Source organism: Nelusetta ayraudi, unplaced genomic scaffold (assembly GCF_046127955.1).
Source record: "Nelusetta ayraudi isolate G7.1 ecotype Tasmania unplaced genomic scaffold, CSIRO-AGI_Nayr_v1 ptg000034l, whole genome shotgun sequence".
In the NCBI taxonomy this organism is placed as follows: domain Eukaryota; kingdom Metazoa; phylum Chordata; class Actinopteri; order Tetraodontiformes; family Monacanthidae; genus Nelusetta; species Nelusetta ayraudi.
In genome coordinates, this window is record NW_027466084.1 from 3,395,148 (window position 1) to 3,539,326 (window position 144,179).

At 44.3% G+C, this 144,179-nt stretch overlaps 4 protein-coding genes and 1 non-coding gene across 6 annotated transcripts in view; 4 read left to right on the forward strand and 1 right to left on the reverse strand.

The window, feature by feature from the left end:
* The first annotated feature begins 25,107 nt into the window (after positions 1-25,107).
* LOC142892375 (ubiquitin carboxyl-terminal hydrolase 43-like) lies at positions 25,108-90,871 on the forward strand. Its single transcript, XM_076032512.1, has 15 exons — positions 25,108-26,213; positions 32,538-32,684; positions 52,752-52,855; positions 60,835-60,927; positions 64,328-64,463; positions 65,262-65,406; positions 74,112-74,274; positions 77,287-77,398; positions 81,972-82,075; positions 85,296-85,373; positions 85,533-85,662; positions 86,637-86,955; positions 87,741-87,899; positions 88,513-88,686; positions 89,750-90,871. Exons 1-15 carry the CDS (start codon positions 25,494-25,496, stop codon positions 90,742-90,744), a joined length of 3,579 nt encoding a protein of 1,192 aa, XP_075888627.1. The 5' UTR covers positions 25,108-25,493; the 3' UTR covers positions 90,745-90,871.
* Positions 90,872-96,425: 5,554 nt separating this feature from the next.
* Positions 96,426-104,482, forward strand: LOC142892376 (V-set domain-containing T-cell activation inhibitor 1-like). Of its 2 annotated transcripts, none has more exons than XM_076032513.1 (5): positions 96,426-96,605; positions 98,659-98,994; positions 99,279-99,557; positions 101,157-101,279; positions 101,644-104,482. In XM_076032513.1, exons 1-5 carry the CDS (start codon positions 96,527-96,529, stop codon positions 101,778-101,780), a joined length of 954 nt encoding a protein of 317 aa, XP_075888628.1. In that variant the 5' UTR covers positions 96,426-96,526; the 3' UTR covers positions 101,781-104,482. The 2 variants fall into 2 exon arrangements, with proteins under 2 accessions (XP_075888628.1, XP_075888629.1); XM_076032514.1 differs by having other exon boundaries at positions 98,665-98,994.
* Positions 104,483-110,488: 6,006 nt separating this feature from the next.
* grb2b (growth factor receptor-bound protein 2b) lies at positions 110,489-140,426 on the forward strand. The gene is made up of 6 exons (XM_076032516.1): positions 110,489-110,729; positions 114,098-114,359; positions 132,617-132,714; positions 135,203-135,325; positions 136,421-136,589; positions 138,372-140,426. The coding sequence occupies exons 2-6, from the start codon at positions 114,282-114,284 to the stop codon at positions 138,564-138,566; spliced, it is 663 nt and encodes a 220-aa protein (XP_075888631.1). The 5' UTR covers positions 110,489-110,729; positions 114,098-114,281; the 3' UTR covers positions 138,567-140,426.
* A 2,733-nt stretch (positions 140,427-143,159) lies between these two features.
* trnas-aga (transfer RNA serine (anticodon AGA)) lies at positions 143,160-143,241 on the reverse strand. Its single transcript has one exon. It is a non-coding gene; the product is annotated as a tRNA-Ser (tRNA).
* Positions 143,242-143,994: 753 nt separating this feature from the next.
* Positions 143,995-144,179, forward strand: part of LOC142892377 (nucleosome-remodeling factor subunit BPTF-like) — a 35,458-nt gene continuing 35,273 nt past the window's right edge. The window contains exon 1 of the mRNA XM_076032515.1: positions 143,995-144,179. This exon is cut by the window's right edge and continues 626 nt beyond it. The gene's annotated coding sequence lies outside the window, so the exon portion shown is untranslated.

Genomic DNA, 144,179 nt, shown 5'->3' on the forward strand with positions numbered 1-144,179 from the left:
TTGGCAGAGACATAACTTGTAATTAGAGCTGCCCAATTAATCATAGAAAAATCACAATCCCGATTCACACTAAGTGCTCGTAAATTCTTATTTTCTCTCTCAGCAAATAACAGCAGTGTTCCACGTGATGCAGAACAGCGAATCCAGTGGCAGGTGAGAAAAACATCTACCGCTTGAGAAGCACCACCATAGCGACAACGTGAACTCGTGAAATGCTAACAAAATAAAGCTCAGTGTCCGCATACCGACAAATGGATCCCATTCCACGGTTGGGAAGTTTTTTTGGTTTCAGAGAAAACGACGAAAGTCAAAATAACGTAACGTGCAAAGAGTGCTTTGGCTTCATCAGCGCCGCAAGAAAACACGACAAATTCACACGAACCTCGAAGCGTTGACGAAGTTATAAAGACCCACTGAAGTCCGAAAGTGTTGACCAACCAGTGTTCTTAGCGAAGAATCTTTGACAAAAAAAAGGTCCGTGTTTTATTCCACTTCTGTGTACATTTAGGAACCACGTCTACCTCTCTGGTCATCTTGTTAAGAGAGGCTGATGTTGGTTGGTTTTTGTTTTATGTGTTTTACTGTCAGGTGTTGCAGTTACATCGGATATTCCTTTCGATGACCAGAGTTGATGTGCCGATCTTGCATTTGTTTGGAAAAAAAAAATGTGATTCTCGTTTTTTTCCCGGAATCATGCAGCTCTACTTGTAACTGCTAGCCGTAATATTTAGTCGGGTATTGCAAATGCACAATACACTTATTTTAAACACAATAAGAGAAGCTAACAAGCTTAAACAGTTAAGTAAGAGCCAAAAGGTTAAGAAAAAAAAAAAAAAAAGCACTCAACAGATCTGGGGATAGACAGCACTATACAGCCACATGGTATATTTTTGTGTCATGTAAAACACTGTACTAACAGCATGGGTAGTGCCTGCCTGTAAATGTTGTGTTTGCGCCCATAAGTGCAAACTACAGTGAAATGAACAGCTGCTATCAGCCAGCAACGCTAAGAAGAACAATAGCTGCACTGATCTTGCTTTTCCATCTTAGCGGAACATTGGCTGCAACGTGATGTCATACACAGCCATGGATTCTGACCCCTCGCCCTCGAAGTAAAGTGGAAACCAAAGCAGAGCCTCAGAAGCAGCAGTGCACCATGAAAGTCTGACACTGAAGAAAAACTACGGAGTTAGAATAGTCTGTGTTGTGATGAGCAACAGGCATACACACTGTGTTTGTCATGTTGTTCTCATTCTGCGATGCATTATTTGTTATCAGTCTAGCAGTGTTGTTCCTCTCACTCACAATGGCCTCGCTGACTATGCAAGTTGGCCCCCAGATACTCACTCTCGGAGGTTGTCCGAGGATGTGTGATGCATCTCCTCTTTGATCCCACCCAGAGTTACAGGATGCTGTAGGAAGGGGTTGGCAACATTACCTTGACTCTGAATATTTTCCACCGCATCAACATGACAATGGAGCAATATTCAAACGGAAAACCTGGAGTCAAGATTGAGTAGTAGTAGAAGTTTTACTGCACTAATTTAATGTTTTTTTTTTTTAAGAGTCCTGCATGTTAGTTTCTGTAAGTACAGCCAAAAACCCTTTTGTTTAAGACAAAACACTCAAATCACTTAGAATGGAGATTTCTAGGATGGCAAAGATTATCGGCCAACTGCGTTGGTTCACGTATGACGGAGTGCAATATTGAACGCTTTGATTGATCTCTCCGAGTAAGCTAGCTAAGGCTGGTTTCGCATTTCATTTGGTAGCTAAAGCATTAGCGAACGCATTAACTTTATCTCCAGCAATATAAATCAGCATTGAACAGACTAATAACCAAGGGTAGCATGGATTCTGTAGTAAGTGGGAATGCTTTCGTAAATCCACGAGGAAAAACACCTATTGAAACTTGAATCTGCGTTAGCATCGGGTATGGTCGTGCTACCATTCGTCTAGAGCAGGCATGGCCAAACTACGGCCCGCGGCGTGTCTCTGCCCGGCCCGCGTGAAGGCAGTCATAAATCCCCCCGCACCCCCACCGAAACTTTTGCGACACGTAACTTTGCCGACACGTTAGCGTAGCGCGACAGCGATAGCGTGCTTCCGCCCCCCGGTCAACTAAAAATGCTGGGACGATAGCGCAATTTCCAAGACACCCGACTGGTGGCCTCTGGCATTTCCTTGGCATACATTAGATTGCCTACAAGGACTTTGGTCTAACGTATATTTTCAGTAATCCAAAGTGTTAACACATGCTTCATATAAAAATGTTATTTAGATTTATTGTTCAAACTGTTTTTCTTACTTGAAAATATCTACCGTTACATGTCAATGCTGAAGTAAAGATGAGATCATAAAAACGTTCAGATGTTGACATCTGAACGTGAGGTGCTCTTCCGATGAGAAAGAGCCAAGTGGTTCAACAGCTGAAACACATTGAGAGATGGCGATCATTAAACACCTTGAACGAGAGGTCATGTTGGGGAGGTCAAGACTGTTTTGTATGTGGAACAGCAGGCAGTGAAAGACTAAAAGTGACTTTTACTAAAGTTGGCAGATCGTGCGTTAATGCTACAGCATTAACGCCCATACATTCCCGTGGCACGCTTGGAATTTTGCGTGCTCTTCCACATGACTGAGAATGAAACATTCCATGTGTAGACCCAACCGAGTCTCTGATTAATACATCCCGCACCGAACAACACTCAATAAAGGCGGAATGTGCATCTGTAAACACCAATTTCGGTGTGGAGCCTGCGTGTGAAGCTCCCTGCTCTTCTCCAGGGGGCGTCTTGTGAAAAACTTGATAGACCTCTGTTTTCTCCCCAGCATCTGGCTCTCTAAAGTGTCTGCGAACACATGGGCCCATTAGTTCCACTTCCAGGTGGACTCCCGCCCAATCCGCACTTGATGTGATCTCACAGGGGCCCAGGCCAGTCTTCCCCAGGGGACCTGTAACCACCCAGGCACCAGAACAAATAGCTCAGTGCTTACGCAGGCTTCTTTATGGAAGGTGATTCCTTGCCCTCCTTCCAAGAGCATGCAGAGACTTCAAAGTCTCACATTAGGACTGCGGTTTTGAAGCGAGCCTCCCTTATCTGAAAACCTGCCACGTAGCCTCACTCCTGGTGGTGGGATGAAGTAAATCGTGAAATTTTATCTGTCTTGTGCGTAATTTACATATTACACAAGTGTGATGCATGTTAAACTGAGCCTGATTTGGTTACTTACGTAACATTTGGAATGACAAAAAAAAAATTTGTTCCATTACCTTTGATTTTTAGTAACTTTAGCAGTGTTTGGAGAAGTTATCGTATTCTTGATGAAGTTTTCTGAAAGTTGAATCCTGTCCCATTCTTTATTGATCACTTGGTCTGAGGTCTCTGTTTCGTATTTTACACTTCGTGACACACGTGTTTGTATGTCACATTCTTTTCCTGAGTAAGTGTTCAGGATTCCCAGCCACAGTGTTGTAAAATCAATGTGTCTTTATTTCCCTCCCAGGACCTGGGCTCTGATGGAAGCCAGTGCCTTGACAGCGAATTACTTTTAGCGCTGAACTTGTGTCAGTCTGGATTTAAAGAGTATTTTTTAACTCTTTACCCCGATCACCTCATCATCCAAAAAGCAGTTTGAACCTTCTGTGGATTTCCACAGATTGTCCGAGGAGCCTTTCGATGACACTCTAGGCTGCAGATGTGGAAATCTTACATGCGCTGTCATTATTCCTAAAACATTGCGGATGCGTCACCCACACTTTGAAGGACTTGGCCTTCAGAGGCCGCTACACTCTGAACAACATTTTTTTTTTTTTTTTTACCGTCACAAACGAAAGACGACCATCTGTGCCGAAATCTTTGGATGTCGCACCGTGAGACGGGTCCAAGGACGGCCGTCGTCGCCGTCTTGCAACTACAATGACTTGGGTCAATCATCTCACAATGTCAACGCTTTAAGATCGATGACGACTTAAACTCAACCGATAGATAGATAGATATATAGATAGATAGATAGATAGATAGATAGATAGATAGAAATTGCAATAGTCATCTCAAGTGACCGTTGCTGCCCATAAATATCAGTAGCAGTTACGCTAATGTTGAATACATACCTCTCACTCTCCCTGCTGAATAGGTATGCTAAGTTTGTGTCTTTTGCCAAATCAGAACCAAGTCCAAATTCTCCTTCTTCTGTTTTGTTTTTTTTGCACACAGAAGTGCAGTTCTCATATCGGTTTTTCGCCAGCGTCAAATTGGTGCCTCATCGAAGTCGATGAGGATCCATGTCACGCGGTGCAGTCATCGCATACGACTGCAAAAATGGTGCACTCTTTGAAAACCATTTTTCTCATCCATAACATCCACGCGTCCATTTTCTATCACCACTCCTCCTGCACTCAGGTTCGTGGGAGGTACTGAAGCCGACTCCAGCTGCAACCCTGCGGTGTTCCCGGAGCAAATAAGGCTTTTCTGTAGGGACATTTTTCAACCAAAAAAAAAAAAATGTCCCATGCCATCTGCTGACTGGTCAGATGTCACAATGATACTGCAGGTTCTTTGATGTAGTGTGACGTATCTTCACTGATTGGCTGCATGAAGTCAAATGATTCTTCATTTTTGGGAATATTTTTGTTTTTAGCCTCTGCAAAATCATTTCAGTAAGACAAATACCATGAAAGGGACTATTTGAATAGCTTTCTTTACAGGCTTCTTGTTTTATGGTACAAGCATCCAATTTGCTCCTGAATTCGCCTTGAGTTACTTGCATTTTGGTTGCTTAAAACTGATTAATGAAGTGATTTTTTTTTTTTTCCCCCCCTTAATTTTCTGGCCATCGTGTTCAATCCAACTTGATTCCACTGCAAAGACTCAGCCCCGGTAAGCCACGTTAATTTCGCCAAGCGCTGTGTCAAAACACGGGCCAATGGGTGTCACAGAGGAGGAAACGTATGGCAGGCGGAGAGATGCGTGAGGAATGGAGGTTATCCACCAGCTGAGGAAACACAGCGGCTGGCATGCCCAGGCACTTTGTGGCAAAGTCGGCTCGGCGGCCAATGAAAATGTTTGTGTAGAAATGTTTAAAACATCCACACAGGAAGTAAGAAGACTGCTCCTCACGGGCAGGAAACATACATCCTCTTGCACACACATCGGGCGACACGGGCGCAGCGGAGGAGAAATTCTTCCTGACACCGCGTGTAAGGCAAACTTGTAAATGCGCTGCACCCCGACCGGGGGAATTGAACGGCAGAGCTTGCTGCTGAAGTCATTAGACGCTGCCATGTTCTGAATGAAGAACCAGATACAGCCATCGTGTTCTCAACCACTGATCTACAATATATACTTTTTTAGATGTTTTGTAGGTGGGAATTTTTTTTTTGTTGTTGTTGGTAGAACTATTGGTAAAATAAGAAAACAAATCCCTATCAAAGTTTTTAAAATTTTTTTTTTTTTTAATCCCACGGTGTGCTATTAACGACATGCTGGTTCTGAGAGGTAAAATCTGCATGTGATGAACTGACATCTATTGCAACTAAAGAAGGACATGGAAGCTACCCGAAAGTATACACAGTCATCTTCATTATGCCCCAGCTGTGGGCTGCAGTGCAGCTCAAGAAGCTCCCGATCAGTTGCAAGCAAGTGAACAGAGCATTTCCAAAGTTTGAAATGCGTAACAGGAGGATGTATACAAAATTTTACCGCAGATTTTATTTTATTTTTTGCAGTTGTGCAGTCTATGTACACCACAACAAACCAGTGCAGGCATGCCTGCCCGCGTCTTCCGTCGCAGCGGGCAAATAACATCCGCCGAGCAAAAAGGGGGGGGCATAAAGCAACATCACTGTTTTGTCGACAGCGTCAAATGACAAAGTCAATACACAACATTGCAAGTGAAAGAATGTCCCTCTTGGTATTTCTCCTGCTTGGCTTTGTTCTGCTCAGGTGTTACGTTTCAGGCTACTATCTTAGCAGGCTATAATTATCGCATCATTGAGCAATGTCCCTTAGTTGGTATCATTGTTGTTTATCTACACAGTTTCCGGCAGGGAGGGTGGGGGGAATAGGAGATTCACATGAATAATGGCACACACACATAGGTCACATGACCTAATTTTCTATTTTGTCCTCGTCAAAGCTTCTATAGATAGCAAAATGTATATATACAACATATAAATATATATATATATATATATATATATATACATATATATAAAATACATATTGTATGTTGGTCTCTATCTCGACTGACGCCCACAGATCCCTGTAGCCCTTGCAATTATAAATCTCTTTAATCGAAGCTCTGTGATTTGTTTCAGTCCAAACCTTACCCAAATAGTAGGGTAAGGTTACTTTACAACATTAATTTAATTAAAAAAAAAACAACAAAAAAAAAAAACAAAACTCTGTGAATACTTTTTCTGTGAATAGGATTTGTCAAGAGTCTTGACGCAGCTGTTGGTTTCTCCAGCTGTTTGCTGTGTGGGATTGCTTCTGTCATTAGAAAGATCTTACTGTCAGCGGTAGATGTGTGCACCTACTGTATGTACGTAAGTTAACTTGTTGGCTGCATTTAAATTTGATAAACTGTCATCTGGGCAACGGAGATGCCTCCAGACCTGCTTGAAGATATGTGAATGCACGCTCGACCTACTGACTTGGGTTGGTAAGACTCCTCGGCAACATAGAGTTGCAAGAAACGGAAAAAAAACAAACACCCCCCCCCCCCCCCCCCCCGAACATCAGTGAAGAACCTCCAGGTGGTTGTGGGTCAAAAATCGAGTTCTGATCATTCTAGTTCGCCCATTTGAAACTGTGTGTCCCTGATTGTGTGTAGAAGAGGTACACTGACCCTTCTACCAGGCCTACGTCCCTATGTGGGACTGGGGTAATCCTGTCTGCTGCTACCGCTGTGACGCAGGTCTGATGTTTGCTCTGCGAGGACTGTTGATTTCTTCTGCTTTGTCAATTTTTGCTTTAGCTCGGATTAGAAGGTTAGGATTAACCCTAAGCCTAACCCTCTAAACCTAACACTAACCCTTTACCATAACCCTAACCTAAAAAAAAAAAAAAAAAATGAAAACAGTGATACTGCACCAGGATGTGCTCAGTCTTTATCCAGCAGTATAGCCGAACTCCCAAGTTCAAACTGAACACCTGCTGAAACCTGCAGAGCACTTTCAAACTTTACCCCGTTTGGAATCCTCGTAACTTTGTATTCAACTTTAACTTTTGCATTCACCCGCTGGCTGCCCTCTTTTGCCCGCACTGGGAGAGCCTCGTACTTCTGTCGGCGGAGATTGCACCTCCGCAGTTTCCTGAGGCACGACTGGCAACAGAGGGGAGGCTTTAGCGGCGACGGATTTACAGAAACACAACACAGGCATGAGGAAGCGGCACGCAGGGTTTTTTTTTTTTATTTTGCCTTTTGTTGCAATCGGCTATAAAAGCCCTCGCAAAGTTTGACTTGGACGCCAAACAAGGGAAAATGTGTCACAGCGTGGAGACCGCAAAAAAGATTCAGGTCCACTGGACCCTCGCATCGAATGGAGGCGAAACAAACAGAAACTGTGGACCTGGGAATGACATCATCGGTTTGTGCTCCTTTGCCAGACGCTCAATGTAGGGAATATCTTTTTTCCACCTCTTGGCAAGGGAAGCATGCGCACGCACGCACACACACAGTCACACACACAGTCACACACTGACTGCCTTTTATTACTATTTACCTCTTTGCCAAGCTTTGTCGAGAGCACATAGTTTCACGAGATGAACGTGAAAACAGGAAAGAAAAAAAAAAAAAAAGACCTTAAACAACAGCTTTTACCGCAACTCTGCATTTTTATATGTTTTTTTTTGGTCGCTCCCAAGTGGCCCCTTTTGCAATTGATTTTTCCCACCAATAAAATATTCCGGCAGCGAAACGCGCAATGCTTTCGCAGGTTTCTATCTCATTATGCAGAATGAGAGGCGCAGCTGCATCATAATATGCTCAGGTGGTCTGACCCGCCGCGGAACGGCTCTCAGCCACCCCGCACTTTTTCTAAATATGTACACAAGTGCACAGGAGAGCACTAAGTAAGCCCAGAGGAGGCTGCAGCAGCACTAGCTGCGAAACCCGCCAGCTATAAATCCACCATCGGAAAGGGCAGCCCGAGCTGAAACGTTTAGACGGTGTGGGCCAGCGTGATTTATGGATCGGTGTAACCTCTGGAGTTTAAAAATAACAGGAGCGGATCTCGCCTGGGATGGAATACCTCTGCACAGATAATGTAAAACCACTTTAAAGACATTTCACCCACTCCACGGTAACACAGCAGTTGGAGAAGTTGCGTGATTTATGTGATAGAAGGGGCTTATATATTATATGGAAAAAAAAAAGAAAAATCCTGGTCTTTGTATTTTGAGACGGAACCGGAATGGAGCTGGTGGTAACGCAAGGTGCCCCGAGTCCCTTTGAGCGGCTAAAAACATAGCGAGTTTAATGAGAAGCCGTTAATGGGAACATTATTGGAGCTGTTAACGGCTCCTTTCCTCAGCCGCTCGGGCCAAAACCATTTCCTCCTCACTTCTTTCTACCTACGTTTGGAGCGAGCATCATTCACTCCCTCCGAGAAAACTCCGCCAGCCACCCGCCACCCCCCCTCCCGCCACACAAACCAGCACCTGCAGGAGAGAGGAAAGGCGCCAGTAACTCACGCTGCGGTGGCACGTCCGACCGTTTTCTGGCACATTGAGGATTTATTCTGATGACAGAACCCGCCACTTCCTCGGCTTTAATGGAGTGAGAAGCTCCCCTTTAATATTTCTACAGGTGTCAGGGATGAGGATGCCGCAGCAGGAGGGTCTTCTGAGCAGAAAGACCCCGTAAGACTTTCCGTCAGAGCTCATTTTACCACAAGAAGACAAAACTGTATGGGTTTTCATTGCATAACCCTGAAAGAAACTGGGAACGGAGAGGAAAAACCCTGCAAAGTGATTGGGTTGATTGTCAGTCTGTCTCTTCCAAGTGGACCAATCTGATTTACGAGTTCAAGACTTTCCAAAACGCGACAGCTCAAGGGCACATCTTATTCTGAGTGGGCGAACAGTAATAACATTAATAAACTTCCATTATTATTTTACACTTTTATAAATGCAAAGGGACCAGTGAGTAAAATGTGGCCCAATTTATCATTTTATACTGGTAAAAGCATAATATACTGCCTGTAAATACATTGATGAAAGTGTGTACTCACAGTACAATGAAAGTAATTTGTTTTTCCTACCCGGTTCTGTAAATATAAATATATAAATAACGATGTACAAAGATCAAGGGTCTTGCTCCCAGTTAGCCGTTGCCATCTTGCACCACCATATTTCTAAGGAAGCCTGGTGTGGACAATCCAGCTGCCTGACAGCGTAATCGTAATTGGGGTGAAAGCATGGTGTCCTCAGATAAACTAACTCAGAAGAGGGTGGATGAGGTACCCAGGTTTGTGTGCGCCGGCCACCGTAGTTTACTGGCAAGCGCGGGGGAGGGAGGGCAAGCAACTGGTTGCTTGTACCTTGTTGCACTGTACCTTTAAGGCACTTCATGATTACACATGGATTACAGATGGATACATTTGTTTCTTACTCGTCCTCGGCAGAGGAAGAGGCGACAAAACACCTTGCAGCCCCTTGTTTCCTTCAGAGAGCGAATGGATGTATTTACAATTCACTTACTTCAGGGATTTTTAGCTCAGCTATTACTCAGCAGTTTGTTGACTGTCTGCGAAGAGATCAACAGCAGAGATGAAATCCAGACTCCTCGCTCTTCTCTCCTCCATCTCTGGAATAACTTTCCCTTTGCTGCTGGTGCTGACTGATGACGTCAGGATCCCCTGAATGTGTTGAGCCAAGAGTTCTCGTGAATCCATAATCATTTCAGTCACGTGACCAGATGAGAGTCATTTGAAAGGGACTGATGGAATCTAGGCGAGACGGTGGCGCAGTGGTTAGCGCTGCATGCTGCCTCACGGCAAGAAGGTTGTGGGTTCAATTCCGGCCCTGGGACCTTTCTGTGTGGAGTTTGCATGGCTTCCTTCCACAGTCCAAAAACTTGCATGTGAATTGGAAACTCTAAATTGTCCACAGGTGTGAATGGTTGTCTGTCCTTATTTGTTTTTTTCTATGAGGCCCTGTGATGAACTGGCGACTTGTCCAGGGTGTCACCCTGCCTTTGCCCTTTGACGGCTGGGAGAGGCTCAGGAAGAAGCGGGTGTGGAAGGATCATCTAATGTACTTTACTTTGCACACCAATATTGCTGTTTAAGATCACTATAAGCTAATGCTGCCAATATTATGCTACTGTACATATTTTAATTAGTTTGTGTTGCTGAAAACCTTAACAGTCAAGTTATTTAAACCTAAATTTTTGAGCTCAACTGTGGCCAAATTGAGACCAAACATGAACTCTTCATTGGAAAGTTGGAAAGTTGTCTCTTTCTTAAATCTCTGCATGTGACAGTTTCTCAGTCTTGGGACAACGAGGTCTCCATTCAACCATCCATCCATTTTCAATACCCGCTTCTTCCATGACCCTGAGTTCAGGATGAAGCGGGTATTGAAAATGGATGGATGGAGAATAAAGTCTATATTAACTAAATTGAGTCATGCAGGCTGATAAGGGACTCTTCATACTTAATTAGAAAGTCAAATCAGATTTTAAGGGACAAAAGGAAAGGTAAGGAAAGGAAAGGAATACCTTGGTACCTTCTTCAAACAGCCACTACTTTGTCTCGGTATATTATTTTTCTTACATTCTATCATGTCTATGGTTATACTGTGTTGTGATGTGTTGAAAACTCTTGGGGTTGAGTGGTTGGCACTTTAATTTCCCACAGCGTTAATGAGTCGACCATCATACCATTGAGAAAGATTTATGTTTTCTTCAGGAAAGAAAGCTTTTAGGGCAAACTCTTATTTTCTGGGGTTCTCAATTGTCACTTTCGGTTGAGGATAAACTAATGATAATGATTATTCCTATTATTACAAGTATGCATTGTATTTTTATTTACAGTTCTTACAATGGATACGAACAAACATGACTAAACAGCCTTGTTTTGTTGATGAGCCATGACGATTTGTGACTCTCCTTGTGGTTTTGGAGGTCCCTTGCTTCTCTTACCATTACACCAGTCAGACAAGAACACCGTGGAAGTACTGTCTGTGGTTTTGCCGGACACATCTTGTCGAGTCAAGCGGCATTCCTTCTTGGTTTCGCAGCTTTTCAAGCGCTGTCTCCGGCGGCATTGTGCTGAGCTCTCTCCGTCAATATATTCAGCTGTTTAAAGTCTCTGAGTGTCTTGTCGCTGTGAAAGGTAAGAACAAAAAAACAACAACAACACATTTGTCCTGATTTTAAATGTGTGGTTCAGACACCCACAACTAAACACTTCACAGGAAAATCCAATTTGTTTACATTTGCCCGTAGAACACGATGCAAACCTCAGTTGTCGCCGGCTTCGACTCCAAACCGCAAAACCGGCTTTAATAATAATTGAGGGCATGCAGACAGGTCTCTGGGCTTCCTCTGCTAACACTCAGATGTGCAGTCTGCATCGCTGTGGTAGGTGTTGTTATGTTGGGAGGCACAGAGGGAGAGACCCGCGTTGTTTCCCCAACCGCACGGGCTGTCATCATTCCCATTCACAAGGTCTGGACAAGCAGGAAAACACTAATCATGTCATCGCCGCTCTGGGGAAGAGCGAGAGGCCAATTTAGCGAGATAGCAGCTCGTAATTACGCCGTCCTCTGGGGTTGCGGCATTGCGGTAGGCGCAGGGAATGCCAAGGAAAGCGGCGGAGGAGCTCATTAACTTGGACTTCCATCCCACATTCCTACCCGGCGCTTTTTGCTGCATTTTGCCGGTTGCTGGCGTGCCACAGTCTCTGACGGGGCTCATTAACGATGAGTTTACGTTCCTGAAATACATGGGATAGGCTGTGCACACACACACACACACACACACACACACACACACACACAGAAAAGATGGTGACTGCTATACATTTCTATGTCGGACTCAATCACGCCAACACTGTTTGATTTCTGCTTTTAACTTTTAGATGCTTCCTAAAACACTTAATTGCTGTAGAAAATTGTATGACATGGTATGGTAAGATTAGAATATCTTAAAAATGATTAAGACCTCATTCATTGTGTTTATTATTTTGTGCTTAAAACACAAAGGGATGTTTTAAGTCAAAAACGGCTTAAAACATCCCTTTTGGGGATGTTCAGCTTTTTTTTTTTATGCTTTTTTCCATCAAAAAAGCTGATGGAAAAGCTTTTTTTTTAATTATTTAAAATACAGTAAAGTTTGAAATGCTAGTCTTTGAAACTAGAGGAAGTATGTGTCAACATGTAGGCAGATTTTATACCTGAATCAAAGGAGTGTTCATCAACATACACGTGTTCAGGGGGAGGTTTGTTTAGTTTTATTTTAACGCTGGGGTTTTTTTTGCCAATCTTTTTTATTTGCATCTTTACATTTTTTTTTTTTTTTCCTTTGGTATGACTGACCCTCGCTTGTAAATACATGAACCCAATATTTTTTTGGGAGAAACAGAACCAGCACGACAACGTTCTCATTCACCATTTGCATTGCCCGACACATTCCCATGAACAACATCATTTCAGACTTTTATTTTTAAAAACATTTTTCAGGCCAAGGATTGTGATAATTCCCATTTGAACCTAAAAAAAAAAAAAAAAAGGAATTCTGTTTAGGATCGAGAACACCAGATTTATTTGGTTACCAGTCATAGCTGGGTGCCGGAACCCCTGAAGACATAGTAGTTGCCCAACACCATAACACTGCCAAAGTAACATTTGGAAGTGCACATACCAGACAATAATCCAGCTATCACCGGGCCACCTAGTCTCATTGTTTTTGGAAGACTCTTTATTGCCTGCTTCAGTCTCCTCGGTTGGGGCTCACTCTGCCGCTGCTGTGACTTGCTTTAAAGCCGCTTCAGGCGGTGAAATATCCTTGGACAGTCTTTAGCAGTGTTGGCGAGTAATCCATTACTAAGTAATCCACTACTGTCATTAAACTACTTTTTTTTTTTAGTAACAGAGTAATGTAACCGGATTGCTCTGGCAAAACTGGTAATTGTATCATAATTACTTCATCAAGTAACGAATCCATTACTTTTGTGTAATGTAATGTAAAACTGTCTCATTATCCGCAAAATGTCTGAGATTTAGAAAAACAACAGAAAACAACGATGTCGCAGTTTGATGATGCAGCCGCGCATGCAACGTCATTGATATGCGAGGACGACGCTCCAAAACAAGCGTGGCGGCGGCAAAAGAAAAAAAACAAAAAAACGCGATTGCGTTTGATAGTTGGAAATACAAACATTATTTTGAGTTCATGTCGTCTAAATGAAAGAATGTTGTGGTTGATTGTACGTTATGTGCTGGAAACAAGCAATAAGTAAAAGTAATTAGTAATTAGTCATTGATTACATATGAAAAAAAAGTAGTTAAAGAAGTAGTTGGATTACTTTTTTCAGGAGTAATCAGTAGTTGGATTACTTTTATGGAGTAATCCCAACAACACTGGTCTCCGGGGGCGCACATGTTCACAAGGACACCTCCACCAAACTGGTGACGTGACAGAGGAGATGCCAGCCAGACTGAGGGGGATTACATTTCACGGATATCCCTGCGTGTCATTCCTGGCTGGCACGCACGCTGTCTCTCACGCGTATTCTCAAATGTATATCATGTCTGTAAATACCACAAAGCAGGCTGAAAAGAATATTTGGAAAGGTAGGAGTGTGAAGGATGCGGCGGACTGTCGACACAAAGTTATGGATTTTTTTCCTACAAGTATTTTCCTGGATAAACATCCCTGTGTTTTGTCAGTGACGGCTGCTGAAAGTTCATCTTCGAGACCGCCGAGCAAAAAGAGGAAAATCTTGTTTTGTGGCCTTGCAAAAACACGGCTCCATGCCACCACTAAATCATGTGCAATTCCTTGTAAACAGAGGTGATACGAGCACATACCGGGGTGTCCAACACACACAGTATCTGTTTTATGTCCCGCAAAAATATGAACACCAATGGAGGGAGAAATCCCAGCTGCTGACGTCATGTTATTCTGCATTAAAAAAAAAAAATACTTTAATTGTCACGCTGAATATATAAATAAAAAAAAAAAAAATAAAAAAAAGTGAACTGTGAAACTGTGAAATCCATCACATTAGGATTGGGCAGTGTTGCCATGGAGTAAAGATAAGGAGATTATCCAATTAGCCTTGTGCTAACACCCCCTGAATAAAACAAGCACATCACGTCGCGCTGAAGCGCTGCTGTGTGGCCGCGGATCACCAGGGCCACGGAGAGAAGCGAGAGGTTCCAAACACTCAAACGGTGAGGCATCGGTCTTTGTCACGTACTAATATTCAAGTGAAGCCTCCTTTGACAAATTGGTTTTGAAATAAGCAATCAAAGAGAGGGCGGCTTTAGAGTTTTCAATCGTGGGTGAAGTTCTAACTCCAACGAGGAGACCCCACACTGAGGTTTTCTCATTGATTTAAGCTCAGCTTCAAAAAAAAAAAAAAAAAGAAAAAAGAAAAAAAAGAAAGGGGAAAACAAAGTGAAAGGAACAGGGTGGATAGGAGTGGCATGCGAGGACTTTGAATGCTGTCATCAAACTCCCGCGTTTCCTGCCCAAATGTTGGTCATGAAGTGACTGAACACACTCTGAGAGGATTTTTAGATAACCAATCGAATGTTGTTCTTGTATAATGTCACAGTTCGGGAGTAAGTGTAAGGTAGGAGCGAGACAAATTAGTTTTTCGTAACAGGGGAATGAGTATTGCCATGTCCACCATATGGTAAGTGTGGCAGCGCTGCCAAGAGAGTTTTCCACGACAACTTTATTTTTCAATATTTTCATAGTTAATGCAATTTAAGTAGGTTTTCTCAATCACTTTTAAATACACACATGTATGACTTTAGTATTAAGTATCATTAATGTTTAAAAAAAAAAAAAAAATCTTAAGAAATGGCAACTATAGTTTGCATAATTACACAAACTAACTGGCAGACTTTTAATTGTCGTGAGTGGTCACATGGTATGAAAATTAATACCTCTGTTAAAGTAGAGCACATTCTCCAGTGGCTGATTCTCTTTCAAATACTGCCCTCTAAGGGGCAGAAAAAGTCCTGCGCGAATCTGCCCGCGAACAATAAGTTCCTATTTGAACTGAATTGCACAAAGAGGGACAGTCTTTTAGGTCGTTCGTGTCACGGCCACAGCGGCTTTTTTTTTTTTTTTTTTTTTTTTTTAAGGCATTTCGATTGCAGATGTGACTTTCATGTTGAGCATAATTCACCCGGCTGAGATGAACCCCCCCCCCCCTGGAGGTCAGCTGCAGAGAACCACTGAGAACTCTTTCAGGGGAAGGTGCAGGTCATCTGCGTCCGACGGAGAATTATGGCCACTTTTTTTTTTTTTTTTTTTTTTCCCCCCCACACATCGGTCATCATGGCAAAAGGTTGGGCTATTGAGTCATGGATGGGTTTCCACCACCCATACAGCTGGGTGGTCTTCCATCGTGAATGTGACCCCCCACGAGAGACGGAGATCTTTCTGTGAACAGCGGCCGCTTCAGCGTTAACCTCGCCATTGTTGGACGCGTCAAGGGACACTGATTTACGGCACATTATGCAAAACACAAAGGAATCAATAGGCCGCCTGTCCGTCGCTGACATGGATCACGACTGACAAAATCCTTTTACATGAAATGTTACTTTTATATGTGTTTTAATCAGGAAGCAAGGGCAGAATAATTTGGCTTTGTGTCACTATTTATTTATTTATTTATTTATTTATTTTGGGGGGGGAGTCTTTGTACCAAGTAAACAAATGAAAACAAACTATCAAAATTGGAGTTAGCATAAAAATGAAGACAAATGGGGCATTGCTTTGCTCTCGAGAGGACTCCATTGCTTGGCTTGCTCAGTCCCAAATTAAAAGATGTAAAAAAAAAAAAAAGTAATTTTCCCCAAGCTGTTCATATAGTGTCGCCAAGTTGATGGAGAAAATTTAAATGTGGCTACGGGGATAAGTTTCCACACCAGGGAAAATTGCACAATGCCATAGTATGTCGATGTGTAAGTAATCTTTACATTGTCAATCATTTAAACACAAGGTGTCATTTTACGTTAAGCACATTTTGCTGCGTTCAATGTGTGACATAAATGTTTCAAAGCAACAAATTCACTTTTGGTATTGAATGATTTCTGTTACAATATTTAGAAAGGCGTTGATAATCAAATAATAGTTGCACAGATCTGGTAGTTCAGCATTGAATCCAGCTGCATGCTCACTGAAAAATCTGACACTACGACCATCTGGAGTGAGGAGTGTGAATCCCCCACTTCTGTGTATTCACATTTCAACACACCTACAAACAAACACAAACCTCTCTGTCAGCGTGGAGTTTACTTTGAAAGCAAAAATGAACAGTGTGTAAACACTGGATGTTGATGTGTTTATGTGGTTTGAGAACTTGTGGCGTTTCATTTTCCCACAGCTAACTATGCATTTTACAACCACCATCAACAAAGTCCGTGGCTAAATGATCCGAAGAGTTTTTTTTTTTTTTTTTAAAGTGACAATCCATAGAAAGAACAGTGATTTTTAATTTTCATTTGGATAGAAGAAAGGGAAAGTGTGCGACCTTTCTCCTTCCACCACACATGCCTGTATGGCTTGTGTGTTGACAGTATCACAGTGTTTGTATTGGTGGCAAATGCTAAGGGAATTCAACAAAATACTTCACAAATAGTTGATGTAGATTTTGGAAGGGGGTAATATGAAAACGTTAACGCTGGAAAAAAAGCAAAGGTATGAGATGTGGTTTCAGAGAGACCACAAACAAATCTGAATTGGAGAATTTCCTTGCAAAGAGTAGGCATTTAAAGTTGTCTGATTTCTGACCCTAGAGAGAACACTGTCAACAAGGTTGTGGGTATTTCTTTTTTTTTTAACAGCTATTCTAACCGTTTGTTTCATTATTAAACACTTCAATTATTGTCTACCAATCTGCTCCGGTGCCTCAGAACAGGAACTCAATGAAAACCAACTAACTCAAAACAGAGCCGCTCACCTCGCTGCTCTATAAGTGAATGTCTTGGTTGAGCTTGGTACTGGCATAAAGCACCATATGAGAAATATGTGTATATCTTAACACATGGAGTAATAACATTATAATGACACCTGGTGTGCTTTGACGACACATTTTGCTTGTTCCATTACCTAAAAGGAGTCAAATGTGTCAAAGAGAATGGTTATTTTTCATGTGCATGACATTCATTTCTAAGGCTTGAACCACCATTGTGAATTTTTGTGACATAAAATTCACAAGATCCAGCCTCTGCGCATGAGACAGGAAGCTGATGCTGCAGCGCCACCTGCTGATCACAACTCGGCAGGACGCAGGCTGCAAATCTCATTACCAACACCAGATGGCTGCACCTGCATTCGAGATATTATAACAGTGTAATATCGTTGTGGAAAAGAGGAGGCTCCGTGGGTAACAAGGTCTTCTCTCTGTCTCTCTCTCTTTTTATCCGTCTGCACTTAACAATCAAGAATGCATCAACCAAAGGTGGTGACATTGGAATTCTGTAGTTTTGCCAACACAATTTTGTGTCCATCCATAAAATTGCCCAGTTACAATGCGTCGAATAGCAATTTATCACGTAATATGTGGAAAGATGAAAATAGTTTGACTTAATAACAGCTAACCTATCAATCTATCACATACTCAGGTTAAATTTTATTCATTAGGTTAGCCACAATATTACCATGTTTAAAGCAAAGACATGTGGGTTTTGAACATTTGGTTAAGATTTTTAAATAATTCTTTCTGATTTGCTGACTTGGAAATGTTTTAATTGGCGCGTTAACCCTGCTGGAGGGGGGGAAAAGCTAGCTGCTAGCATGACAGGCGAGGAGCAAAACCACCATATGTTATGTTTTCACAGCATGCCACCAGCATGTGATGTTAGTGGTTTCTCATTGTGAAACTCAAACGTGCTGGGTTTTCGGGTCTTGAAAATATGGTCACCCTGGTAAAGTTTCCATCCAGTCGGGTGGACTGACAGGTGTGGTATTTTCATCGTTTATTTTCAAAGCATATGGGGGGAAGGTATATTTTTTAAGATGGAAAACTACATATTTTGCTTAACGTGATGTGAACAACAAAAGGGGTTATCAAGCGTGTTGTCACATGTTGCAGGAGTGGATTATTAATTATTCACTCATTCATTCATCTTCTATACCCACTTAGTCCCGAGCTCAGGGTCACGGGGGTCTGCTGGAGCCTCTCCCAGCTGTCTTAGGGCGAAGGCAGGGTGACACCCTGGACAAGTCGCCAGTTCATCTCAGGGCCACATAGAACCAGACAACCATTCACACTCACATGCACACCTACGGACAATTTAGAATGTTCAATTGACCTCACATGCATGGAGAATATGCAAACTCCACACAGAAAGGTCCCAGGTCCGAGCCCCGGAATCGAACCCACAACCTTTTTGCTGTGAGGCGGCAGCGCTAACCACTGCGCCACTTTGTCGCCCGTTCGCAAATTAATTTATGAAATATACATTTAGGTTTTTTTTTTTTACCTTTTTCCCGTTTCCTCATCTCTCTCATCCTTTTGAGTCCATTAAAACGCTGTTTGGCTACAACACAGTTGTTTAGCATGTTTCAGCGGTGTGTTTTAAAGGCAACGTCAACTTGTAATGACCATCTTTGAATTTGTACTGAACTTTCTGCAGTTTCAGTGAACCTTCTGTCCTCAAGTAGTTTGAAATATCTTGAAGTGAAAGATTTGAAGAAGAAAAAAAAGCAGAGCGCGCGATCAGAATCTACCAGCAGGGGGAGCTACAATACAATTGATTTGTTTTATTTATTTTTTATGAGGCGGTGCTGTATCACAGTAGATTTTATTCGTTATTATCAATTTATGACCCCTTTAGCAGGTAAACCGAAAAAAAAAGTGCCCTTATTCACATGACATGGACATTTCTTTTGCCTTTTGGCCATTTTTGCTACATGAAACTGACTCACAAACAAAAGCCTCATAGCTCACAATTTTTTTTCCGCTGCAACTGTGAATGTTTATCTCTTATGCGCGCCTCCTCCTCCTCCTGCCATTAAGAATGATGATGGAAAATTCATGCACTTCATGCTGGGGCCAGAGGAACAAACCGCGCAGCTTGGGATGCCACCACCTGAGACGGCAGATGAATATTCACCAAAGAGAGGGATTTATAAACCCACCGAGGGTGATATTCATTGTTTTTTTTCATATTGCTAAAAAAAAATAAAAATAAAAATGATTTCTTCCACAGCACTGGCTGCGAGCTGGTTCACTTGACATCCAGAAATAGTAGGACTGGTTTTGGATGAAATAGGGCACGAATAGAAATAACTCTTTGGCCTGGGCTTCCAATAGTCTCTGGAGGGAGTGCTGTGTCAGCAGCCCCTTGTGTGCTGCTAAGCCGATGGCTCTCTTTTCTCCATCCAGGTGTGTGTGTGTGTGTGTGTGTGTGTGTGTGTGTGTGTGTGTGTGCCTGCGCACGTGTTGTTTGCTGCGTGCGGGAGAGCCTTCCCGGGGACTCACAAAGCGCAAGGCCTCTGCCAAATGCATTAAGATTAAAGGCACTGACAAGGAATGTGTTGTTGCCAGCTCAGATGGGGCCCTGCATAATCTGGGACCACGGCGGAAGCCAGAACTCGCCCACTCAAGGCCTTCTGTTTCGTTCCCGCTGAAACCCAAAAATTCACATCAGAGGGACGGTTCAGTCGGTTCGCTTCTGACGAAAGCTGTCGCCGTGTCGGACCACGCAGAGCATTTGTCGAGCGCTGTGTTTAGTCATTGCTGGGGAGAAGACGAGGAAAATTGGAGGAATTGATTTCATGGAGCGTCACACTGTTTCAACTGTTTCATGTGTATGCAGAATGGAGAAATGCTTCCTTCTTTTTGCTTTTCCTCTCAGCTGTTCCCTTGAAGGGCTTGGCCACAGCCAATTACCTGCCTCCATTGAACCATCTCCTCCGCATCCTCTTCATTTACAAAAACAGAATCTCCTCCTTGGTCTTCCTCCAGGACTCCTGCATCCTTCTCCCTCTGTACTCACTGTCCCCCCTCCGGGCATTTCCAAATGATCTCAGTCTGGCCTCCCTAACATATCTCTCTCATGTTCAGCTCAACATTTTCATCTCTGCTACCTCCTCCAGTGGAGGCCCCCACCGTCTCTAAACCAGACAACATCACTGCTCTCCCCAGCGATCATTCCATTAATTCTCGTCGATACTCTTTTATCGCTCATCGCGGCTGACGGCGTTCCAAACCCACTTGCGCACACTTCCTGGCCTCTTTTCCGCACTCTCCATCAGCGTATCAGTGGGGACACTTGGAATTGATACCTTGCACCAACAGGGGAGACTGGAAGTCATGGATCAGAAGCAGAGATATTTTTTGTCTTTATGTATTTTGGCAGGACACAGCACTGCTGATTTAATGGTGTGTGTTGTTGGTGTTATCAGACCACATTACTATCCACATTAATATTCACAAGGTAAAGCTTTTTTTTTGTTAGATGTTCAAAGAAATAAAAAATAGGTCACACACAGAGCAAAAAAATAAATATGTGTCTTTTTGATGCTGCGTCTCCTTCTTCATACCAAGAGAACAAAATATTAAATTGGGTGTTAGTGTTTGCAATGTTGGAGGAATTTACATGTTTCTAACTCTGAGGAGAATAAGCCCTGCCGTAAAAATAAGTGAGGACGGGAGGGGCGGGTGCAAATCAAAAAGAAGACTGATGCCAAACTAAGAACTGACTGCTGTTTTTGCCTCTCCAATATTTGCTAGTGTATATATATGATGCAGGTTGGCAGCTCTTCAGCTTATGCTTAATACTTCTACTGGTTAAAAGTGAGAATTCTCCAAATGCAGCTTTGTTCACTTCTCCCTTGCGCTGTCAATGTGGAAATAAAGTCTTCAGATGTAGCACTGCACCGTGCCAATGGAGTTATATTTTCCTGTCTGTTCCCTCGTGGCAGGTGAATCTTTTCTGACCAAAAATATTAGGAGCGATAAACAAGATAAAATTGTGACATTCCCCTTGGGAAAAAAAGGAATGGTTCTTTGTCTTATAAGTTAAGAAAAAAAAAATCCAAGGAAAATTTCCCTTGTGACAATAAAGTTATTATTATCTTATCTTAAAAAAAGAAAGTTTCTCTTTTTTTAAATGCCATTTGGTCTTTTGTGTTTTCATGCTTGGGAATTGCTCTGCTTTTATTACAGAGCCCAAAAGCAGCAATTAAGGGCTTAGCTGGGCCGCTGCTTCTCAACACCATTATTCAGTAGCAGTGTATAGTTGTGTTGCATACGGTTCAGAAGTGCGTGTTTAATTTAGGTGTCCACTGTTATCAGTTATTATTTGAGTTATTCACAACTCTTTTAAGATCGCGATTGCTTTCTGTAGCAGCTACGCTGTGTGTAATAATTGCGCTTCCAAGTTTTTTTTTGGTGTGGTTTTTTTTTTTTTTTTCAAGAGAATGTCACACCACTGATTGAACAAAATGTTCCATCAACGAATAATTTTCATGGACATGAGTGAAACAAAGGTTGTTTTTTTTTTTTTTTTTTGTGTGTGTGTGTGTGTGTGTGTGTGTGTGTGTGTGTGTGTGTGTGTGTGTGTGTGTGTGTTTCCATGGTTCATATGTGCATTTGGCATGTTCTGTTGCTGGTGGAAACTTGTTATCCTCTTCATCTCAGTAACAGATGATGCAAGGGGTGTGTGTGCGAGGTGGGAGGGGAGGGGAGGGAGGCCTTTTGGCGAGGCTTTGCATGTTTGCACACAAGACTTCAAATTCAACTGTGTGTTATTCCGAGAACGGACCCTTCTGCTCGTGCACACTCATGCACGGCTGTCTCTGGCTCTCAGGCCTCAAGTGTTTTTGCCTTTTATCTCAGGTTAAAATGATACCCAGTAGTGCCATCACCGCCTCCAAATAAGAAGAAGAACAACAACAACAACAGGTACTCCACAGCACCATCAGCACTACTCCAGCATAGCAGTGTGGGAGGTCTCAAAACTTGGCTCAGATGTGCCATTTAGTTTGCAGGCAGAAGAGTCGCTTCAGATGCTGTCGCTCACTGCTGCAATAAATCCCCAGGTTTTAAGTCGGTGAGGCAGTCCAGTGATTTAACATATCTATGCAGGGAACTGTGGAGATAAGCAGTGAAGTTCCTCCCATACTTCATGGTTAAGGAATGATATTAATAATCCGGATCACTGTAACCTGTGATAAACGCGAGGCTGAGCTAATGAATTTTCTCTGTAGGCACACTCTCGTTCTCTCTCTCTCTGTAAACTGGCAAGGATGAGTGTATTAATATCAGTGTTCCCTCCTGGAGGTTGCAATGCCCAGATTATAAAAAGCGCCGACTGAACACAGGAGGAAAATGTTTCATTTTATTCCCTTTTCTGTCCTCGTGAGAGCAGCGAATTGATTTAGAGGGAAGTAAGTACATTACATTCAATAGTCAAAGTACATTTTTTTTTTCGATCTACAGAAACTGCAGAGAGGAAAGATAGTACACAGTACACAAGAAAGTGTGTAAAGTACAGAAACAATGTTGTTTCAGGTTATGTTCTTCATTCACCAATACGGCAATGGATACCAAGCCTAACTGACAGGCTAAATAGAACGTCTCCAATGGATTTTGGAAAGGTGTTGTGTCTCACCGACCTACAAATAAAGGAGCCCAAAGGAAACGGGGAAGGACGTTCCGAAAACTTGGAATGTGACTGGACAAACTGTCACATTGTAAAGCAGCTTACGCGCAGTTTAGCCAGGTAAAAAGAGCTGCGGGTGGGTCTTCTTGTTTGTTGCATGCAGAAAGCTGCGGTGTGCCACATTGTCTGACAGAAATGTGTTTTTTTTAAGACCAGCTTGCAGCAGTCATCTGATTGATCTGTGTGGGTATTCCAGTCCACGGTGGGTCTCGGGGAGACTAAATTCCTGGTTTTAACTTAGTAGAAAGAAAGGTCATTTACAGGCATTGCGGTGAGTATATGGCTTTGAGAGAGATGGCTGGATATGATAGAACAGCTTTGTGAAGACAGCTCGAAGAGTTAAAATGTCTATAAAGTTTTTATTTCTAAGTGTCACTGATGAGCAAAGCCAATTGCAGCGTGGTAAAGGGACGCTGTGCAGTGTGATTAAGGTAAGCACATTTCCTTGAGAAGGCTCAATGGCACACCTCTCTACTCTACGTGGCTGCATTGTTGAGAAGAGTTTCCAATAAATGTATCCATATCAGACATGGCCTTGTTTACTTGTTGACTTTTTAGATTAGAGACATTTTATGCAACAATCAGTTCTGAAGGTTTAGCTCAGAAGAGACATTCCACGAGTGCCCTTACACAGTACGGCATCTCACTTCAAACTCTCTGGGTTCGAATCTCTCCCACCTCACGGAATCCCTTAAACAGTGAGCATAAACCGTTAGGGTTGTGCAACAGAGGTTCAGTCTTGACATAGCAGGACACACTGTGTATCAGTGGGTTGCATAGTTCACCTTCTTCTCCAATACTTCTGACAGAAGTATTGAATATCTTCCAAAATATTCCAAAGTTATTGCACATAGTACCATTCCAACTATATGATACTGTGCAATTTCAAGGTAACTTTTTAAATCTAATGTCTGCCAGTCGATGCAGTTGTGCAACTACAGTATATGCGTTAGTGAATACAAAAGTGTGTATATCTTGTGGCGAATGAAGGTTTGTAGAACTGCTAATAAGCAGGTCTGTGTGGGTCCTCAGTCGTCTCTGTCTTTTAGTGCTGAGTTCACCTGAATACATCACATTGTAATGACTTTTGGCACTTGGCCTGTGTTCTACTGCGTCACTACTGCCGTGATATTGATGAGCATGATAATGCATTTTACATTCATTTAGTTACACATCTCTCTCTCTCTCTTAAAAAGATGCGTGTTAAAATTTGTTCTCGTGTTGCAAGGGGTTTTAATTTGTGAGGTTTGGCTGTTTTTAATTGATTTTAAGCTTGTTATTAATGCTTTAAAGGTTTTGAAGTCAATAGCTGAGAAGGATGATCTGCCTCCAACAGTAACATAAGAATCATTTATACACACTTTCACTGCATGAATGGTAAACATTTGCGCTTTATCAGACCAAAATTCATCAATTGGGGCAAAAGTATTCCCACTCTACTTAAGTAAAAGTATGGATACATGTGTGAAAAAATAAAGTCTGGGAAAAGTAAAATTATTGATTCAACTCCGTACAAGTACACAAATATACTTAAGTTAAAAGTAAACATTATTTTTTTGTGCCATTCCGGAAACGGTGCAATATTAGAGGTTAATGCTCTTAATGTTATTTTCTACATCTTTGTTTTTCTATGAACTGAAATCATACTGAACAATGACCCCAAAGCCAAGGCATTGTAAAATATCATCCACTTTCATGTTGAACTACACAACAGTATGATTCAAATAGCTCAAGCAACAGCAAAAACTAAAATAAATAATAAGTGAATTACTTTGAACCGAATTTGTATCTTTTGGTCAAACTTTTCAACCACAAAAGTAGCAAGCATGTTTTTCCAACGCAAGGAGAAGGAAGACATTAGTGCACAAATATAGGGAGTAAAAGTTAAAAAGTCGTCAGAAAAAGAAATACCCAAGTAAAGTACAGATACCTGGAAGAAAAACGTACTTAACACAGTAACAAGTATTTGTACTTTGTCACTTACCTCCTTTGAATTTTGTATGTGTGTGTGGGGGGGCACTTGCGTATATCTCAAATAACAGATCTGATGCAAACAGCCAAAACAAAAAGATGCTCCTCACTACTGTCTCATCTCCTCCATGTGGAGGGAGGGGGGGGTCGAAGGGTTGAAGGGAGGGATTGGTGGGGGGTGGGGGTGTAGCTTGTCACACAATCGCGAGCTTTTTTTTTCTTCTTCTTCTTCTTCTTCTTCTTCTTCTTCTTCTTCTACTTCTTCTTCTTTATTTTTTTTTTTAACCGGGCGAGGCCGTCCTTTCGCGATGGGAGGAGAAGCGTCAGTGCTGCGGCTGGACGCCTGCAGTTCGCTGCTGCGACCGTGGTGGTGGTGCCGCTCCGGGGCGGTCCGGGTCCGGGGCAACCAGAGCGAACGAACAAGCGCGGAACGTCTTCAGTAAGTGCGGGGAAAGCGATGAGGAAGGTCGACTGTCATCGTCAGTAACAGCGAGCCGAGTGCCGTCCGTGTCTTCCCGTCGCCGCTGTCATGCCGTCCCCTCCGCCCCCTCCTCCCTCCGCTAGCCGGCCACGGGACGCCGACGGAGCGGCGTCACAGCGGTGTCCGAGTCCGCTCGTCGGCGGCGACTGGAGAAAGTGAAGGAGGACATCGTCATGGAGAGGCAGAGGCGACCCAGGGGGGACGCGGTGCCCCCCGCCTCGACCAAGGAGGAGAAGCGCAAGGAGAAAGAGAAGAAGAAGCAGCAGCAGCAGCAGCCCAGAGGCGGCAAGCTCTTCCGCAAGAAGCCGCTCAAGTCCGTGGGCAGCTTCGTCAACAAAATCATCCGAACTTTGGGCACTTTCACCCCGTCCGGGGACGCCGCGGCGGCTCGAAGCGCGGCGGCGGCGGCGGAGGAGGACGAGGACGACGGGGGGTTCCGGAACGGTGCGTCGCCGTGCACCCTGAGCGCGGGCTCGGCGGCGCTCGCGCGGGAGGACGCGCAGGTGGCGCAGGTGGCCACGACGATGACCTGGGAGCGCGCGGTCAGAAACGGCTCCGGCGCGTTCTTCCCGCCGCCGCCGCCGCTGCGCGCGGGCAGGGACAAGCTGCTGTGCCAGTACGGCGACAAGGTGCCCGGCGTGCTGGGACTCAAGAACCACGGCAACACCTGCTTCATGAACGCCGTGGTGCAGTGCATGAGCAACACCGACCTGCTGGCCGAGTACCTGGGCTTGGAGCGCTACAAGCTGGACCTGAGCCACACCGGAGCGGACGATGCGAGGACCGACGAGGTGCGGCTCGCCAAGGGAGGAGAAGTGACGGAGCAGCTGGCGCTGCTGGTCAAGGCGCTGTGGACCCTGGAGTACACGCCGCAGCTGTCGGTGGACTTCAAGGTACAAGCCCGGACCGAGAGGGCGCGCGCAGGTGGAGGTGGAGTGTTGGTTGAGGATGCTCAGAGATGTACACGATAGAATCTAAACTTGACCATCTGCTTTTGTTTGTTTCCAAGTTCTTTTGCTTTGATAGTTCTTGGCGCACCACAAATACGAGGGCATTTTGTCTACTTTTCAAGAAGACAGTTTTATTTCATTTCAAGTTCCTTATTTCATTAATTTTCAATTCCCGCTTCTTCCTGCACTCAGGGTTGCGGGGGTCTGCTGGAGTCTATCCCAGCTGTCATAGGGACAAGATGAAAAAAAACAATAATATATATATATATATATATATATATATATATATATATATATATATATATATATATATATATATATATATATATAAAAGGAAACAGCAATGTTCCTGGGATCTAGAATGAAAGGGGGGCACAAAGAATAATATTCTTATTCAATCTGCGCCTTTAGCCCAAGAAATCATTTTACCGAAGAAAGGTAAAAGAAAAATGCCAAAATAGTCAAACAATTAAATACAACAGCTGCCAGCCACGGCAGTTACATTCCTTTTTAGTTCCTACGTTGCACAGAAACACAACATTCCATCAATTAAGTCGTGAATTTTGGTTTTCTGAAGGTCCTTTTAAATGACTTGCTTTCTCTTTTTTTTCCAATCTTTCCTGAAGGCTGATTGGTTAAGCGTGTTAAGTGTGTGCTCGAAAACCTCATTTGCAGAATACTAAAATCTACTGATTCTAAAATGTCACCACTTTCAACTGAGCGAATCGTGGAATGATAATGGATGAGTTGGATCGTCTTCCCCCGATTATTCTTTTGGTTAATGTTGCCTGAAGAAGCCTGGAGCATCTATTTTTCGCAGAGCTTTCCCCGCAGAAATTTCAAGACCTCAACTGCGACCTTTTTCCGACACGACCAAGCAATTTCTGAGCTCAAATCTCGACGAGTGACTTGAGCAGAACGCCTGAAACGATTCTTGGCTGTTGTGCATTCCAGAAAAGTCGACGCAGAAACTCGATTCGACCTTCCGAGCTGCCGAGCTGTAGGGGTGGAACGAGGACGATGACGGCGGACGCGAATTAAGACTATTTGTGGGCGAAGTCTACAATTAGGTGCCTACTGACCTCGCCATTTGGTCCAGGGTAATCACAAGTTGTGCCCACTCTACTGTAAACACTCCCAGCCGGGATCAGCCTCCTAATTTCTTCCACGCAGAGCGAGGTGTCACACCTCTGACATCACCCGCCCGCCGGCAGCCAGACGGTCGGGGTTGCCAGTCGTGTGTTTGCAGAGTGTTTCCCTGCCAGGTGATAATAAGGCTGGCACTCTGAGTCACAAGACTCAGATGGGGCCTGCAAGGGGCGCGGAGAAGACGTCTCAAAAAAAATAGAAAAGTTCAGAAACTTCGCATGCCGGGGTTAAAATTCACCTCTCCCGCTTCTCGCTGAGCTTTATCTACGCGCAGCCCTTGGCGTTGGATTGGCCCCCCCGAGCCTCAAGTTCAAATAGATGATAAAGTGCAGCGAACAAAGACGACCCACGACGGAGCTATTCTTGGAAATGCTAATCTCTCCGCGTAAAAAGGGAAAAGCTTATATTACACTATTCCAGTGCCGTGGCGTGAACACTGCAGGTGTACGAGATTGTTGGATCGTTGGATTGAACAGACACATCTATCGCAGGTGAGGCAGTCATAGATGTCCAACACAGAAGCGTGGCACAGCCTCAAGAGTGTCTTTGCCAGTATTGATAGAAATCAAATCAAGAGCAAAAAACAACAAAACAAAACGACAAAAAAAAAAAAAAAAAACATTGCTTTGGAGTGAGCTGTTTCCTGCGTTTCCTGAGCTTTCGCTGCAGCCGCTTTGCTCTCGGCTTTGGCTCGTGTGCCAGTAGGAGGTCCGGCGTTCCTGCTGTTTAGGCCTTCTGAAATAGCTTGTTGAGTAATACCACCGCCGCCTGAGGGGAGGCATTATAAAATAATCAGATCGCTCCGAGGCTTTTTTGCTCAGCGCTAAATTCACTCCTAGTTTACAGGAGCTCACGTCCGCATAAAGCATTTAGAAGAAAAAAAAAAAATGACATAAAAAGGGATGCAGGCTGTTGAAATCCTCAGTGGATGTTTTTTTTTTTAATTGATTGTATGTATGCTGAAAGCCAGCAGACAATAAAAGACTCAGCTGAAGCAGCAAATTTAACACACCACTGAGATCAGTATCGATCAATATCATAATCAATGATCACATCGCGTGGACTTTGACTCTTGCGTGGATTTTTTTTTTATTTTTTTTTAAGTATAATCACCTTCAGGGATGCTGCACATGTCGGTGTAAGCGGATGGTTGGGGCTCCATCGTGTAAAGGCTGTCCGGTTTGACCGTAGCTGTTAAGAAATGAGCAGTGAAACTCAGCAGGTCAGTCGCCTGCAGGGCAGGTCTGGAGAGGAGGAGTGGAAAAAAAAACAAAAACAATACCTGGCAGGTCACCACATTCCAGCACCACCTGGCTTACGGGACCAGCTGAGGAGGTGGAAGGAGGGAGGCAGGCTCCCTTTATTGCTGTTGATGGATAGATAGATAGATAGATAGATAGATAGATAGATACTTTATTGATCTCCAGGAGAAATTTAGCAAATTCTCGACAAGGGAACGTGTAATAATGAAAATAAAAGACTTCAAAATATAAAATCTGACTCTTTCTGAATATGAAATTTATATAACACACGTTACTGTTGTGCATAATTGTCAGTGAAATGTTGAATCGCTCCCACCTTTTACAAAGTTAAAGATCCTACTCCGTCCTACTCTGGACGCCTCTCATGGTGGCAACCTGCCCCCGAGCGTCCGCTTTGCAGACGGATACACTGCGAACGTTTTTAAGGTGATTAGTGTCTGGAACTCGGAGCAGATGTGGGCCTTTTGATCCGGTCGGCTCGTGTGTGTTTCCTGACCTCCCGCCCCAGGACGGCATGTTTGCGGAGAGGCCGGTGCGGGGACCGAGGGCCGAAACTCCAAACACTTCCTAAACAGCAACGTTTGGCTCTCCATAACATGAGAGGCCTCCAGGGAGTGGACGGGAGTGAGAGTGAGAGTGAGAGTGAGAGTGAGTCGGACAGGAATGTCATCCGTCCAACTCGCTATGTTGATGGTTTCATTTTGGAGGTGAAATGGATGCTTACTCGCAGGTATGTGCCAATGTTTGCTGTCCCGTTGCTAATCTTCAATGATTGTGCAAGTCGCTGGGCACAGTTGGAGTCGGTGTTCCGCAATCCCACAATGCACAGCAGGTGCTTCGCAGCTCGGGACGCTTGGGTCACTGTATGTTTGAAGCGTGCGTGACTCGGCTGTGTGTGTGGGGGAACCAGGAGTGCATTTCAATTGATATGGGCTTTCCCCCTACTGATGCAGTGGAACGGATTTGACTGTGGAGCAATGGATAGAACGCTGGGCTAGTTTGGGGGGCAAAACGACTTTGAGGCAAGGGGAATGTGACCCCCTCCACCCCCCCCCCCCCCTCCCGATCCCAATCATCAGTGTTGTTGGGATTACTCCATAAAAGTAATCCAACCACTGATTACGGATTACTTCTTGAAAAGTAATCCGTCATTACTTCTTTAACTACTTTGTTGCATAAGTGATCAATTACTAATTGCTAATTACTTTAGTTAAAAAAGATAAAGTAACAGTTGAGAACGTCTTGTTTCCTGCACATGATGTACAGCGAACCACAATATTCTTAGAGATGAACTCAAAATAGTGTATTTCCAGCTACAAACACAATCGCTGTATTTTCCTTTGCTGCCGCCATGCTTGTTTAAGTGCGTCGTTGCATATCAATGATGTCGGTTTCTGGTTGTTTTTCTAAATGTCAAACATTTTGTCAATAGTAAGACATTTTTAGCTTGCAAAATATTTTGGAAAAGTAATGGAATATTTACTTGATTAAGTAAGAATGATATAATTACCAGTTTTACCAGAGTAATCCTGTTACTCCATTACTAAAAAAAAAAGAAAAAAGAAAAGTAGTTTAATTACAGTAGTGGATTACTTAGTAATAGATTACTTGCCAACACTGCCAATCATAGTGATTATTGGATTATTAGACATATTACCGATACATGAGATTGAAAACCTTACAAAGTTGCGTTAAAATAATGTTGTTAAATCGATAGGCTTGTGTTAAGGTGCATAAACCCAATTGATGAGGGCTAGAAAAAAAATCTCTGTTTTCAGCAAGTTATAATAGTTCACCAGCGAATAAGTGACATGTTAAATGTTAACTGTAAAATTGAAAACATTTGGTTCAATAAAATAAAAAAAAAAATTAGACTGTTGCAACATCACTGACTTGAATTTGAGAGACTGAAAGAAAGTGGTGAATGCAAACAAAGTGCATTCCAAGAACAATAGTTGCAGCTAATGAGCCTTAAAATTTATGACCAATGTTAACAAAATCAAAAAAGTTTTCAAACTTAACCTGAAGTCAGTGTGTTGTGTGGATAACACAACACACTGTTCCTTTCTCATGCTAACAAGCTAATGTTTTAAATGTTTAAAGTTTAAAGACAGCTTACCTAATAGTTTTTTTTTTGACGTTATGGAGGTCCTGAAATAGTCAACTGTAATATGTAAATGGCTTAAATATTACTGCTGCCAAAGTGATGTGCAGTGACTCGATGGGAGTGTTTTCCATTTATCACAGAGTTGCATGATTATACACATTACAGACTGCCCATTGGCAATTATGCCACAGAGAGCAATAAAAACACATGGCATTTTCCACAACCTCAATTATCACTGAGACAATTGCCACCTTCAAATGGCTGATGGTAATTACTGTTATTACTTTGCTGTGTAACAGCTTCTCTGCGTATCCATGATTCTCACAGTAAATGTCAGAGCGCTTTTTGTGTTGCAGTAGCTACACTTGGTGTTTGGAAGTGGGCTTATTTTAAACAGGGCTCTTCTGTGCCCCACCGAAATCCTCCACAACAGCCTGATCCAGTAGCATTTTTTTTGGTCATGCCATGTTGCACTCTTGGATTAGTGCTTTGAATCACAGCCGCTTTGGATGGAGCTGAAGTCCTCCATATGCTCTTGATCTAATAAAACCATTACTTAATCATGAGACACGTGCAGATGTTTCCAGTTGCATTGGCCACTGTACTGGCAAACTGCCCGGCACCTTGCAGCTCTTTAGTCACATGCCTTTAACTTCACCCAACGTTACGCCAAAGTAGCTATAAGAGGCACGTGACAAGTTAGTGGATCGTAGCTCTCCTGTAGTCTCTCATCACTGCCGTCGCTTCCACAGTACGCCGCCTGTGCTTCTTGCGGTTGAAGGTCCAGTGTGTAGTATTTTTGAGATTTGGAAGAACAAACAGCGATATCAAGTTACATTTTAGATTTTTTTTCCCAAAATTTTCTTCAGAGTTTTTCACTCTCCCTCCCTCTACTTATTTTGCCAGTGAACTACGGTGGCCTACACTCAAATTTGGATACCTCATCTACCTTCTTCTTCGTTGGTTTACTTGATTGAGGACGCGAGTGTTCACCCTAAATAAGAAACCTGCTGCCAGGCAGTTGGATTATCCACACCAGACTTTCCTTAGAAATATGGTAGCGCAAGCTGGCAGCTAACTGGCAGCAAGACACTTGATCTGTGTATATTCTTATATATATATACATATAAGACCCATTGTAAGGGTAGGGAAGCTAAATTTATTTTATAAATATATTATTAGTAGTAATACATTAAGCTTTTGTCTAAATTAAAATCATAAATCAAGCCAAATATTACACACCGGACCTTTTATTGTCTTTGCTGCTAACTTAAACACTCATTTTCTTCACCATGCCTTTAGCTTTGTCTTTAAATGTTTTATTTTACATTCTTAAGTAGAGAAAATGCCATGGTTTGTGTGCTGCCACAGGTAGAGGTACAATTTCTGCCTCATTGAAAGGAAGGCGAAGGTAGAAAAGAAGAAAAGAAGTTCAACTTAACTGCACAACAGTCGACGCAGAGTCCAGACATAATGACATTTTTATGAGAACCCCTTTTTCCTCTTAGAAATACCCATAGTAGAGTACATGTGCAGTGATAATAGGTTCATGGTGCGGTAATTTCTCAGTGAAGCTGCAGTGTCAACACAGCTGGCTTGTAGCAGCTCCGAACAAAGTGTTTTGCCCATAAACCCAATTATCTAAACTCAATAAAACAGCGCAGCAGCATAAATAATAATTTCACATCACATTTCCTCCTCCTCCTCCTCCTCCTCCTCCTCCACCCCACCTTCCCCCTCCCTCTCCAGACCATAGTTTCCAAATATGGCAGCCAGTTTCGGGGTAATTCGCAACATGACGCTCTGGAGTTCCTGCTTTGGCTGCTGGACCGTGTCCACGAAGACGTCAACCTGGCGTCCAACAACAACAACAACAAGTTCCAACTTCCACCACAGGTGAGACTCCCTGGGGTCAAGAGAGAGGTAACGACGTGTTTCTCTTCCAGGAAAGTTCCCGTTTTGATTCGACTGTGTGTCTATGCATGCGTGTGGGTGTTGAAGTACCTTGTACAAAGTCACCAACATGTTCCATAAACCACAGAACTGAGCCATGATTACATTTGTGTCGCAAAATCACCTTCCTCATGTGACGCAATGGCTTGTGTCGTCATTGTGACCATGGTCAAATTGATGGTGACGCAAGACGTTTAGAATATGTACACATATTGTATGATTATGTAACATATTAAATCTAAAAATGGATGGAAATAGTGGGATTAGCTTTGTCTGATGTTGCACTCAGTTAGCTGCATTTTTCACGAGTATTAGTTATTATAAATGATTCACGTTTTGAAAATGAAAAAAGGTCAATGTTTTCAAATCTGTTAGATATAATGCCTGAAACTCCACTTCAAAGAAAAGGGGAGTTATGAAGAAACGTGTTGATTTACCCAACAGAATTTCTAAGAGTTAGAAAACACACTTTTACAAAATAAAAGCACGTATTGCGGCTAACTGGCGATCAATAAATAAATAAGCCGCGGTGTCGATGTAACGCAAACGCCGACATATCGCCCATCCCTACTCACGGCTCCTACAGCACGTGAGCAACATGCGTTAATGCGCGATAAAATAATTGTCGGCGTTTATAAATAAACGAGTTAACCAGATAATAACGCGTTAACTTGGCCAGCCCTACAATTTATTAAAGGTCTAGTTCGCTCAAAGAGGAGATATGGGGGTAAAGAATTCAACCCAGTGCACGTATATAGCAACTGAAGTTTGCACACTATCAGACCTTGTGAGATTTACAATAGCTGGAAGCTGAAGCAGTTTTTCTGGTCATTGCTGTTTATATGTTTTAGAAAGAATGGCTAAATGGATTTTAAAAAAAAATTAAAAAAAATCATCCATCAACATCAGAGTGAGCACTTAATTGGTGAGATATCAATTTTGAGTCAACCCTTTAACATGTACAAAACTATATATGGTCATATATAATATATGCTTTTGTTTGCTCCGTCCATGGAGTGTCTGTGTGCATGTCATGTATCTGGCTGCATTTTTTTTTTAAATAAAAAAAGAAAAGGAAAGGGGGAAACAAAAAAAAATGAGAAAGTTCTTGGGTTGACCTCCATTTCTGGATGAGAGTGAATTATGTGCAATGTGGGCTGAGGTTTGTTTGTGTGTGTGTGTGTGTGTGTGTGTGTGTGTGTGTGTGTGTGTGTGTGTGTGTGTGTGTGTGTTTGTGTGTGTGGGAGGGAGGGTTCTGCTCTGTGTCTGGCTCCGTGGCAGACATGGCAGGAGTTCAGCACTGGGCTGACACTGATAAGGTCTCTCTTGAAGAATCAGCAGCACCCTGCAGAAAACGTCGCCACACCTTGTTAACACCTAAGAAGCCGGTGAGCTGTTGGGGGATATAACCCGCACTTAGCGTCGGATACCGTGTGTTTATCTTTAAAATGCCGTTTTAGCTGCCTTTGAGTCGGTGATCTTTTACTGCCAGGCTGCTTCCTATTCCTTCACCGTGCCAAGAGAAAAACGCTGCAAACTGGCCTTGAGTGAAAAAGTCATTTGTTCCGACTTGGGCTGGGTTACCGAACTTTGATACATTTGTCGCAATGACCCGAAATGCTCCGATCGAATCAAATATGAAAAAAAAAGAAAAAAAGTCATTTTCAGTGCCAAATTCCTATATCAAAAAGAGTAAATTTTTGTTTTTGAAAGCCAATAATCTTTTGACATCCTGTGTCAAGATCACAAGTCGCTGCCGATTGATTGGCTTTCACGATATAGAGGAGTGAAGTAAAGAGACTGGCAAAGTTTCGTCTAGGTTGGAGTGAAAATTAGCGTCACGCCAACGAAGAAGTCTATCAAATTGTCATCAAGGTGGATCAAAGTAAAGCAAAAGGCAAAATTTGTGTCAAGAATGTAACAGCAAAGGACAGGTTTCTAACAAAATTGATTTCAATGAAAACTTGGAATCACCAGTGAAATGGAGAATGAATTCGATTTGATTTGTGCTGTAATTGCAAAATGGAATGATACCAATTCCTGGTCCTAGCTCTAGTTCTGACAACAGTGTTCAGAAGGGTGCCAGCTACATGCTAAAGGTGGGTAGCTCCAGTTCTAACATAAAGGCAGTTACAACTTGGAGGGAGGAGAGACTACTGGAGTCTCTCGCTCACTTGAGTGAGCGCCTGTTCGATGGTAACGGTTTTATGGCGATGCTGCTTCAAAAACATCTGATATCCTCTTAAAGTGGCCCCATTGGACCCTGAGGAGCAGAACTGGACACAGATGGCAGAATCCATTTCAAATGGTTTGGGCCCATCGGATGAGATTCTGTGCTGTGAACACGGTCGATTTCACTTTATCAAAGCAGAGAGTCTGAATTGTCCAGCAAAGAGCAGAGATTCGTCTGAACAGACAGTTTTTATCTGAAAGGTTGCTTGCATGTGACTGAAAGGCCTAAACACAGAGGAAGAAATAGCGCACTGATCAGTGGGAAGAGCAGATTACTTAGCAAATGTAATTGATTACTATTACAAATGTAATAGTAGTGTAACTATTCCTATCACTTTATCAAAGTAATGTAACCTGTTACATTTGATTACATTTTCACGACTTTTCTAGATTTTGAATAAATGTCCTTAATTTCTTTAGACCCGAGCGTGTTACTGCTTTCAGCGGTACTCAAAACAGGGAGACGATTCAACAGGCAGCCGAGTGGCGCTGCAATTGAGATACTTGACAGGAGAACCAATCGGAGGCATCAGAATAGCATCACACTTTCGTCTGTGGAGAGGAACGGACAAGGACGGCGCCCGTGCCAAGCCAGTGCGCGTGAAAACCACTCAAAGCGACAGAACTAAAACTAGCGAACATAGAGTCGAGTCCTTCAACAAAGAAAGATCAGATGTAATTAAAAATGTAATCATGAATTTTTCCACAAGTACCTATCATTCCCTAAGACAGCTGGGATAGGCTCCAGCAGACCCCCGTGACCCTGAATAGGAATAAGCGGGTATAGAAGATGAATGAATGAATGAACTATAATTCAGTTACAAATCAGTTCCACTAATGTCACTGATTACAATTATCTTTATTTTGCAATTAAATGATGTAACGGCATTAGATGTGACGCATTACTTCCCAACACTGTCTCAGAACCTGCTCAGAACCTGCTCAACCCAGAGGGCTGCAAAGGTCTCTGCACTTACCTGTGATCAGGCCCCTCCCTCTTTCAAATTGCCATTTGATGGCACCGGGGAGACCTCGAGCAGGTTAAATTGGGGATCAGCGGAAGGCCTTCGTGTAATGGAATATTAAATACCTCTCACGGGGAGTGAAGTGGGGAGCGGGGCACTTTGGGCCCACGTCCAGAGCGGAACATCTCTCGTGAAGGTCGTCTCTCGCGTTTTTGTCCAGGCTCCGCGCCATCAGCCAGTGTGCGGACTAGGAAGTCACGCGACCTTTCCCTTTTTTCTTGAGCGCCGTACCCCGCAAGAGAATCCCACCGTTCAGAAACCCTTTCGGGTCACTCTCAGAAGTCCTTCCCTTTCATTTCCTCTCTTTTCTTTTTTCGCCCGCCCACCTGTCGATCCACTCCGGCTCCCTCTGCTGCCACCCAGCCGGAGCTGCGGGCGGCTCCCCGGTGGGAATCGGCGGAGTCATTCGGGGTCGCGGCGAGGCTGACGGGAGGCGTCGGCTCCCGCTTGCCAGTCCGCGCACGTTCGCCCCCCTCCGACTGGCAGCCGAGGAGGCTGCCGCTCCGTCTTCTCCTCCTCCTGCTAATTCTAGAGCCTGTGGCTTGGAAGATAATTGTTTTCAACCATGTGTTGTTGGTTAGCGCTTCCCCCCTCTCTTCCATCCCCATGTAGAAAGCTGTGTAATCGCAACCGCTAAGTGCTGTCAGAGTGCTCGGGGGTTGGGGAGTGGTGAGTTGGGGAGGAGGGGGATATTTAGTTCGTGCAATGCGGGGATCCTGTGCACATTTCACCATGGAGCCCAGCGGTGACCTCCCCGGGCCTTTTGATACGTCACTTAGCATACGTCGACGTGGAGGTTTCTTGGGTCATTTATCGTCAGGAAGCAACACAGAGCAAAGTGTGAGGCCCGCTCGTAACTCTCCGCCTCCCTCTTTTCAATGCGCCTCTTTGTGAGTCGCAGTCAACGAGAGACACTTGTTGCTGCGCTGCTCGAGTGCCGAGACGCGGAGGTGAGGCCCGGCGTCGCTGCGATAACGCGGCGAAGAGCGAGCGAACGCTGAGCGGTGGCGACAGCGAGAGAGGAATTACTTCTCTCGATTCTGCGAGACAAAAAAAACAAAAAACAAAATGCCTGAGCAGCGCCAGTAGACTGCCGGAGGGGGTGTTACGTGTGTCGCGACTTTGTCTGGGGGGGGGGGGGGGGGGCGCAAAAGAGGTTGTTTTTCTGACGGCGAGCTCTCCGCGGACAGGATATGAGAAGAAGGCTTGAATTCCACCGTTTTAGTCGCGCAACGGCGAAGTTGGGATAGAGGGAGAACAAATTCTTTGAAAACTGGGGTTTCCCCGAGTGGCTGCCATGCTATCAAAGGTCAGGGGGTTTGGGAAAACCACGTTGGGCAATAAAGACCATTTCTGCAGGTGCATACAGGCACTTTAACGGGGAAACCGACGAGCCCTACAATTTTGATCCCAAGTGTCAAAATTTGGCAAGCCATTTCCATTAGGACAGAGCTGAAGTTGACTCGGACTGAAAGCACGGCAGCATAGTTTCCGCGTTTATTTGGTCTCCCCCAAATTGCATACTTCTGTATAAAATATTTCACTTCATTTTTTTGTTGCATCTATTGGACGTTTGTGAAGTCGTAGAATATGTCGAGGCAGTTACAAAACATTATCACTTAGAATAAGTGCTTAACATCAGGGAACCATTTCATTTCATTATCATAGCCAAGGTTAGTGCACCAGTGTTGACATTCAAATGTGGCATTTAAATTAAAAGTGCGTCAAAGCTTTGATGTATTTCCTAAATGTTTTTGTTGTTGCCTGTAAACTTTCAGTTATTACAAATTTATAAAGTTCATGCAGCGAGGATGATGGAAAACCACTAAAAACAGCGACTCTCTGTTTTGCCACCATTCAAATTTTAAGTATTAGTCTCTCGCTGTCGAACATTCAGGCTTTATTGGAGGCAATGCGTTAAAACGAGACTGAGACTGTCTGCCGCAGCGGCTCAGTTATCACCACCTCCTTGCAGTCTGAGTTCTGAGGGCATCACAAGCTGACTTTGGAAATGATATCCCCAATAATCTTTTCATCAATACCTGGACCTTCCAGAGCGGTCGCCATGTTAAACTCCACTGTTTTCTCAATATCTGAACTGACGTTGCAAAGTCTTTTTTTTTTTCTTTTTTTTTTGAAGGGTTCTCGGAATCCCGGCGATTCCGATTTTGAATGGAACTCACGTTGCAAAACTGTTGGGGACAACTCAAGCGTTTTTACAGACAGCTTAGCCAGTAGCAACCGTTTGAGGTTCTTCATTTGGCTTCAAGGGCCTTTCGCCGGAGGCACTCATAAGCTAAGCCTCTGGAGAGCAATGCTGGAATTCATAAATAAACTGTAGTATTACACAGCAAGGAGCCATTTGCAATATTTTTCTTCTAGGACCTCAGGATAAACAAATTTCACTCTGCTCTGATCCAGCAGCATTGTGACGTCTAGACGAGGAAGTGAAGTCCAGCAATGCTAACGACGGCATAGCCTAAGACGTTAGCTCAAATTGTATTTCACAGGAAAATGAGACAATATAGAAGACACACCAAGAGGGATGCAATGTGACAGCTCTGGTACTTGTTCTTCCTTTACCTCTCCCACCTTCAATTCTGATTTTTGTGAACTGGAAATTGACATCCGGACGTGACCCAAGCATAGCAAAAAGGTTTTGGTTGCTGTTTGTACTAATTGTACAAGTGCCTTTGCCAGTGAACGCTCTTCTGAGCCTTGCAGAAGGGGAGGACAATAGTCTGCGTGTGTGGTCAGAGCTGCTCCTTCTCTTTCATCTGGCCTGGATGCGAGTGCTTGGTTGTTTTCTGCCTTGTGTGTGTGTGTGTGTGTGTGTGTGTGTGTGTGTGTGTGTGTGTGTGTTTCTTTCCTCAAGGCTCTGCTTTTAATTTCCTCGTCCGTGCCAATCCCAAAACTGCTTCCTGTGGCTCGGAGCCAGCCAGCTGAAAAAGCAGAGCGAAGGGCTCGCTCTCGATATGACCACTTGGTGTTGAAGCACCTCGGTTAACTCTGACCCGGAGCGGCGTTGACTGACTAGTAGGCCCAGATGCAGAGTTAGCGTCGACGCTGACGGGGGAGAAGAACGAGTCTGAGAGAAACGATGAGCTCAGCCGCGGAGATTTGCCGACTGATGCTGAGTCACAATTAAACAGCCACTGTCTAGAGGGTTTGAAAGGAAATACAGAGTCACCGGTGGTTTTAATAAACAGTGAGAGGACTATTCTGGAATCGGCATTCATGCTCTCCAGGGAGCCCGCCCAGAAAACATGTTAGTCGTTAAGTTGTACAGAGGAAAGAACAAGGAAGCTAAAAGTATCATTCTCTCCTCTGTGTTCTGACCTTTATTTTTTATTTTTTTCTTTATCTTAGCTGAAATAAAACTGGTGGCGAAAGATTTAAGTATTTTCAGCATTGCAAAGCCACGAGTTATCGTTTAACCTTCAAAATAAGATACAATATGTTCCGCTAATGAAATGTTGTTAATCTTTTTTCTTTTCATCAGAACCAAAAAAATAGATTAAAAAAATCATCATTCACATTTATTTACAGCCCGACTGAAGTGACTCTGACTGAGGGCAATTTTTTTTAAAGTGTGTCAATCCAATTTTTCAGTAGGCTGTGTGGAATGATGTACACCGTTGATGATGGATCCAACTTAAAGTGGGAATCGTGCCTGTCACACCAATTTCACTTGTAATGTGATGGATTCAATTCAATTGAACACTCCCCAGGGGACAAATGGATTTTTTAAAAAGCGAAAAATTATCAATCTGAACTCACTCACAAGCGCTCAGAGAAAGAGCCACCCAATTGAATCCGCTGTATTTGTGCAATAATATATCTTTCAATTCAAGAGTCTCATGAATAACAGTTAATTAATTAGTAATTTCACTCTCAAAATGTATAAGTAATGCATAACTAGTCTGAGTGATCTGGCATGCAAAATGTTTTATTCAGCTTCCTTGGTTGTGGCAAAACTTAAAGGCTTGAGAAGGGTTTGTTTTTTTTAACTGCTGAAAGGTCCAGTGTGTAAACTTTGGCTTAATTTATGATTTTTATATTGGTGAAAGCTTAACATACTGCCCATAAATACATGAATAAAAGTGTATACTCGCAGAGAAATATAAGTCATTTAAGTTTTCCTTCCCTTAGAACAGTTAAAATATATATAAGAATATACACAGAGCAACACACTGTTCATTAACCTTGAACATATCAAAATTCAAATATTGATAATATTAATATAACATTTTTAATGTTCCAGTCAAAATTAACCCAAATTCCATTCTGGGCTTTAACCAATTAATAGTGGGGGGAAATATTGTATCAGTACAGTATCGTAACAGAAATATTGTATTGTAATACAAATATTGTAACTGTAGCGACTAAAATACTGCATGTAACACTTTGGATGTCAACACGATGGCAGCTAACGAGTTGCTACTCGTTAGCTGCCATCTTGCGCCACCATTGTTTCAGGAAGCCCACCTGACAATACCCTAAATAGGAAACGTGCTGTCAGGCGGGCTAGCTATAAACAATTTTACCCACTGGACCTTTCAGTAGAAATACTCCAGCCTGGAATGTAAACCCTTAAAGCACAAAGCGCTGGTAGCCCTGTCGCTACCTGCGCCTCATTGCATTTCTTGCTACTTTTTAGCTTTGTGTGTGTGTTTGGGGCCTGTTTGTATGGGTTTTGTGGATCCTCAAACACCTCAAAGACCAGACCGTGGTGTATCATTGCTACGTTTTGATAACCTTTTCCCTCCACTGAGCCCGCTGTGTACTTGATGTAATCCTCGGCGTGGGCGAACGTGACAATGTTTTTAAAGTGGGAGGTTGTGGAGTTATAAATGGCTCTATTTGGAACCAGCTCCATTTGCAACTTGGCATCAACCCTTTTTAAATTGGGAGAGCGTTGCTGGTTGGGGAAGCCATGGTGGTTGTTGTGGGTAACATTGAAATCTCGGTTCCATCTATCTATTTTCTGTCGGCACCGGTCCTTCTCTCAGGCTGCTGGAGCGAGTTCCACCCGTCTCAGCGGGAGGGCAGCGAACAACCCGGACAAGTCGCCCGTTCCGTTCCGTTCCATTCAGTAGTGTAAAAATCAAAAGCATTGTCGTCCACAGCTGTGTCTGTTGGCTGCAGCTGCGCGGCGCGCTTCTGCTTGACAGCTCCAATCTCTACCCGCTGTGCACGGCGGGTCGTCATGTGATCGTACGCTGCACACCAAGCACACACACACATTAGCGACGAGCGAGCACGTGACTGTAGCCGCGGTGCTAACTGACAGGGAAGGAGGGGGGCTCGAGAGAAGTGGCAGCACAGTTTGCAGTAAGCCAATAAATGAACCCCTTTTGCTAAATAGCTTCAGCGTTCAAGTCTTGGAGCCAGATGCACAGAGTGGCAGAAAAACAAGTGAAAAATGCATAATACATAAATAAAGGTAAAAAGCCAGACTCATTTGGATATATTTTAATCCATCATTTTGCATGAAATGGTGTCCACTTCTATGCACATATGCCCAATAGAATCACCTTATCCACAAAGACTTTGCTCTGACTTCCAAACGTAGACAAGCCAATATATAATGCATACTGTGTATACAGTAGCTATATATGCATATATATGTGGGGGTTTTTTTTGTGTGTGTGTGTGTGTGTGTGTGTGTGTGTGTGTGTGTGTATACTGTACAGATATGTATACGTACATATAAGCAATATCAAACCCAAAACATTATTAAGTTTTCCCAATTACACTTGAAACCTGCACTGACTCCATCAGATCAGCTGTAAAGGTAGCGGTAACTTTTACATTTTTAACATAATGTTTCAGACTTCTTTTTTTTTTTTTTATCATGACAGCAGTCATACTAAGACGCAGGCGCACAACCAACCACACACGGCGGCCAGGTTACCAGACACGCAACCTGCACTCCTGATTCCTCAGGCGCCGTCTTTCTGGCCGTTCCTGCGCCTGCACATCATTCGGGCAAAAATCTGTGAGGATGCAAGTTGTGGTGATTACGGCCGCGGCGTTGTGTAAAATTCTTTGAGGATCTCTTTTTAAGAGAATACCTTTATTTTTCACAAAGCAGTATTTTCAATAATTACCAAATGATAAAAAAAAAAGAAGATGAAAGACTCTTTTTTTTTTGATGGCGCATCATCTTGGCTTCTGTGGCTCCTGTTAGGCAACAGAGATTTAGAAAACCACATTTACTGACACACTGCAGTACTGTGTAAATACACTGTGACTCAAGCAGCATGAACATGCATGGACAATGATGTGCGTTTTGGTTTTGCTCTGTTTGCTGGCGTTTCTTTTTTCTTCTTCATTCAGTTTTTAAAAAAAAAAAAAAACTTTATTTGTATCTATATCTGTACTCGACTGTATTTTATCAGCATCATCCACGCTTCCCCCACCCCTCTCAGAATCTTGAAAATGTTATTTTTGTTCTCAATTCCCCCGCTCACAGTCCCTGGCTTTCATTTTCACATTTATACATTTGGCAAATATTGTCATTATTGCAAGTATTATTTCCATTAAATTGTTAAAACAAATATCTACTTCGGTATTCAGTTTCCATCGGTGACTGCTTAAGAAAAACACTGGCGAGAGAGATCCAGGGCCCCGCGTGTCTCACTTGTGGGCACGTAGTCCCTTTATCCTCATCTGTGTCGCAGCAGTCATCAGTGGCAACGGCAGAAGCAGCAGGGTAATAATAAACCTCATCAGCTCAGGGGGCCGGCGCGTCTTCATTTGAATTAATTTCCCCGTCATCCTTAAAGGTGGGATTAATCTTCTTAAGAGACGTGCCACAAAGTCAGACTAACACTCGGGGGAGTCAATTTCTCCCGAGCTCGCGCTTGGTTTTTGAAGAGGGGCCCGTTTAAACAGTCTTGAAGGTGTCCTCCTCCTCTTCAGGAGAAAGAATTGCTGTCACGGTGCCGACGGGACGCGGCGTCGCCGCGAGTGGCCGCGACGACCCCCATCAATCCGTCTGTCCGTCCAGCCGCTGATCAATTTATCTGTCGGCCTGTCAGCCTCTGACCACACTTGAGCAAGCAAAACTCCTTAGTGGGGTTTTCTGGAGGGTCATGAATTTGAATTCATCTAGCTAGCTAGCTAGCTAGTGTGCCTAGTAGCTAGCAGCTCACCTAGGGGCAGAACCCGCACAGGCACAGGCAGAACCTGACAACTCTGAGAAGGAAGGCCCTGGGGTCGAAATGCAGGCAATGTGAATTCATAGTGAAACGAGGCCGTGGCAGATCTCCAACATTTGGGTCCTTCCTGTCAAAGTTACCCATTAGAGTAAATCGAGCTGGAAAGGTGACGAGAAAACACCGGGCACGTTCATCACCATGACTCATCTGTGACCTGACCAGGTGACGCATCAAAAACATGGATCCCTGGGTTGGTCCAGTCATTGCGGTCCAGTGAGACCCCTCTGGTCTCCCTGGATCCCCGGGTCAACCAATTTTACCTTACATCGTGCACATGTGACCATCTTCCTCCGGCTCATCGTGTTGTTCCCATGCTGTCCCGAGTCTTTTCGATTTTCCAATCGAAAACTCTCGGTTCTCTTAGTCCTGTGACTCATTTCGTGGAGAGATGGTAAGCAAAGAGATTTTTGGGAAGTGGATGTCATGGTTAGTCACCCCTGGAAACCGTTGCATCGTGTGCTGTTGAGACAAAATGTTCTCATTCCAGCCTTTGTCAAAGTGAGACGGCATCGATGCAGTCGACTACTCGTTCGATGTGGCCGCTAACAGCTGCTGTGCTGTTTCTTTTCCAAGGACACGCTGGCAGGGCAACAAAGTCTTTTCAGACTTTTTGCGAGGAAACGGTGGAGTCTCGTCTCGGCTTCCTCGCTACCTGTGCTGTGTGTCGTGATGAGACTAGACTAGACTAGCAGATGAGGCTCACACATGGACTCAGCTCTCGCATCTTCGTACAATGGAGGACCAGCTGTAGCTTCTGGTACATTATTACCCCTCTGGCCAATCCTTCGGTCTACCCAGGTTGCAACAGGATGGAGACATGCTGTTTAAATGGCAAGTCATCCGGAGGCTGCTCTTATAGCTCGTCGCTATTCAAATTCACTCTCTAATCAGGTGGACTGTTGAATTTTGACCTTTTGCGTTTTGAGTTCAGCTAGCTTGTGGCGCAGTCCTACATTATAAATGTGTGAAAACCTTTTCTACCTCTATGTTTTTCTACGTTACTGGTGAAAATGTGGGGTTTGGTGAACATGGGGTTCACAGCAACATGCTAAACTCTGCATGCTAACAAAGCAGTCCATGTTGACATTAAAAGTGTTCCATGCAGTACTTTAGTCGCTACTGTTGCTGTACTGATACAATGTTTTTTCCCCAAACATTAATTGGTTAAAGCCCAAAATGGAATTTGGGTTAATTTTGACTTGGACATTAAAAACCATGGTAATAATATTTGAATTTCGATACATTCACCACTAATGAACAGTCTTTTGTTAGCGATGTCAAATTTTGTTTTAATCCAAAGAACATCTTCAAAAACATCCTCGTTTGACAAATTGATAAGTAATGTATGGTATTTAGAATCACAGTCATTCAGTTTGTTTTTTGTGATGTTTTTTTGTTTTGTTTTTTTGGCGTGGGCTGCGACAACAGCGTGACCACTCACCTTTGTTCTGTTAACAAACTTGGCCATGTGATACTTTATTGATCACATTGGGAGACATTCATTATACTGTTTGTGCCTCGCCGCAGGGAGGTCAGAGCACAGGACAAGATGCCTGCAGTCAGCAGGGGGTTTGGTATTTGAGCTGAAAAGCTGTTCAAGTGAGTGATGCTCGCTCACAGGCAGCCACTGTGCCTCTTAAGGGCAGGTGATGTCATTCCCAAGCAATAGGGCCTCTATTTTGATGGTTAAAGGTTAACTGAAGATCAAGCACTAGCGTAGCTGTGTTTAGGCTGACACAAGACTTTGATTATGGACAAGTGTCCTGGCACAAAGGGAGAGGCGCCATTCTGGGGCAGGATGATTTAAAAAGGTAGCTAGTATTGAAGAACTTCTCTGTTCTTCCTTGTTACTTTGTTCATTAGTCATAATAGTAGTAGTAGTTGTATTATTTTACACTTTAATGTATTGATATTAGACACGCGAAAGATTATTTTAAATTATATATATGCTTTTTTGGAGACGAGTCAACTCTGAAATGGGATTTAATGTTTAATCTGAGCAATGGTGAAAAGTATGGTAAGAAGTATTGCTAACCATCCCTCTGAAGCCAACATACTGTAATTATGGGTGGTGTCTTCAACAACCTACCTGAAGATCAGCCAGTTGAATTCAGTCTTGGGTCAGCATCGCTAACGCTAGCTATACCTGAGCTTATCAGCACCATTGGTACAGGGATTCCTTGGCCGCTTGCTTCGCAGCTCTGTGTTTTCTGACCAGTTGCTTTAAATCAGGGGTCCCCAAACTACGGCCCGCTGCGTGTCTCTGTCCGGCCCGCGTGAAGGCAGTCATAACCCCCCCCCCCCGGCCACGTAACTTTGCTCCGCCCCCGTTCCCCCGCTCAACAAAGAAATGCGGGGATGTTAGCACTATTTCCAACCAACCAGCATCCCATTAGTTTTGCTTGTAACCGCGCATATTTGCCAAGTTGCCACCTAAACTCGCAATCGTAGCGTGAGCTCGTGGTTGTGTGTTGGTGTTCAAGAGGAATACCCGCAATACCCTCGTTCTCTCTGATTGGCTTGAACTGAAATGTTACTTCACCTTAACCTCAGTCATCATTACTCATTCTCCTCCATCCCAGACGCACTGGGCTGTACCAACGTTCTATGTGCCTGGCTGTGGATGGAAAGTAACGATTCTGTAGTGATGTACCACCATCACCACAAAAACAGCATTTGGTTAATTGTAACGCCATAATTCCCAACATTATCATTAAGTCAATTTTTCACGGCACACCTAGCATGAGCTCATGGCACACTAGTGTGCCATGAGCTCATTGTTTGAAAAACACTGGTCTAAACCGTGGCAGACCCCTTTCTGATTGGGTCGCAGACTCCGGGGTCAGCCGGAGTGCAGGCACTCAGCTTGTCCGACCGAGATCCAGCCAAACCCGGAGCAACCGGCCGGGTCGGTGGCTGGGTGCTTGGCTTGGGGGCCGAGGGGGGCGGGGGTTGGTTGAGGATGGTGGGGAGGGGAGAGGGGGGGGGGGGTAAAGGGTCAGAGAGAAAAGCTTCCATCGCCACTATCACTGGGACTATTTATAGAGACGTTCACACTCAACAGGAGACGGGAGTTGAAGGAGACTGTCCATTATTCATCAGTGCCGTGTGTGTGTGTGCGTGTGTGTCAGCGCCGTCTACTACTCCGACTCTCTCAGTCGTTTTACTGTCTCTCAGTAACACCGTTTGCGTGTCTCCGCACACACACACACACACACTCACACACACACACACACACACACACGCACAGGCGTAGGCACACACGCCAACTCCTCTGAATGTCACTCGGTAACCATCACTGTGTGTGTGTGTGTGTGTGGTGGTGGGGGGGGCGTTTCGGTGTCACTGGCTCCCATTTTCAATCACCCCGCTGTGCCCCTCCCCCGCCCCCCAGCGGCGCCCCCAGCAGCCCCGACATGTCCATCCCTGTGTGTTTTCCTGCTCCGTTTCAATTATTCACGCCGGGGCCATTAACTGGCAACACTCGGCACCTCCCCGACGTCCCCCTTTACAATCCATACCCCCCCCCCCCCCCCACGCCCCCACCCAACCCAACCCAACACCACCACCCACCCTAAAAGGCCCATCAGGCTAGGTGGACAGGATAAGGTGGTCTGCGAGAGAGGGCGGAGGAGTCGCAGGCGCGTTTCGCACAAAGTGGCGGATTGCAGCGAGTCACTTCTCCGTGCACGGAGATGGATCACTCCCCGCCAACTTTTATTTTATTTTTTTTTTTCCGGGGGTGGTGGGGTGGGTTGAATTATTGAAAGCCCCCCCCCATCACCACCACCACCACCACCACCACCACCCGCTGGGACTCAGCAGAGCACCGTTAATGTGGACTATTCCAGGCTCTCGTGCCACAGGACAGAGCACACTGGGATTCAGCGAGCGGCGCAAACAAGCCGAGGTTGCCGGGTCACTTGTTATCATTGATAGCGTCACCAGGAGGAGCGCGAGAGTACGACGCCCCCGACGACTCTCCGGTCTCCGAACGGGAATCATTTGGCTATGGCGAAAAGGGGTCGGGTGGGGGCAGAAGATCGAAGATCTTTCAAACGACTTACAAATGACTGAACACGCGGTTCACTTGGCTATCAGCTCAGCAAAAGATTCAATTCCCATTAAGGCGACTCCAGTCAAGTGGTACTGCTCCATTGTGTGAAGGAAAAACAAAAAAAAAACAAAGTGCTCTTGTCTTGCTTGTCTTCTACCAACACCATGCCCCCCCCCACCCCCCTCTTGTTTTGCCCCCAAAAAAATCACAGCCAATGAACTCTGACCTCCCGCTGACAGTGCTGAGCAAGTGGATAAAGCAGCCAGCCGCCCCACGCACACACACACACACACACACACACACACACACACACACACACGCACACACACGGTGGTGCGCCGTATCTTTGTCATTTATCTAAATCCAAGAAATCAATTACAGCGCACAGTGGTTCCAGGGTGAGGGATTTGGGTTTTAATTTTCTCCTCACTCCTCGGGGCGCTGGCACAGGCCTTCTACCATGGCACCCAGGATTATAGGTTGAGCGGAGGCAAACAATTCCACGGATTTCCACCCTCCTTGCATACGAGCGGAAACGCGCCTTCTTTGCGTTTGTCTACGTCCCCCTCATTCTGGCCCACTACTCGCTCCGTCAAGGTTCTGATTATGGCCGCACCTTGTATGCGTTACTATAGGAATCCATCAAGAAAATGTATTTTTTTTTTAAAAAATCATCAACATTCAGGTCTCTTCAGGATTTTAGCAACCAGATGACAAAACAAAAAAAAATCTGACTGTAAACATGAATCCAATCTACCCTCTCCAGCAAACTACCCTCAGGTGAAATGACGGATCCAAGCACGTGCTGCTTACACTTTCACTTTGCAGTGTCAAGTACTTTGACAGAGCCAAAGGGGTAATTTGCCCTCTGTGTTCAGTGCGCAATGGTAGATCCAAGGCCGTGGTAGTTTAAAGGTGACTTTTCAGTCCATTTCATTTCAGCACTACAATTACAATACAATACAAAGTGACCGGTGAATATTGAATTTGCATGTGATATTGGACGGCTAATTACTCTGCGGTTGCAGGAAGGGAGGAGGTCATCCATCATTGTGTTCTTGAAAATGTTTCATAATCCAGGTGCAGGTCCGTTCGAAAAAGTACATTTTGTCGTTTTATTTTTAGGGGGTTAAAAAAAAAAAAAAAACATGTGGGAAGATTGAATCAATGGAAAAAGTGACATTTTGGTTGTTGTGTTCCCTGCTTTCCTCCATTGTGGTAGCCCTCCAGCAGTCAGACCTGACTCTAAAAATAGCTTCTTAGATGTTTTTTTTTTTTTCTCTCCCATCCTCCTGCTACCTTCCTGTTTAGGCACATTTTTATCAGTTTGAAGTTGGCATATTTTTCTGACAGCCAATTTCTAAGATAGGATCCCAATTTCCGACTGCGGAATTGCTCAGCTTAAGTGAGACCCCCTGTTCCGTCCAGATCGCAGGGGGGGAAAAAACACACAAAACAACCCAGAAAGCCGAAGTTTAGATGAACACCAGCCTCAGTTAACCCCCTGACATTATTCCATCTGGCTGTGATCATTTTAGATAGCCGCCACCTTATCGGAGCCTCGTGTTAGTGGAGGTGCGACTGACCCCCGCTCCCTTTTTAGTCTGCTTTCAATGTTCGCGTCTTCGCCGACAAACTGCTGGCAACCTCGGCTTTGGAAAGCGTGAGCAGGCAGGCCTGGATTTCTGAGGGTTGATAAGACCGGCGCTCGCTGCACTTTGTGGCCTCTGCTGCTTTGTTATCACAGTAAACACATACCTGAAAAGATAGCAAAGGAATTCTATACCCACCCGTGTGAAAGAAGAGTGGGGGCATGAAGGGCATACAGTCGGTATATTTGCACAGTGAGGAAAAACCCACACCGGTTGGCCTTGTCAAAGGTTAAGTGGGTAATATTTGGAGATTTTGAAAAAGAAACAGCGACATCAAGTGGTTACATTTCAGCGTATTTCACTCTCTCTCTCTCTCCTTCTCCTGAGCTTGCCAGTGAACTACGGTTCGGCCCTGCACACTCAAACCTGGATACCTTGACCACCTTCTTCTTCGTTGGGTTTTTTTGGAGACGCGAGTGCAAGATAGCAGCTAACTAGGAGCAAGACCCTATTGGCCCATTGCTATTGCTCTCTGCCCCTCCTGAGCTTGCCAGTGAACTATGGTGGCCCTGCACACTCAAACCTGGATACCTTGACCACCTTCTTCTTTGTTGGTTTATTTGAAGACGCGAGTGCAAGATGGCAGCTAACTAGGAGCAAGACTCTATTGGTCTACGTTTATTCTGATATATAAATTAGAACCATTCTAAGGTTAGGAAACCCAAATTGCTGGATACAATTTTATTAATGTATCTATGGGCTAAGCTTTTACCAATATAAAAATCGGAATTCAAGCCAAACGTTTCACACTGGATCTTTAACCCCTCTCACTATGATGTGCCGCATGGTTCAAAGCGCATGATGATTTTTTTTTTTTTTTTTGTGTGTGTGCGTGTGTTTTTCTACATGAGATGATAAGTGTGCAATAGAAATCGAAAAGAACAAGGATAAGGGGGTTTATCTCTGTCATTGTGCATGGCTGTTGGAGCCACAGCGTAGCCGACAGGTCAGGTTTCAGCCCGGCACTCGGCCGGCGGAAAGCTCAAATGATTGGAGTAGAATGGACTCAGGATTTGGAGTAGCGCTGAACTGCAGAGAGCTCTCCTGTTTCTCCGTCTCACGCTGATTTCCCAGATGCAAAGGCACACCCGCCGCTCACCCCCCCCCCCCCCCCCCCCCCTTCCGCCCCCCGTCCCCTTTTGGAAAATCCTGAAATTTCCTTTCAGCTCTTGTTTGTGAAGCGGGGAGGTCTTGGTAGTGGCTGCCAGTCCTGGGAAACAAGCATTGGTCCATGTGGGAGCCCAAGTTGCAAATTTTAAAGGAACAGTAAACAGAGAGGGACTGCAGTGTGTGTCAACAGGAGGCTCGAAAGGACACAAATCTGCTGCCGCGGTCCTGCAAAAGCAATAACACGACCAGTTAATGCACTCTCTCGTGCTTGACTTTTAAACACGCTCTCGCGGGACTGACGCGATGAGGAAAATGCTAACAAGGTGCTTGTGTGATGCGCAACTGCCTTTGAAGTGGAACTACTTGGTCACAAAAAGAAAGCATTTCAGGACGGTCTCCTGAACTGGAGAGACAAAATCAGCCAGGTAAATTATAGGAAAAAAGTCCAGTTTTTGAAAGTGTCGCTGCGATTATTATTGGGGGGCCAACGCAGCGTAGCACTATCGCCTCTCAGCGAGGCCGCGAGTTCGATGACTGTGTGTCGTTTTCACGTTAGCCTTGTGTCTGCGTGGGTTTTCTCTGGCCCAAAAGACTTGTGAGCGAAGGCAAATTCAGGAGGTGTGAACAAGTGCTTGTTTGTGTTTCTGCGGGGCCTTGCGATGAACCAGCAGCCTACCATCCCTGCCCCAAAGACAGCTGGGGTCGGCGCCAGCACCCCTCAACCTGGACACGTAGTCACTATTTCAGCAATAACCATAATATTTTGTGGTTTGGACCACTGGTTAAAGTTCAGGTAATTGAAGGGAACACAAGGAACTTTTAAGTATTTATGAAACAATGTCATGAGTCCTCTGATGATCATAAATGTACCCTAACAATAAATGAGTAGTCCCCTTTGAAACTGCTGCTGTTTTCGTGTAGTTATGATGAATGCCTGAAGCAGCAGGGTCTGAATCCCCATGAACTCAGGCGAAGCACTTGATTGAAGGCGGGCCGCTGTTCCCCTACATGGAAGCATTTTGAACAAGGGACTGGTTGCCTCACAGAGTTGGAGATTGCAGTTTGCGCTCGACTTGTAAGATGCAACAGAGTGAAAAATGTTGATACTTCAGCCTTAATTGAGTGAATAAAAATGACAAATAAACTGAGTCGGTGATTTGTGAAGGTAAGAGCATTAACCTCTACACGTGCTCGCTTGAGGTTAATTTGAATAACTTTGCTACATGAACAGGCAACGTTTGCTTCATTTTGCCATGAGTCTTGACCAGGGCTGGGCAAACTTTTGACGAGTTGGGCCGCAGCGGGTTCTAAAATTTGACAGGGGGCCGGAGCAGCAGCAGATGGATGGAGTGTTTTGGTGACCCACCTCATAGAAGAAGAAGAAGAAGAAGAAGAAGAAGAAGAAGAAGAATAAGAAGAAATATATCATGGGATAAGTTTAAAACGTGATTTAATGTGTACTGAAAAGGAACAAAAGCAAAGTTACAACAAAATTTGTGGCTTTGAAGCCTCACGGTATTTCGCTCTTTATTGAAATGACTTTGAAAACGCTGAGATAAAGGCTGAAATACAGCAGTTTTATGACTTACTAATTATTATTATAATTTCTAAAAATTCAAGTTCAGCGGGCCAGACAAAAACGCTTAACGGGCCGCATATGGCCCCCTGGCCGTAGTTTGCCCACCCCTGGTCTAGACCCTAGTCAGATATGAACGGTACCTGATCACGATCCATCCTCTGTGGCGTCATTACAGTTTCTGTCCAGACGTGTCGCTAGAATCTTCAAAAACTGAGACTTCTATATAGTCACCAAAAGGCTTAGCACACCTGTCTGTCTTATGAATATATTTTTATGCTTTCTTTGACTTTTATACTGTGCACTGATTGAGAATGGGAGGAATGTATTTTGTCTTTCTCTATGTGTTGTAGGATGATCGATAAATGAGCTACCCAACATCTAGCATATTACAGTAGCTATATAGCATATTGGCATGGAGTTAATATTCTATTTGCATATTTGGTTTGCAAGTACCGCATTAGCATACCCATTTAGTGATAGGAAAAAACAATCTTCGTCCAAGCATACCGTAGTATACTGCAATATTTTGGGTGTTTTTTTCTGTTTTTTTAGTTTTACAACCAGCATTCCTCGCTTAATTTCACATCCTCCTCCATCAGTACTGAGCGCAGCCAGTGTAATGTATGCAGAATTATAGTCTACATACTCTTAAATTTATGCAAAGGTTGTTCAGCTTTTATGTAAGGAGCTGTGTGAGGGAACGCTGTCCCAGTAAGTTTCATCCCATCCCGTGGATCTGTTCCATAACCTTGGAAGTCCATCACTTTGTTTTTGTTATTTTTGTCTCTCCTCTTCTTTTCTTTTTATCCTGTAACAAGGCTCTCCGCATCTGAGCTAGGTGAGCAGATTAAAGAACAAAAAAAAACAAAAAAAAAACAGACTTTCCCATGGGGTCAGCAGCACCGATTTCCAGCATCTCCTAATTGCCAGAAAAGGTCCAAAAAAGAAAACTGTAGTTGAACTCTACAAAACTCTGAAGAATATTTCTGCACACCTGCACACCAGTGTAATTGTACATCCCTTCAGTGAGTCCTCCTGACAGCTTGGTTAATGGCTGCTCGTGATCAGAAGGGTGAGATTGTGTCATGTCAACTCATCATGTTTATGCTTGGCGATAAATGTGCTCCAGGGCCCCGGTGGAGGTGAGGAGATGCTGACTCCCGACCAATCCCAGTGCCAGCAGCCCGGACTCCAGCACAGCTTTGTGAAAGAACATTTCCAGGCGCAGTACAAGTGAGTCTTGCCTTCGCAACAAACCACACTCACAGCCCCAGTAAAAGCAAATCCATGAATATCAGAATACATTTTCAGCAAGGTTCTTATGTTTCAGTCACTCCCGGCTATAAATTGTTTCCCCCCTTTGGGCTGTATTACTCGGCATATCGAAAATCAACGAGGCACTAGTAAGCAAGTACATCAAAACATATATTACAGGAGTCCAGTATGAAAAGGACTAAACAGTGGCATGGTTGTCAGCTAAGCTGAAAATGTTAGCGCTGGGCTAAATTACATGCTATCAACTGTCTGCCGAGTCAACCATGATCTCAGCGCACAGGATATGAATAACAACCAGGTCAGAAGATAAGCAAACATTTGGGGGGCCAACGTTCACTAAAGAACTGTACTTGTGTCTAGGTGGACCCAAGTTACTCTCTACGCAGTACTTTTTGTTGGGCCAATAAAATGCCCTGAACAGAGATTGGACGGAGTCAAATTTAGATGTCAAGTTCATCAACCTGCAACTTTTTGGGCAATGCAGGGACAAAAATCTCTTCTAAGTTGAAACACCAGAATGGCGATTCCATATTCCACCCATAAAAATGTTACAATATCTGACATGCAATGTCTGTATTGTGCTTTGTTTGTTTTTTTTTCTGAATTAAGATCACGGATTCATCATCCCAGGCAGTAGGAGGAAGAAATAATAATTGACTTCACGGTCAGTCCTTAGGTATTTACTGACTGATGGCGGATTGTCAGCTAAATTAAGACGGATGCTGCTTCCAGTTAAGCTAGCAGACAGCCAGATTTGTTCACATTAAATATAAAAAACAACATTTTTGGGAAAGTTGATGCCGATTTCAACAATTTATTCAATTTATTATCTGGAGTACATCAGCGCTTCCCTACAGCTCTACATAGTGTTGTCCTTGAACAGGTGTCAGTAATTTAACGACACACCTTTTGAAGGAATTGGTTCACACGACCCGGCTGATGTTCGCTCAACAGGCAAAGCACTCGGGGAGTGTTGGCTGGACCTGAGCCCAGTAATTCTACACCTCCCCCACCACTGCCCAGTAATTAGCTGAAAGGGCAGGTCAGGGTAGTAACCTATAAAAAGGTCTGATGATAAAGTGTCTTACTACTCTCATCTCTGAGCCTCCAAGGGACATGGAAACAGCTTCAGTGCTCGCTATTGTTCAGGGAGTTTTAACCTTTTGTGCTGGGTCAACTGAGCTAATTCGAGTTGTTGGCCAAGCCGCAATTTTTCATAATCTTGCATTGCAGCGGAACTGCTGTGCCCGCTGCCACGTGCAACACAAAATCAGCGTACAGTGTGTGATTACGTGTGATATCACCTCAGATGGTGTGAGATGGTCACGACACAAGCGAAGTGAGCTGTTTCTCAAGTTTATTAAAAAAAAAAGATTGACATTGCGAGGCGCAATCGCTTGCCATGGCTTTCAGTAGACGATAGATTCACTTACATACTGACACACAGAGGCTGGAAGGGATGACCTGTAGCTGTGTCATGAACTGTGTGCGGGCAAAAGGTCATCTTAGGAAACATCAGTGGCAGTTTTACCAAATCTGATTGGTAAACAAATGGAAATTTAAGTAGAACAGGTCCAGCGTGTAATATTTGGAGACTGTGAGAAGAAACAGTGACATCAAGTGGTTACATTTTAGATTGCAGCGCTCAGCCATTTCATTCTCCCTCTCCCGCGTTTGCCAGTGAGCTACGTTGGCCTGGCCACAAACTTGGCTTCTTCATCCACTTTCTTGTTCGTTGGTTTATTTGAGGACGCGAGCGTTCGCCCCAATTACGAAACCGTCTTTCAGGCAGCTGGATTGTCCACTCCAGGCTTCCTTATAAATATGGTGGTGCAAGATTTCAGCTAACTGGGAAGCACAACCCTTATTGATCTACGTATTCTGTTTTGTATAAATAAGAACAGTTCTATGTTCAATGAACTACTTTCATTGTATTGCAAGTATACACTTTTATTCAGTGTAGGGACAGTATATTAAAGTTTTACCAATCTTACCATCTTAAATCGAATATTACAAATAAACACACTGGACCTTTAACTGCAAATAGGTTTTGGCAAGAGTTTATTTAAACTCTGCATCCATTGCAGCTCCCTACAGTGCAACGATGCACTTCTCATGTAGGGCAAGAGCTGATTTGTCTGACTTGCATGTGATAGATAGAAGGTCCGTCAATTCACCCACCAAGTTTGCACGCATTCCATTTGCTCCTGACCTGATGGATATGAACTGAGGGAAGCAGGAAATGCTCCTTCTGTCTTGCTAGGTAATAAAAAAAAATGTATTGTTACAATACCACCACCCTTATATTTGGATGGGTTTTTTTTTTGTTTTGCCTTTACAAACTGTCTTTAAAAACTTTCGAAATGCACTTTCCGCAGCCAACTCTGTTGCTGTTAAATGTCTTCACGGCTTCTATCAGTCAGTCAACGGGGAGATAAAGAGGCCGTTAATGTGCTTCTTCTTCACTGTAATGAATGCATCTGTCAGCTGCAGCTGACGACGAGGGGGTGTCATTCAGATGTCTGGTATATCTTGCCAACTCATCCACCTGCCAAGTACTTTGCGGTAGGAGAGAACTCACAGGCATTTGCTGCGCGGTCAATGGTTTATACTTTGCGAGTGAAAAACAAAAGTAAAACATTCTGGACTGAACGGCTTGGTGGCCCATTCCATGTTGTCATTGTGTTGTCTGTAGGAGTTTGAGCAGTAGTGGTCAGGTGACGTAGAGTATCCAGCTGCTTTTAGATAGCAAAGAATGACTTTCGTCATTGCCAAACTCTAAAAGTGCTTGTCGCGCATGGGACACATCAAAGTGGCTGTGTTTCAGATTGCAGCGCTCACACTCCCACCCTCTCCCTCTCCCGAACTTGCCAGTAAACAACACTGCCTTGCTCACCCAAACCCGAATACCATGTCCAGCTTCTTCTCCTTTTAGTTGAGGTTGCTAGTGTTTATCCTAATTACAAAACGTGCTGTCAGGCAGCTGGATTGTCCACACCAGGCTCCCTTAGAAATATGGTGGTGCAAGTTGGCAGCTAACTGGGAGCGAGACCCTTATTGACCTATGTATATTCTTGTATGTATAAATACGAACCATTCTATTGGTAGGAAAACCAAATTACTTTTATTGTGCTGTGAGTATACACTTATTAATGTATTCATGAGCAGTATATTAAGATTTTAACAATATGAAAATGGGAAATCAGACCAAGTTTTACACACTGGACTTTTAAGGGGTTTAAGAAGCCCTGCTGATTTCCCTTTCAATAGCATAACTCACACATTTTCAATTGAACTGTGTTGCTATTACAAGCCAACACAGCTGAAATCACACTTTTTCCATTCTTATTTTAAGTTTCTTGTTGTTCCAGTTGCTGCTCTTCTCACATTAATGCAGCATTCCCACCTGGTTACCCTCCACCACCAGTTAACGTTTGCACCAGTCTTTCGGTCAGTTTCTGTAATGATGTTTCTTTAAGCTTGTGCGTCAAAACGCCTCATCCCTTTTCACCACTTTAGTCAGTCAGACAATCTTCCTCAAGTTGTTCATTTCAAACTCTCAGCTGTTGCTTCTGTGTCGTTCCCTCCGCCATGGAAAGCTCAACACAATCTGGACTCCATCCGCAAAAAACCGACTACCAAAGAAAACTGATCATCACAGTCTCCTATTTAACACAACAGACCTGATCTATGTTTTAATTAAATGGCTTTGTTTTATTTTTTTTTTCAATTAGTTCCAAAAGACTGAATTGTTTTCCTTTACTTCACCTTCCATCTGCCAATTCCTTTCAGAAATTGGCAGCTCTGTGTGTCGCGCACCAATTTATCTGCCCGTGCGCATCTTTTAATTGCTACTCTACAGTCAAATGTTTCAGCTGCGACATCTGGGCTGCGTCTAGACAGGAAGCTACGGTCCTTGTGGATTGGCAGGTGGAGTTTGTTCCTTTTCCTCCCCCCCCCCCCCCCATCCAAACACTATTACTGCTCAGAGGGAATTGGTGGGCTGAGAGGAAAGTGACAGGCTGTATATAGGATCGGGCCTACTGACATGCAGTAGATTTTACAGGTGAATTATATCATTACGTGTGTTTTTGTAAAGGGAAAAGAGCATGACATCCTCATGCATGACATGGCGTTGGAACATTTTAAATCAAGATTTGTGAATTTGAAACCGACTATTTTTCGACTGCGGTCCTTTCCCCTCCTCGCCGAGTCCCATCCACCGCCTGGGTGACTGTTCCCGACGCAGCGTCCGATGGGGATACAACAACTCGGGTTGACAGACCGGAGAATTATCCTTGTAATGGCCCAGTTTGTCACTGTGCAATCATCACGGCCATTAAACACGTTCAAACGCGTTAGATCCGGAAAAGGGAGAGCCAAGAAATCTCTGCGTTCATGCTATCTGTCACCGCACGCTGGATGATTCAATCCGTGGCGAACTTTTACACAGGCCCGCGATGCACGTCTGTATTTATACTCAAATGGTTATGAATGGCGGAAGATGATGGCGACCTGTTCATAGTTTGGCTATTTTAAAGGAAGCCAGTCTGGGATCTCTCTGATGCTTTTTTTTTTTTTTTTGGCTTAGTCACAGGTCAGTTCCGTGGAGACCCTCGCCTGCGAGCGCAGCCGAGTGACCTTCGCAGCAGTCCTATCTCCTGACTGCTTCGCTGTTATTCGAGCTGGATGACTGGGTAGCTGGTAGCAGTACGCGGTGTCTTTTGCACCTGATAAGAACGACAGCCGTGGACACGAGTGCACAATTTACGCGGTCGAAGTTGAAAGAACTTCATTTTACGGAAGGTTTGCCAAAACGTGGGCAGGCGTCGTTGCACAGCCCAACCAGTGACGAGGCTTGATCCACTGCTGAGGATCGTGTCAGTCCATTTAGCGTGTTTGGCTGATTGAATATGCAGATGCAGGCGTTTCCATAGGTAAGCAGGTCACAAAGTACAAATACTTTGCAAGAACTCAAGATTTTTCAGGTATCTGTACTTTCATTTCTTTTTTTCCCTTCTTCCCTTCCTAAACAGATGTACTGTATGTACTTCCTACTGCTTGCACTGGAGAAACATGCTTGTGGATTTTGTTCAAAAGGGTTTTAAAGAAATAAACTCTTAATAAATTATTTTTAATTGGAAGAACTAAAATTCTGCTGTAAAAATAGGAGAGAAGATCAGTTTTCTGGAGTGACCTTTAAAAAAAATGTTCAGTTTTAAGTCTAAATCACAGTCAAACAAGTTTCCATACACAATCCCTGGCCCATTTAAGAACGATTAATACATTTATAATGTTTTTAATGTGTATGTAAACCCATTCACTTTTGGCCATTTCGACATTAGTAAGAAAGAACTCTTTGATCAAACAGTGTTTTACAGTGTAAAAACAACTTCAGCAATGTTACATTTAGTCTTACATTCTTGTGTCTGATAAGATGCCTCTGGAAATGATCAGATATTGCGCCTTTATTTGGATGCCTATATGGGGGTTTAACATCCTCATAGAATGATATGTCAAAGAAAATGGTGCTGCTTGTCGTGTTGTCATTTTCACCCCAACGTGTCCCCTTTTTGGATAGAGACGTCCTGGTGATGCATAGTTAAGGCGGGGAAATGTCGATAAATAAATAAACATCTATTATCAGTGTCCCTTCAGCTTGGCTCCGTCCCACGTACCTCTCAGCCCATTGCACGCGTCCTCCATGAGAGCGTCGCCATAATATCGCCTCATCCTTGGCTGCTCTTCGTGTGTCTGCAATGACTTGCAGCAGTGCAGAGCACATCTACGTGTAAGAGGTGCCCGGGTGTGATTTGTATGCATGGAGCGCCGTCGCCCTCACTGTTTCCTGGCGAGAATAAGACATCCGTAGGGCTGCCATTCCGCTATGCCAAGGGGGGAGAGATCCACTTAGAGCCAGTGTCAGCTGGTTTTACTTGAATAGAGCTTTATTTACTTCCCTTCACTTCCCCCGACTGGGCTTGTCAGGTGCCTTTCTGAAAACACAGTTTGATAGCTTTCTGGATTCCAATCCAGACGTGCAAGCTGTGATTTTAGCCTCAGACAGAGAAATGTTGGAGTTGCAGTCTCGTGACGCAAATGAATAAAGGTGAACATTTGGCTCGTACGCATGTATGACTTTTGATCAGGTTTTGGCCTTTTCCCGAACATAACCAGGAAGAGCACACAGTAGCACAAGTAGATCTGCTGCGTCAGACTGAGACGGTGGTTTGTCGGAGGACACGAGAGTGACACTGAAGTGTCAATCTCAGTCTTGTACAAGTACAAGAAGATAACAAAACGTACAACGATAGGGGCACATGACACATAGAACACATTGGTAAGCTGACGTTGACATTTGAGTGTTGTGTTCGGGTGATAAATTTCATTTTCAGTGTCTCATCATCCAGCAGTCTCTACTGTTTGAACTGCACTCAGTTCAAAACGCCGCCACTCAGCTGCTGATAGTGTTACGGCCACCCGCCGTCTCATCTCCTCCCGCTGTGCCGTTCACCTTCTGCTTGTTAAATTATGTTAATTTAGGTGTGCCGGCGCCACAAAACCATTGGTGCCCGCTTGTCCCGCTTGCTGTCATCACTGTCCGCCTCTGATTGGTGCGCTCAGTCCCGCTCTCAGTCCTCGACCCCACCTGCAGTCTGCCGCTCAACCGACCACACGCGTCCAATCACAGGACAGCCTCCTACTTATGCCTCGGGGCGACTGAACACCCAGCCAGTACGCCTACTACCAGCGCACCGTGAACTTGTATTGTTGTGAGCAAACTACGTTAGAGCGACCAGGGGCTAGATTTTATGTTCTATCTTTTCTTTTGAGCTTCGAGCCAACCTTGATTTTATTAGTGCCCTTTATGTTTTGGTTTTATAGAGTAGATAGCGAGGATTTCTTTTCCCGTTTTGACATCTTTTGTTCTAAATAGATAGCTCCTGTTTCCTTTTGACGAGTCTCCTTTTGTTGTCCCTGGTTATTGATGTAACAGCACCAGTTGGTCACCCTAAGTTGTAGTTTTGCCTCGTTTTCTTTGTTTGTTCAGGATAATAAAGCCTATTTTAATCTCTTACACCTACTTGGCGCCAGATAAGATCTTTATGTTACGACGTTTCTCCTTTTAAAACATCTCGAGCCGGTCGTAACAAACCGGAACACCCAAGCGTCAACATATCTCATTTGTGATTGTTTATATTGGTTGTATATGGGTAATACAGTGTTTTCAGGAGTTGAGCAAAATTAGCTTGCAACAAGACAAAGGATTACCTCACAGTCATATTTTTGCAAAACATAAACTGAGCCCTTCCTTTCCCTTCAGTCTGGGTTTCTCTGTTTCTTTTTGGATACGCCACCAGGTGAAATAAATATTTCCTTCTGTGGGGGAAAAAAAAAAAATGCAGTCATAAACATGGTGGACTTGCAGAAAGGATGGAGAAATAAAGGAAGCGCTCTCTACGTCTGGATGCGTCCAGCTTGACTGATCCGCGCTCAGTCAAACTTTAAGCCTGCGATAGCGAATCCTGTCATCACTTGAGCGTCGATGATCATCTTGAGTGATGCAACAAGACGGAAACTGCCTCTGCTGGTCCCACTTACGGGGCCGCCCCCATCCCAGGTGGGATCCTCCTGCTACGCCCCCCTACCACCACCACCACCACCATCTCAGCAAGTTACATCACTCATCCTTCCCATTCGCACACTTGGATCAAGGGGTGTGTGTGTGTGTGTGTGTGTGTGTGTGTGTGTGTGTGTGTGTGGAACATGGTGTTCACTTGGACGCTATTGTTCACTTGTGTAACGAAATTAAGCAATCTCCTTTGCTGCCACTCTCACTCAGGAGGACTTTGAGATTAATCTGAACTGCGTCTGTGTCAAGTCAGCACGGCGGCCGTTCTCGGAACTAACGCTGCCGTGTGCTTCCTGTCCCTCAGGTGCTCGCTGACGTGCCCCCACTGCCTGAAACAGAGCAACACGTTTGACCCGTTCCTCTGCATCTCACTCCCCATCCCCCTGCGACAGACCAGGTGAGTGCTCCTCGCAAACTACATCTGTCTGTATTCACACCAGAAATATTCGTTCTAGGATGTTTTGCTGTTATTGGAGCGACAGTGTTCCATACAAACCTACTATGGGGACCAAATTTAACATGACATCAGACAAGATTATCATATATATATATATACATATATATATATGTATGTATATATGTACGCACACACACACACACACACACATATCAAAGGAAGCTATATATATATGTATATATAGATATATATATACACATGAAGTATATTTAAAGGTGGAAGTGGAATTGGACAATATGTACCCTACCTGGTGTGGTTACAAAACTTGTGAAAACTGCTTTTTTTTTAGCTGTTTTAAATCGTAACATTCACTCAAAGCATGACGCCGGCGGGTCCTGCCTCTGGTCTATTCTTCTTCTTTTTTTCATCCTGGGCTGATTCTGTGTCATTGCCTCCTACAATGTACAGTATTGCCCCTTTTAGTTAAGGTGGTCTTCCAATATTCATAATGTAACCACTTACTGTAGTGAGCGCGGAAAGTTTGAACATGAACTTCCCAGGCCATAACCATCCAATGCTGGCTCCCAAAGTGCTCCACATGTTGTCCATCAGTGGTTAAGTGCCTGCTGCTTCCAGCATGGCCCTCGCCACCATATACACCAATACTTTTGATCCAGTGCACAATGTGTGTTTTACAAACCAGTTGTGGTAAAAAATGTGTGAGGAAAACATCAAAAATTCTCTTTTTCGAACAGATACAGTGTCTTTTCACGTGCTCGGAATTTGCTCCCCTTGTGGTCCAGGTAATAACACTCCTCAGAAAATGTCAGACACCTAGATCGCTAACATCTGGAGTCTGCAACCTCAATGGGTCCATCTTGCAAACCTGATATCTAATTAGTTTTAAGCCAGTCAAGGGTGGCATTTGCTTAACGTGAGTGCCTTTTCGTTAATAATGGCGTGGGAGCTTCAGCGACGGGCAGTTTTGTGGGAACCAGCAGCGTTAACCTCATCATGAAAACACTTTAATCATGCGAAAACATGGCTTTGCTCTTGACACAATGTGATTTGGTCTAAGTGTGTTTGTCCAAACTCAGATGTCCTTGTTTTTCAAAGGAAGCTACATTTCCCACACATTGCGTTTGGGACGTTTTCTAAAATATGGAAAATATATCCCATATGAGAAACACCCCATCATTTTTTCATTTACTTCAACCTGAGGCTTGATCAAACTGTCATACTGCTCAGTGCCGCAGTGAATAAGCATGGAAAGTCACAGTGGACGGTTCATCTAAAGAATTGACTCGTCCGGGCTAAATATAAATACTATAATATTAGGCTAAAATGTAGTACAGCTCCAAAGTATTCCTTGACTGAAACACGCTGGTGCTATTTTAAGGGTTGCTCGGCATTCTACCTGCGAGTCGTTGACCTCCTTTCAGATTTCCGTGCTTTGAAACGGTGCGTGGAAGTTCAGCCGTCATCCCCCTGGCAGGCAAGGTGAGAGAAATTGCTTCTGAATGGATAAACAGCAGACGAGGCCGATTGGCTGTCATTGCAGGCACTTCTCAAGATGCACATGCGCGTGTGTGTGTGAGAAGCTCGCCGCCGCCTGTAAACACACGCTGTTTCTGTGCAAACAGGGAGATCTGCCACTTGACAATCACATGTATCAGGAGTGGGTTTTCTTAGATTTTCTGCATTGCTGTGTCGTTGGCTGAAGCTGTTACTCACATCCAGACACTGAGAATTTTGAAGAACGTCGCAAAGAAATTCTGTGTTTAACATGTGTTGAAAAGAAAACTGCAATTTTGCGAGTGGAAAAGGGACATTGGTTTGGATGAGAGCTTGAAAGCTTAAAGGAATAGGACACTCAATATGAATTTGTTTTTGTGTTTAGCTCAATGGGGCTCATTGTGGTTTACTACTGAGCAATGAGAAATGCTCATGTGGTTCAAATCAACCTCACAGGGGGGAAAAAAACGGTAAATTGTTCCTTACTTTTAACGTTGGTGCTTAAAAAGCAAAGTTTTGATTTACTGTATAACTTTTTCCTATTGTATAAATTTTCAAGGGACACTAGAAAAAAAAAAAGAGACATTGTGCTTGGTTTTTAAGAAACAGCCAAACTGTTTCTTATTCATTCCATTTAAATTCCTCAAATAAACCTACGGAGAAGAAGGTGGACAAGGTATCCAGGTTTGTGTTCACAGGCCACTGTAGTTCACTGGCAAGCGCAGGAAAGGGAGGGTGAGAGGGTAAGCATTGCAATGTAAAATGTAACCCCTTGATGTCGCTATTTCTTCTCAAATCTCCAAATATTACACACGAGACCTTTCAATTAATTTGAAAGGGAACCAAAATCAAAGTGAATCATGACCTTTGGACAAAAACAAAAACAAACAACGAAAACAGCGCATTGAAATGGGAGTTTTCTCTCGCACAGTCATAATTCTCAAAGCAGCCCAAGAAAGGAGCGGACGACCGCCAAACGGGGCTGTACCACCTTTTCTTTTTTAAGAGTAAGGTTCTTGACTGGTCATATACGTGCAGGGTACAGTGAGAGTTCGCCTCTGCATTTAATCCGTCGTCTGATGAGCAGTGGGCAAGCACTGTGCAGCGCCTGAGGAGCCGATCCAGATCTTTATTAGCGCTTGGTGAAAGGCTGGAATTAATTCGCTTCAATTGCTGCGGTGTGAATGCAGATATGCATTCTGCCATTCAAGGTCCTCTTCCCCTGCTTTGTTTCCTCAATACTCAGGTTCTTTCTTTTTATATTAATACGTCATTTTTTTGGTTAATAATAAACAATTACCCTTTGGGAATTTGGCCAAACCGTCTGGACTCTAAGATGACTTGGAATCGGATGTCCTTTGCCAGCATCTTGCACTTTTTACTCAATCAAAAGTGTAGTAAACAGGAATTTAAAAAATAAAAAGCAGGAATTTCTTTCCTCCAGTGCTTTACCTCGCCCATTCTGAGTGTCATTAGCTGTACCCCTCAGGTCACACACACACACACGCACACACACACACACACACACACACACACACACACACACACAGGTACCTGGCTACATTGCACTCCATCTCCTCAGTGTGCTGTTATTCAAAGGAACCATTCTGCCCCCAGCACCCTGCTCATGTCAGCGCTGCCTCCAGAGAGGTCAGAGCCAAGTGTTCCATATTTTTAAAAATGCAACAGAGATTCCATTATTTGGCCCACATAAAACTACGTCCTAATGATCCATTATTAATGTTAAAATGTATTGATTTATTCATGAAAGTCTTCTTTTGTGCCTTCCCGGGCCATGGAGGGGTCTGCCGCTTGGAGCGGCAAATGAAAATAGAAGCTGTTCTATTTCGTGTCTGCCATGATTGTGTGTCTTTATGTGTGGCAGGTCACTTTGTGTGATTCTGGTGTTCAGCGCCAAAGGACAGAGGTTCCAGAGGGTTGGGCTGGCTGTGCCCCTGTTTGGCTCGATGGCCTGCTTGAGGAGGACGGTTGCCAACGAAGGGAAACTTTCTCCAGACCAGGTAAAATAATATATTTGTGTCTTCCTCTTTGTGATAAACTTTCTATATATAACTTACTATCCAACCCCGTTATTAAGTTAATTAAGGCTCTGTTCCATGCAATTTTGAACTCTTGACCTTACTGATCCAACTTGGTGAACCTCCAATAGAATGTGTTTTTAGCCTCTTTTAATTGCATTGGGTTTGATGTCAAACAAACAACAGCATCTTTCAGTTGCGAGGAAAGAACAGGCTGGCTAGCTCGGCTTGCTAGCTTAACACGTTTGAAGAATTTAATAGCATAAGCTCATCGCATTGCATTCTTTTAAAATCTCATATTGTCTGTATCCCCGTGTGTAATACAGGCCAATGGGACTATACAGCTCTGTCTTTTAGACAAACCAGATCAAGTTTGGAGAAAAATGGAGGATAAAACAGAAAGCGTGCCACATCTGCAAGAGCAAAGATGGGCAGTAAAGAGCGGACAATTTTCCTGCTAAATTTAGAGATTAGTCTCATGCAGAAATGAAAAACCAAAAACCAGTCTCTTTGGAACTCAGATCACCATTGTCTTGTTATACCATTGTGAAACCCTCAGTGTGGGTGGTACAAGTGTGGTCACGGTGATTTTGGTCCTGGTTGCATGCCACTCAGTTGAACTCACTCGCTCTTGGAGGAATTCCTCCTTCTGCAGGATAACTTTTGAGTTACCCTGAGGCTGGTAAGATACAACAGGGCTTTTTTTTTTATAGAAGTTAACCCGAGTCTTTTTCGTTTCGTTTTGCTTTTTCGTGCGTGTGTGAATTTGTGTGTGCCCAGGTGATCCTCACTGAGGTTTACTCCATCGGCTTCCGCCGCTCCTTCTTCGACGAGGACGATCTGAGCAGCGTGGCTGAGAGCGACGTCATTTATGCCTTCCAGGCTCCGCCCCTCTACATAAGAGGGGGCTCAGCGCGAATTTCAGGTAACCGCCATGGATGTATTGTGAGAACTGGATATCGGACTCGCCCTTCGATGAACTGGCGACTTGTCCAGGGTGTCACTCTGCCTTCGCCCTATGGCAGCTGGGATGGGCTCCAGCAGACCCCTGTGGCCCAAAGTGCAGGAAGAAGTGGGTATTGAAAATGGACGGAAGGCTACTGGACTGCCAATGTGGCGGGGTGGCGATTTATCCCAGTGGTCACTCGAGGTACTGCAACCAAAAATCATTCGGCCCTAAAAGCGTTTTCCTCAATACAACAATCGAAGCCTCTAAAATGGTTAACAGAATGCGTCTGACCTGAAACACATTTTAATAAATCTTTCTATTGTACACCATTGTTCATAAGTGTGCAATATGCGGCCATCATAACACAAGTTGAATGCTTTAAAATTGCTCAAATGTAAACACTTCTAAAACAAAGCTTTGTATTATGGTCCCACTTAGTTGTGTTGTGCTAAACCAAAACAGAGTGAACAAAGCATCATGGTTTATATTACAGGCTCTTTAAAACAGCCTATTGTTCGTGTGTTCACACTTGGACTTCTCTAAATCACTTCTAATTAGACAATGGAAATGGTTTTTCATTAAACACCAAAATGTTCCCGTACTTGTTCAGCACATCTTGACTGATTTTCCTGCACTCAAGATGATCGCAGAGCATTCAAGACAACTGTTTCGTAAAACTGGTCATAAAGGAATCCAATGCAAAAATGAGTCGGTGACTCCAAACCTTTGAACGATACAACGATACACAGCACAGTTTGAGGTCATGGACTTTAAAAATTAAAAAGGCCAGAAAATCCCCAGAAGAGAGTTTATTCCCAGCGTGACGTCTCGGCTTGCTCTGATTGGCTGGTGTGTCTGGATGCGTCACAAGATGCACGATGGGAAGCCGAGTAACCCGGAAGGCATCTTCCAAACAGTTCTACCGTGCGCGCTAGCTAGTGACTCCATTGAAATGAATGGGTAGTTACTCTATTGGCAACCGCATTAACAAGGAGTTTGTGGCCGTGTCCGTCGTGCCTCGTTGGCTTTTTCAGAATAACCTGCTGTTGGTCGCCGTTAATATTCACCCCTGCTCCAGTGCATGGGGCGTGCACGACTTTTGTCCGTGTGCATTAGTTGCGCGAGGCACCTCGTCGCGAGGCGCACCAGCCTCGGGGGAGCACATTAAGGAGTGTGCATCCACATACTGTAAAGTCTCTGTGAATTACAGCCCCGCCTTGCAGTCTCACCCCCTACCATCCCCCCCCCACCCCCACCCCACCCCCCAACAAACCCCTGCAGTTTTATGTCTCCATTCCGTCTCTCCGCCGGTGATTTAGAACCTGCGCTCGCAGAGTGCTCGGGCGCCGCTCGCCTCCCTGTCCGCGCTGGAAACAAATAGTTGCCGCTCGGTCGTCCCCTCGGAGGGCCGTCGTCAGGTGACGTCCCGCCGACGCGTTCAAAGTGTGACATTTTACCGCCGCAATTTACATCGTTCGGCTGAGCTTGGGGGGGGACTCCATCGCCGGGCCAGCCTGCGGGCGTTGATATGGAAACTGGACATGGCTGCTCAACACTCCTCTGCTCTTTGTGCACGCTGTGTTAAGCAAGGACCAGGACCAGGCACATGCAAACAGAGGTTCGGATTCAAAGTGGTTGTTGTTACTGGCTAAGCTGCCGCTAAAACGGTCTGCGAAATATACCTGTATATAGGAATACTGGCGTAGTTAGCATAGTTTCCTAAGTCATATTTGAATGTTTTCGGAAAACAAGAAAAAACTTTTTTTTAGCAAGCACATTGCTATTTTTTTTCAGATATCACAATATGGCCAAAAAAATGACTGAGGCAATTATGCTATGAGGCTAACTTAATATATATATATATATATACATATATATATATATATATATATATATATATATATATACATATATACACATATCCTCCTGTATTCCGCACACTGCGCTAAAATATTATCCTGAGTTAATAGCCGAAACCTCAGTGCTTGTGATGTCAACCTCTCTCGCCTCATCAGCTTGTGTATCTGCTCCTTTAAAGCAAACAATACGAGAAGACAGGAAAAGGCAATGGAAGTTTGGTTCGTAACGTTATCAAAAAAGGGGAACGCGTTACATTGTGGAAATGACCGAAGCAACACCCCTCAATTGCTTTCTGCAAAGCAACACCCCTAAATTGCTTTCTGCCTCACTGTTTGCGATGAGTCACGGCTCTAATGTGAAAACAGCTTATGGGACGTCATCATCAGACATGGCGCTATATAAAATGCAGCTTTCATGACAGCACGCGTGTGAGAGTCCAGTCGTGACCTTGATCCGTGATGCTCACAGTCTGTCCAGACGGCATTAAGATGCATTAGATGGGCCACTTTTGTAATCACTAAATCCTTAAGCCCCCAAATTAGAACCAAACAAACCGTTTAACGCATGCACGTTACCACAGCAACACCCAAGAATGGAGAGTGAAAGATCGAAGCAAAAAATTTCGACACCTGTTTTAGGCGACATGTCACCAATCTGTAGACGCTGTGCATACAGTTGTGCTTTTGTTCCGCTTCTCAGAAAGCCAGAAATACAGACACAGAAAACAGGAACACAGAAAAGATTGGACACATCATCATCCGACGCTCTTATCTTGGTTTATGTTGGAGACTGGAGATGAACTTAGCGTCAACAGCCTCAAGTTCTGTATGTTCATGTTCAAAGTGGCCAAGATCAGTTTGAACTAAAAAAGACAGACGGACGGACGGACGGACGGACGGACGGACGGACGGACAGACAGAAAGAAAGAAAATCTCTCATCTTTAAACCCACAAAAACAAGAGCCTGCATGCAAGTTGCTGAATTACACATTCGACTCTTGCAGTCTCTGCCAGGGAGCCGGGTTTTCAAACAGCACTTTGGCTCTCATTAGGTTTGCAGCAGAGCGAAGCAAAGTAGCTGTAAACTTTACAAGGACCATAAAACAGCATCACTGCTGTCTATGTTTCCCCAATGTATCTATTTATGTATTTATTGAGAAAGAAATCCGTGGAGATTTTATTTTGGAAAAAAAAAAAAACGTTCAAAATCTTATTGCCATTTATTATTTTTTATTTCAAAAATGTATTCCACAGGGTTGTTTTTTTTTTTTTTTTCACATCTGTCTGACAAACGTGACACAACTACAGGCCACCATACATTTCCTGTGTGGAGGGAACAAGTGTTTGCTCGATACATTTTCATGGATATTCCACTCCAGTTGTCTCCTGCGCCAGCCTTATTGCTGTTTGCACAGAGTTTAAATCCGCTCAGCCTGCCTGCGCTCACTGGCACGGCGGCCACCAGACTGGAAGACCCGCTTGGGGCTAGCACACGTCGCAAGTTTCCAATGAAGATAAATGGCTTCCAGACTCTGAGAATAGGCACCCATAGTTAATAATGTTGAATGTTGGCTTGCAAGTACATTTTTTAATTTGCAGAATTTATATGGCAAAAACAAACGCGGTGATTGTTACCAACGATCAGTGAGGCATTTTATTGTTTTCTGACTCAAAGCCGCTCGCAGCCGCAGGTGAGCTCTGCAGCTACACATGCTAACAATTTCACCATTGATTTCACAGAGTGGTAAATGCACAGGTCACAGCTTGTCCACTAGAGTGTTTTGGAGTCGTTGGTTTGTGCATTTGATGAGTAATTGTGAATAAGTAAACACATAGATTTTTATAGAAGTATTTATGGGAAGTATGTTAAGCTTTTACCAATATAAAAATCATAAATCAGTGGCTGTACCACTGACTGTACCATTTTGTTTGGTGTCTCATATGGATTTGAATCTCAAAACAACAGGCTGATAATTAAAGAGAATGCACTGACTCATATGACTACAGGGATTATGGGAAGTGTTGAAGTATCCATTTTAGCGATCATACCACATTTCATACACAAGGCAACTCAATGTGCTTTCCATGATTAAAAGTTTTAACACTGTGAGAGCACTTAAAAAAAAAAAAACAAGGAACACAGCTTAGTTTAAAATGCATAAATAGAGCAGTGATAAAGGAGAAAAGATGATAATGAGATATAATAAGATGAGCAAAAGCACTCAATCATAAGCATAAGTGAAAAGAAGAGTCTTTCACACACATTCACACTTGGGGCGGACTTCACTTTTGTTGGCAGTATGTTCCATTTGTGTGCAGCTCCACTATCAGACCTGAGGCTACAGATCTCAGAGTCCTACTATTATCCGTTATTTGAACTACTAATCATATTGCTTATTTTTCGGGTTTTACATTATCTTACATCTCGGTCTTAAATTATAAAGCACCAGGCCCGAGCATCCAGTGAAAAAGATGTATTTCCTTTTTCTGGGCTCAGCTAGTGAATAAGCAGAAAGTCACTGCTGGGAATGCTGATGCCAAGAACGACGCTTGAATGCTGGACCACCTGCCAAAGAATATTTGGAAGTAGATAATTGGCTCCTGCAGTGGAGTATACTTTTCACATCATTTCATCTCCGTTACAGAGGAAAGGTTCAACCTCGGCTACGGTCTTCGTCCACATCTCGCTGAAGTGAGATCATCTTTTGACTGCGGTATAAATATGCACATAAAGATGGCCGTCTTTCTTGGCTGTTGCAATACAGCGTAACTTGAAAGACGTCTTCGTGGGGTCAAGGGGCTCTGGCTCCAACGTCTTCCACATTTCTACCGAAAGAAATAAGAGTCACTCTCTCAACCCTAGTGTTCAATAGGTGGGGTTTTTTTCCAACAAGTTAATTAAGGCAGGGGGGGAAAAAAATACATGGAAATGTTGGAGTTCAATCAATCTGTCAATGACATTTTATTGGCATACCCCAAGTTTATGAATACATTGCTTTACATCCTCTTCTGAAAACACCCTCTACCATTCAGACCTTCAAATCAAGAGAGGAAAAACTGTTAAAAAAGAAAATTTAAAAAAGAAATCTAATTGAAAAGAAAAAGAAAACTCAGAGAGATCTGTAAACAAGGGATCCTTCTCTCTTGAGAACATTTGGTGTCACATACATAGAACACAACGGCATGACAGTAATGGGCAGTACATAGAATGGGATGGGATGTTGCAGAAGTCCATATGTCCTGAAACTATGTGTGAGTGCGCAAGTCCAGAAGTGTGTGAGTAACGACTCAAGTGTCTTCCGGTTATGCAGATGTAAGCAACAAGGAGCTGATGATGAAGCTACATCACTGGCTGGATGGCAGGTGACACAAGCTCAGAAATAATTCTACTTAATTACTAAACTAAGTAATTGACACCAGGGTCACTTTGATTTTTCAGCTCTGAAATTTTTCATCTTGCCAATTTCTTGTAGAAAAAGTTGTTTTCAGTCGCTCTGAAGATTTGAGTGGATTCAATAAGAAAGTGTTTCATTTCCCCGGATGCTGCACCGTGCACGGCATCCCAGTCATTGAAGTCTCAAGTACACACGTGTCCTCCATACATCAACTGGTAAACAAGGTAAGACGCAACAGGAGCGGTGATTAATATCTCAAAACAGTCCAGTGTTTGACAGCAAGCTATAAAAAAAGTTATTTAATCCTCCCTGGTGTTTGAGTATAAATCTCATGGACAGGCCAGAAAGTGACCTCTGCTTTTTTATTTTTTTTTATTTTTTTTTTACCAGCATGCGACTAAAGTGTTTCACAGGGCATTCAAAATGAGATTCTTTTTTTCTCCCTTTAAATCATAGAGGCGGTCAGAGATCGCTGCTCATGCAAACTGCAGCGCTTGGTTCCCACTTGTTTTATCTCCTGCCTGATTAGAGCCATGCTAATAAATGGAACATTGTGCATACTTATCATCGCTCTCATTTCCAGGGTCAAGACACTGCAATCAGTGAATGTTAATTTTTCATTTTTTTTCACTGAAGGCTTGGATTGGCTTGAAATGAGTTCTTGGCTCTTGGCACTTTGCTGAAATGAAAGTTTCTCCTGTCCCAAATATTTCCGGACGAGAGAGAAAGTCGATAACCAGAGGTTTGAAGTAACAAGGTATAAATACCTTGTTACTGTACTTAAGTAGATTTTTCAGATATCTGTACTTGACTTGAGTATTTATTTTTCTGACAACTTTTTATTTCTATTCCCGTCATTTGTACACAAACATCCGTGCTTTCTTCCTCTAACGGTGTTTAAAAGAAACAAATTATGTTGATAGTGATTCATTTATCATTATTTACATAGGGTTAGGGTTGGCGACTACAGTATAACAACTATATGTTTAGCAACAACATATAGTTTATCATATCATTTGTGTAGTTCAATATAAACGTGAATCATATTTTGGAGGGAGATCAGTTTAGACAACCTCAGCTTTGGGGTCACTGTTCAGTACATTTTCAGTACAAAGAAAAATAAACATGTGGATTACAAACATTAGCTCTTGATTTAAAAATGAATAAATAAATATCCAACAATGGCTCAGTGGTCATAATAATCACGGCTTTCAGTTTGGTTGTCTTGCAGTTGAAAAACAGAAAGAAAGAAAAAAAAAGTAGTCGTCCAGAATATTCTGTCACAACTTTACTACTATTTTGAGTAAAAGTGTTTAATCAATACTTTTGCTTTTATCAGAGTATTTTTTTTCCTTTGTCTTTTTTTTTTTTTTTTTTTTTTTACACACAGATATCTGTACTTTTACTTCAGTACAGAATGCGAATGCTTTTGACACCTCTGGTGCCAACACTGGGGAATGATGTGGCCGCGGCGGTCACAGCGACGGAGCGCGCGGCGGCGGCGGCAGGTGTCTCGCCGGTGATGAATCACGCGTCAGCCGTTTTAACAGCGGAGTCTAATGAAACATTTGGGAGGGTGGGGGATGGGGGAAGGCGGGGAGCCGCCGCCGCCGCCAATCGATATCTGTGTCTGCGCGTCCAATTCGCCGTGTGATTTATCACGGAACGAATTTGTGAAGGCGCCCCGAGGTTTCGCCACGTGCGCGCGAACGGAGCCTCGCTTCACCGACACTTTTCCACGAGGGCGCCGGTGGTAATCTCAGCTCCTCAGCCGCGCGGTCACACATTGCCGGAATTGGAGAGGGAGGGAGGGAGAGAAGTGGCGCTTGTTTGGCACCCCACCAGGAGGAGATGTGAAGCTGAGGCTGCATCAGATAAGCCCCCGCCCCCCGCTGAGGGTGCAGGCAGCCATTGGTCCATCTGTTCTCCCCTCTGAATCACCGTTTCCCCAAATAGAATCCTGCTGCTTCGCCACTTGATAAATCCCACATCTCCACCTCCTCGCTCCGACTCGGAGGTGTAAAGTTGGCCGATGGGGCTCTCGGAACGTTAAATGAGCTCCTTTTTTTTTTCGCTCGCGGAGAGAGAGAGAGAGAGAGAGAGAGAGAGAGAGAGAGTGGGGTTTTGCAAATCACGCTCTGGTTTATTGGGGGTCTCTTTGAAAGAGATTTGCTCGTCGAATATGTTCGAATCGCTCGCAGCCGAGCTGAGCCCAGTCAGTCAGTCGGGTGGAAGGGAGAGGGGAGAGGCGTGTAGCCGAGCTGAGCGTTTGACAGAAAGTAGAGCGGGGGGGGGGGGGGGGGGGGGGGGACAGATGAAAGTTGTGCCCAAGTGGTGGTTACACACAACTCCGGCCTTCGTCTTCAAGGAAGCCTCGTCACTTCCAGCTCAGCCAGAGTTCAGCTGACAGTAGCGACAACGGCGGTAACTCATATTTACCACTCTGCTCCTCTTCTCCGGGTGAACTCCACCTCCTCAGGTTCCACCGAGAGTCCTCACAAAGTCACCTGAGGGTGGGGATGCGGCATTGACGCAATCTGAAGGTTTTTGCAGTCAGTGGTACAAGACAGTTCTATCAAGTGTCTCCTACTTTCATTTTACTATTCAATACCTGCGATTCGTTATTGGGGCCGAGCCTGACGAGAGACGTGGCTGGAGCGGCTTCAAGCCACGTCGGGCAAAAGCCTCATTGTTTGTTTTTTTTTGAATTATTGAAGATGAATGATGAATGGTCATGGAGTAGAGAAACTAAATTTCCTTCAGGATAAATAAAAGTACTTCTCTCTCTGTCTGTCTACATTTACGATTGCCCATGTTGTGTAAGACAGTAAACCTTCTCCTTTCGGTCGTTCCCTTCAGTGGTGGCCAATCATCTGCCTCCATCTGACCCTCTTCTCTGCACCCTCGTCCCTCACGGCAAATCACGTCGTGACCCTTTTTTTTTTTCCGCCACATCCATAAATCTCCTCTCTAGTTTTCCTCCAGGCCTCCCAGTTCCAACCTCAGCGTTCTCCTACCCGGGTAATCTCATCTCCGAAAACGTGCGCGCTGCCACTGATGTGCTCGTTCCGGACCTCATTCAATCCTGTTCTTCACTCCTGAGGAGAACTTCAACATGTTTAGTCTCTGCAACCACCGGCTCTGACTCCTTTCCTCTCATGGCTGCCGATACACTCCATCACACCTGACACTTTTCTCTCAACCCGTTCCGACCCGCCGCTTGCGCTCGCTTCGTCCCCTCTTTCCCACTCTGGCCGCTTCATTCCTCTCCTTTCCCAGGCAATCCACCGGCATAGTGAGATATAAAACAATGAAGAAAAAAAGGATCAAAAATGAAATGAGAATCTTTTGCTCTGCTGAAGGACAACATCGGTCTGCTGTAAACTGAGTCTTACGCTTTCTCTTTGACTTACATGTCCTTCCCCAGGATACCATCACAGCCTGCCGTCATCCCCCTACTACACTGGTCACGAGGGTCAGAGGTTGCCTTCATGTGGGACATTGTCATCAGAGTTCCTCAACCAAGGCATCCCTGCCAAGATCCTTCTGTTGGTGTGCAATGCAGCCGGAGCCGGCCAACAGGTTGTTAGGTAATAATGATTTAAATATATATACATATATATATATATATATATATTTTCATTCTTACGCACAATTACAATTAAAATGTGTAGTGAATAAAGAGTCGAACGTATTAAATGCCGTTTTTTATGAAGAAACATGCTTATGTTTCTTGATAAAGAGGCCCATACACATGTGTACATGCATATGGTTTTAGGGTTGGGCAAAAAAAATAAATAAATAGCAGTCGTAATAGCTTTTTAAAATACAAAACTGATGTTTTTTTAATTCACATACAGAAGTTACGAACCCTGCCACAGACTAATTTGTAGCAAACCCAACTTATTCGCTTCCAAAAATTCAAAAATTCCTTCCAACGACATTGTTTACAAGATATTTTTCTAAGTAGGAAGCAACGCCATCAATTACGCACCAACGTTGTAAGACCAAGAATGTGCTCCTTTAAAAAAAAAAAAAAAAAAGAAACACTTTAGAAATGTTGACATGATCTGCAGCATTATCAGAAGACCAGGCTCCGTGCCACCCAATGAGTGAAATATATTTGGGTCATTCCCTGTTTTTCCGAGTTTCCGTCAAGCAAGTTTTAAATACCGCCGCACAATTATGAACACAGGTGAAAACATGAGCATGTAAAAAAAAAAATGGCTGCCTCACTAAAAAAAATTCCTGCATTTTGGGGGATTAAGTGTGCAATATTTGGACTTATGGAGAAGAAACCGCAACATCAATCGGTTACGTTGTAGATTGCAGCGCTCACCCTCACGCTCCCCCTCCTGAGCTTGCCAGTGAACTGCGGTGGCCTGCGCACACAAACCTGGATAGCTCATCCACCTTCCTCTTCGTTGGATTAGTTGAGGACACCAGCGTTCACCCTAAATAACCAAAACGTGCTGCCAGGCAGCTGGATTGTCCACACCAGGCTTCCTTAGAAATATGGTGGTGAAGGATGGCAGCTAACTGGGAGTAAGGGTAAGAAACTGGGAGTAAGGGTAGGAAAACCAAATGACTTTTGTTGTACTGTGAGTATACACTTTCATTCATGTATTGATGGACAGTATATTAAGCTTTTACCAATATATACATCGTAAATGAAGCCAAATTTTAAAAACTGGACCTTTAACATAATACTAGTACCTTAGATTCTGTGCACGTTTACAATAGAACTATCTCTTAAGTGTTTACAGCAGTATTGCTAACTCGACCCCTGGGTCTGATCTCTGCTGTCCTTGACCTGACCGTCACCTCAGACCAAGAAGCGATACACACACAATCAATCATTGAATGATAATGATTTAGGGATTCAAGCTCACTTTCATGTACTTAACACATTGTTTAGCAGAGTATTAATGATCTGCAACATTTAAATGTTACCCAGTATGATCAAAATGAAGCCTTTTAAAAGGCGCACAGGTTCTGGGTTGGGTCTGAAGACCTCTAGTGGCCACCATAGCCTGCCCTGTTGTGATAAAGTCGACGTCTGTTTGTGTGAGGGTCATGATCACCTTGTGTCAAAGAAAGATTTTTATACCTCACGGCGAGATGAGTTTCAAATCAATCGTCCGAGGAATCCAACATCTGGCACGGTATCGAGATTAGACACTCCCTGAGTTGCAGGGATCAATGTCAGAGTGCCGCCAACGAGGCTGTGGGAAAGTTCAATTCCATCCATGTCTCAGTGTCTCCTTCAAACGTCTCCTCGCCACCGTCGATCACACCACCCACCTCTCTGGCCCTCATTACGTGACAGCTGGAGGACTTCTCCTCGCCAAGTGAATGACATTGAATTCATATGCTTGAATTCACTGGATCACTGCTGGAACACAGTGGTGTGAAATTACAACCAGAAAACTGTTGAGAAATACCCCCAAAATGTGCAATTTTGTGTAATTTTCTTTAAAAAAAAAAAAAAAAAAAAATACAATTAATGGAATCATTTTATTGATTTATGTATTCATTTATTTGTTTAACAAAATATTATGCCCTGATACTGATTTAGAGGATATTTCAAGGTTGCAAATAGATAGCGTTTCATTCACTGGGGCCAGGTGCCACATTGTTGCAGACACAATAACGACACTGCGTGAGTTAAGAACACAAAGTACTTTAGTCAGTTTCCAACAGCGGTGGCTGCAGCTGTTGCTCCTTGGCCACCAAGAATGTCAACGTTGCTGCTCTCAAAAGTAATACAACCCCGTTTATTTTGAGAATCCCCATGCCATCCGTGCACAGTATGATGTAATGGGAAATTCACTCTCTCAGGCTCAGTGCAGTCGATGATGTTAACAGGAAACCTTGCCGGCGTAGAAAGATGGCCTGAGTCTTTGTGACATCTTCCATTGGTTTGCCAATGCAGACCTTGAGGCCTCGAGATTATTTTCACATTGTCACTTGTGCCCCACCTGAAGATGAGGCAGCTACATTCGGCTACTAAAGCGCAGCCATGGTGACAAGGTGACAACTCTATGGCTATATAAATTTGCTTATTTAATATAATGTAAAAGCAGTTTATCCCAGCTAAAAATGTTCAACCAGTTTGTAAAAGCATGAATTTAGTGGCTCCTTCCCATATGGACAGTTAGTCAACTTCAGTCTTTTTGCAACCATTTATGCCGGTCACAACAATAGAATGCAGATTTTTGGCACATTGCAGGCTTGAAGCCGGAAGCTTCGTCCATCTTTACATACAGTCAGTCAGCTGACACTGAATAATCTACAATTTGCAGTACTGCTGCATGTTTCACGGATTATGCGCCCAAGTGCCTTGGTTTGCCTTTCCCATGCTCGGATGCTCTTCAGCAATACAATTTGGTATACCATGAGCACGGTCCTTAATTAAATGTTTGTTGTTGTTAATGTACCATGTTATCTGCCTTGGAAAGAGAGGAACCCCTCTCCTCTCCCACTCCAGTCCAGAGACATTGTGTAATGAGCGCTCATGCTTTTTGCTGTGATTGCTGCAAATTATTTATTTAACTGAGGACCGTTCCTTATTTTTTTTTTGTCTTTTTTATTCCCTCAAGGTTCGGGCCACCATTTCTAATGAGAGAGGACCGGTCTATTTCCTGGGACCAGCTTCAGCAGAGCATCCTCAGCAAGCTTTATTATCTCATGATCAATGGAGCTCAGGCACAGGTATTATTATTTTTTTTTTTTTTAAGTCAATTGAAATTCTTGTGTCTGTTCATTCATTCAAATCCGTGTTTTCCAACACTGCGGATGGGTAGTTGCATCCGCAGGAATTTCTACCAGTTTGTAATGCTGAAGCAAAGGCAGCTTTTAGGATTGTGACGCAAGAGTATGTTAGAATTCATTCTCATACGGGACACTTACATGGGAAAATACATGGGTAAAACATATATTCTTGCCTTTTCTGTCCCCTCTTCTTTCTCTCTCGGTTTGGATGGTTCATTCCAGAGGTGCAGTAGTTATTTTGTATGGCAATACGTTCGCATGGAATATTATGTTTTTAGGGAGAACAACCGGGTGAGCAGTTGTTAGAGTCTCTTGCAAACAGACTGGCAGTTTCTGTCTGCGAGAGACTTTTCACATTTGAGGAAGCAGTTTGCGAAAATGTCGCGTCTCATCTCGTCTGTTGAGCTGTTAAAGCACTGGAAGTCATTTGATGCGAGGTATCGGCTGCTGAGGCCATCTACAGATCTTGCGGGGGAAAAAATCATTAGGTGACACAGTGTAATTTGAAGCCTTTGATGCGTATAATCATCTGCAGTGGCGTCTGCTACTGTACCTATTGGTTTGTGCTATTCTTCTATCCTAATGGGCCACTGTTACTTCTAACCCCATGTGTTATTGTGCTGTGATTCTTTGTTTTCTATCTTCTCTCTCTGCCTTTATTTGAAAAGACAGTTTCCTTTTATTGCCACTTGGCCTCAGTGCTTGCCGCACTTCATAGTTCAAGTAGTGAGTCATTTAAAATGTCAAATTTTAACTTTGTTTTTACTAAGTCCAGTTCCCCGCTCCAATTGTACTAGGTACTGTGAACTTTATGGTAGGGGGACCAAACGTCCTGTTTTCCAAAGCTACATGCTTCTTTTTTTTTTTTTAGATCATGCCTGTTTTTCATTGTTTTCCAGAGGAGGAGGCATACTTTAATTATAGTGAGTTGAATTCTAAAGGATATTTGAGTAAACGTTGAGTATCATTTGAGTGTCTCATTGCTGGGCCAAAGTGTCCTGGTTTTTGGTCATTAAAATATGGTCCACCCTACTGTATGGAAAGTGACTGAGACCAAACATGGAAGAGAATACCGTAAAGACCGTAAATATGTTGCACTGAATCTCAGTTTGGCTTGCACTAGGTTAGTTTCCATGAAATTCAATACATTTGATGAATGTGACTGCTGAGCATATGACCATAATTAACTAAACTACTAGTATTGTTAACCGCTTGTCTAACAAGTCTAACAGAATATTCATTATTCGTTTTGCCAGGGAAAAAAAACTGTGTTGTACTTTGTTTTTCTGTACGTTGGTTTTTCTGTCTTTGTTGAACCAAACCCATGTTGATTCGACCTACCCTGTGCTCCGGTTGACCTCCCTCCACTTGCTCACCTGCTCATTTTCTTTCTTCAACAGTGTAACTGCTGCATCTCAGTGTGTTCTTATGTGCCATAACCGGCTCTCAATTATGCAGCCATACATTTGTGATTAGAGTCAGCCTGTGGCCACGGTTGGCATACAACCGCAGTGAAGCCGCATGCTGTTATCCAGCCAGCTTCAAAACAAAGTTGCTGTTCAAATGTTCTCAGAGGAACTGCAGGAGAACGAAGGGACAGGTGCAACGTCTTCTTTAACTCTGCTGGAGCTCTGCAGTGTCTTGTGTTTTTAGTGCTGTCATTAAAAATAAACTAGTGTTGGACAGTTTTTTGGGGGGCTTATTCAGAAAGGCAGTGATGTGTAAGGCTAGTGTTTGGTCAGAATGTTCGAGCAATATGGAGGGTTTTTGATGACCTACCACACCTAATATTAGATTCAGTAGGCAAATCAAAAACTGCTGCGTCACTGCAATTTCTTGACGTCAGTGAAATTGGATAATATCCTGATTTTGCCAGGACCCGCCTTTCCAAATGACACTTCTGAATAGAGTAGAATTATCTAATAAACTAAAGGTGCCTTTCAGTCCCAATGTTATTGTTGAATAGAAGTGGTGAGATTGGATTTTGTCCAAGCAGTATGATTTTTGGTATGCATTTATTGTGTGTACTGTGGATTGCGCCATTACATCACATGACAGGACCATTAGCCTCGAAGGCCTTTACATTCTCTGCAGAGGCGACGCCCTTACATCCCTAACCCAGCAAACACAGATTTGTGTACTCTGTGTTTGATTAATACAATACGTATTCAATTCATGACCTATACGTACTTTGTAAGCCTCCATTGTCGAACCACACGGACACCATATAATCATTTCTCTCTTCAATATCGGCTTAAAAGGGTGGAAAATTAAGACAGCAACCTGCCCAACTTTTAATGGGCTCATAAGCTTTTAACAACAGCTGTTTCCATACATAGTTTGCCTGAAGCTAAGCTATGACTCGTCAAAGGTTGTTAGTTGTTATTGTTAGTTTTCAATGCAGCGCCGAGGAAGCTTAAGAAACTGTAACTTAAGGGAAACTTGTTGGAAGTTTGCATTTATCAACGAGCGTTTCATGTTTGTTTTTTTTTTACACAAAACAAAGAAACAACTCAGGGGCTCACAGGGGAATACACAGCGTGGGAGTTTATAATGATAGGCTTTAAAAACGCAGGGTTGAAAGTGAAACAGAAAAGAGTAACAACATGCAATTGTGAGGCAATGACAAATCTCCCCAGGGGGACAATAATCTTAATCACCTCGTCTCAACAGTCTCAACAAGCATCATACACATATACAGTCTGGAGGACAGAGGGAGCCAGAATGAATAGGAAACAACATTTATGTGTTAGGTCCTTCCGGAAGGTTGAGTGTGTAATATTTGGAGATTTTGAGAAGAAACAGTGGCATCAAGTGGTTACATTTTAGATTGCAGCGTCTTTTTTTCTCCGTCCCCCTCCTAAGCTTCCCAGTGAACTACAGTGGCCTGCGCACACAAACCTGGATACCTCGTCGACCTTCTTCTTCGTTGGATTATTTGAGTACGCCAGCGTTCACCCTAAATACAAAACACGCTGTCAGGCAGCTGGATTGTCCACACCAGGCTTCCTTAGAAATATGGTGTCGCGAGATGGCAGCTAACTGGGAGCAAGACCCTTATGGATCTATGTGTTTTCGTATGTTTATTTCAGAACCATTCTAAGAGTAGAAATACCAAATGACTTTTATTGTACTGCGATTATTACACTTTTATTATAATATTGATGAGCATTATACTGTATCAAGCTTTTACCAGTATAAAAGTCATAAATCAAGCCAATTTTTGGCTTGATTTATGACTTTTTGGACCTCTCCGCTTCCCACCTGGAGACCACCGGTGTTTAAAAAAAAAAATTCTGCCCGTTGCCTAGTATGTGGGTCAGTAATAATAAAAAGTATTGTGTAACCTCCCCCCTCAGGCCCTCGTGTAATCCACCAGGTTCGTGTGTGCTGCATGTCAATATTGCCGTCCGCTTTGGTGCCCACCTTGTCGTCAGCGAGATCCTGCTGGACAGACTGTTTCATCTCTGGACTCGGCGGTTGTGTTTGAGCTCAGCCAGCCAGCCAGCCAGCCAGCCAGCCAGCGGCGACATTCCGAGACTTTGCCAAAATACAGGGGAGATCGTTTTCATTTTAGCAAACTCCCTATAAAGATGGTCCGATCCAGGCAGACTTTGGAGCAATAATGACATGGACAGAACAGAGCAAAAGCAAGACGTTGTGTGTTCTTCCATCAGCCGTCTCAATCTCGTCTGAGTTTCAGAACGATATGAGAATCTAGTCCATTTATCCACGATTTTATTGCATTTCTCTCAGTGTAACAAGAGTTTGAAATAAAAACAACACTGCTGAACAAAGGTCACTGCGGCTAAAGCTTATATTGTTCTCTGTGTTTTCCGTGGCTTTTTACTTGTTCACTGCTGAACTCCTCCAGTGTTTCTACTTCTAAGTCCAGCTATGATTCCTTTAAGCATATGAAGAAGCTCAAGTTCAGGACATGTAGGGCGAATCATACTTGGCAAAATCTGGAAAGGATTGTCCTTGAGGACCAAAAAGTCCTCACATTCTACCTGTTTTTGGAACTTTTTCTCTTTTTTTTTTTTCAACCTGAACTCATACACAGTTGGTAATCAAAAACAAAATACAACCAGAAAAAAAAAACACATTTTGCTTTCTGTTTGCAGCCTCCCACAACACACAGCTTCCTGCTGAAACTACTTAATTACTGTACATTTAAAATGATTGGAAAGGGGCAAATGGCTCGAGACACGTTTGCTATTAAAATGCAGTGACGGAGGCTTGCCCCGGTTTTTCTTGAGAAGCCTCCGTCCCTGAAGAGCTGTCGATCTGTCATTGTTTTCATGTTTTACTGTTCACTGCTTATTTGTTTGCTATTTTGTATTGCGATACGGCTTTTGCCTCGGCCAGTTCTTCCTTGAGAGAATAGATTTCTAGTGGAGAAATCTTTCATTTTTTTTGTTTGTGTTCTTTGGCTTTTTCAATTCAATTCAATTCAAGCTCAGCCTTGTTCATTGGCCTCACAGCGTGCTTTTTTTGTTTTGACTTCTTTCAGAACATCAGGGTGCTGTTCAACATCCGCGTGGTTGGAGGCTCAGCAATGTACAGCTATCTCTCGCCTCAGGACGAACGACCCCTGTACCACCCTGCGGTCGACAGGTAAGGGTCGGAAGTGTCTCCTGGTCTCTTGTGGCTTCAGGGCAAACTGCGCTGGAAAGGCTGCAGCCCATGTGGCACACTTTGAAAAGTGCGACATGGACAGCGAAGAAGCTAAGGCGAGACATTGAGCCTGAATTATAAAACAATTAGCCACGAAACTTCAACTATATGCCCTCAGTATCAACACGCTTTTGTAACAGTTATTATCCTGGTACTGTGCAAAAACACTACCTGACTACACACAACATCACTGCCACAGCCACTATCAATATGTTTGGAACCATTCCTGAGGGTGGGGTATTTTATGAATGGATGCATGCATGAATGAGTGAAGGTAATTTGAAATTGCCAAAAGCATCGTGTTAATCCGAATTAGTTTAACTATGTTTTCAACTGTGGCAGGATTTTCTGCTTGCTGTAACTCTGAGAAGAGAATTATTGTCTAAAAAGGGGGCCTTGTGGTAAAGTCTTGAATGGAGTTCCATTTGTGTAGTTGCTAAGAACAGTTCTTTCATTTTGGTGAATGGTACTGCTGATGGGGAACCGCTGTCCCAGAAATCCTTTGAAACGCAAATGTGTGGCACACACTGTATCCCGGAAACTTAGAAACTGTTGTATAATGAGTTTTTTGAACTGCGATGATTCCGAAGTATCGACTCTTGCAAAGTCAGACGACAGCAAACAGGAGGCGCTCATTTCCTCTAGCCGCTGTGTCTGTAGACGCAACATCATGCGTCCGATGAAACATTTGGAATCTTTACTGTTCAGTTTGTACATGACATGCGCGTGTCACTCCTACATCTTTTCATTTTTTAATTTTCTTTATGTTACCGGTAAGTGTGGAATCAAAAAAAACAGGATTCCACACATCCATCCATCTTCAATTCCTGCTTCTTCCTGAGCTCAGGGTCATAGGGGGTCTGTTGGAGCCTAACCCAGATGACCCACAAGTCGCCAGTTCATCGCAGGGCCGCATAGAGAGATAAAACAAAACACGACAGACGGACAGACTATTGGTTTGCAATCAGGAAATGATTTATTTGGGACGAGAGCAAGTTGGTTCCTATCTATGAAGGTTCTCAGTCATCCAGGTCATCTTAAGGTAGGAGGGTTGAGTTAGGGCAACTGGACTTGTTCTTGTGACACTTGTTCTCGTGCCACAAGGCAACTGCACGTGATGGAGGAAACAGAGACAAAAAGAAAAGGTTTCAGTCACATTTCACAGGCATGCAGTGGAATACAAGCAAATGCAATGTTTTAGTCCAAATACATTCATTTTGCTATCTTCTTTGTTTGCTTTTGATACGCTTCTTATTTTCAGACTTGATGGTCCTATTTGTTGCACCTTGATAGTCCCCACAGCTGCATCTGCAGCCGTCAAAACTAAACTGCAGCCCCCTATTGACTGCAGCCCCTATCTGTGACTCCTCCCTCTGTAGACAATCAGTGTCAATGAAAAACACATTCAGCTTCTTTAAACAGCACAACTACATGACATGGACCATTTGATCACAGCAACCGAAGATCAATAAATGCATTAATTTGCGATCAGCACTTTTTTTTAAATATATATATATATATATAAATGCATGTCCATTCTTGGCTTAAGGGCATCAAGACGGAGACCTTCAGTGGAGACTGTTAGTGACAGATAAAAGCAATTAACAAATATAACAGCCGGATGAAATCACGACTGCGTAGATGTTAAAAGCGCGTAGGATTTAAATATGAACGTCTGTCCTAAAAAATTAACATGTTAAACTTTTAAAACCATCAGCAGCCTGTGGGATCCTCAGACAGTCCACAGGCAAGAGCTTGTGAAGGCCTCGTCCCCCACAGTGAGGGTCTTCAGTCCTTCGTCTGAGGGAGGGAGGGAGGGAGGGAGGGAAGGAGAGGTAGGAATTAGCCAGAGGAGTGGCGCCGAGGTCCGTGGAGTGAAGAGTTCTCTCTCCCAGACTCTGGGTTTGGGGCGGTTGAGGGGGGGGGGGGTTCATATTCAATTGTTCCTAGAGCTGAGAAGCCGGCGAGCGCAGCGAGTGGGAAGTAGGAGTGATGTGTTTGTACTCTGGCGCTCTCATTAGACTCCCAGCAGAGCTCTTGTGAATGTGCTGCCGTGTCTGGATGCTCTCGCGCAGGGATCCCAGTGACAGTGACAAGGGCTCTCACTCCGTCGATGCGGCGCTGTGTATCTGTCGAGCGTTTGAAGGAATTGTGGCTTTCTGCTGTTTTTCCCCTTGAAAAAAAGAATCTAATGTGTATTTATTTATCTAAGAAATGTCGAACAGAAGATATGCGTTTCCTCACTCCCCTCGTCCATTCCTGTTGTTCTCATCAGTCATGTAATGCACAAAATGGGCAAAAATCACACGGACTTTCAAAGAAAAATCTTTATTGCCAAGTTTCCATATTAACCACAATAATTAAAAAAAAAAAAAAAAAGGGGGGGGGGCAATAATTATTGATGATGGAAATTCATGCAAACTGAATTTTACCACGCGCTGTTACGTTTGCGGTGGATGCGGTGATGAGATGGATGGTGCCCCCTGGTGGCAATGTGTGTGTCCTACAGCTAAGCGAGAGAAGGTTTGAGGAAGAAGCTGGCAAATACGACAAAAAAAATTAAAGGGATGTTTGTGGGTTTGGTGCCAGCGTATGTCCGGGAACGCCAAGCAAGTCGTCATGTTGCACCATCATCGCACTTGATCCCAACAACGAGATAAGTTGTGACTGAGGCATTATAACTGAGCCTGTGTTTTCTCTTTTGATCAAGGAACTCAAATACAGAGCCAGACTGTTTCTTACATCCCTCTCCACCTCCACTGCTTGTGTCCTGCCAGCTCGAGGACTGGCTGCTCCAGGCCTCATTCAAAATGACAGTCACCCCCTTAAACTCAAGACGGTGTCGAATGATTGTTTCCGAACGATTGTCAATCGATTGTGATCGTTTGTTGGTCACAACAAGCAGGAAATTGAAATCACAACGCCAAAGCACGGGCAACTTAACATTTTGTCGGATACTCTTACCGGTAGTACTTGGCTGACTGTTCTTAGTGCTAACTGTTCTGTAGTAGCGCCGTTGTAATGCTCGCACCTACTGGTGAAAAGGGCGAAGCTCAAATTTGACTCAACCTCCCAAAAGAATGGTTGAAGTTACTGAGGGCAAATAAAGCAGTTTACAAATAGACCCTCATGCCATGCATGTGTCATTTCTGTCATCAAGGGCACTGAAGCTGTGTAGCTCCGGTGGACCTCCACATGTGAAGCTCATCATCGAGTGGGAGCACAGAGTCAAAGACTGGTCAGTGTGTGTGTGTGTGTGTGTGTGTGTGTGTGTGTGTCTTAACACACCAAATGTTTGTTTCAATGCCTTTCTCTACTAACCCGCTGACAACCTCAACTTGTGAATTCTGCATATGTAATCTCCACAATGCGCCATTGCCTTGCCGGGGCCCTGCAGCCTGTTTGGCAACATCCAGGAGGAGGTGGTGAAGGACGCAGAGAGCGTGAGGAATCAGCAGCAGCAGCATGTCCAACACTACAGCTGCACACTGGACGATTGCTTCCAGCTCTACACCAAAGAGGAGCAGGTAGCCAGTGAGATGACACGTCAGCTGCTGGCGGCTCATTAAGAGTCCAGATACTGTCATAGTTTTCATTGTAGTTAATGTCTCACAGGCAGTGTGGTGAGAGAAATGTACAAAAATTGTTGTTGGATATTACTAGTGTAGTGAAATGCAAAATGTGTCTTAATATCAAAAAGCGATGCATTTTGCACATTTATGGGATCAACACACAAAAACATCAATGACCATTCTTTTTTCTCCAATTAACTCTTTTTACGAACTGCACCAACATATTATCCCGCAAGGAAAAGAAATACAAGTTGGAAAAATGACAAGAAAAGTAACCTAATCGACTTCTGGAACGCCTTCCACAAGCTCACACTCTGTGTGAATTTAAAGGAGCAATACACACAAAATCATGTATTATTCAGTGAGGGGGGAAACCGTCTGGGGTAGGTGTCGGAGACCCGACTGCAGACAAAATCGGGGGTTGCAGGAAAAGGAGCATTTATCTCTCAAGAAACTCGACTGAGTTTTTTTCAAAGGCAAAGAAAACCAAAGAAGGGAATCTGGCAAAGGAAAATCACTGGAGACTGACATGGACAATAGAAAACGGACATTTGCTAAAGATTGTGACAATGCTGTGATATGTGATAATCATGGGGCCAGGGGCAGGAAGAAAACGACAGAAAACACTAGGGAATGCGGAACTATCAAAATAAAACAGGAAATGACCGATTAAATGAATACAGACCATGACAAAAAATATTTTTATTTTTGGAACAATGAATGAGAGCTTGTGTATGGCACCACTCACCATATGTACATATATATATATACATATATATATGGATATATGTGTTTTGCAATAAATTAACTGAGCTCTAATTACTAATCCAGTCCCCCAGATGATTGATGCTGTCTCAGTTACTTTTGGAAGCAGGCAAACCCAAGCGCTGTCCTCTCCTCTCTCGCCCCGCTCCCGCTCCTCGCAACAGCTGGCGCCAGACGACGCGTGGAAGTGCCCCCACTGCAAGCAGCTGCAGCAGGGCATGGTGAAGATGAGCCTGTGGACGCTCCCGGACATACTCATCCTCCACCTGAAGCGCTTCCGCCAAGTCGGCGAGAGGAGGAACAAGCTCACCACACTGGTGCACTTCCCCCTGGCCGGCCTGGACATGGCGCCTCACATGGTGAACCACAGCCACGGCGCCCGCCCGCCCACCTTGGAGCACCGGCTGGCACCCCTCGACTTCATGTACGACCTGTACGCCGTGTGCAACCACCACGGAGGGATGCACGGCGGGCATTACACAGGTGTGAACACCCACTCGTGGAAACACTGACGCTGAGCAGCAGTGGCATTTAAAGGTCCAGCGTGTAATATTTGGAGATTTTGAAGAGGAAACAGTGACATCAAGTGGCTAGATTTCAGAATGCAGCACCCTTTCACTTATGTCCCCTTAGGGCAGGGGTGGGCAATTATTTTTTGCAACGGGCCACATGACAGACCTGCATCGTTTCGCCGGGCCACAGAAGTACTGTTAACAGGGGGATGTGGGGGGGGTGGCTATAACATGTCGTCGAAGTGACACGCCGGCAAAGTATCGTTGATTTTTTTCGTTGTTTTGTTGATTTATGACTGGCTTCACGCGGGCCAGACTGAGACACGCAGCGGGCCCGATGTGGCCCGCGGGCCGTACTTTGCCCACGTCTGCCTTAGGGACTCTGTATCCTCCCTTCCCCTCCTGGGATAACCAGTGACCTACAGCGGTCTGCGCGCACAAACATGAATATGCGTCCACCTTCTTCTTCGTTGGTTTATTTGACGATGGCAGTGGTCAGCCTAAATACAAAAGGCGCTGTCAGGCAGCTGGATTGTCCACACTAGGCTTTCTTATGCAATATGGTGCAAGATGGCAACAGGAGTGTATTTTACACACTGGACCTTTTAAAAGAAAAAAAAAAAAAAACAAGGTTGAATTCTGCACCCCTCCACCAGGGGGCTCCAACACAACCGCAAAGTTTGCGTATGACCTAGAAACGCCCCTGCTGATCAGTATTTGTGTTTAAAAAAGTACAAATTACTGCTGCAATTGCAGCCTTCTGCCGGAACTCCGTGGACGGGCAGTGGTACAGTTACGATGACAGCAGCGCCGAAGCCATCCCGGAGGCGGAGGTGTGCACCCGCGGCGCCTACATCCTCTTCTACCAGAGGAGAAACACCATCCCCCCCTGGTCTGCCAGCTCCTCAATCAACGGTCAGTCTCATCAAATTAGAGGCACCTGGCATTTACACTCAGCCTTCTTCACACCATTCCTTCAAAAACATTGTGTGTGTGAAGCACGCACGAGCCCATGTTTGGATTTCACCGGTACGGCCCGGTGATGCCAGCAGCGCTTTAATGCATTTGCAACATTGTCCCTCGTTTCTTTTCTTATTCTGAGAATGAAGTGTATAATATGTTGAGAGTTTGAAGAATAAACAGCGACATCCAGTGGTTGCATTTTAGATTGCAGCGTCTTTCACCCTCCCTCCGTCTCCCAAGCTTGCCAGTGAATTACAGTTACCTGCGCACCCAAACCTGGATACCTCGTCCACCTTCTTCTTCATTCTTCATTGTTTATTTGAAGATGCAAGCAGTCACTCTAATTACAAAACGCGCTGTGAGGCAGCTGGATTGTCCACACCAGGCTTCCTTAGAAATATGGTAGAGCAAGATAGCAGCTAACTGGGAGCAATACCTTTGATCAATGGATAGCATATATATATAATATACATATATGTATGTGTACATATATGTCTATCAAGTAGTCTTGTCAGCTTCTGCCATTGCCTTTTCTACCATTCTGTCGTTCCTTTTCTTCCACCAGGCTCCACCAGCTCTTCCACCTCTGACCACTGGCTGGTCAGGCTGGTTGGGGACAGTAAGAGAGGCAGCTTGATATCAGGAGGACCGAGCCCGGGCCCCCCAGTGGCGCCACAGGTCCCAGACTCTCCTGAGCTGCCAGTGTTTGGAGAGGAACCCCCTCCAGTCGTAGAAACAAGTAGGCCTGTTCGAGCAGCGAGTCATTTCACAATGTTGGGCAGCAGGTCCTGACTGGCATGAAATCCAACGACTCATGATTCAGTCCTCGGCGTGTTGTGAAAATGCAATACGTCAACACAATCCAAGAGAGTTCAAGTCAAACTCTTCCTTCTTTCATTGTTAAACTTGGGGTTCAAACTCAAGGGTCAATAAAAGTGTCTCAAATGTAATAAAACACATTGCAAAGATTTGAAGTGTTTCAGCAGAAACCTGAGATAACAGTGACGTAGTAATGTAAATCTCTAATAATTTGTCTAATCAATAACCAATCAATTGGAAGAGTTGTAATTGCCCGCTTAAAGGTCGAGTGTGTACATTTTTTAAGGAAGCCCCTCTGACAGCACATTCTGCATTTAGGTCACCGTCAGGTGGACTTTCTTAGAAATATATTGTAGTAGAAGGCAGCTAGCAAGACCCGTATTGCTCTATGTATGTTTTCATATGCAGTGGGGCAAAAAAAAGTATTTGAAGCCACCTATTCTGCATGTCGTCCCACTTCAAAAAAAAAAAAAGGGCTGTGATGTTCATGTTAAACAAATGAATTCTTTGAAAATCATACATCCATACAATGAGATTTCCAGGATTTTTTTTTTTTTTTTTTTTTTTCATTCTGTCTCTCATAGTTGAAGTGTACCTTCAACCTGAACATTACAGACCTCTCTCATATTTTTTTTATGGGCAGTATGTTAAGCTTTTACCAATATAAAAGTCATGAACACACTGGACCTTTAATCTGTTAAAACATTTACACACGAATTGGAGTTCCTGGCAATAAACTAAGAAAATATGTTGCACCAAAAAAAATCTAGGTGTCGTCTCACACCACCAGTCATTTAGTGAGTTCAAGAAGCCATTAAGAATAAATATAAAAACCTTTTTAATTAACAGAAGACAAGATATTTCATATCCTAAACAATTAAATGTGTAAAACCAACACTAATCAGAGTGATACCTGTATGATATTAAGTTTTAATTTCACTCAAGGTCACAAAAACATGCTTTGTGTGTTTTTTCTCCCGCAGACGGATTTGAAAGCGAGCCGTTTGCGCGGGGCACCCAGGGCCGGAGCGTGAGTATGAGGTCTCCCACCAGGCCCAAGGAGGCTCTGAGTAAAGTTCTGCCCCTGCGCTGGTCCTTTGGCTCCAGGGACCACGTCAGGCGGCCGGCGCCCGCTCAGTCCGAGGAGCTGGTGGAGTACCTGGAGTCCGGCCGCAGGCCGCGCTGCACCAAAGAGCCAATCGTGGCCTTGGTGGCCACACCGCCGCGGGGGAGGGGGGCCAGAGGGGGGGTCCCGGACCTGGCGGGGGCCCTCGACTGCAGCTCCCCCAGCGGCAGCAGCGGCCGTCCGGGCTCCGACTCGTCCTGCTCCCCCAGGGTCCCGGCGGGACAGTGGAGGAGCCTCGGCCCCGCAGAGTTCGGCTCCCTGAGGCTGAGGTCGTCCAAGAGGGCCAGGCAGGACCCGTGCCGGACCCTGGGCCGGGACCCGGGCCGGATCCCCGACCTCCACTTCCACCTCCGCAGGGGGGCCTTTGTGGACGGACACGTCAGCCACAGTGCCCCCCAGAGTCGGGACTCCACACTGGGGAGGAGCAGAGGGCCCCACCAGACTGGGACGACCACCAGGGCGGCGCTCAAGGACCTCGGTGGCGGCGTGGGGGCGGCGGGGCAGAGGGGTCGGGGGGGCCGCAGCCACGACAGCCTGCTGTCCTTCCTCAAGCCCGTCTTCCTGAGGAAGGACGCTGCCCCCGCCTCTCTGGCGCCCCCGATGGCCAACGGGTGCAAGGCGCCGCTCCCCAACGGAACGCCGCCCACCTGCAACGGCTGGCGGGGCGGGGGGGCACTCGGGGGCCGTGACCCGGCGGAGGTGAAGCGGGCCCTGAGCTCCAGCAACGTCCAGCTGAACGAGGCGTTTGGCCGGCCGGCCTCCCTGCACAGGAACGGAGAAGTGGCGGCGGCCCACCGCCCCCTGTTGGCGGAAACGCCTGGTTACTATGCCACTGCTCTGCAGAGGACCTGACGCAGCTTCACCCCCCCCCCCCCCCCAAACAAGGCCATGGGAGAGAGAAAAACGTGATTTCAAGTTTGTATTAGGGATTTGACTTGGAAGCAGAGGTGGGAAGTAAACAAAGTACCAAATACTTTGTTTGTGTTTCTCGAGGGGGGTTGTTCATACATATATATATATATGTATATATATATGTATATATATATATATATATATATATATATATATATATACACACACAAATATATATATATATATATATATATATATATACATATACACATATATATATACATATATATTTATATATGTATATATATATATACACATACGTATATATACACATGTGTGTGTAAATATATACAGTATATATATACAGTATATATATATATATATACATATACATATACATATATATATATATATATATATATATATATATATATATATATATATATATACACTTTTTTTTTTTTTTTTTTTTTAATGGTCATTAGCTGTTAGGGAAATTTAGATTCTATTGAGTAACAGCCATTAAGTTACCCCCCCGCCCCCCCACCCCATATTAAAAAAAAGGGTATTTCAGACACTGGTTACTGTACTTCAGCTGATTTTTTCCAGGTATCAGTACTTGACTTGAGTATTTCTTTTTCTGATGACTTTTTATTACTTTAGCTCCCTACATTTGTACACAGATATCTGTACTGTCTACTGCTTACATTGGGGAAAGGAAAAACGTGCATGTTACTTTTTGTACTTAAAAGTATTTAAAAAATATTTCCTTTTAAAAGGAATTCACCAATTATAGTTATTTGAACTGTTGTGTAGTTCAGTATAAAACTGGATCATATTTTAAAGGGACCTCGGCTTTGGGGTTCAGTGCATTTTCAGCACATAGGCAAGAAAATGTAGAAAATAACATTGGTTATTGTATTGTGAAAGTGTAAATGTCCAATAATGGCTCACTGGTCAAAACTATTATGGATTAAAGTTTGGTTGTGCTGCAGTTGAAAAAGAAAAGAAAACAACCGTATGAAGAGAACCAAAGCTGTTAAAAACTGATCTAGATGCTCATGTAAGACCTCTGACATCTGACCCCTGACCTCTGGTCAGTTCACTGTTCATTATTTGGTCACAACTTTTTAATTTTTGAAAAATTATCAGCGAATGTATTGTTTCATTAATAGCTACAAAAAAAAAAATACTTTTTACTTGTTGTACTAATGCATTTCAGAACCTGCACTTTCTTACTTTTAGTTTAATCCTTACTTTTACAGTTGTTGTTTTTTTTAACACAAATATCTGTAATTTTACTTCAGTACAGAATGTGAACACTCTTGCCACCTCTGCTTGGAAGTCAAACGGCAATGTTTCGTCAGCGTTTTTACACCGTTGCCTGTGACGTTGGAAATCATTTTGCTCTCAGGCACAATTCTCTATTTATTCCAATTCAAATGCACCGCTAATCCGTTTCGACCAGGCACAAAGATTTCCTTATGTGTCCCAATTACCCTGACGAGAAGAAATTCACGCTCAACATTATTTTGCCGATGCCAAAACTGGTGAATGCTCCAGCCAAACCTGTGCAACTGTCAACTTTCAGAGTTAGACAACAATGAGACTACAATTGCGGCGAGAATGCAGGACCTGCCAGTGCGAGAATATAACAGTGTAGTAATGATTGTTGATCCTGTCCCATGTCAGAAACTCTGAATTAATAACAGCAAATAACCGGAATATAAATGATGTAAATGGATGGTGACCGATGCAAGAACTTCCATCGATTCATTCCTCAGAAGTCACTTTGCCGCACACGCAGCCTCATCTCTTTTAACCTCTCCAATCTAACCCAAGATCACGACAAGGGATGCAAATCCGTAATGATATGAATCTGGTCTGCAAGTGTGGGTAATTGTTGTCTTCTTTGATTTCTGCCTTACAAGTGTCTCTGCAAGGGACCTTCCAACTGACTCGCACGTGCGGCACGCAGAAGAGCTTCCAGCAGGGGGCGCCACTAGACATCTTCCTTCCCCTTCATGGCACTGTTAGAAGTTATTGCCTGTGTGTGTCTTAAACTAAATCTATGCAGAGTTGGATTGACTGAGAAGAAATACTGCTGTAATGTGGACTTTTGTTTGTAACTTTGTTTGTTTTAGATTTTTACACGCACTCATGTCATGTGGTGTTGGCGGTTTCATGACTTTTCATGGGAGCACCTTTGACAAATCGGATTTCAGAAAGTCAGTGAGGCGGATGAGCTGGTTGGGTTAATGTAATGCATAAACACAAGTGCACACACTCGCACCGTGAATTCAAGTCGTTATTGCTTGTCATGACATTTGTTTGTTTTTTTGTTTGTTTGTTTGTTTCTTTTTGCTGTAATTTGCTTTAATGATACTAACTTGCGCGGGAGGAGGTGGTCGATACCATTAAGGCAAAAAGCAGCATCGCCAAATCTGAACTTTGTGGCTTTCATGCACTCTTGGTGGGAATGTTGGTTGTCGGTGGAGATGTAAAACAGGACAGTTGTGTTTCTGCTGCTTTGATAAGCAAACACTGTCAACTTCATTCAGGTCTGTTTGGATTCCTGACAAGATTAAAAAAAAAAAAAAAAAAAAGAAGCAGGGCAAGTTTCTCACTTGAGGACATAATTAATGGCAGGAAATACATTTTCCACTTGCACCGACTGCCAAGGAGTGCCGACCAGTTATTCTTGTCGATAAAACGGTATCCTTAGTTAGCAAAAAAAAAAAAAAAAAACCTGGTGGAACAAACAAGAGAACACAGCAGAAATCTTCCCAATCAAATATTTACTCAAAGGCTTCCTTTACGTCCTCATTTGCTCAGTGTTTGCTCAACAAAGGACGCCAGGCTGTGTTGCCGGCCTGTTGTCACATGCACACATTTCACAACGAGCATCTTGCTAATACATTTTCTACGCAGCTCCTTTCAGGAGAGTTACCATTTTTGCAGTTGTTTAACTCGTATGTCTTCTGTCACACATTGTGAATTTGTCAAGGGTTTGATTAACTGATTGATTGATTGATTGACTGATTTGGAAGGAACTGTACAAAGAGCCTGGGTTGTCTCCTCTTCATTTAGTGTCTTAAACATTTCAACACACTTTACCAAAATGAAGTGGGAGGAAGTAGGATATTTGTGAGACGTTGTGGAGGAAATGTGACCAGATTATATTTTATTATTAACTTTTATAAGTCTTTTGTATCTGATGTGTAATTATGTAATTTAAGATATTAAAAAGAATATGTTTCAGATTGCTGTACACGGTCAGATTAACACATTCTGTACTTTTAAGGTTAGACCCAACACACAAACGTCCCCGCGCTGGACTGTCTGTCATGTCTGCTTGATGTTCTGCAGTCACAAATTAAACACAGCTTTTCACACAAAATGGACTCAGTGTGCTTGCATACGTACTTGCATGATGCAGGAGCAAAGCGTTGTGTTTTGTTTTGTTTAGCACTCACGACCCGGGATCAGCTCAGCTTTACTGTGTGTCGGGATTTAAATGCTGGCTTGCTCAGGCAACATCGAGAAAATTGTCAACTGCAACTGCTGTGAGCTCATTCATCGTGATGAAGTGTGAAGTTATGCCAGACTACTGGGAGAGCTCATGAAAATTAAGACACCATCTACTCACGGCCAATGCCAGCGGGAAGTTACGGCGAGGCTTTGAATAAAATAGACATTTAAACTAAAGAATTGCTTCTTTGGGGCTCTCCCTCTGCTTTGAGGAAAGTTTTGGATGCCCTAGAAATCCCAAAGTGCATACAGACTCTCGCAGGTATGGGAAAATTACGGCTCGGGCATCATATGCGGCCTGTTCTTTTTAATCCGGCCCGCCGAGCTTGAAGAAATGGTCTTAATAGTAATTAAGTCATCCATTTTTCAGAGTCATTTCAATAAAGAGCTAAATATTGTGGGGCTTCAAAGACAAAGATTGTGTAATATTTTGTGAACAATGACTGTTACCATCTTGACCACAATCAATGAGACAGGACTTGTACACTGTCTTGTTAAGCAGAAGGAAATCAGCCATGAGGTTTTTACTGACATCTATGTGTATTTCCATGGTAAGATTACACCTCTGTCTCTGTAAACTATCTTTTATTACGTTATCTATTAACAACTCCAAATCCCTTTAAAGGTTAAGCAAGAATTGTTTTGTTTTGTTTTTTTAGAAACGCCAACATCAAGTGGTTTACATTTTAGATTGCAGAGGCCAGAAATCAAAAAGTGAACTACGGTGGCCTTGCGCACCTTGTCCGCCCTCTTCTTTGCACACACACACACACACACACACACACACACACACACACACACACACACACACACACACACGACCAGGATGTAGTTGCCTCATGTAGTTGCCGTTCAGACCCGGGCACATTCCGTCGTCCCGGACATATTGCTCACTCTCAACGAAAGAGAAAGTTAAAAAATGTCCCACGTAGCTCTTGTTGGCTCGTGAGACAACTTGTGAGACAAGTCCCCACCTGAATATATCAAGACCATGTGTAACCACTTGTAACCCAAGTTTTTGTGTGCTTGGATTCCAGCCTCTCTGGCGTAATAATCGGGCTACAGTGAAGTTTGTCTTCGGTTATTTGTCGGCCAGAACAGCAACAGCAGTAGCAAAGAACTTACATTCTTTTTCCTATTCAACACATGTCGCACTCCCCAATATCCCCCCTGCCCCATCACCCCAACATAAAATGTCCCCCTAGACACAAGTCACAGGTAGGAACTAGTGCCTGACTTAAAAAAAAAAAAAAAAAAAAATACATATTAACTTCAGTAAAGAATAATAATACAAAATAGTAGTAATGATAAAACAATTATCCAAAAGTTAATTTGATTAACATAACAATAACCCAGATTACATACAGCAATGACCCAGATTACACTTGTGTATCTGTATATTTAAGAAAGAAAGAAAGAATTGCTCCTATGGACCACTGTCCTATGTGGAATCCAGGAAGTAGGTCCCAGATAACCATTACTTCCGGCACGGATCCGTTTTAAGATCCTTGCCTCCGTTTCTAGCTCCGATCCCCGAGAAAAGTGGAAAAGCATCATAGGTGCCCTTTAAAGAAAGTCCGCCTGACAGTGCCCCAAATACTAGGTAGTTTGCTACAGTATTGCATCTGTAACTCAAGCAAACGCACACTACAAATGCCCGTGTGTGTGTGTGTGTGTGTGTGTGTGTGTGTGTGTGTGTGTGTGTGTGTGTGTGTGTGTGTGTGAACCGATTTTCCTCGTCTAAAAATATGACCAAAAGTTGCCTAACATAACTGCGGAAATATGATAAACAGCCATCAAGTAACTTGAGCAACTATAAGTGACTAGACAAACCCCCAGTGCCGTGAGCAACCACTCCTCCAACACACAACCTAGCCAGGTACCACATGGCTCTTGCAAGCTAGCTACAAGCTGCCGTCTCAAATCAAAGCAATTACTTTCGAATGTTTTATTGGGTTCAAAAAATAAGCAATAACCTACACAAAAACAACTTTGGCTCAAATAAATCACATAATATCTCCTCGATGTTTTCCTGTTTTATCAGCACATGTAGCTCGTTGGACTAATGACGTTTTCCTCCACCAGGTGCAGTGAGCAAAATGCGCCTCGCCTGCACAAGCCACTGAGGCAGAAACTGGCGCGCATGTTGGCTACCTGGGGTGTTGTCTTCCGCAAACACGTTGTCAAGAACAAACTTTTTTTTCCGCATTGAGTCAATAGAGACATCCCTTTTTCTTGCTCCACTGATAACATGGGGAGAGTGAAGATGTGCTGTTTTGTTTTGTTGATCTTCAGCGATCTTCTTCAGTGCGTTGGGGACAACTCTACAAGTAAGTAAAAAACTAGACTTTTTTTTTTTTTTTTTTTTTTAAAAAACTGGCTCCGTGTATACCAGGTATTACGGTACTCATTTCGCACAGTGGGGAAAGTAGATATAATCGATTTCCTTGTACTTGGTTTCAGAATAATATTTTGGGGGAACTTTTTGTTGGCAATTAATTCCCCGATGTCTGCCTTATAACACACCCCACAAAAGTGGGTGTACTACCAACCTGCAGTAGAATCATGGAGTGACGATTCCAAATATTTCAGAAACATCGATCAGTAATCCAGTACAGAGACGCGCCCTCTCTCTTCCCCTCTGGCATAGTGCGAAGCAGTTAGCAGTTACCGTAATACCTGGTGTCCACAGAGCAAGTAGTTTCAGTGTCTGCTGGCTCGACCGCTTTTGTCCAACTGTTGGATTACTTGACCACAGTAACAGAATGGACCAACTATTTTATTTTTTTTCCATTCATAGAAATATTTTATTCCAGTTTGAGTTGAATTAAAACATTTGTCATTATACAATGTATCATTTTTTTTAAGGGCCTTCCTTCGGCGCATAGGTCTACAAAAACTATATAAGGAGTCGGATAAAATGAAAAAAATAAGCTACGAATGAAACATTACATATTAAAACAAAAAAAAGTTTTTCTTTTTGGCGGGGTTCATGCCGCTAAGGGGCTAATCCGGAGTAGTAGCTCGCGGCTTCAGCCTTCATCCTTTTTTCTGTCTGTGCCAGGAAACTCTTTTTTTTTTTTTTTTTTTACCAAAAAAAGGATTTTAAGGACAACAACAACAACAATAAAATTCTTTGAGCTTTATTCCAACGTCTGTGCGTCTTTGGAACGTGTTCGCTTATCCGTCAATTTGTGGACGGACTCACACAGAGAGGACAGAATATTGACCTTCAGTTGTTTTTTGGGAGATCATCATGTCCAAGTACAGAGACCATTTCAAGCAATTTCCTCACAGTAGCCTCCTAAACAGGCCTTGCACTCATGACACTGCAAGTAGAAGAAAGACATGCAACCATGAGTGACATTGGAGTTTTGGGTGGTGAATACTCCCTTTACTGCATAGTAGTTGCACTCTGGCCCAAGGGCCAAAGTTGGCGTGCAGCCTAGTTTTAATGGCCTGCGAGTTAATACATAATCACTATTACAGCTAGCTCACCACGATTACACAGCACATGTACTACGAATACAACAAATCCCGGAAGGCTCTACTCAATCAGGACAGGACATTCGTTGAGGGACATTATCATCATTACTTGATTGGTTTATTGTACATTATTAAAGGTATTATTAGCCCATGGAAAAAGGTTACTGTTGAAAATGTAAATCAGAAAGCTGCAAATAAAAAAAAAAAAAAAAGAGCTGCATGATTTTGTTTGCATTTCTTTTTTTTTATTAGTTTGTTGTTGTTTTTTTCGATTTTGCATATGTAATATGTAGTTATTGTAACGTGTCGGGTAAGGATCCAAGTGCAACACCGGGTGGGTAAGGAAAGAGGGTTTACTTGCGACAGTTACCAACAGTAAGCTAACGCTCGTGGTCAGGAATGGAAGGCGGGTCGATTCTCCGGGACGGCGGCAGAGCAGGCTGGTTGGGGACGAAAGGCGGGTCGGCTGTCCGGGACGGCGATGGAGGGTTCGTGTCCAAGGCTTTCCAGGTCGGCAGTAACGGGACAGGAGAAGCTTATATGGCTTATATGCAGCAGTGATGGCAGAGAGAAAGCAGGTGTGTCAATCAGGTGGAAACGTGCCTCAGCTGCTGCGCCAGCCAAGGGCACCCTGAACCCAGCAGGCAAGACTGACAGGCGTGTGACAGTTATTCATTGTATATTATTATGCTTTGCTTGTTCCATATTGAGGTTGAGGCAAAACTTGCTTGGGTCTATATAAAAAGGTTCACTGTTACATAAGGAGGGCGATATCAATGTTGACGCACAACTTTATACAAGTTTTAAATCCAGAAGCCAAATCATGTTTGTTGAACCAAATCATGTGATTCCTCTTGAATCTGAAACAACTGAAATATGTTGTAATATGTCTTACAGAGCCAGCGGTGGAGGTGGAGGTGGAGGTGAGAGAAGGCGACGATGCGATTCTACCCTGTTCCTTCAATCCGGTCCAGGACATTCCGGGCAAACTCTTTGACTGGAAGAAAGACAAAGAGAAGGAGGTGTTCCTGTTTGACGATGGCCCAGTGTACAATGAGGGACGTTCTGGTCAAGACCGGCAGTTCAGCGGACGAGTCACACACTTTCCTGATGAGCTCGAGTACGGCAACGCCTCCATAAGGATTCGCAGCGCCACAGTGGCCGACAGCGGGAATTACACTTGTGTGTTTCCACGTGACAACGAGCAAATTTATATCATCAGGCTCTTGGTTGGTGAGTGGTTTTATGTGCGTCGTATCCTCAAAGGTTTTTGATATGCAGACAACCTTAAGTTGTCTTAATGTTATTTCTCCTCCATCTGCATCTTATAAATGGGATCTCAGTGGGGGCCGACCATCAACTTTGATGCGTTCTAGCTTTTAATACTGAAGTGTTTTGACAATTGATTTGTATGTTTTCAGTTCAAACACACCTCCACAAACAGAAACTACAACTTTATTGTATTTTAGCAGTATGCTTGTCCAAAAGCACGTTTGTTTGTGTTATTTTGTTTACAGGAGTTCCTGCAAGACCAAACCTAACAGTCACTGATGCCACTGAGGATGGGGTCCGGCTGAGGTGTGAGGTTGAAGGAGCTCATCGCAGGCCTGAGGTGGCGATGGTGAACAGCTCAGGACATGTTCTTTCTTCTGAGGAGCCTCAGGTGTCAGAGGAAAATGGCAGATACAATGTTACCATCTTGACCACAATCAATGAGACAGGACTTGTACGCTGTCGTGTCAAGCAGAAGGAAATCAGCCATGAGGCTTTTTCTGACGTGTATGTGTATTTCCATGGTAAGATTACACCTCTCAGTCTCTGTATACTATCTTTTATTAGGTTATCTATTAACAACTCCAAAGCCCTTAAGAGGTTAAGCGTGTAATATTTTCCCTAAGAAACGGCGACATCAAGTGGTTACATTTTAGATTGCAGTGTCTTTCGTTATCCCGAGCTTGCAAGTGAACTATGGTGGCCTGCGCCCCTTGTCCACCTTCTTCTTTGTTCTTCTTTGAAGACATAGGCGTTCACCCTAAATACCAAATACGCCAGATTGTCCACACCAGGCATCCTTAGAAATATGGTGGTGCAAGACGGCAGCAAACAAGGATAAAGACCCTTATTGATCTGTGGAAATTCTTTTACACACACACACACACACACACACACACACACACACACACACACACACACACACACACACACACACACACACACACACACACACACACACACACAAAAAGAACTGTTCCAATAGAAGGAAAAACAAAAAAATCGAATTACTTTTATTGTACTGCGATTATCTACTTGTATTTATTTATGGGCAGTATGTTAAGCTTTGACCAATATAGAAATGAAATTAATGCCAAATTTTACATAGTGGACCTTAAATTAACTTGTTATGTTGTTTCATACCTGATTTTAGCAGGGGGCAGGGAGGGTTTGTGCGAGTTGTCTGGTTAGCAGCCCTTGATTTCACATGAGTATAAAACAGCAGACATTGAGAGTCCTCCACTGAGTTTGACCTTTGAGGATGTAGCAGCGAGCTACAAGCTAGCATCAGGCTCAGTGTCTTTCAGAAGGAGTTTACAAAGACAAATGATACTGCGAGTAACGTGAAATGTCCATGTATCCACGTGCCAATGTACATATTCCACAACTTCTTCAGTCAGTGTCTCTTCTGACTGCACCATTTCATATATGTTGATGACATGGAAGTGGAACAATGGCAGCTGTGTTAGTGTGACACGTCATATTTCTGTGGAAGTGTGCATCAGACATGAAAATAACCATCCTTCCACTTCACCTGTTTACATTGCCCATACTGCACTACTGTTTAGCTGTTAACATTGGTGTTTACATTACTCTACATTACCCGTATTGCACTACACTGAACATTTCCACTCAACTTTCTTTTTCTTTTCTTTTTCTTTTATTTTTACTGTCACAGGGTATACATATGTAGACTTGTATATATTTTTATATTTAGGTATTTTATAGGAATATTTGCACATTTAACGAATACTTACACATATATATATATATATATATATATATATATATATATATATATATATATATATATATATATATAATATTTTTTTTTTTTTTATATATATATACTATGTAGACTTGTATATAGATGCTTTTTTTACTCCACTGAGTGGTACACTGTTTATAGTTTATTTATACTTCCGGTTGCACATTGGTTACTTGTTTACCCTTACTTTTTACTTGTTACTTATTCTTTAGTTTGTTTTTGTTTGTTTTTTAACCTAAGTAGTAGAATAGAGAATTCAAATTCCTTGTTTGGCATGCACAAACTTGGCCAATAAAGCTGACTCTGATTCTGAAAATCAGGCTCTGGAATTGAATTTTTGTTTTTTGTCTTTTAGAGCAAACGAACAAATGGGAAATTGACCTTTTAATTGTAAATGTAACTGGAGTCATTCTGGCTGTGATTGGTGCCATGGTGTACAGTGCAAAAAGGTGCAAAATCCATAAGCTCCTTGAGAAAGGTAAGTTTCCGTGATGTCCATCACATGCAGATCCCAATACCTCAATGCCAACATGTCAGAGTAGTTTTTCATTGTCAGAGGACCTTCCTGTGTGTATTTAAACAGCTTATCCAACACACATGAATCTGACTTGATTTGTAATGACAGTGAACACTGCAAGGCGTAGTTATCTGCCGGTATTCCACTGACGTCCGCACAGCTCTTCCACATGTAGAAACACTGCAGCACTGCAACATGTACAAACATGAACCGTTTTCCATGTGTGTGACACTCAGGGTCTGATCTCAGACTAGTTATTCAGTTTACACTCAGCTTTCAGTCCTGACAGTTGTCTTCATTTCACACAAACGTTTCTGTTTGGCAGGTCCTCCTGATGGCGGCGAAGAACCTGTCCAAGAGGTCCTAATACACGCAACTGCCAATGGTTCATCTCGTGCTGTGAAGAATTCTGCAGCTTCAGACGACACCCCTTCATCAAAACAAACGACAGCAATTATTTAACATGGACAGGACATACTGATGAACATATCAGTGCAAATATGTGTAATGTAGCCTGTGAGAAGATGAGCGATCTGCTTTTATTAATGTATAACTCTGTTAGTTTGCACTGTTTATGTGTCCTGCCATGCTTTGAGCTTAAAGTCTAAAACCTCCACTCAAAAAGGTTTCGACACTTGTATGTCGTAAAGCAACTTTATTTAATAGGCGACAGAGGCGCTGACACAGATACAAACAGTGAGTGTGTCAGTTAAGTTAGTTAGTCTCGCTTGGGGCTGCAGTGACGATTGTTTTTCCACATTTACCGGCGCAGGCTAATGCTTCTCATACATCTCGATTCATTATGCTAATTAGAGTACGGTGCCAACTGTAGTTACACCTTACTTGTCAACTTAATTTCAACATTTGTACATCATTCAACACTGCACAGAGTGACTGTTTGCTTACCCTTGCAAGATGGAGTTGAAATGCATCTGGACGTGAATCCCCAATCAATCGTGAATGAATGTCGACTCGGACAAACTGATTGCCACTGGCAGCTTTGGTGGGGGTGGCCAGGCAGGGTGGCCAATCATTTCCCAGGGGTAGCCAGTGCCACCCCGGTGGCCACGGCCGGGCTAAGTGGCATAGTCCATTGCCGTCAGGGGGTGTTTGGTTTTATTAATTGGAATGTGAATATGTGATTAGGTGGGAAATGCAGGGTTTATTTGTATTTACGGGTTTGTATGTTTTGTGGGGATTGTGTTCTGTTTATTTAAGTATGTATTTCTTTGTGGGGGGGGGGTTTAATAATCTGCATTTGGATGTCGCCACTGTTAGTAGGTTGGCCCAATTGGCCATAGGCTGCTGCCCTATAAGGTGTGGGTTTTGTGGCCAGCTTGGTGTGAGGCTAGCAGGGATGGATGCCGTTTCCCATAAACACCATAGATGAATTCTCCAAAGCCTCAGGTTTATGTCTCAATATGAATAAATGTGAAATTATACCCGTTAAGAATTACGCAAATCCATCTATCTATGGAATCCCAGTCAAAGATGAAGTTGTTTACTTAGGAATCACAATTACCAAGGACCAAAAAAAGAGGTCTTTAACAAATTTTAACCCTATCATACAAAGAACACAGAAAAGGTTGAACCAATGGTAGAGGTAGAGTCTTATCATCAAAAGCCGAAGGATTATCACGATTAACATATGCTTCTCTCTCTCTCTCTGTGGGCAAAAAAAAAGAATTACTCAAATAGACAAACTACTTTTTAACTTTCTGTGGAAGAACAAAACTCACCACATAAGGAAATCTGTTGTGATAAATGAATATGAATCTGGTGGTCTCAATTATCTTGATTTTTGCTCTTAAATAACACCTTTTAAGATTAACTGGTTGAAACAATTTTTCAGAAACCCCAACGCTATTTGGAACATTATCCCTTCTCATATTCTGTCCAAACTGGGTGGACTACACTTCTTTTTAGTCTGTAACTACAATATTGACAAAGTGCCAGTTAAAATGTCAGCATTTCACCGGCAAGCCTTCCTCGCATGGTCCCTTATCTTCAATCACAATTTTTCGCCTCATAACTACTATATTTGGAACAACAAGGACATTTTATTTAAACATAAGTCTCTTTTCATTGAACACTGGTTTGCAATAACATGTTGCACAGCTGTTCAACAGAGATGGTCTTCTTTATTCTTATAATGAGCTTTTATTTTTATACATAGGTATAAAATACCTGTTTCACCTGCAGACTTTGCGAAAGTGTTTGCAGCGATACCATCTGGTGTGTGCATGTTATTCAGATATCAACCAAGAATGGAAAGTTGACATCTTCCCCTGTTATCATTATCAGACACCCCTGTTGGAAAAGCTTGTTTGACTAGCAACCTTGGTAAGAACAACAAATTAATTAGACTCCTATTTAAAGGGGACATTACCACAGTTCCATATGTGATTTCATATTGGAGCAAATACGTAGAACAGCCGGACAGGAAGAAAGTCTGGCTCCTCCCCCAACAGATACCTGTTAACTAATAAGGTGAAAGAAATTTCTTTTAAATGAATACATAGAGTTTATCCCTCCAATGAATGCATTGTTAAAATATTCAAAAAAAGATGTGGACATAAATTGCACTTTTTGCTCTGAAAGTACTGAAACTGTAACCCATTTATTTTGGCACTGCCCCTATGTGCAGACATTTTGGATTCATATCTGTGACTTTATAGCCAACAATAGCTATAGTGACTTTGTTTTATTTTTGGAATAATGTACTGTTTGGGCTCTCCAAACTGGAAAATAAGAAGAAGAATATAACTTTCATTATCAATCTGATCATCTTGATAGCAAAATTTCATATACATCAATGTAAATTTACTAGGGAAAAAATCCTCATTCTCTGCTCTCAGTGGAGAGCTCAGACAACACAGGATCTCCATCAGGTTTTCGAGAAACAAAAAAGCAATTAAGACCTTGAACATTTGTGACGATCTAAACATTTTTCTGTAAACTCTCATGACTGGGTAAATATTGCACTTCTCTCCTTTTCTTTTCCTTTTTTTCTTACTAAACTCTTTGTCCCCCCCCGTGGCACAGTTTTTTTTTAAAATAAAGAACTGTTTGCCCTTTCAATCCAGTCTTCAAGTTTTCCTCCTTCAGCCTCAAACATGAACATTTGGATGCAGCAAAACGTTACTACGGATGACGCTGGAGGACACAAAAAAAAAAGGGGGAGTTCCCGTCGCTGCAGTTCAGTGGCAGAGATTGGTGCAGGGAATGACTCGATACTTGTAAGATGTACTACGGCTGATATTGTGAGAGTGTTGTTGGCCTGCCACACAATAAACCCGCACTGCTGTCTGTTACATTCAGTGATGCATGCGGCCTTGCACTGTCACCACAGCACCTCTCCCCCACCACCACTGGATGCATGATGACCTTTGATGATTTACATTGACATATTAGATCATTTGGAATGAAGTAACTCAAAGGAAACACAAAGGTGGTCAAGCCCATTTCACTCAGGACAAATGACAGCATCTCTTACATTATTATTGGTAGTAATAGTAGTAGATTTTCTTCTCTGTGTCCTGTCTGGCAGTAACAACAAGCAGTTATGGGTCTGAATTTATTTGTGATACCTGGCAGATTTTCTTTCTTTGGCCGGGGCCGGGCGCAGTGCTCGAGGTGACGAACGAGGACACTCTGGCAGAAGACAAAGGAAACGCAGACTTTTAAAACACACAGGGTAACAAGGCACAGGTGGAAACAATGGGTAATTGGGTCAGACACACAGGTAGAACACGAGGAGGGGGGGGGCGTGATCTGAAACGAGAGGAAGCTGAGTTAGGCTGTCAAAATAAAACAGGAAATGACCCCCGGACAAGACAAAACCTCAGCACGGTGTTACACCAGATGGCCTCTCATTGACACACCTGTGACCATTGATCTATCCTTTGGTGATTCTGTTATTGTAGCTTTGGCCCCACGAGCAATGCATACGCTGTACTTCACTTCCCCCTGGGTTCTGGGCTCGTTCGTACATCAGCACTCGGTAGAATATGGACTTGCATAGTCTTTTAGCGGTTCTTTTTTTTCTAAACCCCTTGTGCATTGGTTGAACTTTTTTTTTTTTTTTTTTTTTAATTCATTTCTATCCTCTTTATGCTTGCTCTCTGTGGAGATTTTTGAACTTCTTACACATCCCTCTGTAGTCACCGCCTGGCTTTTCAGCCCAAAATGTGAACGGTCACTCCAATCGCCAGCTCTACTCTGTATTCTAGCATCAGCGCTCCTCTTCACGCCTCATCTGTATTTCTTCTTACATTTATGTTGTGACTTCTCATGCACTGAAATGAACTGAACGTGAACGTACAGCTCAGAGAGATGCTGGATCTGTTCATGCAACCATGAGTGTTCGTTGTTGAGCTTGTCTCGCCGCAAAATGGTTTCAACAGGTCACACCGGAAGGAAGGAAGGATGGATGGATGGATGGACCATTTGGCTCACAGCCAAATAAGGACCTGCTTCCTCATTCACAAACAATGACATTAACGCCCAGGAACTGAAGGAGGACGAACGGACAGCCAATCAAAGGACGACGCTCGAGAAGACATTCAGATCACCAGTCAGATTGTTTGTCTTTGCATTCAAGGACTTTCTTGGGAGAAAGTTGTCAGTCTGACTCCGGCCAGGGCCAGGACTCGACTCCAGAGATCTCTCCATCAGATCGCTGTAACAAATGTCTTGTTCTTCTTTTCACTAAAATTCATGGAGGTTTTCCTTGTCTCTTTTCTTCATTAAGAGAACACGCGGTTTGGTAGCAGGATATTAGGTAAAGGAACCAAACCAACAATGAACAGGCCAACAAAACCACATTGATCAACTAACTATTACAGAAACTTGCAAATAAATGACAGAACAGCAGGCACCACAAAGTCCAAGGCTGGTTAAAGCTCCTACATACTAATAATGTAATGCTTTATAATATAATAGGATACGGTTCTTCGAGGGGAGACGTGTTCTGAGATGGTATTCTACTCACCTTGGGTGTAACCAGTGGTTGTTAGCAGGCAAACCCAGTGCAAACCCCTTGATGCGTATTTGTTTGTTGTTGTTTGATGGATTGCACATTTATTTATTTTTTATTTGTTATTATTCTAATGTTCATGCTCATTTGGTTCGTACTTCCTGTACCAGTTGTGTGTTTGATGTTATTTTAATGTTTCTGCCAACAAAAATGACATCGTGCTTGTCAAGTTAATCTTGGTCTGTTCAGCCTCTGCCCAACTTGAAATGGCCTGGTCAGCTTTAAATATGCACGGGAACTCTTTTCCTCTTTCCAATTTTTATTTTTAGTTATAGGAGGACTGTCAAGTTGTAAACCTTCAAATGGGAACAAAAATGTACAGTCAACATTTTAAGTAACACACTATCTTTTTCATTGTCATTTTAAATATTTTAGGTAATCAAACTGGTTTTATAGCATTATTTTAACTTAAATAGTATGAACCTTAAACAGTTACTTCAACATGGAAGAAATGTTTAGCAGCAGTACTTGAAACACGACTCATTAAAAAAAAAAAAAAAAGTTTGGAAAATCAAATAATCCAAATCATTTCATCTTAATAATAAATCTTGTAACACAGAAAACATAAACATTTTAATTACAATTACAGTCAGTGTAAGCAGTTCATACCAGTAGCTTCTTTGAGGCTTGACCAAAGCTGAACAGTGTCCTCCTCTGCTGCCTGCTGAGCTGCAGAGTGATTCTGCTGAAGAACTGCAGCCAGGTGCTGTCACTCAGGTAATCAGCTGCGGTGCTCCCCTCACCCTTCAGGGGGCGACATTTCTCTAGGCTGTTTTGAGGCCTTTGGCTTTGGACCTGAAAGTGCTTGTTCTTTTATTTGTGTTTTCAAAATATAACTTGGTTAAATTATTTCAGTGTGTGTTTGAAGTATTTTTTTTTTTTTAAGATTTAACATGATAATCATGATAATCGTCATTATTTTGGTCACAATAACCGTGATGTGAAAATTTAATACCGTTACATCTCTAGTTGTTATGATTAATGCGTCGTCCGAGCAGAGCCGGCCCAAGGCATAAGCGAAGTAAGCGACGGCTTAGGGCCCCAAGGCCACTAGGGGGCCTCCAAAAAAAAAAAAAAGAAAAAGAAAATTCCCGCGTATAAATGATGATTTCCATATGATCAAAGATATATTATTGTACAAAAACACACTTTCAACCGAGTGCAGCCGCTGATGTAGACCTAGGGATTCTTAATACCTCTGTAGCTAAAGCTTCTGTTTTTGTACAAGTGAATTTATCATTTTTATATAAGTGTTATTTGTTGTTGTTGTTGTTGCACGTTTTTGTTGTTCTTGCACTACAACGTATTGTTGCACCTTGCTGTTGCACTTTTTTGAAGCCAAAAATAATAAACCAGATGACACATTTACAGTAAGAACATTGTCTACCTGTGTATTTTTGTTACTTTCAGTAAGACCAGATGATATACCTCACTTTGTGCTTTATCACTTTAAAGAAACATCTCATGGATGCACTGGGACAGCATCGTCAGTGATGTGATTCCTGGGCTCATCGGGTATTTCGGGTCTTGCAACATCAGATACCCTCCCACCAGGCGACCCAGCCGGGGTGATCAAGTCCCGACTTGCGTCCCAGTAGCAACCCACGGATCTTCCCTTTTCAGCCACAGCCACCTTGTGGCTTTCTCTGCAGCTTCACTTGCGGACCGGATGGCTCTCTTCTTGGCCGCCCCTGAAACACCCAAACGGCTGAGCGCTTTGCAGAGAGAGCGTCCTGCAAAGCCTCTGCAGCCAACCTCTATGGGCCCATAGAATGTCCTCCAGCCCCTGCCCCGGCACTCCTCCACTAGTTCCTGGTACTTAGATCGTTTCCTCTCGTTGGCTTCTTCGATCCTTTCTTCCCAGGGAACTGTGAGCTCCAGCATGATCAGGTGTTTCGAAGCCTCAGAGGTGATGATCATGTCTGGCCCGGAGCGATGTTGCAGCTGTGTGTTGGGGGAACCTCAGCTGTTTTCCCAGGTCGACGAGCAGGTGCCAATCAGAAGCTGTGTGGAGGAGGCCTGTTGTTTTCGGTGGGCCTGCCCGGGGTCTCTCTCCTGCTTTGATGAAGGGGATGGCCTTCTTCGGAGCGCCATGTTGTTTGCAGCTGCTGACGGCTGAGGCTACAGTCTCAGCCACTGCCTTGAGCACCTGATCGTGACGCCAACGGTAGCGACCGTCGGCCAGGGCCTTAGGGCAGCTGCTGAGGAGATGTTCTAAGGAGCCTCTTCCGGAGCAAAGGGGGCATGACGGCGTCTCACTCTTCCCCCACACATGGAGGTTTGCTGGGCTGGGGAGGGCATCGTACACTGCCTGCACCAGGAACCGGACGCGGTGGAAGTCTGCGTGCATGATGTTAGACCAGGTGACTTTACGCTGCAACGTGCCCTCCCACCTAGTCCATGCTCCCTGCTGCCGGAGTCCCACTTGTCTGCCCACTCGCTCTTCTTCCAGGCCTGCTCGGACCTCTTCCTTGAGTAGCTGGTGTCTTGTCTCTGCCCTGGGCCTGGCTGACTCGGGTCTTTGGAAAGTATCCCGAGCCTGCTCTTCCGATCGCCACGACCCCCACCAGTGCCTTTTGCCTTAGGCGGGACTCTGCCACCTCCACTGCCTTGGCTGCCTTCCACTTCCTTCCTGTCCTCACTTCGATCCCAGCTGATGAGACCTTGCAGTCTTTGGAATCCCTGTACTGTAGGGCTTCTCTTGTGCGCGCCACCTTCGATTCTTCAGTGAGCCCACTGAACGGTAGCTGCAAGGTGTTGCTTGACCCATACAGGGCTGCGCTATGTTGAGGCTGCGAGGGAGACCCAGCCACCTCCGCAGAAAGCTGCTGATCTCCCTTTCAAGCGATTCCGCGGGAATGTTGTGTAACTCAACCCCGGGACACTCTTGTAGCTGGATGTGCTCCCCTTTGAGATTGAAAACCATGTGTGGCACCCTGGACGTGATCCATGATGCATTCATTGAAATTATTCCTATTAAGTTTGCATTGGTGTTACTTACGTTTCACATTATTTCACCTTTGGAGATAGAGCAACGGCATAATTTCAACGTGTAATACATACATGTGTAAAGACATGTCAGGCCGTCAATAGGATGTAAACAACACTGCCAGAGCTGCATTGAACTCATTGTAGGTGTGTGAATGATCAACAATCAATACTGGCTGAAATGGAGGGGGCCCCAAACTCTCATTTTGCTTAGGGACCCATGGCGGCTTGGGTCTGAGTCTCCACGCTGAGACGCTCTTAACAGGAATGCATTACCGGTCGAATCACAATGCTGTAAGAATGATCGGATTGTTAGGAATTACTTGCAAAGTTGCTTTTACATTTTTTTTATCAACAAATGAATAAGGCTAATAGTTCTGGCCTCAACTGTATGTGACAATTCGGTTAAATGCATTCTGAAAAACAATCTGAATGTATCCAAAGGCCCCTTTCACTTGTCTTTTTTGTTGTCGTATGAAGTTGTATTTGTAGTCAGTATTGCTGTCTTCTCATTTTGATTATTTGCAACAAAAAACGAAAACCTTCCCTGCGTTCAACCGTTCCACTAGGTGTCAGCATTGTCAAGCGTTCAACAACAACAACAACAACAACAACAGCAACAGCAACAACAACTCAAGTGTGTGTGTGTGTGTGTGTGTGTGTGTGTGTGTGTGTGTGTGTGTGTGTGTGTGTGTGAAAGAAGCGTCTCGCGTTGAGATGGACGGCGGCTCAGAATTAAAAGCAGATGTCCGCCATCAAGGTGTCCTAATTATTATCATTGCGACGCGGACACAGTTGCCTTGACAGTGGCCTCGGCTGCAGAATGTAAAGGCTGAAAAACACCAGCAGAGGGAACAACAGCTGGCAGCCATAGGTTTATGATTGAAGTCCCACTGTGCATCACATCCCTACCCAGTTAGTTGGCCGAACTGCTGACTTAACGATAGATAGATAGATAGATAGATAGATAGATAGATAGATAGACCGCTCGTAGTGGGAATAGTATAATTTATTACTGTATGGGATTACTTAACCCGGTTCTTCTAAGAGACAGTCACGTGAGGGATTGCGGCGTTCTTGTGAGTTTGTCAGCTTGCCGAGGGAGAATTGACAGGGAGGAGCTTCAGACACGGCAGCAGCAGCAGCAGCGGCAGCAGCAGCGACAGCAGCAGCGACAGCAGCAGGCCCTCACGGCGCTGGGGGAAGGAAGCGGAAATAAACGTCGTAAAGCCTGTGCTAGCAGCTACGCTTCTGCTCTCCGTACGGGGGAACCTCAGACGTACTTCGCTCGTTGCCTCCTAAAGAGGAATTAAGGGGGGAATCGGCGCGCGATAGGGCGTTTTTGCTTGTCAGACCGGTGGCGTCAAAACGGAATATTTTGAGTGGTGAGTATTTCGTATTCTTTGCGCGAGGGTAAAAGTTGCGATTGTTGTTTTTTTTTTTTTTTTTTTTTTCCACCATCACGACGGAGACGAGGCAAGTTCGTCAATGCTAGCTCGGCTAAGTGTGCCGCTAGCCGCTAGCAACCCAAGCTCAGCCTGCGCTGTGAGGGGGAAAAAAAAGGTGTTTTCTTCCTTTTCGCGTTTGCCAACATGAAGCTAGCTCGTAGGCCTCGGATGATCTGTGTCCGCTTGGCGTTCATTTGCTTTATGTTGTTGTTTTCATGTAGGGCGACGTCATCCTGCCCGCCGTAGCATAATATGTGGGTTAAGTTTGATAGTCGCACTGCATCGCAGTTACTGTTATTCGGCCGTTAGCTGGCTATGCTAGGTCTAGCGTTCTAGAACATTAAGCGCAGCCTGTTTGCTGGAAAAGGGGGCTTTGTCCGCGATAACTCGCCCAGGGCGCCGTCAACTCGGTCATATGTTGAAATAGCTATTAAAGACGGTGTCTTAATCTGATTGTTGTGATAGGTAGCAGTCATGAGACAGCTGTGACGTTAAATTTTGAGGATTATTGTCGTCTATCTCCCCCTCCCTCCCCGCGGACACCAGCTTCCCCTTTCATTACTTTGTCTTTACGGACGTCACTTGTGTCCCAGATGTGCCTTGTTCCTCGCACCCCTCATGATCCAGTCGACGTCGGTTGGTTTATTGACACACGAACACGTTCTTTCTTTTTATTTTGTTATACGTTGTATACATGTGTATATGTATATATATTTCTTTTAAAAATCGGCGTTGGCTGTTGAAGCTAAGGCTACGATAGTTCCATCCCCGTAGACGAGCGGTTGTTAGATAGACTGAAATTATACACACTAGCATCGACGAATCGAGTTGTCATTCTTCAAGCGTGCGTACAATTGTCCTTTTATTGAGCTTTTTCGCGTTTTGTCATCTGACCGGATGTCAAGATTTAATAGCCTTATTCCGGTTGAAAGTTGTTAGCATGAACCCATCAAGGCTACACCGTACCAAATGACCAAGCCGCTTAATGAGATGACATAGATTGATCCACTTAACGAACTCCAGGTTTAGCCAGACTAAGCTAACAGCTAAGTTGACTGCTACTTTATCCTGGACCAGGTCAACTGTCACTGACTTGCACAGCCATTTGCACGAGCCAGAGGTGAATCTTACTCGTGAGTCCCGCTGTAGACGCCGCTGGTGGCCCCCTGGTCTGGATTTTTGGATACGCAAGCGACCTCAATAGAATCAAAATTCTCCAATGACACCCCCGTGTTTTGTTTTTTTAGTGCAGAGCTGCTGATATTGAATCAATGAGCCATGAGGTGTTTGTAACGGTCAGGTCGATGGGTTCAATTTTGTAAGCAGTGAAGGAAATGTTGATTTGATGACATTGACCAAAGTGTCGTCGTCTCATTGATTAAAAAAAAAAAAAAAAAAAGTGCTTTAAAATGCTTGATGAGTGCTGATACACTGCACATTACAAGTCGCACAACATAAGGTTTTTGCACTTAAACTGTGTTTGCGGAAAACAAAAACTACACCACGGCTTCAGTGAAGTCAGATCCTCTCAAAAAAATGTTAAAAAACCTGTCAAAATCTGACCATGAATATTATTGAATGGGCTATACCCCCCCCCCCCCCCCCGCCCCAATTGTTTATTAGCAACACATTTGGTTGTCGTAGTCGTTTTTCACAACGTGGGTCCTTGTTCACTGCCACGCGTTTACAATACATCTGCACACGCTTCCAACCCCACCTCCCAATTCATGACATGGTGGGGGGGGGGGGGGGGGGGGGACCTAAATTCTCCTCAGACTCACTTGGGCATTTGCAGTTCCACAGACACTGCCGGTGAGTTCAGGGTCACATTAACGGTTCACATCTTCAGGAATTGTCCTCTGGCCTTGTCAGCCTGATGGAGGGACGGACGGACGGACGGACTGTCCACTGGCCACTACATTTTTATTTCTCTTTCTCTTTAACCTCAAGCAGGTTTATATTCCCTGCAGCAGCAGGTCTCATGAATAATAACATCACACCCCCGTCCCGCCATGCCAGCACCCCCCCCCCACCCCCCCATTGCTGCTCTGACCTCATTCCGTTTTTTTCGTTAGCTCTGAAGATGGAATATTGGTGGGTTTGGAAGCACTACGCCAGGACAGAGGCGGGCTGAAATTGGACGTCAAGATGCTGATTTTGAGGCGGGCTGAAATTGGACGTCAAGATGCTGATTTTGTGTCGTCCCCCCCCCCCCCCCCCCCCCCCCCCCCCACGTGACGAACCTTTAGCAGTTTGGACGGTGGGATATTTGCTGGGTTGCGACGGCATCACAGAGGAGGCGCAGACGATTACGGAGACGACTGGCGCTACTTTTAGCAGCGACCCTCTGCAGTTTCTGCCCGTCTGACTCTGGTGACATAGAATCCGCGGTTTCAGTTTGATTGACTTGATGGGCGAGAGGCCGTGCCGATTGTTTGCCCGGCGCCCCCTCTTGCCCGGCTCATGCTGGAGTCCGGGCCTGGTGGGTGTCATCCAAAGATTCTTAATCCGACGCCGACGCCGGTGCCTTGGATACGGCTTCTACAACCGTTCTATTTTTTGATATCAACTCTTTTATAACCCATTTGAACCAGAACATAAATACCCGAACTCGGTGAATCAAATTGGGATTTGCTCCAAGTCAAGTTTTGCTGTATTCCCATCGCTCTGGCGCTTCATCCTGGGCACAATCGTTGATCCGTCTCAATGAAGCGGCGCCACACTTGGCATGATGCTAATTTTCACTCTTCACGCAAACGTAAGTTTGTGAGTGTGTTTAGCGGCGCCCCCCCCCCCCCTATAAAAAGCCAATCACCGGCAACCTGAGATCCTGACGCACATCTGCTGAACGATGATTGGCTCGCAGACGAGCTGCTTTCATCGGGTCTCTGGATTTGGCCCCGGAATGTGAATTCTACCATGTTCAACAGGCGTCGGAGCGTTCGGGTCGGCGCTCCAAACGCAACGGAAGCGCGGCGCCGTCACTGAAAATCGAAGCGGTCTCCCTGACTGCGGAGGGTTTTGAATGCGGGTTAACCATTAAATAGGTAAATGTTTCATCCCGACGCTGGTTGTTTTTATTTCCCCCCCCACCCCCACCCTGGGCGATTTGCATAGCCCTTCTAAATGACGCTCCGTACCTCGCGACACATTGATAAATGAACTGACGTTGAATCCGTTTGGACGGTGGCAGGCTTCTGCTGCTGCTGTTGTTGTTGTTGTTGTTGTTTCAAAGGAAGCATCTCGCACCTCGTCCCGAGTGTCTCACCACCGCTGTCGTCTTGTCCTTCTTCTCCCGCTCGCAGGCACCTCCTGCTGAACTGCATGTAAGGCCTTCACCCTCGAGGAGCGGGTCACAGACGGGAGGAGACACTCGGAGCCGAGCATCTGGCCACGCTAGCCCGGATAAGTGTTTTTATTTTTTTTAACCCGGTCCCCGAGAGGCAGCCACCAGACCGAGCGCTTCTCTGAGCTCGCAGCCAGTAAACCATGGAGGCCGTCGCCAAATATGATTTCAAAGCCACCGCCGATGACGAGCTCAGTTTCAAGCGTGGAGAAGTCCTCAAGGTAAATGACTTTTTGTTTTTTTTTTGTTTGTTTCTTTTTTTTTTTAAGTAACATTGGTAATTATGTACGGTGTAGGTACAGAATCTGTCCGGGGCTACAGAACGTGTCCGGGGGTCCTACGGCAACTCTATTAGGACAAACTACATCGTGCTCGGATGAATAGAATAGGAGATGGGTAGATGGATATACTCATATTATACACATGTATACGTAATAGATGGTTATCTATCTAACTACCGTTCGTTTTTCTCCCCGTTTGTTCGTTCGACAGCGATCGTAATAGACTTGCCGTGTGTGACGTCATGTACGGCAAGTCTATTAGGACAAACTACATCGCGGTCGAGCAAACAACCGGAAGAACCAACGATAGCTAGCTAAATAGCCATCTACCCATTTGTTAATTCGTTCTATCCATTACATATGTATAATATATAATATATATCCATCTAGTTATCTTCCTTCTATCTATTTTTCCGACCGCAATGTAGTTTGTCCCGATAAGAGTTGCCATAGGACCCCCGGACACATTCCGTACCCCCGGACAGATTCTGTACCTACAACGGCCTCAGTCGTCCTTGTCCTGTGTTTTCTGCACATCTTCACATCTTCACATGCAAGCATGAATGCTAGTGGTCGATCCCGAGGCCTCGTCTTTTAATCAGGAACCAAAGCGCTGGATTTCACTCCAGAGCGCCGTCCTGACCTGCAGCTTGAGTTCGGTGAATATGGAGCGTAGAATACAGTGAATATGATCAGGACTTTATTTAGCGAACGACTCCTCCAGCACGGCACCAGTGGAACAGCCAGTCAAGCGAGGACAACGGTCTCGCACTGCGTGGTGGCTTTTCCTGGATTCAGAGACCTTGTGGTGGACTGCAGTCGTCCTGCAGGACGACTCTCACTGGATTTGCACTTAAACTTTGTTTGCGGAAAACGAAACTACACACAGCTTCAGTGAAGTCAGATCCTCTCAAAAAATGTTAAAAAACCTGTCAAAATATGACATGAATATTATTGAATGGGAGCGACAGGGAGAGAGAGAGTCGGGCACAAACGGCGTTAGCAAGACGCTAGGTCCAAACAGTATTTTTTTTTTTTTACAGGCAGCGAGTTTCAGAGTTTCTCCGTTTTCCCCCAGCAACTTCCTGCCACGCGCTGCGACTGACTGGTTGCACTTTAGCAAGTTCTCCCATCTCCTGCCATTGAAAGCACTTGGCTAGCAGCGAGCCTTCTTCTTTGGAAGCCAGCCTTCTTTTTTCTTTTCCAACCTGTTGTTTTTGTTCTGTGGGCAGCGTCTGCGCGTCGACGGAAAATGTTTTTGATTCACAGTCACGCGCTTTGGTTTTATTTGGTGATGTTGAGTAATTCCCTCTGGACTCGTCTCTCCCCCCCCCCCCCCCCCCCCCCCCCCCACGGCGCGCTCATCAAGTTTTGAAAAACGAGTGTGAATCGTTTTCACGCTCAGGCAGTGTCTGAACGTGGCTTAATGAAGAGCAGAAGAGCATGACCAAACGAAACAAACACAAAAATAAATTCAACATTTCATAGCAGCTTGCGCAGCACGGTTTTCAGTAGATCCAACGGCGCGAAGGTTGCACGCAAACGAGACGATGCGCACGTTTTCATTTACAACTTCCCAATATTAAGAGGCGTCTCGAAACGCATCAATCACTCGGTGGTGACATTTGACATTTCCAGCAGTCACACGACCGAACTGCTTATCACTTTCAATCATCGCGTCTCAGCTCCCCGGCCATGCAGAGACACTCTTTGCACGAGGAAAGCGTGCGTGCGTGCGTGCGTGCGTGTCTGCCTCCCTGTCTGCTTGCAGTCCAGTCAGAATTTGTTGTGAAATCGTTTGGCAAATGTGAGAAGTTATTCATTAAAAGTTGCTTCTGCTACTTCCTCAAGACTCTTGCGTGCCGGGAATCCCGAAACCAGTCAGCAACTCATGTCTTAATATTGATTGACTGGAAATGTGCTAAATTCACCATCACCATCATCATCATCATCATCATCATCACCATCACCATCACCATCATTATCATTCTATGGAGTATGTTGACGGCTGACCTTGAAGGCGAGGCACTGCAGTGGCGTGGGCTGAGGTTGCAGGTGGGTTGGCTGGTTGGTCTCAGGGCCTCGCAGTGTTGTTCTAATGGCGATAAACACAACACGGTGTCAGGTCGTGCTGCTCGCTGCGTTCACGTTCCAAGAGACGACGCGGTTCCCAGCCGTGGTGCGGTAGTGGCAGAGCCGCACAGGAGGCCGCGGAGAGAAAATCTGCTTGCTTTATTATTTTCTTTTTCAAAACGGCACTGAAAATGTCTGAAGTGCCCAGAGCGGCCAGGGAGCTCTGATAAAGGACCTGTCCACTGCACTCCCTCTCCTCCTCCCGCTCTCCTCCTCCCTCTCTCCTCCTCCCTCTCTCCTGTGGGTCATTGTCCTTCTTCTTCTTCTTTCTTCTCCTTCTCATTCTTCTTCTTCTAATCTTTCTTCTTCTACTTCTCCTTCTTCTCATTCTCCTTCTCCCTCTAATTGTAATTCTTCTAATCTTTCTTCTTCTTCTTCTCCTTCTTCTCCTTCGCTGGTGCTCGGCCTTCACGCATCCACAGCGCAGCACAACAGCGGCTAGCGAGATTTTTTTTTCTTCTTTGCGTCGTCGTGCGTTTTATTTACCCCCCCTTCCCCACCCCCCGCACCCTCTTTCCATCTTGTTGAAATAATGCACGCCGCATTGTGGGCCAAACTGGAGAGTGAGACACACGCGCACACAGGCTTGTGTTATTTCTGGAGCAGGGAAGGATCTGAAAGGAGGAAGTAAAGCCTCCACCGATGCGGCCTGTGGCGCTGCGTCCATTTCATCTTTGTGTTTGCCTGCTTCGCCGAAAGCGGCCTGTTTTGCTACCCCCCCACCACCGCCGCCGCCGCCGCCGCCACCACCCTGTCTTTCTTTTTTATCTGGTTTTCCTCTTTCGTTCCTATTCACAGTGCTTATACATCAGGTCTCATCCTAAACGCCGCTCCTCCCGCTTGCATTATTTTCCTCTGAGCGGCCACGGAAGGAGCTGCCCGCCCTCGGCTGAGAAGTCCGGCCTGCTGCTGCTGCTGCTGCTGCTGCTGCTGTTGCTGCTGCGGCGGCGTCGAGGGGAGGGGAGGAGAAGTCGTTCTGCTCGTCCGCGTCTGCGGCAATCTATCAGGCATTGCTCTTTGCACTCTGCTTTTTAGATCAGTTAGATATTGCGTTACGTAAGGTTGTTGGTTTGTTTTTTTTTGTTGTTTTTTTTTTTTTTTTTACTCCCCCCCCCCTCCTCCTCCTCCGCCGCCGCCCTGAACGCACTCCCTCCCTCTCTCTCTCTCTCTCTTTCGCTGCTCTCAAACATCTGCACAAATTCACTCACGGGCTTAAAAAGCGACCGGACAGCTGCGGCATCTGCTTGTGTTTGCCTCCCGCGTCGCTGTCGTCGCTTTCATGCCGGATTCATTCATTCACTTGGTCACTTCACTTTTTACGTATGGTGCCACGGAACAGTAGCCGACTTCTGAGGGCGGCCTCTCAGAGGTGGACCGTGTTGGCGCTGGCTCTCTGGCTGCCATCACCGGTGCTATCTGTCTGCTGATACAAATACTAAACAGCTCTGCTCCTGGGACAAAGGCTCCCTCTCATGAGAGAGAGAGGGAGAGAGAGAGAGAGAGAGAGAGAGCTCATGTTAAGGCTTCATTTGTATGTAGAATCCTTCACATCTCATCTCAGCGTTATCAGCATCACTTGGAGACGGTGGTGGCTGCGTTGGCTGCATTTAGCCTCGTGTTTTGGCCGTCTGTAGGATCTCCTTTCATTCCACGCCTCCAGCAGAGGCAAGCAATTAAATAACAACAGTTCTCCATCTCTGGTGGGGATGGGCGATGTGGACTAAAAATGTTAACGCGGTCATTTCTGGCATTTATTGCGACGACGATAAAAGTGACGATTAAAAAAAATTCCAAAAAACTCCATCTTTTGGGATTTTTTTCGAAACCGCACTCGGGGGGGTGCGTGCGTTTACACAAAGCCGTAAGCTGGAAACACGACTGAAAACGATGTGGTACCTATGCCCGGCCTGGGGTGGCGCCGCAAGTTTACTCCCTGTAGGCGGAAGAAGAAGAAGAAGAAGAAGAAGTCTTTCTGCTTTGTATTTTGCTAGTAACATAGACTGCAGATACTAAGTAGCCTATGCAGACACTGAAAAAAACAACATCCAATGAAGACCTGCAGCTGCTGTACTGACACTGAACCAACTCAGGTGCACAGCAACACAATTTCTCCATCACTTAAGCGGAGCATTTCAATATCAAACACTTATGCTACTCAATGTTACATGCAATTTTAATGAGAGTAAGCAAAATATGATAACCGAGGAGAACCTGTTGTCTCAGGCAGCCCAAATCAAAATGTAGAAAGTGAGTCTCGGTGTCTCACAGAGGTAGACGGCTGACAAATGTTTCACTGCGTTTCTCATTGGGGTGAAATAAAATCCAGGTCGACGAAAATTTCCGTAAAGCATTTTTGTAGTTCACTGGCACGCAGTGCTCACTGCTCACGTGCGAGAGGTTATTCGATGTGGTAGACGTGGACTGCCACGGTAAAACCGGCAGTAATATGTTGCGCTGGATTTCTCAGGAACCCGCTGAAGGTGGCGAAGCACGTCTGCAGCTGTTCTGCGAGGAAACCCGTTAAACTGACGACCAGTACGGACGTAACACCGGTGTTGTGTCGCGCTTCGGTTCGTCTTCGTCTTGCGAACTCAACCGCAAGCAGTTACTTGGAGGCGGGCCGCAGCAAGGCGCCATCTGATTGGCCCAATTTCTTTACGTCTAGCGCATGGACGAACGCACTATTTATCGCAATGTTTACGATGTGTCTATCGCACATGTTGATGTGTATTGTGCTGCTCTGGTTGCGCACGCGATTATGTCATCAACAGGAGTTGAATTTTGTTTTTGACGATGTATCACAAACAACACATAGCCCATCCCGAGTCTCTGGCTCTTTTTTTTTTTCCCTTTTTTTTTGTCCGACCGCTACAACGTCGCCCCCCTCTTTATTTCAAATCGCTTTAAAAATGATGTAATGGACTATCACTAAGGGGATTAAAGGGGTGTTTTGTGGACAATCCTGGTCTGTCCCACTGTTTAATCATCCTAAAATGCGAAGCTGATGCTGCTTTTTTTTTTAATTTCTTTTTTTAATTTTTTTTTTAACACATTTCTTATTTTCCCCCTTCGGTTAATTTGTAGGACTTTGTCGTCTCACGCAAGTTCAATGCGAGGAGCGATGAGATTTATTCTTCAACAATATGGCGTCACTGATCCCAAAAGAGTTGAAAGACTGGATTGAAGAAGGCCACAGTCCGTTTTAAAACCTTCAATCCTTTCAGGATGCGTTGCCATTGCATCGGCCCTGCGTGTCCTCTCATCGACCACAACACAGCCTGGGATGCCGCCAGAGTCGGTCCCACGACAAGTCTCTCCATTGTACAGTAAATATATGGATATAACACTTTAACGTGTTACGTATTTTTCTGCTGTTACTATTACTGTGATTAATACCTCTAAGACTGCATCCAGATCAGGGGTCACCGACCTTTTTATGGCACTGAGCGCTACTTCAGGGCTACCAGTTTGCTCGGTTCTCCTGAAATGACAAACACTCTGAGTTGTATGTTATTATTAAGGATGCTCTTCTATGTGAAGACACTTGGCAAGCTCATGAGTTCTCAATAAGGATCAAAAATGACTGAACAAGGTTGGATCAAATGGAGTTTTAGACGCAGCTCAACGAGCTGTGCAATGTTTGGAACGGGTCTGCGGGCGGCTCATGAGGTCCTTTGGGGGGGGCGACCCGGGCACCACGTTGGTGGCCCCTGTTCTAGATAATGCGTGGAATTTGAACTTGCAGTTAGAAATAGACGCTCTATTGTATTTTTCTTTCTAGACCTTCTTATATTTGTTTGTTCTTGAAGGAAGGGAAAAAGTAGATTTCAACCACCCAGATTGTATGTGCTGAAAGTTCACAGACTTGGGAGTTTAAACATTCCCTTGGGCAAATTAAAGTTTTCAGTTTTTAGATCCCCAGATGAGCTGCCGTTGGTATTGAAACTTTTCAAGTTTAAGTTGTTTCTAAATTTCTGAATTTTTTTTCAACAGATAAAACCTTGTTTTGGTGTATTTTCCTTGTAATGTCATGTTGTGATGTTAACCTGCAGAACATGGTCAGACAGGCCAGTGGACGGACGTCAAGTAAGGTGTGTGTGTGTGTGTGTGTGTGTGTGTGTGTGTGTCGGGCATTTATTTGTAGGACACATGCTTCAATTGAATGGTTTATTTACTGGTTTTATTTTTGTGGAATAGGTTTGAGGGCTGTGGGATAAATGTGTGTCGTGACATTAGAAAGAAGAAAAGTGCTTCTGAGACTCCACCAGTTGAAAAGCACTCGCATAAAGGACGTGATAAAGAAGAATCTCAAAAATTGAAATGAAAATAATAAATCATTAAAATTTCTAATTCCAAGAGCTGTCATTCCGACACCTCACGAGAACCAAACAAACGGCACACGAGGCCAACGAGTCGCGCGGAGGACGGAGAGGCTCGACGACAGGCGGGGAGCGAAACAGCGGTCGCTTCATTTTCCAAGTGAAACCTCTGAAAAGCCGAGCGAGCGGCGACGTCACGCCACTTCTGAAGAACTGCAGCGGGCTCCGACACGTCGACGTCGTGGAGGACGATTGGAGTGCGAGTGCGTCCCCGCATCGTCTCAGTTCTCATTGGTCGCGTTGTCTCTGCGAGCGCGCGCGCGCACACACACACACACACACACACACACACACACACACACACACACACACACAAACACACACGATAATTTAGCTCCTTATCGGCGCACGACACGCAGCGCCGTCGAAACCACTTCCCCGTTTTATCTTCACAGACGCGTTCAGAATGTTTGAACCGCTTCGTCCTTTTTTTTTTTTCTCCTCGCGTCGACACAGCGCACCTTTTCTTTTTCTGAATCGGGAGTTCTCGGTAAAAAAAAAAAAAAAAAATTAAAAAAATTAAAAAGAAAGATAGAGGAACCAGTGAGGCGTGGGCTTTGCACGCGAAATTTGTCAACCTCGAAACGCGTGTGGGCTTCTTTTTTTTTTTTTTTTTTTCCTGATACAAATTTACATAACGCACGCTGTTCGTAAAGTAAGCTGCCGTCACGCGGAGGCAAAAAAGGGGAAATCGACAGTCACAGTTGAAAGGCTTCCTTGCAATAAAAATCTTGGTTCTCTGGGATTGTTTTCACCTCAGTTATCACCTGCTGCACCTCCACACGCCCGCGTGAAGCAGTGTTGGAATTTAAAAAAAAAAAAAAAAAAAAAAAAATCTGACCAATGTTGATTGTGTTGTTTTGCTATCTTCCCCCACGTGGTGCTGTGCACCCGGTGCCTATGGGTAAAAATGCCCCCCCCCCCCCCCACCTCCTCCTATGTTTGGGTGGGACTTGTGTGTGTTTTTTGCCCCCGGTTCCCACTGACTTCCACGCGGCACGTCTCCCTCTGTAGTCGCTCTCCACTCAAAACGCTTTTCTGACCTCGTCAGCCGTTTCCTGGGCTGGGCCGCGCGTTCCTCCGCCTGCTCCTCCTCAGAGAAACCCATCTCGCGCTCTCCGAGCGGCGCCCCCCCCCCCCCCCCCCCCACACACACTTGCATAAATAAAGATGAACAGCTGACGGAATCGCTGCCCGTCCACGCGCGTCTCTGTGTCTGCGCCCACGCGACGCGAGGTTATTCTTCATCGTCGGAGGACCTGAGACGGCCCAATCGTCTTTTTCTTGGGGGGGGGGTGAACGCAACTTGTGGAACCTGCGTGAAAACTTCCTGGAATGAAATGGTGGAAGGTTCAGCTGATCGGAAACGCTTTCCGTTCGGTTCCGTTTCCACACTAGTCTTCTTGCTGCAGCCGTGCCTATTTTCACTTCCTGTTTGATGGGCCTCCTGACCCCCACACCCCCCCGGCCAATTTCCAACCAGTTCTATCTTCGCCGCAGAGCAGCGCTTGGACTTCCCCCGAAGAAGTGAGAAAGCTGTCCGACACTTTGGGTATTCGACACAATGCTACTCACTAAAAAAAAAAAAGTGTTTGTTTTTTTTTTGTTTTGTTTTCAATCCCTTCGAGTCTGAAGGCGTCGAGCATTTCCTCCGGGCCGCTCGCGTTTGGTGGCACAGCGTAATGGGCTATTGTCGTGCACTCTGCACGTACCGCAGATAGACACTTCATTGAACGATGCCTCTTCACTCTGCACTGTGATATTTTTGGCAAGTCTTTGCGACCCTTAGCTGGCCACCGTCTGTGGAGGCGATGCTGCCTGCGGTGAGGTTGGTGTAAATGTAAAAAAAAAAAAATGAATACATTGCTGATTGCTCCGTTATAATTCCTACTAAATGATCTGTATTCTAAGTGCATTAAAATCAAAAGGTTTTGCTATTGGTTGTGTCCAGCTGCGGTGAGAGGATGGGCTTGTTTCCTCACCCGTGCACGTCGGCATTGCCAGAAACCTCGAGGTTCAGAAAACTCGTTCGCAATAGCTGCCTTTTTTTTTTTGTTTGTTTTTTTTTTCCTCACTTCAAAACTGTTTGACTCGCAACGCTTTCGCACGTTGGCGTCCGTACGCAGTGGCTTCGTGTTTGGCGTTTCTTATCGGGTTTGGACTCCAGTAGAGCCGAAGCTGTCTAACGGTTTTGTATTAAATTAATGCATTTATCATTATTATTATTTGAATCGGAGAAAAAAAAAACCTGTCTAAATTGAAAAAGACTCACTTCTTTTTTTATATATATAGAACCCCCGAATTCAACAACCACAATGTCCCATCACGAGAAGCCGAAGTCGATGCAGAGCCAACGTTTGGCGGCGGCGGAATCGAGGAAAGAAAAGTTTCAATGAATTCAGGAAAATTGTAATTCAATCATTTTATTAACTGAATCGTTAACTAAGTGATGAAACGTTTCGGCTCCAGGTTCGAGTTGACGAAACAGTTCAGAGGCTCGGGTGAAAAACCTGCGGGGAGCTTCAGAATAGCTGGAACAGCCGTTCTGCTAGCGTGCTAGTTAGTCGTCGCTGCTGCTGCTGCTGCTGCTGCTGCTGCTGCTGCTGCTGCTGCTGACCGGCTCTGCGGAAGGCGGTGTTGAAACTGCAAATATTGCTTCAAGCTCAGTGATGCTGCTAAGTGTGTTTGCGTAAACCTCCGTCTCTCCTGGTCGTCGTGTCACATGGCGTGTGGTGGTGGTGGGACCTGAATTGAGCCCGCCCCCCGTGTCGTAACTTGACAGCCGGTCGGGCAGCAGGCTAGCGTGCTGCTGTCCCAGTAATATTTCCCACGAGGTTTTAACCCCCCCCCAACCCCCCCGACACTTTCACAGCACGTTCCGACTTTGGGAGCAAATATGTTGTTGATTTTGGTTGTTGGTGCGTAAAACACTAAATACATTGTGTTTGGGCTATGTTAGAAGCCCAAACAGCGAGGCGTTACATCACACTTTCTCTTGAACCCCTTTTTTTTTTTTTTTTTTTCAGTGGCGAAGCGTGAACACTAACTGAGCCTTCGCCTGGATTCACGAATCCTGAACTAACTGAATAAGCCAGCTAACTGTGTCCTGATTGGATAACAGGTTTTCAGGACAGTAAAATGGTTAATTACTGATATGAAGGGTCGTGTATGTTTTTTTTAAAAATAATACTCTTATTTTTTTGTTATGGGCCTCGGTTTCTGCCGACGTCGTCACCAACGAAAGCCCTAAAACGATGGAGAATATTACCTTTCACGGTGAAACCCAGCTTCGCATTTAAAAAAAACAAAAAAAAACACGGGGCCTCAAATCCCCGACGTGCTGCCTGTTAGAAGTGGCTTTGTTCATCTTTTGTCCGCCTGGCTGTTCTTTATGCAAAGGCACAGACCTGGCGTCGGTGCTCGTCCCAGCAGCCCTGCCAGTCGTCTGCCATCGTAGGTAGCAGTAAGCCGGAATGGGGGGGGCGGGGGATTCGGACCGTTGCCCTGTGTGTAAAGGAATGCTGGCGCGGCAGGACGGTCACTGGGAGGCTGTTGTGCAGGTGGATTAGGGCCGCAAAAAATTACGTCGACAACGTGAAAATTGAAGCGTCAGAAAGTCATGGAACGAGCTAGCTTAGCGAACACTAGTTCACGCGCTAGTTCGTTTCGTACATTCATCCATTGGAACGTCACGGAATGAGCTAGCTTAGCGAACACTAGTTCAGGTAAATGCGTACTTTGCGGCAGTTAATTGGTGAATTACAACCCCTTTGATGCTCGCATTTATACTGAATTGTAACAACTCTTCCACGTATCAACTGCGTAGTTTAACAATTCAACATTCAAGTTGTAAAAAAAAACTGATAAACAATGAAAAATAGTGAAAGCTAAAGATAATAATCGTGACTGATTGAAAAAGTCATTAATAGATGAGTCAACAACAAAAAAATAGTAGTTGGTTGCAGCCCTAATGTTGAGAAACCGTGGCAAACTGAAGGGAGCCTAGCGCAGAGTTAACCTGCGCCTCTCAGGCTCGCTGAACGCAAGTGACAACGCAGCCACCCACCACACAACCGTTGTCACGGCCGTCTCCACCGCTGCTCCGTGCGAAAGGTAAAAGCAAAAGCAGATGTAATGCATTGGGCTCAGTGCGGCAGTGACGCAGGATCTCCGTCTGCATAAGCGGCTTAAGGTCAGTGCAAGTGACATTGACTGGGACATTTCCATGAGCAATGATTAAAAATACCACACTACCACCACCCCCACCCCATATCAACTATGACAGATGTTCCTGAAAGATATAGCAATATACAAGTGCACACACCCTATAGCCGTGTTCCTGAACTGGTGGGTCGTGACCCAAAAGTGGGTCGCGGAGCTGTTTTGATTGGGTCGCGGCTCCGTGGGTAGTTTCCCTTTGTGTGTGTGTGTGTGTGTGTGATTTTAAGATGTATAAATGTATAGAGAAAATGTTGGCCATTTATTTTGCAGGACACACAATTCAGTTCAATCATTTATTCACTGGACATGATAGAAAGAGGGCTAGCGGTTTCATTTTTTTGTGGAATAAATTTGGGCCGCGACACAAAGAGAAAAAAAGAAATGTGGTTCCCGAGACTCCCATCAGTTGAAAACCACTGCCACACTCATGTTGCGAACGTAAAGGAGTGCTTCACAATTGTAGATGCAAGATCCCATTGCAAAGTTAGCCAGTGGGCTGGGGACGCCCCCTAAACTACGCATGGGCAAATGTAGCGGGCCGCAAACTTTTTAATCCGGCCCGCAGAACTTGAAGAAATTGTATTAACGGTCGGTAATTCATAAAAGCAGCAGCCGTCTCGTCGGGCGGATCGATTGGGTATCGCAAAATAAAATGGGCACTTTGCTCGTCAGCGTGCACAGATTGAGCACAGTGAGCTCGTGCAGCGTTGTGTGGAGTTGCCCTCATTTTATGCCATTTTGCCCCTGAGCAGTTTTCCGAGTGTGATCACAAGGAGGAGCCATTCTTCATAGCTGTCCCCTTAATAAAGTCTCTATCTATCTATCTATCTATCTATCTATCTATCTATCTATCTTATTTGTGCTCGTTATTTTCTTGAGCTCCTGCCATGAGTCTTTTCTGCTCTTTTCTTCTAATGCCACCACTACCATCACAACCCCACCCCCCCACCCCCTCCGCTATTGTTCTTCCTACGTGTCCTGTGAATATAGAGTTAGCGGTTTAATTAAAGCTCGCTTCATCTCATCGACTGAGGACTCCCTCCCAATGGGCCATCAAGACCCTGCTGTCAGCGCTAATATAAGCTCACTTCTTTTTTTTTTTTGTCCTGTTCTTTTCTTAAATTGTCAGTCTGCAGCTTTTGGTGAAAAAAAAAAAAAAAAAAAAATCAAAATCTGAGACAGAATCCGATGAGCCAGCTGCAATAGTGCACTGGCGCCTTCCGCCCGTGGCCGTGCATTTTCCCGCGTTTTCTTGAACGACTGAGCAAATTAGCGCTCGTCGGCTAGCTTTCAACAGCCAAATGCACACACATTCGCCAACGCCGTCGCATCTGTGTCTGGTGTTTTTATGAGTCCATTTGGTTGTTTTTCTAAATCGCCGCGTTCTAAGAGCGTGACTTCGCATTGCACGAACATCAGTCCAAATTGCAATCTCGACACCTTCCTGTAGCTGCACTCTGACAAACTGATGTTGAGAGGAGCGCCAAGTTGAGCCAGAACACTCCCCTGTTAGTTAGCGCGGAGACTGTTCGTCTGTTCGTCTGTTCACCGCCACCGGTGACTCACTGTGCAGTTGTGGAGAAATCACTCACTGCTGGTGACGCTGTGATAAACCCCACACGCTCCCTGTGAGAGATCGCTTCCTGAGATCCCCTACTGTAGATCAGTCCTCGCCCCATCACCTCATGTCCTTTATCCTGGACACAGTGGTCCCCTTCATTTCTGTCTCGCTGTGTTTGTGACTGTCCCTCTGGTTTCTGCTGGGATTCCCAGAGTTGTGCCGTTCGTCAGGGGGGGGGGGGGGCGCGTTTCAACGCGTTTCTTCCCGTCCTTCTCGTCGAACAGAGTGCCAGGCTAGCACGAGTCAATGGTTCCTGCTAGCCTGCCCTATGAAAACAACCTCGCCCGCTCCACGGCACACCAGAGGCAAATGAATTTGCCGGACCAGCGGTGAAAATGTCTGCGTCGATGGAATAATGTTAGAAATAAAACTACCATTTTCCCTGTAGTTGGCAGTTGGCTCCCGCAGCATCGGCAACCGCTGTTGCCGAGCCTAGCGGCTCTTGCGTTGACCCGCCGCTGTCGTTGCTACTGAAGCAGCGCACGGAGGTAAAACTCCGGTGCTGCTGAGAAATGCGATGCAGTGGTGGGTGCTTTTATTTTGAACGAAATTCTGCACCGCCCCTTTAATCAAGCTTTGACCGTTCACCTCAGAGTGCAAGTTACCAGCCTTGGGTGTCAGTAAGTTGGTGTCAATCTGTGCTGCCTAAGCTGCTGCTGGTCTCTGCGTGCAATAATAGCCTCAAGCATTTTATTTATTTATTTTTTTTTTTTTGTTACAATAGTGTTACAAGCCTTTAGTGTCTAGAATCTGTTATAATCCCTTTCTGGGGTCGTGTTTTTGTGTTTGGGTAACGCACTCAGCCGCCTCGCTGATCCGTCTCTGCAGCCTCCCTGCTGGGAGCAAAGGAGGTCAGAGTCAGTTTCGCTGCTTTTAGGTTTTTTTTTTTTGTTGTTTTTTTTTCCTCGACAAATGGCCCAAAAAAAGACGTTCGAGGCTTTGCGACGTAACCGACGTGAAACCGAAACAAAAAAAAAAGTAGGGAGGTCAAACAGTTGTGGCGAGGCGTCGGAGCCGGCTCCATCAGGAAGTGGCAGAGTTCTATGTGCTAACGTGTTTGTTTTTTTTTGTTTTTTTTAAAACAGAAAATTCCCAAAGTTAAACCAATACAAAGCTCGGCTTATATTTAACACAGGGAGGTGAGTCGCTTCTCTGTGGCTTGTTTTCGGCTGGCTTCGATGCCAATCGTTAGGTTTCTGCGTGAATCAGTCGCCGGCGCCGGCGGCCTCCCGACGCCGTCGTGAAGAAGGGGCTCTCGCCACGTTCATTTCATTTGCCGTCAACACCCAGCAGGCTCCCCGGGCCCCCACGGTGTCCCGGTGGAGCCTCGTCTCGTCCGTTATCGTCTGCAGCGATCGGCCTCAACTGCCGCCTGCGTGCCCAGATTAACTCGCGCTCCGCTGTAATCCCGGCTCCTGCTTTATTGCAATCCCGCGCGTGTGTGTTTGTGTGTGTGTGTGTGTGTGTGCGTGCGCGTGTGTGTGTGTGCGTGCCTCTGTGCAGATATTTGGCTTACGAAGCATCTTGTTTTTTTTTCCCCTGCAGAATGTCGCAGTCTTATGTGCTTAAGCTTCCCCTGTTTGTTTGTCCGCGAGGGCCCCTCGCTGATGCCAAATGAACGTCTTTGGCACGAACGCCGTTGCCCGTACGTGAATATTATTTTTGCACAATAGTGAGGTAGTTTCGTCTCGCACAAAGGTGAAAGAGCCATGGTTTTTCAAATAATGATAATAATTATTATTATCATTATTATCATTATTATTATTATTATCATCATTATTATCATTTACCTAACGCGTCTTTTCACCCAATTATGACCCCTTTAACCTTATTCAATTTCAATTTTGACGAAATTCGGTAAGCAGGTGAGGACGTTTTTTGGTTTTTGGTTTTCTTTCGTAGTCTTTTAATTCCGAGTTCCGCAAACGGGTGACATTAAAGGGTTTGAGCTCGTGCCAAAGCCGTTTACTCAAGGTTCTTTAAACTTTAGTGTATCCAAAAAAAAAAAACAAAAAAAAAAAGACTGAATGCATGTGAACCCGTGGACACAGAGTAGCAGAACGTAGTGATGGACAAAGACAGACAGTCTCTTCTCGAGGGTTTTGGGGGTGTTAGAAACCCTGCCAACCAAGCACATATTTCAGTTCTGCTTTTTGTCGCGGGCTGCCGGGCTCCGGCTGTGGAGATCAACCCGAGTGACACACAAAAGCATTTGAGCTCGGACGTCCTCCAAAGGCACTCTTGAGTACACGCGAGTCACAGAGGTCTTCTCCTCTCCACACCTGAACCTCTTCATTAAAGCTCCAGTGTGTCGTATTTGGAGATTTTGAAGAAGAAACGGCACCATCAGATGGTTACAGTTTACACTGCAGTGCTTTTAGGGGACTCCGTAGCCTACCACCCCCTCCTGGGCTTGACGGTGAACTACGGTGGCCTACGAGCACAAACCTGGATACCTCGTCCACCTTCTTGGTTTGTTTTTGGTTTTGGTTTTTTTTGGAGGACGTGAGCATCCGCCCTAAATAGGAAATGCACCGTGAGGCAGCGGAAACCAAATGACTTCTATTTGACATCGAGTATTACACTTTTTTTAATCATTCATGAACAGTATATCAAGCTTTTACCAATATGAGAATCGTGGATTAAGCCAAGTATTGCACACTGTTCATCTTGTCTAAATAGCAAAGTTCCAACCTCAGTGTTTGGTTGTGCACAGAGACTGAAAACAGCTGGGCCCAGTAGTTCAGCCAGTGGTTGCCGCTGTGGCCGTAACTGTCCATAATCTATGACAGTGCGAGGAAGTAACGGGCTTGGAAAACGCCTCTTGGCACTCCAGAGTTTATTACAGACATTGTTGCGCAGCTTGTAATTAGACCAAGGGAAGTGATTTGCATAAAATATGTGGCCAGTCTGTCAATAACGGGCTCATGTCCAAGTTGAGGAGGTCGCAGCCAGCCACCAAGTGAGAGGAGAACAATCGAACCCGTCCGCTTTGAAATGAAAACCCGAAGTGCAAATACCGAAACCAAAATATCTAAAAGAGTTGGCCTTTCTTTCACCGACCCCCATACTTTATTCAGAAAAAATAATAAAATAACACTAATCTAGTTGTCACTTTGCAAAGAGCTGCAATCCAATTTGGTAAATGAGAGTAAATCCCCATTTGCTGTCTAGGCGCGTGTGCATCGTACAGGGTTTGACTCGAGCAGCTTGCTGGAGTTGCTGCGGTTCTGAGCGGCTCTCTGCAGAGTGGACGCCTGCCCTACTGCCTGCCTGCCTGCCTGCCTGCCTGCCTGCCTGCCAGCCAGCCAGTGGGTCTGCGCCGCTCGGGGCCGGCGGGAGAGTCGTCTCGCTCTCCCTCCCACTCGGGAGCGTCTCCACCTACTCTATGGGAGAAGCGCACATTTCGTCCTCCCACGGTATATGTTATTTGTGTGTGTGTGTGTGTGTGAGTTCTGTGAGGACAGCAGGCTGAGGAGGATTTTTCAAAGTCTGCAAACTGAATTCTGATACAAGCAACAAATTTTGTTTTCAAAATTTGAATTTCTCCAAAACTGAAATTGTGCGTCAGCTACCTGCTATCTCAACGTTGCCGTCTAACAATTCAAGGTCTTAACTGACCTTTGCTGACTATCACTACGTGAAACATAAGGTGGGGTTTGCTGTTGTTTATTTGCACAACATAAATGACTTGGGGGAAAGTGAAATGAATGTTAAAAATTTATTTACACAACATAAATGACAAAAAAAACAGGTGAAGTGATTTGATTTTTTTTTTTTTTTTTTTTTTTTTTTAAATCTTTAAATAAGGTTGAAAACAGCCGATTTTGTCACTAGTTGGTCAGGATGGGGGGGTGGCATGAAAAAATGTGTTCCTCCAAAGGGGGCCGTGACAGGGAAAGTCTGAGAACCATTGCTCTAATCTGTTATTGTAAGAAAAAATTAAACAAGTGGACAAAAAGGTAGAAATAACTCACTTCCTGTTCGTCGGACGAAAAGAATTAGAGCGTGCAAAATGTTGGGCTTGAAGAGACGAACGCGTGGAATTTTCCCCTGTGTCTCTAAGACCGTCCTAGTGGAAACTAGGGCCATTTTTTTTTTATCTTCGGACGCCTCTAGGGGGCACTAGAGAGGCAAACAATGCCATTTTCTGAAGATTTTCATCGGTTCTGACCCTCGTGAATTTTCGCCGATTTCGGTTATAGGTTAAGGAGGTCAAAATGGGGGCGGGAAGCAGTGGAAAATTTGTTAATAATAATAATAAACGGACGAAAAACAATTGGGTCTCTGCCCTGCGATGAGCTGCTCTGTTCCAGAGCTGGTCTCATCGCTGGGGCTCAGTCCCAAAATACCATCTCACCGTTTTGGACTTTTTTTTCTTTCTTTTTTTTAAGAATCTCAACAAATGATCAAAATGGTTTGCCAACGGCGTCCAAATCTTATTGGCGTGAAGTGCGCTGGGTGCTCACACCTGATGATGTCATACGTAGTGGCAGTGTTCCCCGTTTTAGATTTCTCCTATGCTTACTAAACAAGAGGCAAGCTAACCACATCATTGCAAATAAAAATAAGCAGGTAAGGCCTATAGGTGCTGGACGTATATTTTGCTGCGGTTGATTTATTTATTTATTTTTTGGTCCCTGCAAAGCGCTAAGCTAGCAGTCCCTATTTTTATTTTCACTGTGTGTCGGAAGTCAGAAGTTGCAGTTTCTCGCCTCCATCTGTCAGACGGTCTCACTGCCGATCCCCCTCTCTGCGAGGCAGCCGCCTTGCACAAGCGCGTGCAGATACGCCGACTAGCCGCCCCCCCGAGTTTGTTTTCAACCTACTGACTGTTTTGGTCCGAGGCCACTCCCTTAGCACGCTGAGGCTAGCGGTCCTGTGCGGCGCTCAGAGCGGGGGAGGGGCCGCTGACAGCTGGCATTCTGCAGGCTCGCTGGAGCAGAAAGACCCAAAGCACTCGCGCTCGCTGGAGACCCAGTTGACTGCCTTTGCATTGGTGGGAAATCTAAATAATTTTTTTTTTTTTTTTTTTTTTTTTTTAAAGATGTGTGTGTGGGGGGTGGGGGGGGGGGGAGTTAATGCAAATGCATTAAATTTGTGTTTTTGCAAAACGGGGAGGGAAATACCGAGACGCTCTGTCACTTCTTTCCGGCCGGTGGGGGTTTTTTTGTCTGCTGGTTGCGTTCTTAGCGAAAACATAAGTTTCTCTTCCTGTGCGTCGTGACGGAAGACGTTTGGAGAAAATGACCCCAAGAAATAAACACTTCTATTCGGATTTCAAGTGGAATTATTTTTTTTTTCTCTCCGTTCGTTTTCCTGTTGCTCTCATGAGGCGAAAAAATATTTATTCATTCGTTTGTTGTTGGCTCATTGTGTAAGAGCGGAGCAATGCTTGCAAATAATAAAACGTGAAATATGATTGCCTGTCGAGGCTTTTACACCTTTTCTGTGTCTGGCAAATTGGCTGCTAGCAGTGTTCACCTAACCTGGCAGAGGTGTTTTCCCACCACCACCAGCACCACCAGCACCCTCCACCCTCCACCCCTGGTCAAAGCTGTCGATGTCCCTCACGCTGTCAGATGCACGCTCTCTATCTCCCTGGGCTTGCTCCTCTGTTAGCTCTGCCGTCTCCTAATATTTACCCAGATCCATAAAAGATGTCCTTCGTCTGGAGTCGGAGGATATTAAACCAATCGGCCGGAGGTTTACTTGACTTGTGGGCGGCCGCCGGGCTCTCCGCTGTCGGACCACCACCACCTTCTTCTTGTACGTGTCACTGACCTCGTCTTCTCTCCCCCCCCCCCCCCCCCCCCCATCTGTCTCTTTCTCTCCGACCCAAGGTATTAAATGAACAGTGCGATCAGAACTGGTACAAGGCAGAGCTCCGCGGAAAAGACGGCTTCATCCCCAAGAATTATATCGAGATGAAAGCCCACCCGTAAGTATTTTGCCAACCTTTTTTTTTTTGTTTTGTTTTTTTGTTTTTTTGTTAAAACGATTTTGACTTTGATTGTTTTTGTGTGACATCAGTGTCTCCAGATTGAGTTTGTGTGTTGGGGCTTGTAATGTAACTGTAAGGTTAAAAAAAATTGTGAGGGTATAGTGTTGCATTTATCAGGGTACTCAATCTTTCTATGACTATAAACGACCTAGAACTTCTGGCAGCTGGTGAAGATGTCATTTGAAAATCCATGTTGTCTCACCACACAGATGAGTGTCACATTTAACTTCACACATTATTCATTGCCTGAATCTGGTAACATTGTAACTCTACACGTTACCACTTCACTTTAGCATCCATTTAGATTCAAAGGCCTGTCTGACAGAAAGTTGTTGTTTCTTAAAATCCTGTTATATGGAATACATGGTTAAATTCTACTGCCTGTCCCAACATGATTACCCTCTGTAGCTGCTATCAAACTTAAGTGAACTGAAATTATTTTGAGCTTTCGTACTCTTCATATGTAACCACAGCTTTAACGCGTACGAAAGCAGCTCAAAAAGAAACTGTTGAAGCTGTCTGTAAAAAAAACAAAAACCGGTGAATGTTAGCGTGGACGTCAGCGTGCTGATTTAACTCTCTCAGTATTGCACAGGTGCAATACTCCCCCCCACCCCCCCAACCCTGCGGTACAGTGCAGCCCCTCAGATAGAGAGCTGCGTCAGGCTTCAGTGGCCACAGACCTAAGCTGCCGATCAGACAGTCTGCTCCAGGCTTTTGTTGTTCAGGCTGCTGATTGTAAACGTATGCATTCACGCTGCCCGAGTACCCTTTGACTGTATGTGACGCTAGGATTGTATGGCGTTGAAAGTGTCTGGTTTTGGTTGAGGCGGTGGTTACGGGCCACAGTGAGATTTATTTGTTGCTGAACGATATGTTTGTCCCCGAAATTATCTGGATAAACAATGTTATTGTCCGTGTTATTGTTATCAATGTGTTGTTAGCTTTTTGTGATTTTCCCATTAATGTGATAATATAGCTTAAAAATGCAAGGCTCAATGTAGCTTCATTGTCATTCTTACAATATAGAGAGCATTGAAATTTCACGGCTCAGGATAGCATTCAGGTACAAGAGAGTAAAGTACCAATGAGGTGCCATTATTCAAAAAAAAAACAAAAAAAACTTTATTGCTCATGAATATTTAACGGTGAAACTGAAGAAAGAATAAAATATATCCATCCTAAAAAGCTAAAGCATAAAACTTTGACTCTCACTCTGTTCACTAGAAATGTCCTCCATTGAAAACCAACGCGATGAATAAACCGTACTGACGGCAACGTTTCTGGAAATGTGCGCTTTTCGGCGCTGGCAAAGAGCCGCATCTCTTTAGCAGTGCAGCGAACAGCACCGCCTGGTAGCGCACACCACTTAGCGGCCGCCCTGTTTGGATAAACCCTGCCGACCCACAGCCTGCCGACCCCCAACTGTAGAGGCTCCCCCTGCAGTGCAGTACGACTTGTTATGTCCCCGCCCTCCCCCACCTGGACACAAAACACACATGCAAGTAGAAGCGATGCAAGGCCGACGAAACTACACTTTCAAATTCTATATCGCACAATCGATTGATTGATTGTCGTGACGGGCCTCGTAAGAGGTGCTACGGTGCTGGTACATGCAGTGTTTTTGTTACATTTATTTTTACGTACTACTACTACGGTGGTCCAGATGGTCAAATGCAGAAATGATGCAGAAGCAAAAAAAAAAAAAGTGTAGAAAATCCAGGAAACGGATGCAAAAATAAAAAAGATTCTAATGCAAATACAAATAGAAGAAAAACACACAAAATGCTCTCTCACTCATTCACTAAACAAGATTTACATACACGTCAGAGTTGAAATGAAGAAAGCAGCTGTTTTTGAATTCACCCCCTTCTGTCCTCCAGCCTCTGCCGAGCTTTTCATGTGACTGTAAAAGGGGGCCGCTGGCTGCCACGCCGCTAATGCTCCTGCTAGTGGCCCTCTGGCTAGTGGTGGAAGCTGCGTAGGTGTGCTGTCAGCATCTCCGCGTCGCTCCCTCTCCCTCCATTAAATCCGCCATTACCTTTCATTATACGAGCAGGGGAGGGCCGGGGGTGCCGATACTGCCGGGCCAATCCAAACAGATTGGCCATTTCATTATTGATCTCCACCTCTTTGCAGAGATGTCATCTTTTGGCCGACACTCCACCTTTTAATTATTTACACGGCCAGAGAGCTTTTCAACCGGCTTTTGTCTTCCGTCTTCTCTCCCTCCCACTCGTCGCTCCCATTTCTGTCCCCGTTCTTGCTTTAAAAATATCATCGGTGCTCATAGCAAAAAAAAAAAAAAAAAGTAGGAAGTGTTGACTTCTCACCCGCATTTATTTATGTATGTATTTATTTATTTATTTATTTATGTATTTTCTGCCTTGTCTTTTGTTTTTGTTTTTTTTTCTACCGCCCGCAGGTGGTTCTTCGGGAAGATTCCCCGTGCCAAAGCAGAGGAGATACTCAACAAACAGCGGAAGGACGGGGCTTTCCTCATCAGAGAGAGCGAGAGTGCGCCAGGAGACTTCTCTCTCTCAGTCAAGTGAGTATCGGTGCGGCGGACGGAAACCGTGATTCACGCTCACGCCGTTTATCTATAAATACATATTTGGCGTTATCCTTACATCAGCCAACCCCCTCCCCCCCAGCCCCCATAGAAGGTTCACAAGTTTCCATGCCTGAGTCAGAAGCACAGCCTCTTCCTTTTTTTTTTTTTTTTTTTTCCTCTTGTCAAGACCGAGTGCTGCCCCCTGGTGTCTCGCGTCCGTCAATTCGGTGAAGAGGCATCGTGCGGTTGCTTTCTTACTTTCCTACTTGAACGTCAAGCCGTCGACATGATGCTCCTTTATTTGGAGGGTTTAAAGCGGTGGTTCTTAACTGCTGGAGCCTCAGGACCCACATTTTTCTTTTTCTTTTTTTCTTTTTTTATCGTAAGGTTGCAACCCAAATTTATTCCTCAAAAACAATAACCGTGTCAGGTCAAGTCAATAAATTAATGAAATTATTGAATTGAATTGTGTGTCCTGCAAAATAACCTTTTCTCGCTTTAAATTCCCTTCCAGGAAAGAAAAAAATTAATAAAAAAAAAAGTCAGAATCTCGGGGGGAGGGGGGGGAGGGGGGGTTGGTTTCTTGGAACTGCCCAAGAAGTCACAAGCCACTTTTGGGTCATGACCCACCGGTTGTGAAACGCTGGTTTAGACCGAAAAACTGCCCTTCAGATCCTGAATACCAGGAACTTGATTTGGGACGCAGCCGCTGTTACATCACACTGCTGGCTGGCTGGCCGTGGTGACGTGTTCTGCTCTTTGTTTTTGGAATGGCCTCTGACACGGAGCATCATGGGTGTAGCAATCCTGAGGCGTCTTCAGTTGATACAAGTAGCATCAGCTTTATGCTGAAGTCATTGCTGTTTTTTTTTTTTTAATGATACCTTCAACACGTTGGCCCGAGAATATAGTGGCGTCTGAATTTTTTTTGTGGGTTGTTTTTTGTGGGTGTGGGGGTTCACAAAAATATTTTGGAGGGTGAGAGCAATATGAATAATGAGTTGCTCAATAGACTTTGGGTTTGTACTCCTCGCCATTATTCGACCTTTCTCGTTTCCTCATGCTTTTCCTCTCTGTGACTTTGTCCAGGTACGGGAATGACGTCCAACACTTCAAGGTTCTCCGCGACGGTGCTGGAAAGTACTTCCTGTGGGTGGTGAAGTTCAGCTCCCTGAACGAGCTGGTAGAATACCACCGCACCACCTCCGTCTCCCGCAATCAGCAGATCTTCCTGCGAGACATCGAGCAAGTCACCCACGTAAGGACGAGCGTCACTCGGTCCTCGCATGTCGCGTCTCTGCTTGTCTGCCTGAGTCACATCCACGCTTGGAAATAAGGGTTCCAGTCTCTGCTTGTCTGCTTGAGTCACATCCACACTTGGAAATAAGGGTTCCAGTCTCTCCAAGGCTCTCTGGCTCACGTTGCCAGATAGTGAGATGTGTTTTTGATGCTCTTCATGGTGTTTAACACACCAGATGAGTTGTCGTTACATCCTCACACATTTGATGGATGGATAGATGGATGGATGGATGGATGGATGGATAGATACTTTATTGATCTCCCACCCCTCCGCACCAACGCACACAGACAGACAAACGCCCACACTCGTACTCACACAGACACTAGTAAAATAGCTTGGCACTCAGGAAACGGGTGAGGAAAGGCCGCCATGGGGGGGCCGTCCACGCAGGGAGGCACCATGGTCTGCAGCCGCAGGGAGCGCCGTCGAAGAGTCCCCAAAACAACGTCCCTGCGGGCAGACCAGGCACAACTCCCAGCGTGGAGGGCCCCCGTGAGGAAACACTGGCGCTAAAAGTATAAAAGTAAATTAAGAGAGAATGATGGTAATAAAAATAAAAAATATATTAAAAATAAAGATTTGTACGGTGGGATAAAAGTAGGCAGCCATTATAAAAAAAAGTATAAAAATCATTAAAGGCAATAAAAGGCATAAGAATAGTAAAATAGTAGAGAAAAAATAAAATAAAAATCTGTTATGGAAAAGAATAAATAAAATGGATAAAACAGGCAAAAATTGTGTAAAAAAAAAAAAATTAAAAATGCGATAAACGGCATGAGAATAGTAAAGTAAAAGAGATAAGAGTAAAAGAAGTCAGTTAAACGCCAGATTAAAAAGGTACGTCTTGAGCCCCCCCACAATCCCCTTAAAAATGTCAACAGTCTCTGCGGCCTTAATGGCTGAATGCAGCCTCACCGTGGGGCTTTTTTTTGACTCGTGGAACAGTTAACAGGCCAGTGCATATATATATATATATCATACATACATACATATATATACATATATACGTGTGTGTGTGTGTGTGTGTGTGTGTGTGTGCGTATACACACATATACATACTGCACTGCACTATATGTTGCCAGGAATATATTTAAATATGCAAAAGTTAATGTTTTAAATGTGCGAGTCAAGTTTTCTTTTTTTCTTTATGTGCTTCTAAGCCGAATGCCTGTGAAACTCGAAGTCAGCTCGTTGGCCACAACTTCAGGAAAACAGACAGAGACAGTGAGGCACAGCTGAGACTCGGGGGGGCAGATGAGTGTCAGTTAGCTTCCAAACTTTGAGAAACTGAGTGAGTTACTTACCTTTACCAAAGATGGCAAAAAGGATTTGGTCTTGATGATTGCCGATACAGGTTGTTTGAAATTTGATGGCGTTGACTACCTCGACAGCGCTGCTTCTCAACTGGTGGAGCAGCAGGACACACTTTTTCTTTTTCCCTTTCCCTCGTCATGAAGTCGCGACTCAAATGTACTCCACAAAAATGAAACCGCTAGCCCGCTTTCTGTCCTGTCTGGTCAACGAATGATTGGAATCATTCAATTGAATTGTGAGTCCTCCAAAATAAATGCCCAACCAAATCAAAGCGGCTCCGCGACCCAGTTTTGGGTCGCGACCCACCGGTGAAGAAACGTCGCTCCGGGGGAACCTTCCTCTAATTCCTCCTCCTTTCTCCTCTCTCTCTCTCTCTCTCTCTCTCTCTCTCTCTCTCTCTCTCTCTCTCTCTCTGTCCTTCCACAGATCCATCAGCATCCCACGTACGTGCAGGCGCTCTTCGACTTTGACCCGCAGGAGGAGGGCGAGCTGGGCTTCCGGCGCGGCGACCTCATCCAGGTGCTGGACAACTCCGACCCCAACTGGTGGAAGGGAGGCTGCCACGGCCAGACGGGCATGTTCCCCCGCAACTACGTCAAGCCCGTCAGTCGGAACCCGTGAAAAGAGACCCCCCCAACCCCCCCCCCTCCGCACCCTAGCCCCCCCGCGCCCCCGCCCCGGAGCGTGCAAACAACAACCCAACAACAGCAACCAACCGTCGTCGTCATTTTCTTCATCATCATCATCATCATCACTACCACCACTATCCATCTTCAAAGATACCCACTCCAATCCCACCACCACCACCTCCACCTCCCCAACCAATCCCTCCTCCACCGCCCTGCTGCACTCCTCCTGGCCATCCCATAATAACAGGAGCAGACAGGAAGAAATGCAACCGAGAGAGAGAGAGAGAGAGAGAGAGAGAGAGAGAGCTAAAGCAGGAGTAGTGCGGTTGTAGGCCGCGCCGTGTGGTGGGGTCGTAGCCCAGCAAAAGAAAAAAGAAAAAAGTCAGAAATGAAAAACCTCCTTTGATTTGCATTAAGAATGTTGACTTCCCTCGCTGAGGACTCGAACCATCTGAGGGGGCGGGGGGGATGGAAAACAAAAAAAAAAACTACAACTAAAGAGTAGTGCGACAGCCGCAAAGGTAACCAAATGATGATTCTTCCTCTCCCACAGCAGCCTCCGTCTCCTCCTTCACTTCTTAACATTCTGCCTTTCTCTCTTCTTTTTTTTTTCTTTTTTTTTTTTTAGTGTTGTTTTGGTTCTGTTTCCTCTTCCTCTTTCTCCTCCTTCTTTTGCGCATGTTGTTTTAATCACCTAAATGAAATGCCTAAATGAAAATCCCTAACTCTTGTTTTAAAAGAAAAAAAAATGTAAAAGGAAAAAAAAAAAGTTCTTTTTTTTTTTTAATGTACAAAAATGAAGAGAGGAAAAACACGATGCAATCTGCAAGTACAGCAAGTTTCCACGTCGGCGATCATTGGCACGGTTTGCATTGTACGTCGTCAGCCTTCTGGGGCTGTATAAATAAATCAACTATAGAAAGAATCCATTTTTTAAGAATATATATTATATATTTGTATGTGTTTGTCTGTTTTACCTCTCGTCACAATTTTTTTTTTTTTTTCTCATCACAAATTTGTTGTTGTTTTTTTTGTTTTGTTTTTCCCCCTCATTTGTAAATTATGTTCAATCTTTGAGACCTAGTAGCTCTATAATGTGCTGAACTGTCAGTCAATTGTTTTGTTTTTTTTCCCTTTCCTGAAACTATCTGAGGGATCTCGGATAACACAGCGTGATATTTAAAGGGGGTGGGGTCGTCGTATCAATTAGAATTTTTGGAATAAAAAGAAATACAAAAAAATAATCGAGAAATCCCCCCCGCCCATTCCCCCCACCACCACCACCACCACCACCCCCAACCCCCCAGAAGGAAGCTGCTTCAAAATTGATCAAGAAAAAAGTCGTCGAGCCGCGAATTATTTCATTCTTTTTTTTTTTTTCCTCTTCAAAGCCAATGTATTTATTGCAGCCACTGTACTTGTGTGGGGGGGGGCCGGGGGGGGGTGGGGTGGGGGTGGGGGGGCAGTGAATGTAGCTTGACTGAATCCACAGACATTAATTAACATGAGGGAAGCCGGGTCGGAGAACTGAACCTTCACAACCAGTCAAGGGATTTGAAAAAAAAAGAAATCGCACACACACACACACGCACACACACACACACACACACACACACACAGAGGAAAAAAAGAAGCAGAGACATGCTGAGTCAGTTGCGTTGTCGGTATTCATTTCTTGGAGTGTCAGACGGTGATGTGTGCAGGCAAAGCGGATGCTCATCGTTCAACCTGGCGCCATTAGCAGAGTTTGGGATCATCACAGGGCTGCAGATCTGCGGCGGCAGGCACGGATCAAACACGTTCCCATTACTGAGAGATTGTCTTTTTTTTTGTGCTAAAACTAAAAAAGAAAGAAAGAAAGAAAAAAAGTTGAGAGATCTGTGTAAATGATGTAAAATTGTTTTTTTTTGTTTTTGTTTTTTCTCGCTCTTTCTCTCTCACACACTTGATTTTCCCCTTTTTCAATTTAGTCCAGTGTGGCGTGCAGTCAAGCACTTTTTTTGTCCAACTTTTTTTTTTCCCCCTTTTTGTCGTTTTTCGATCTTTGGTCCAGTGTGTTGTTTTGTTTTTCGTTGTTGTTTCTTTGTTGTTGTTTTTTTGCTCGTTTACCGTGTTGGTGTTGTCGCTGTTTTTTTTTCTTCTGTTTTTCTTGTTCTCTCTGGATAGTGCCTTTCTCTCTGGTGTTTCAGTGTCTCCGACCTGCTACTTTGAGCCCCCATCCCAACCCCTCTGCCCCCCCGGCCCCCCCGATCCACCCCATCGCCCACCCACCCCCAACAACATGGGGCCTGCCGGTCCGACAGTGAGAAACAGTGTACATAATCCAAAGTGTCCCATCCAGCAACCACCAACAGCGCCCCCTGCCCCCCTCGTCCCCATCCCACATCAAAACGCCTTCACCTTTCTCCTCACCAACATGATGGAACTCTTCTTATTTAAGTGTCTCTCGCCTTGTCTTACCCTAATGATACTGTTTTTGTTTTGCTCTTTTTTTTTTATTTGCATTTGTTTTGTTTTTCAATTAATAAAAATGCAATTATTAAAAAAAAAAAAAAAGAACAAACGCTGTCCGAGCATTTTTGAAGAGATGTTGTGTTTACGATGACGGCCGATGTTACGGCGGGGTATCCTTCAGTTGTGTGTTTTTGCTTCGTAGGCATGATACCCACCACTGCCATCCAATTTCCTCACTGTGTTTGTTTGTCTGTTTGGTCTTGTTCCAAAGTCAGAGTTTAATTTTTTGTCCTTGTAGATTGAAAGGGGAAGAAGGGCAAGACCACTTCCCTAAGATAACCAGCTGCTGGAACTACGTTGCTGCAATTTGTGGATTTTGCTATACATCTATATATAATATTTCTAGGTTGTTGGGTTTTTTTTTGGCGTAATTACTTCCCTTTCGGTTTAGACCCGGTCTCGATGTTTCGCCTTTATTTCCATCAGATTAAAGCGCAAGAGTACAGCTGCAGCTATCCCTTATTGACAGCACTGCTGCAGCTTTTTTTTTTTTCATGTTTTGCTGGTAAGTGGAAATGTGGTATTATTTTTCTTCCATTTCACACGGGGATGATCAATCAAATTCTTCTACTTTTTTTCCCCCCCAATGGGCTGAAATGTGGAAAAGTGCCCAGCACATCCAAAAACTGGTCGATTACATTCACATTGTTGTGTTTACGCTTGAATGTTGTTGTTTTTTTAGGATGTTTTGACAGAATTAAAGTCGTGAAAAGTCCATCTGGGAATTCCTCACAGGAGATAAGGCCGTTAGTGACTCGCCGAGTGGGAGCAGCAGGCTGTGTCATTGTGCAACTCTCGTCCAGAGTGGATCTCTGTGTGTGTGTGTGTGTGTGTGTGTGTCTGGAGGTGCTGACAGCGAGCATGTGTCAGTGGATGAGGAGAAGCTGGTGGCCGTGTGATTGGCTGGACCGCAGGCCTGGGGCAGCCCGGGTGCTCTATCTACTCTGCCAGTGTGACCCTTCACATGGCATCACTTCCAGTCTACTGCACCGTCTGCTCCGCAGTTTGACATTTTGTTTGCACTCCGCCGCGTCACTTAACTCGCACGTCGCCGGCTTTATTCATTCTCGGCGCCTTGAGACACTCTCCCCCCCCCCCTTGTCCACGTCCGAAGCGATGCTTCTTTCTCATCTGAAATGCCCCCCCCCCCCCCCCCCACCGCCAAAGCCCACTGCCGACCCTGTGAGCACACACCGCAGGATGATTTCAGGATTTGCAAGTGAGAAAATGAAATGAAGTATAGCTGCTAAGTGGTGAATATTACCTTCCGTTTTGGTTTTACAACCTCCCAGTTTTACTGTTGGGAGAGAATTTCAAGCTGGGAAAGCCTATTGACGTTCCAAAAGGATATCAATGGGGAAACGTCACACAAGTTCTTAATCACAAGACGACAACGCTGCCTGGCTACTAATCCAATTACACATGACGGATGGCAAAAGCAACTTGACAAGCTGATCAGAGGCCATTCACATGCACACCTGAGTGTTCACACATTGCCTTACAAGGACTTAAACTGCTGAACCCTGACTCAATATTTGATGATTCAGCATTTTGCTCAAATATATATCTTTGATGGTGATTCTGTCACTTGAGGCTCATGTGGAATTGCGCTGGTCCAAAACGTAATGGAAGCTTATACTTATAAATATAGTTACTTATATAGTTTTGACACAGTAACAAGTGCAGATATATTGGAAGGCCCCTCTGCCAAGTCCGCAGAGTGCACAATTTGTTTAGAAGTTTACATTCAGGGAGAACACAAGTATAATGCACTGCTAATATAATAGAGGGGTCATTAAAAACGACATAAATCTGATATAACGAAGAGCTACATTACTGTTAGCTTTTACAGGACTCGGCATATTGACACCGATTTACGGTAGAATACTGCCACCCCGTGGTTGATCTTGCACACTACCTAGAAAAGGTGCCAGCTTTCTTGAACGCACAGAAAGTATAATCTCGCCCATCTACCGTCATCTGAAGAAAATAATTGTTGAATAGTAAAAAATGATCATATTTGTTAATTTCCAGTATAATATTTTTTGACTGTAATCGGGAAAAAGTAGGTCGTTGTCGGCAGGATTCGAACCTGCGCGGGGAGACCCCAATGGATTTCTAGTCCATCGCCTTAACCACTCGGCCACGACAACATACCTTCAACTAGCAAAATGCACAAACTTGAATGAACACATACACGTATTATTTAATTGAAACGTAAACAACGTTTGAAATGAACACGTTTTGCTAGAGAGAGAAAAATGCTGCTGAAGGCCGTCACAATAAAATATAGGTGGACACCTCGTCAAATAGTTTCAACGAACTAAATTGTTTCGTTTGTCCTAACTGTAAATTGTTTTGTGTGTTGCTTATTTATTTATTTTTGCTTTGCTGTGCACAGGTTTTTAATAATGTACCAATAAGGATGTACAATTGCGCTAGTAGACTGGAAATGCAAAGTTTATCCATAATATTTAGACACACATTAGATTTATAGCGACGTGTTTGGATATATCAAGTATGAGCTGAATGAAAACGATATTTCCAGAAATTCTTCAACTAAATGTTTGCCAGCGTGGGGGTACAGGACAGATGATCTTATTCAGTAAAATGTAGTTTTTTTTGTTTTTGTTTTTTTGTTTTTTTTTACTGCAGCGGTTTTCTCTCTTTCTCTCTCTCGCTAGCATGAAATGCACCTCTGTTTGTCTTCCAACTGTAAACCAACAAATCTCAGGGGACGGAGCAGCTGCGACAAAGGCACAACTGTTAAATTTTTTTAATTGTAACAAGGGAAGGGGGAAAACATATTTTTAAAAAGTAATTCGGACGAAGTCAAATCAGTCATTGTTGCCACCGAGCTGGAAACAGTGTCACCACGTGACTCGTGGTGCGAGCCCTGTGTTTGTTCAGCCAGAGAGGCAGAGAAGAAGAAACATGGCGGCTCTAGGCGAACCCAAACGGGACGCCGGGCTAACATTTTGAGCCTTTCCTCTTCCAAACGGATTTTTTTGAGGGATTGTTGGGGGCTTTGTCGGGGTCGTCGGCCCCCTTTTACGGATACGTTCCGCTCTTAACTTTGCAGATACGCGCA

Excerpts from the sequence above, each read along its gene's own strand:
- LOC142892375 (XM_076032512.1), top strand. The coding sequence starts at position 25,494 with ATGGAGAGGCAGAGGCGACCCAGGGGGGACGCGGTGCCCCCCGCCTCG. Across the intron at positions 32,685-52,751 it reads AGTTCCAACTTCCACCACAG|GGCCCCGGTGGAGGTGAGGA; the intron begins GTGAGACTCCCT and ends AATGTGCTCCAG. Across the intron at positions 82,076-85,295 it reads TACCACCCTGCGGTCGACAG|GGCACTGAAGCTGTGTAGCT; the intron begins GTAAGGGTCGGA and ends TCTGTCATCAAG.
- LOC142892376 (XM_076032513.1), top strand. The coding sequence starts at position 96,527 with ATGGGGAGAGTGAAGATGTGCTGTTTTGTTTTGTTGATCTTCAGCGAT. Across the intron at positions 96,606-98,658 it reads CGTTGGGGACAACTCTACAA|AGCCAGCGGTGGAGGTGGAG; the intron begins GTAAGTAAAAAA and ends TATGTCTTACAG. Across the intron at positions 99,558-101,156 it reads CGTGTATGTGTATTTCCATG|AGCAAACGAACAAATGGGAA; the intron begins GTAAGATTACAC and ends TTTGTCTTTTAG.
- grb2b (XM_076032516.1), top strand. The coding sequence starts at position 114,282 with ATGGAGGCCGTCGCCAAATATGATTTCAAAGCCACCGCCGATGACGAG. Across the intron at positions 114,360-132,616 it reads AGCGTGGAGAAGTCCTCAAG|GTATTAAATGAACAGTGCGA; the intron begins GTAAATGACTTT and ends CTCCGACCCAAG. Across the intron at positions 132,715-135,202 it reads ATCGAGATGAAAGCCCACCC|GTGGTTCTTCGGGAAGATTC; the intron begins GTAAGTATTTTG and ends TACCGCCCGCAG.